A 144,179-nucleotide genomic window follows, 5' to 3' on the forward strand; every position below is an offset into this window, starting at 1 on the left:
CTTCGAGGGTCACTCGTGGGCTGCACGGTCAGCGTCTCGTGGCCTTTTCAAGATGGTGTGCCCCACGCTTCCGGTCGCCTTCACGGGTCTCAGCTCTGCAGGGACTGTGGATTGGGCTGGAGGAAGGCAGGCAAGCTTGATCTCGTTGATCTCTGTCGCTCGAGTTCCGGCGGGAACTGCAACAAAGCAAGGGTCGAGGTGCTGGCTGGTACCTGTTTGCACAGGGTGGTCACTCCTTGACCACAAGGGAGATTCTTCAGTCTTCTACGTTGAGTAGTATGTCGAAGGGTCCAGAGTTCGTTTCTTATGTTTCTTCAGGATTATCTGAGTTGCATTGGCACTGCTCCCACTCTTATTCGAATCTGGTGGGCTGGACATCCTGCTAGGTCCCCTCCTATGGGTGGGACCCTTGAAGGGGGTCGATACACCCCTTTCCTTTGACCCTGGCCGTGCTGGGACTGGGGCTGGGATGCCCCAGAACCGGTTTGGCCGGATTATGCAAGGGGCAGCCTTGTGCTCCCCAGGCAGTGTCTGGTTTCTTTGAAACCTCCCTGCTACAATCCACTATCTCCTGTCTGGGGTGGTTTGACACCGCCCTGCGACAGGAAACCCTTTGTCCAGGCCACCATTTGCTGAGTTACGGTCAGCAGCAGGAGGCCAGACCTGTGTCTGTGGCAGAGGCATCCATTTTGTGGATCTGAGGCTCTTTTAAAATCAACCGCGTTTCCGTTAAGTAACATGTATTCTCCCTCTAGAAGGGTGGAATGCTACCCCCATTGCCTGAACTGGCGAGGGGGTAGTATTCCAATTCGTATGACACCTTACACGACATGTTTTGATAAAGCCAAACCAAAGTTGCTATATAACCGTGAGGATTATAAGGCACGTAATAGTATATGGTATGGCATTATCCCGGATCAGCTTAGGGAGTTGTTCCCGACAGCTGTAGACAGCCAGAGCTCCATCTCACATTAAACCACACACTCTGCCTCCAGGATTGATAAGGCCTTCCATAGGAGTGACTCACAGGTTTATATGTGTCCAGATATAGGTTTAGATATAGGTATACTATATCTAAGCAAGGGGGGTTTACACCCACTTGCCCCAGCTGAGTGATCAGCCAGTTGTGTCAATTTAAAAACCAGCCAGGGGTGGCAAAAGCTATGCTTCAGCCCCTGGTAGGCCTTGGTGGCACCTATGCCCTGAGCACCTATAGTGCATGGTACAGGGGCTGACAAGGAGTCCATTTCCAATTGTGGTATGTACCTATAGCACATGGATTACAAATTTAGAGAGAGAACAACAAGCTGGGGGTCTGATTAGCAGGCCCACAGCCTCAGTAAGTCGAAAACCAGTGAAGCAAAAAGCAAAAATTGGGGTGACCATAGGATAGCAGACCCTACTCTCCTACACAACCCCCCCCCCCCCCCAAACGCAGGGACATTAAACTTAACCTTGACCAGATAAGTCTTCGTGTTCTAAGTGGAAGTACCTGGAGAGACCATCTGCATTACCATGGTCAGTCCCTGGGCGGTGCTCCACTGTAAAGTCCATCCCCTGTAGGGAAATGGACCACCTGAGCAGTTTGGGATTTTCACCCTTCATCTGATTTAGCAACAAGAGGGGCTTATGGTCTGTCTGAATTAGGAAGTGGGTACCAAACAAGTATGGCCTCAACTTCTTCAGGGCCCAAACCACAGCAAAGGCCTCCCACTGAATAGCTGACCAACGTTTCTCCCTGGGGGTCAGCCTTCTGCTAATAAAAGCAATGGGCTGGTCTTGACCATCTTGATTAAGTTGTGAAAGCACAGCTCCCACCCCCAACTCAGAAGCATCTGTCTGTACAATGAACTGTTTGGAGTAGTCAGGACTCTTCAGGATAGGTACAGAGCACATGGACTTCTTCAGGTCATCAAATGCCTTTTGACAGCTAACTGTCCACTGAACCTTTTTGGGCATCTTCTTGGATGTCAAGTCATTCAATGGTGTCACAATGGACCCATAGTTCTTTACACATTTTCTGTAATACCCAGTCAGGCCCAAGAAGGCTCTGACTTGTGTCTGGGTAGTTGGAGGAGCCCAGTCCTGTATGGTCTGGATATTGCTCTCCAATGGTTGAACCCCCCCCACCTACTAGGTGGCCCAGGTACACAACCTTGCTCTGCCCTATCTGGCACTTGGTAGCCTTGATAGTCAGGCCTGCCTTTTGCAGGGCCTCCAGAACCTTCTTCAGGTGGATCAGGTGATCCTCCCAGGTGGAGCTAAAGACAGCAATATCATCTAGATATGCTGCGCAAAAGTCATCCAACCCAGCAAGGACTTGATTCACCAACCTTTGGAAGGTGGCAGGTGCATTCTTCAAACCAAAGGGCATTACCGCAAACTGATAATGTCCACTAGGGGTAGAGAATGCTGTTTTGGCTTTTGACTCTTCAGCTAGTCTGATTTGCCAGTAGCCAGCTGTCAAATCAAATGTGCTCAGAAACTTGGCAGAAGCCAATTTATCAATGAGCTCATCTGCTCTTGGAATGGGATGTTCATCTGTCCTAGTGACAGCATTGAGACCTCTGTAGTCCACACAAAACCTCATTTCTCTCTTTCCATCTTTGGTATGAGGTTTTGGCACAAGGACCACTGGGCTAGCCCATGGGCTCTCTGATGGCTCAATCACTCCAAGCTCCAACATCTTTTGCACCTCAGCCTTTATACAATCCCTGACATGGTCAGGTTGCCTGTAGATCTTATTCTTCACAGGCAGACTGTCACCAGTGTCCACCTCATGGGTGCACCAGTTAGTTTGACTGGGTGTGAGTGAAAACATATGCCTTTGGACCTGCAACACCTGTCTGCAGTCCACCTGTTGCTGCTCAGTGAGGTTGCCTGCCAAGGCTACTCCATCAACTGACCCATCATCAGGGTTCTGGGAAAGCAGGTCTGGGAGAGGGTCACTCTCTTCCTCCTGATCCCCATCTGTGGCCATGAGGAGACTCATGTCTTCCCTGTCAACAAATGCTTTCAAACGATTTACATGGAGCACCCTGTGGAGGCTCCTAGGGGTTCCAAAGTCAACCACATAGGTGACTTCTCCCTTCTTTTCAATGATAGGGTAGGGTCCAGTCCATTTGTCCTGGAGTGCTGCTGGGCCCACTGGGTCCAATACCCACACCTTCTGCCCTGGCTGGAACTCAACCAGAACAGCCTTTTGGTCATGCCAAGCTTTCTGTAATTCTTGGCTGGCCTCCAGGTTTTTGGATGCTCTCTCCATATACTCAGCCATCCTGGAGCGGAGACCAAGTACATAGTCCACAATATCTAGCTTAGGCTTTTTGAGAGCTAACTCCCATCCTTCCTTCGCCAAACACAGTGGACCCCTCACAGGGTGGCCAAACAAAAGTTCAAAAGGGCTGTAGCCAACCCCCTTCTGTGGGACCTCTCTGTAAGCAAAGAGAAAGCAGGGTAAAAGGATGTCCCATTTCCGCCTAAGCTTCTCTGGTAGACCTTTTATCATTCCCTTTAGGGTCTTGTTAAACCTTTCAACAAGCCCATTGCACTGTGGATGGTAGGGTGTGGTAAACTTATAGTTTACTCCACACTCTTTCCACATTGTTTTTTAGTATCCAGACATAAAGTTGGTACCTTTGTCTGAAAGAACCTCCTTTGGAAAGCCCACTCTTGAGAAAACTGCAATGAGGGCTTTTGCCACCACAGGTGCTGTGGTGGTCCTCAGGGGAATAGCCTCTGGGTACCTGGTGGCATGATCCACTACCACTAGTATAAATCTGTGCCCAGATGCTGTTTGAGGATCCATGGGACCCACAATATCTATTCCAACTCTTTCAAAGGGTACCCCCACCACAGGTAGTGGTATCAGGGGGGCCGTTGTTGTGCCACCTGACTTACAACTGGCTTGGCAAGTGACACAGGAGTGACAAAAATCCTTGACATTTTCTGACATGTGAGGCCAGTGAAAGTGTGGAACAAGCCTGTCCCAAGTCTTATTCTGGCCTAAGTGTCCTGCAAGGGGAATATCATGGGCCAAGGTGAGAAGGAAACCCCTAAACTTCAAAGGTATAACCAACCTCCTGGTTGTGCCAGGCTTGGGGTCTCTAGCCTCTGAGTAAAGGAGTCCATCATCCCAATAAACTTTATGGGCACCTTGAGCATTCCCTGCAGCCTCAGCAGCAGCTAGCTGTCTGAGGGGTTCAAGTGAAGGGCAATCTAATTGGGCCTGCCCCAGGTCTGCCCTTGAGGGTCCCCCTGTCCCCAGAAACTCAACCTGGTCAGGTTCAAGCTCCTCAGAGACAGTCTCCTCTTGGACTGCAGAATCAGTTTCCTGTGAAACTTGATCCTCAACCTGGGGCAAGTGGGAAGGCACAGCCTTAACTCTCTTGCTCCTTCTCTTGGGTTGTGGTTGGTCTAATGTTTCAAGATCCACCACTGGTTCAGGAAGGCACTTCTTAGCCTGAGACCTTGTCACTGCAAGTCATGAGCTGAAATCCCTAGCATTTCTGCACGAGTCCTGTACTCCACTTCTGGCCAAACTGAGCTTTCAAGATCATTGCCTAACAGACAGTCTACTGGGAGGTCTGCACTCACAACAACTTTCTTTAGGCCATTTACCCCTCCCCAGGAGAAGTTCACAATAGCCACACTATGTGAAGTTGTGGAGTTGCTTGCATTGGTCACTAGGTAACTTTCACCTAGTACAATCTGACCAGGGTCCACAAAGTCTGGTGTCACCATAGTGACACTGGCACAAGTGTCCCTGTAGGCCTGAGCCAGTTTCTCATTGATTAAGGGAGTCTGCCTATATTTGCCCAGGTTACTGGGGCTCACTGCAGTGGTCAAAGATAAGTCCACATCATATAGGAGAACTGTCTGTGTGGGGATTCTGACTAGGCCAGATTCCACCTCAGTACCCAAGGTTAACCCTACTAACCCCTTAGGTTGTGCACTACCACTGCTGACTGTATTAGGGGGTGCAGGTGCTTTAGGAGCTGCAGTGGTAGGAACTGGATTTTTCTTAGTGCATTCACTGCCCCAGTGTGAAACTGATTTGCAGGTATTAGACCAAGGTTTCTTTGGGCCATCATTCTTCTTTTTCTTTTTGTCATTTTGGGAACCACCCTCCTTATTACGAGTTTGGGGGCCTGAAGACTTCTGGTCCTTTTCTTTATCTTTCTGATTCCCACCCTTCTGGTCTGTTTTCTTCTGGTCACCATGGTTCTGGGGTTTCTGCTTAATCCTTGTTCTGACCCATTTGTCCGCCTTCTTTCCCAATTCTTGGGGAGAGGTCAGATCAGAGTCAATAAGGTATTGATGCAACAGCTGGTTCTGACAGTTATTAAGGATCTGCTCTCTCATTATAAGATTGTACAATCCTGTATAGTCTGAGACTTTACTTCCCTGCAGCCAACCCTCCAAAGCCTTAGTGGCACAATCAACAAAATCAGTCCAGTCCTGAGTCTGTGCTTTTTGGGTGTCTCTGAACAACAACCTGTATTGCTCAGTGGTTAGGCCAAACCCTTCAATAGGAGCACTCTTCAGGACAGAGTAGTTTTTGGCATCTTCAGGTCTAACTGTGAGGAGCCTATCCCTCCCTTTCTCAGAAAAGGAGTACCATAAAATTGCTGCCCACTGATCCTCAGGAACCTGCTGTACCATGCAGGCTCTCTCAAGAGCAGTCATCCATTTGTGGATGTCATCCCCTTCCTTGTAGGGGGGCACAACCTTTGTCAGGTTTCTATTATCATAGCTCCTGTCTTTGTCTTTAGGAATTTTGCTGCCACCAGTGGCATCTAAGCCACACAACTTTCTTTCTCTTGCTAAAGCAAGTTTAGCTTGAGCCAAGGCTATCTCTTCCCTCGCTATTTAGAGTTGGACAGCCCTCATCCTGGCCCTATGCTCTTTCCTCTGGGGGGAAGTCATTCCCCTTTGAGATTCTCTTGAGACACTAGAAACATGAGAGCCTCCTGATGAAGATCTTCTCCTTCTATTGCCTGGGAGAATTATGTTATGGGATCTGGGGAGGTGCTGGCCCTCTCCACTCCCATGTAGGTCCAAGTTGGCCTGGTTAAGCCTGCCAACCTGTTCCTGGGTCACCCTCTGATCCTGATCTTCAGGCTCCTCTATCTCTGAGCCTTCTTCCTCCTCTTCCTCCTCCTCTTCTTCTTCTGGAGAAATCTCATTCACAGGGGAATTCTGTCCCTCTCCTGACTCTAAGGGAGCCTGACTCACCTTATCTAAGTCATCCTTTTCCAGGATAGCTATCAGGGAAGGAATGGTAGGGCCTCTGCCCTTTTTTAGCCCCCTTGCTGTGCACAAGGCACCCAAGTCTTTTTGGCTAAGGTTGTCATATCTGGAAGTTGCCTTGATGGGGTCAACTATCACAGGGCTAGAACCAGAGGCTCCTCCTGTGTCAGACATGGCTGCTAGTGAGGTGTAAGTGGTGCACTTACCTACACTAAGTGTTTTCCTACTGTACCTTGCTAGTGAGTTGTAGTCAGGGTGTGCTAATCCCTTTAATCTACAACTACTAAGTTCAGTAGAACTTAATATGCTAAGCTTTTGATTTATATGTACCTAAGGCACTTGATGTGATCTTTCAATTTGATATAAAGATTGCAATGGCAAAACAAACAGCAAGCTCAAATCCGCACCGCTGCGCACCAATGTGAGAAGTTGGCCTGATATGTGATGTTTCCAATTCTGGAACCACCTTGTATCAGTCCAAACAATCCCTTATGGTGTCTGGTTGTAAGTCAACCTTGTTAGACAAGCTATCCTAGGGGTAGCATGGACTAAGCAGCCTTAAAGGCTTAACTTAAGAGGTCGTGTTAAGCGTGCTGTTTTACCACATACAATCCTGTAATACCAAATGAAAGGACACCACACAAGTATATATTATAAAAATATATGTGTTTATTTCTAAATTAATCCCCAGTACTCTTTATGAGCAAAGGGGCCTAGGCGTTAAATCAAAAGCACAGTATAACATACAAAGTTGCACAATTATGGATGAGGGCGGGTGCCACTCAAACCATATATTAAAAAAGTGGTATAAGAGATACCAATCGAACAGTGGTTAGGCCTAGGGCCTAGAGAATCGCTGGGAGCAGTCAAGACTATCAATGCTGAAGTCGGGAGAAGCCCGCAGGACTCGAGTGCAGCACGTAAAGTGCGGCTTGCACCAATGCAAAGTCAATGGTGCGTAAAAGTTACACAAAGTTAGTTTAAAGATACTTCCGCTGAACCTAGAGGAACAAAACTTAAGACACAGACCCTAGAGGTGTGTACCAACGTGGGCACACTGGCGTTGCAATGTTACCTCACCCACAGGAAGTGGGTGCACAGGGTCGTAGTGGCGTCGGGTTTTGACACGCAGGCTCTTGGTGCTTGGAGCTGGAGATGCTGTAGGCGATGGGAAGCAGAAGTGTCCGGTGTGATCTAAGGGTGGATCGAAGTCGGGATGAATCTTAAAACAGAGGGGACAGAGTCTGGGTCACTCAGCAGTGACCAGGGTGGAACCAGGACGGAACCAGGCAATGTCGGGCGCAATCAGATGGTTGTTGAGAGGCTTCTCTCCGCTGTCACGTGGGCTCTGGGGCACCTGCCACGTCCAGGAGCAGGTCACGATCTGTCCCCGCAGGCTCTCGCCATCAGCACCGTCGGCTTCAAGATTGCAGCAAACAGCACTTGGCAAAAGAAATCCACGCGGAACCGGGAGATTGCTTCTCACTCAGACCAGGAGGGTCAGAGTGGGGGCTCCTTTTCACAGGAGCTGGTGCAGATCTGGAGCAACCAGAAAAGCAAGTCAGTTTCAAGTTTTCGTCCGCACAGGGGCCATAAGCCAGCAAGCTAGTGACCGGGCCAACGCGTCGAGCCAACACAAGCAGAAGGGCCCCACGCAGCACTCGTCGAGTGTGGAGGGGGTAGCTTTGGTGCAAGTGTAGCTCAGGGTTGGGGCTTCTCAAACCCTGGTGTACAGCTTCGAGGGTCATTTGTGGGCTGCACGGTCAGCGTCTCGTGGCCTTTTCAAGATGGCGTGCCCCACGCTTCCGGTCGCCTCCACGGGTCTCAGCTCTGCAGGGATTGTGGATCGGGCTGGAGGAAGGCAGGCAAGCTTGATCTCGTCGATCTCTGTCGCTCGAGTTCCGGCGGGAACTGCAACAAAGCAAGGGTCGAGGTGCTGGGTGGTACCTGTTTGCACAGGGTGGTCACTCCTTGACCACAAGGGAGATTCTTCAGTCTTCTACGTTGAGTAGTATATTGAAGGGTCCAGAGTTCGTTTCTTATGTTTCTTCAGGATTATCTGAGTTGCATTGGCACTGCTCCCACTCTTATTCGAATCTGGTGGGCTGGACATCCTGCTAGGTCCCCTCCTATTGGTGAGACCCAGGAAGGGGGTGGATACACCCCTTTCCTTTGATCCTGGCTGCGCTGGGACTGGGGCTGGGATGCCCCAGAACTGGTTTGGCCGGATTATGCAAGGGGCAGCCTTGTGCTCCCCAGGCAGTGTCTGGTTTCTTTGAAACCTCCCTGCTACAATCCACTATCTCCTGTCTGGGGTGGTTTGACACCGCCCTGCGACAGGAAACCCTTTGTCCAGGCCACCATTTGCTGAGTTTCGGTCAGCAGCAGGAGGCCAGACCCGTGTCTGTGGCAGAGGCATCCATTTTGTGGATCTGAGGCTCTTTTAAAATCAACCGCGTTTCAGTAAAGTAACATGTCTTCTCCCTCTAGAAGGGTGGAATGCTACCCCTGTCACCAGAACTGGCGAGGGGGTAGTATTCTAATTCGTATGACACCTTACACGACATGTTTTGATAAAGCCAAACCAAAGTTGCTATATAACCGCGAGGATTATAAGGCACTTAATAGTATATGGTATGGCATTATCCCGGATCAGCTTAGGGAGTTGTTCCCGACAGCTGTAGACAGGCTCAGCTCATGCCAGAGCTCCATCTCACATTAAACCACGCACTCTGCCTCCAGGATTGATAAGGCCTTCCCTAGGAGTGACTCACAGGTTTATATGTGTCCAGATATAGGTTTAGATATAGGTATACTATATCTAAGCAAGGGGTGTTTACACCCACTTGCCCCAGCTGAGTGATCAGCCAGTTGTGTCAATTTAAGAACCAGCCAGGGGTGGCAAAAGCTATGCTTCAGCCCCTGGTAGGCCTTGGTGGCACCTATGCCCTGAGCACCTATAGTGCATGGTACAGGGGCTGACAAGGAGTCCATTTCCAATTGTGGTATGTACCTATAGCACATGGATTACAAATTTAGAGAGAGAACAGCAGGCTGGGGGTCTGATTAGCAGGCCCACAGCCTCAGTAAGTCGAAAACCAGTGAAGCAAAAAGCAAAAATTGAGGTGACCATAGGATAGCAGACCCTACTCTCCTACAGCCTGTCTCTACACAAAGGACTGCAACCCCTCTGTAGTGAGTCTGTAGCCAGGGCAGGGGAGGGCAGGGTCTTGTGAACCACAAAAACCTTTCTTTGAAGACTCCCTACTTCCCTAGGCTAGAACGGGTGTAAGTACTGGACCTCTGACATCATGTAGGTAGAATTTGGAACTTCGAAATGGAACAAGAGCTGTTGTGCTGCCAAGAGGGACTGCTACTTTGCTGCTTGCTTTGCAGCCCCACCAAAACAAGAAGAACCGTCACCCAGGCCCTAATCTGCAGCAGGTTGGACTACTGAAACACCCTCTACGCAGGAGGCTCAGCCAAACTCCTGAAACGGCTTCATCCCATCCAGAACGCCTCTGCACGCCTGATCCTCAACATCCTTGCCGCAGCCACATCACACCCCACCTTAGAGAACTGCACTGGCTCCCCATCAACAAGAGGATAACCTTAAAGCTCCTCACCCACCCACACAACTCCCTCCACAACACCGGACCAGCGCACCTCAACAGCTGACTCAGCTTCTACACCCCCACCCACCTGCTACGCTCCGCCAATCTCGCCCTGGCCACAGTCCCCCATATCCGAAGAGCGACCTCGGGCGGCAGATGGTTATCCCACCTTGCCGCCAAGACCTTGAACACCCTCCCCATCCACCTACGGCAGACCATAGACCTGCTGTCCTTCAGAAGACTCCTCAAGACCTGGCTCTTTCAGCAGTAGCAGCATTCTCCAACCCCCAGCACCTTGATACCTTCACGGGTAAGTAGTGCGGTTTACAAATGCTATGATTGATTGATTACCTTGTTGGCCGCTGCCTGCTACTTCTTACCTGTGAGTGAGAGGATTGAACTTTATTCCCTACACCCTGCAACTCTAAAGTTTCTGCAATTGCTTGTTGGCCTGCCTCTTGTTTTCTAAAGTCCCAGCTAACCTTACTCCCAGCATCTGGGCTCCTCTGCTGTGAGTCCAACTCTGCGAAGAGGTGCTAAAACCAGTTCAAGGCATTGGAAAATGAGTGGTTGGTGCTGCAACCCAAAAAACCAATGAGGATGTTGTGCCACTCAGAACCAGCGCATATCCCTAAGACATTGACACATTGCCACTGCCTGCACCAAAGCTGCAAACACCTCTTGCCATCTTCAGAACTGGGACATAAGTCTTTGAGGACCACAAACTTTAAAAGAATGGCGTTCTTGTCAAGGTGGTTGGTCTTCTACATTCCCAACAGATTGCATTGGATAAATGCCACAGTTCCAGATCAGTGTTTTTATTGTAAGCTAGACGGAGCAGGATACTGGCTACATATGTTTTTTAACATGCCTCGCATTCCAGGATTTCTGGGAGACTATATTTTTCACAAGCTTGCAGATATTGCGCAGATTCACATATCCCTGGAGCCCATGCTTGTTTTGTTTTGCTCCTCACATGCCCCTCGAAGGGCTAATAAGAGCGTCCAGTGTTTATTTTATATTGCTATTTCACTAATATGCAGCCTAATAATGCAGTAGTGGAGAACATAGGAGATTCCTTCTCTGAGACACTGGCATGCCAAAATGCGAAGAACTATGATATTTGAGGGGGCGCTAGATGGCCGCACTGCTGTGAGGATCTGCCTGGCCGAGCCACAATCCGCACATTATGTGCTGCATCCTGTAATTCCTACGCCCGCTGAAGATCTGTGTGTCTTACTGCTCCCTTTCTGAGCCCGCCGGTGGTGTTCTCAATCCTGTCGGCTCATTATTGAGGGGCGAACGAGTCTGGGTCGGCCCGACGCTTTGGTGCCGAAAATGGCGTCCACCGGGGTGTTGTAGGTCTCCCTGCACTGTGGGACCTTGGCATCCAATTTGAATCCTTGCACAGCACCCCCTGCTTTGCTGGGTGCTGCATCCTGTGGTAGCTGCTGACCGCCCTACTGTGTTCGCCTGAAACTGTTACCGGAGGAGTGAGGAGGCACCCGTTGAGTCGGAGCATGCGGCGGCGATCAGGCGGAGTTCGGGGAGCGGACCCAGGCGGCTCAAGAGGCTCCCCCTTGAGGCACAGGCTTGCTGGAATCGGCTGGGACCTGGGGCGCCCGTCAACGCTGGTTGCGGTGAGTGGGGCTGGGGTCTGGCTGAGGCTCAGACTGCGGAGGCAGGTTTGGGCCTTGTGCCGGGGCCGGGTCCTGCGAGCTGCGGCCGGTGCGGGGAGTAGCAGGGTCGGCCTAGCTTGAGCGCGGCCGCCGGGGACAGAGACAATGTTGGGCCTACTGTCTGCTGCCTCATTAGGGGTTCCTTGTATTCTGGCCCTCTGAGCCAGTAAAACAACGGCAAAGATATCACCTACCCTGGAGGCCGGTGGAGCGCTTTACAAGCTGCCATCCCCCGCACTTTGCCCTTATTAAACTGACCTGATACCACAAAGGAGACATTGATGGGCCTCCTGCCAGCGACCTCGTTAGAGCCCCTTGACATCCGACCCTCTGTGCTGACAATACGAACAGCGGCTATAGTGCCTGATCTGAAAGCCTGCGCAGCCTAGTGCACGCTGCTAATCCCTGCAATCCGGTATCTGTAGTCTGCACAAAAGAGCATATGCTAGAGTTATTATCTTGAGGATGGAGTAGTACAGTGCCCACTGCCTTGCGCCTCTGACCTGCGGCGCCAACTTAGGTTATTGGCTACAACAGCGGTATTACATATTGGGCAAGGGAGCCACAATAGAGCCTCAGACACATACTGGTTAGCGCCTGTGAACTTGGTACTGTCATCTGTATTATTAACCCCAGAACTACCATCAAGGGCACCTAGTCAGAAGCCATGGGGAGAACCGACAAGACGCAGCAGCGCCTTAATTTTGAATCGCACAAGTTTACAATGACCCAGCAGAAGGCTGCATCGGACTCTGAGGCAGATGCCCAAGCAGACTGGCCCCCCACACTGGAATGTACGCTAATAGCCATGCAGCGAACCCTGCATTCCATTGAGGGCACGATGGCTGCGGTAAATCATCGCCTAGATCATATGTCCTCCCAACTTGAGAAGCAAAACGCTCGCGTGGGAGAGGTTGAGCATAGGGTGTCAGCTACGGAAGATGGTTTGAGTTTGGTGGTGGACAAAACTATGAATATGGAGAAAGTTTTAGCCCTTATACAGGCAAAGAACAAGGACTTAGAAGCACAGTCCAGGCGCAGCAATATTCGCATTACTGGGCTACCAGAGTCTACAAATGTGGGCAAAATGGAGACTTATATTGAAAGCCTTGTTTCGGATATTTTTGGCACGGATCAATTATCCAACATGTTCATAGTGGAGTATGCCCACTGCTCCTTAGCTGCCCGACCGGTTCCAGGGGAACCCCCTCACCCCATCATAGCCAGGGCTTTAAATTATAGGGTTCGCAACACTATACTACGGATGGCAAGAGATAAAGGCACTATCGTTCATCAGGGCAACAAGCTGGCCTTCTTTCTGGATTTTACAGTGGCTGTTCAGGCGGCCAGGCGTGAATTTGGCACTGTGAAAAAGTTTCTGCAGTCTGAGGGGTCTCATACGCTATTGTATACCCGGCCCGTCTCCGTATCGGAATAGACGGCGAAAGCAAGATATTTTCATCCTTGAAGGCCGCGATGGAACATGCCAAGCAGCTGAAGCGCAGGAGACAAGACTCTAGTGTTGCACCCGAGGAGGAGGAGAAACTGTGGGAAAAAAACAATCGACTTGAACTTATTGATCCAACTGGTTTCTTGGTTCGCACCTGATATATTGTTTTACTTAATGGCATTGTGCTAACAGATTGCACCAACACACAGCGGCCTACTTGTAAAATGTTTATATTCAGCACAAATGTTGTTGCCTGACTAGTTTTACAGTCTCTCAGCTCTTATTATTGGTATGCTGTTAAATTGTTAGCGCTTGGTGGGAGGGCCCCTGATATGGAGACCGCCTGTTGACTACAATTTGTGGCCTTGATTGTTATGTTCTCCCTTAGAGCTTACACCGCTGGGGACATTGTAGTATTTTGCACAAGAAGGGTGTGTTAAAATTGACAAATGTATGCATTACCCCAAAACTGTGCTGTTGTTGTTGGGATTTTGGAGGTGTTCGGTAGTGTATTGGGATGGTTTTAGCATGTTGGGTACGCTGAAGTGGGTGGGAGGTCGCGGCGATTTGGTTTGGGAATGGCAGAATGATGATAGTTATTGCCCGGACAAACAATATGAATGCACTCGATTGTCCTCTGGGTGCCACCTACTATAAAACATTTTTATGTGTCTATCCATGGTTGGCCCTATACAATAAATAATGTAATCAAGTTCCTCACATGGAACGTACGCGGCCTCAATACGCCCAAAAAGATTAGGTCGGTGTTTGCATGTTTGGATCGCATGGCAGTGCATGTTGCCCTCTTGCAAGAAACTCACTTGACTAGGGAATCAGCCAACAAAATAGGCACACGTTCGGCGAGTGTAAAGGCTTTGTCTTCCTTCTCTTCCTACGCTAAGGGTGCATTGACCCTGGTGAAAAAGGGTGTACCCTTCACTGAGATTAGATCTGATTGTGGTCGAATTGTGATAGTGCACGGCCGTTTAGGTGGAAAGAGTGTTCTGATTGTGAATGTCTATAGACCGAATGTGGATGACCCCTCATTTTACCCTAGATGTGTGGCGTAGAATATCTTTGATTCCGCCTGCGGCGATCATTTGGGGGGGCGGGATTTTAATTTGTGCTTAGATATTACCATGGATAGAGTTGGCAGTGGCGAGATCCGGCCTTAACGCGCTGCGGACATGTTACTAGGGCTTATAGATGATGGCCATTTGCATGACGTCTGGCGCACACGCCATCTGCTGGTCGGGAGAGCATATATGCTTCCTCGGCGCATGGGTCCTGGTCCCGCATTGACTTTTGGTTAGTCTCGGAGGTGGTCTGCACCTGGACAGTGGTGGTGACACATGAGGCTCGCACTCTGTCGGACGACTCTTCGGTTCTCCTTGTTCTACAGCTCCCAGCGTATCAGACGCCGCCCTTCGCATGGCGGCTCCAACCTTCTGAACTTAAAGATCCTATATTTAAGCAGTCTATTTCCAAGGTGATAATAAATTATTTTAGAGAAAATGAGGGCACCGTAGACAGCGCGGGAGTGCTATGGGAAGCATTCAAAGTTACCATAAGGGGAGCTTGTATTGGGGCCCAGCCTGGAGTCTTGCATGACATTTGACGCAGAATAAAAGAATTAGCCTCTGACATCTCCAAATTAGAGCGGAAATTTGAGTCTGATCCCACCATTGCAAAACGAGCAGAAATAAGGGAACTGGTCACAGACCACAATGAGAATGTAGACCAGGAACTGCTACATTGCTCCCGGCGTAGAATAACACAATATTATGGTGAGGGAGGCCGCTCTCTTGTGCAGAAACTCTCAGAACCGCGAAGCCAGGAAATCATAACTGAACTCCTTGACGAAAATGGGGAGGCCCGTCATTCGGCCACGGATCTCTGTGATATCGTATTGCAGTTTTACACCAGTCTATACGCTTCTAGGGAATCCCCATCAACAGAGGAGATACATGAATATCTTGATGATGTGGCACTCCGGTGGCTGTCCAATGCTCATTGGGAGTATCTTGTACAACCATTCGATGAGGAGGATGTTAAGAAGATTGATGCAAAGTGTGGTTAGCAAACCACGAAGAATGCACTCCTTTTATGTGAAACAGAAGAGTTTCTCCACTCACTTATTCATATATTATTTGTAGTGACTTTACATTCCATTGAATCATGAAACTACGATTAATGAGTTCGTTAGTTGCACATATTCTTTTATTAATTCATTTCTTCTTGTAGGAAGTTCAACATCATTGTCAGAAATTCATTGTATTCATGAATATTCAAAAGTTCATATTATGCCCAATGCATTTCGGGTTAATAAAGACTAACCCTTCATCAGGGGCCTGTCGAAAATAATAAGAAAACATTCAGGATCTTAGCATTCAGTAAAGAACAAAGTACATATTTACTACATAATTAATCAACAACTTGGGTGTTTCTGCGAGGTGGTGTATTCATGCTAGCAAGGACTTTTCAAAGAGTTAGAAAGGTTACTTATGTACTCAATGTTAAAAAGGAATCTTAACCGGGCCAGCTAGTGGATAAGCGATGACTGTGTGCATCAACGTAATGCTGAAAATACGATACGAAAATGCTAAGTTAAAGCGGCAAGACAAACGAGTGATGTGATCTTTGCATCAATCAATTAAAAGGCACTGCAGACACAGTGCGACAAGGATAGCGGCAACAAGAATTGGTTTCAAACTATCATTTAAATCAGGTGTGCACGAAGATAACATTGTTTTGAGGATGTTAAGAAGGCCATAATGTCCCTACCAACGTGTAAGGCTGTGGGGCCATACGGGTTACCCAGTGAATTTTATAAGGCATATGCAGTAGAACTCGCACCTCGGCTACTAGCAGTCTATACTGAGGCCTATGAGAAGGGGACACTGCCGCCCTCTTTTCGTGAGGCCCTCCTTTTCACACTATTAAAACCGGATAAGCCCTCAAGTCAATGCGGGTCGTACCAGCCTCTATCGATCACTAACATTGATGCAAAGATCTTAGCCAAAATGATCGCTTTTAGGGTGCAACCCCTGGTTCCTCTATTGGTATTACCAGATCAGTCTGGGTTTGTCACGGAACGCTCCATGACTCATAACTTACACTCGCTGTTTTCCACTTTGCATTATTTTGAATTAGAATTCCAAGCGGTGGCCGTGCTGCTAGATACAGCAAAGGCCTTTGAATCCCTGCAGTGGCCTTATATGTTTACTATATTGAGCAGGATGGGCTTTCCTCCTTTCTTTGTACAGTGGCTTAGGGTACTCTATAGTGACCCGGTTGCCCGTGTCCGAGTTAACGGCTGGGTGTCGTCCCTGTTTCCCATTAAGAGAGGCATATGGCAGGGGTGCCCCTGTCACCCATGCTCTTCTCCCTAGCTCTAGAGCCCCTGGCATGTAAGCTGCGCCAAAAACACGCAGCTGCTGCTCCGCAGTTCAGGCAGCGGCCATTATTAGTCTCCCTTTATGCGGATGACATGTTGCTCTTTGTCCGCTAACCCGCTGTGCATTTATCTATGTTACTCAGGGAATATTTACAGTTTCAGAGATTTTCAGGTCTAGGGATAAATTGGTCTAAGTCCGTAGTGTTTCCTTTAACCGCGCGCACCAAAGAAGGGGAGATGGACTTCCCACTGTCCAGGACTTCCGACCCCGTGAAATATCTAGGGGTATGGGTACACAGAGGTCCCGATATAGTAATCTCCAAAAACTATGGCCGCACGGTTACACGCATTTCCGAACAAGCTGCGAGATGGTCGCACCTACCCCTCTCGTTTGCGGATAGAATAGCAGTTGTAAAAATGGCGTTTCTGCTTAAATTATTGTATTTCTTTGTTACTATCCCTATAAAATTGAATATAGCGTTATTTTGCAATCTCCAATCTGCACTAATAACCTTTGTGTGGGGAGGCAAGAAGCCTAGATGTAGATGGGATCTGTTGGTGCAGTCTTTCGACCGAGGAGGGTTTGAGGCTCCTGAACTTCGCCTTTATTACCTGTGCGCCCAAGCGCAATTTGCACATTATTTGCTTTTCCCACAGCGCTTTCAGCCACATGTGGCTATTGAAATGGATGCTGTGCTTCCTGTCCCGTTGCAGTCAGTGGTCCTTTTGGGGGGATCGGGAGGCCCATGAACCAAGATCAACCCTACACAGTGCAGGGTGTGGGCATGGCGAAGGCTTGAGTCCCGGGCTGTTATCCTATTTATATGCTCCACTGCTGCCACTTGCTTCCTATCCATATATCTCGGTGGCACGAGAGGCGCCCGCCTTACGCGAGCTAGCCACTTTGGAAATCTCTCGGCTGGGCGTCTTATACATGGGTGGCAAATTTAAATTGTAGCATGAGGCACAGAATGGTACGGATCGTAACTTTATGTTTAACTTCACATACGTCCGGGTTAGTCAAGCTATCCACGCGGCTTACCCAGAATTTCCCGCGGAGCCCACTACTTTATACGTGCGCTGCAGGTTCTGATGACGGGAGAGGGTCACAAAGGGCTAAGTACTAAACTTTATAATGCTTCTTTACGTGAACGGGCCCAGGATGAACACCCCTCGTGCTTAGGCTGGCAAGGTGCGTTGGGCACTCCTATTGCACCGGAGGTCTGGACGGAGTGCTGCCAACTTACGGGTCGTCTCACAGCTAATTGCAATCTTAGAATTATTCATTTTAAATTCCTTCATCAGACGTACTACTCCCCCTTACAGCTACACAAATATGATCTGAGAGAGACCGCTGACTGTGCGAGTTGTGGAGCATCGGATGCAGATTTTTTTCATGTTGCCTGGATATGTAGAGGTGTGTTTGCCTTTTGAACTGCAGTGGTGGCCATTCTCATTGACGTTGTGTTGGAGCCTGTGTGCTGCAATCCTGAGTTATGCATGTTGGGTTATATCAAACCTCTGAAGCCTGGTAGCAGGCGCATTGTTTCAGTTTCCACCCTGTTTGCAAAAAGGGCGGTAGCGCAATACTGGTGAGCCAGGACAACACCCACTATAAAAACAAGCATTTACAATGCAATGGTTTTGCCTTTGTTAAAGTTAGAGCTATTGGCATTGCTCTTGACATTATTTTTATTTATGTGTTTTTTTAAAAACATAAATAAATGGCATTGTCATTTACAATGAAAATAAAATCAGGAAGGACACAGGGTGGTCTTTCCAAATTAGATGGTCTATTTCAGGTAGAAAATGTCAGTAGGTTCTTTGTGTTCTTGAGGGGGGATAAGTCCAACCGGCACCATAATCGGACGTTTATTGTTTATACCCATTCACAACAGGCAACTAGGCAGGATGGTCGTCTCAGAGCCCAATCAGCAGTGAAGCAACAAGGTCCCTAAACCTCCGTAAAAGCATGTGTAACACTGAGGGGCCCTCCTCACCACACACAGGGCTTGATAGAACTTAATTAGTTCCATACTGACAATTATTGCCAGACCAAAAATGTCTTTAAAACAGTAACATACACACTTGATACCTAGGAGAGCTCACCGTGTAGCACTGCAGACCCCAATTTTACCCCCATTTTTGCCTGCACACCCTAAAAACGACCATATACAACATGTATACACTATACGCGTTTAATAGCAGTTGACTAGGAAGTTCAGAAAGCTTTTTACAAGCGAGTAGTCCGCCTGCTCATGTTTTTTCTGGGTTTTCCGCTGCTCGAGTTCGCATTTTTAACATGAAAAGCAAAAGGAAAAACACAAACAGACTTGATGGGCTACTCAACATATCTAATAATATACAACCAGATATTTGCGTGTCTAAAGTTCAAAAATGGGTTTTGGCAACTTCCAACTGAGCGTTGAAGGGACTGACTGAGAAATGTGTGTCTCCGAGGCAGGGTGACAGTGTAAACAAGCATTTACAATGCAATGGTCTCAGCAATATTAAAGGTAGAGCTATTGGCATTGGTCATGACATTTTTTTGGGGGTGTTTTTTTTAAAAATCATAAATAAATGGCATTGTCATTTACATTGCCAATAGCGTATTCGTTAAATAAATGGCCTTGTCATTTACAATGCCAATAGCTTAATCGCTTGCAAATGCATGACCTATTGCATTTTACACCCACACAGAGCCACACACGCAAAGCCACCCACACACACATAGAGTCACCCACACAATCTGCACTCTGCACTCTGAATCTGCACTCTGCACTCTGAATCTGCACTCTGCACTCTGAATCTGCACTCTGCACTCTGAATCTGCACTCTGAATCTGCACTCTGCACTCTGAATCTCCACTCTGCACTCTGAATCTGCACTCTGCACTCTGAATCTGCACTCTGAATCTGCACTCTGCACTCTGAATCTGCACTCTGAATCTCCACTCTGCACTCTGAATCTCCACTCTGCACTCTGAATCTCCACTCTGCACTCTGAATCTGCAGTCTGCACTCTGAATCTGCACTCTGAATCTCCACTCTGCACTCTGAATCTGCACTCTGAATCTCCACTCTGCACTCTGAATCTGCACTCTGAATCTCCACTCTGCACTCTGAATCTCCACTCTGAATCTGCACTCTGAATCTCCACTCTGCACTCTGAATCTGCACTCTGAATCTGCACTCTGAATCTGCACTCTGCACTCTGAATCTGCACTCTGCACTCTGAATCTGCACTCTGCACTCTGAATCTCCACTCTGAATCTGCACTCTGCACTCTGAATCTGCACTCTGCACTCTGAATCTGCACTCTGCACTCTGCACTCTGCACTCTGAATCTGCACTCTGCACTCTGAATCTGCACTCTGCACTCCGAATATGCACTCTGCACTCTGAATATGCACTCTGCACTCTGCACTCTGAATCTGCAATCTGCACTCTGAATCTGCACTCTGCACTCTGAATCTGCACTCTGCACTCTGAATCTGCACTCTGCACTCTTAATCTCCACTCTGAATCTGCACTCTGCACTCTGAATCTGCACTCTGCACTCTGAATCTGCACTCTGAATCTGCACTCTGCACTCTGCACTCTGAATCTGCACTCTGAATCTGCACTCTGCACTCTGCACTCTGCACTCTGCACTCTGAATCTGCACTCTGCACTCTGAATCTGCGCTCTGAGTCTGCAATCTGCACTCTGAATCTGCACTCTGCACTCTGAATCTGCACTCTGAATCTGCACTCTGCACTCTGAATCTGCACTCTGAATCTGCACTCTGAATCTGCACTCTGCACTCTGAATCTGCACTCTGAATCTGCACTCTGAATCTGCACTCTGCACTCTGCACTCTGAATCTGCACTCTGAATCTGCACTCTGCACTCTGAATCTGCACTCTGCACTCTGCACTCTGAATCTGCACTCTGAATCTGCACTCTGAATCTGCACTCTGCACTCTGAATCTGCACTCTGAATCTGCACTCTGCACTCTGCACTCTGCACTCTGCACTCTGAATCTGCACTCTGAATCTGCACTCTGCACTCTGAATCTGCACTCTGAATCTGCACTCTGCACTCTGAATCTGCACTCTGAATCTCCACTCTGCACTCTGAATCTCCACTCTGAATCTCCACTCTGCACTCTGAATCTCCACTCTGCACTCTGAATCTCCACTCTGAATCTGCACTCTGAATCTGCACTCTGCACTCTGCACTCTGCACTCTGCACTCTGCACTCTGCACACGCAATTTTGGGTGGGAGACAGGTAAAACAAAGGCATTTTGGCTTAACAAATGGGAGTCTCCCACCCAAATCGGGTATGGTGGTATGTATGCTATTACCAAGGCTGTCTAACCTTGATTCCACCTCATATCTCTTTTATGAACCACCATACATGTCCTGCCCATTTATTTCACTCATGCATGGTTTTTTTTAATCCCTGCTTTCTCCCTTTGTCAGCGTTTTACCGTCATTTTCTTTATCAGTCTTTACCCCGTTTCTCTCTCTTATTTTGGATGGAAGGCTGGTGTTAAAACAATAATAAGTGCGGGTTTTCAAATACGAGCGCTGGTGGACCCCTGCAACCAGCTCAGCTGCTCAAAGTAAGCACGGTATAATCTTCACATTAGAGAGGAGCAGGAGCCCGGCAGCTCCGTTAAGTCTGGCTGGGCCCTGCCTATGACCTTCGGATCCAGAGCGAGCTTGCTTTCAAGTGATAGCGTCATCATTGACGACGCTATAGTCAGGAGGACTCCGACTGTCAACAGGTAGAAGAGCAGGGCCTTAAGTATGTAATAAATACCAGGTACAACTTTCATTGTAGCACTAATATAACCTGATCCTGTTGACCTGATGGTGACAAGAGTCTGACGGAGAGGGAAGACAATGCAGGCAGACACGTGCAGCGCGAATAAACGCACCATCTTAACCAAACCACGCGCCATTACGCTGTGAGTAGAACTGATTTATTTATACCACATACCAATTGCTGTACGTAAAAAGCACGTGACTTGAGGGTAGGCCATCTCGCCAACCTGGTTCTAAATCACGTGTTGTCATGAAATGTTTAGGAAAGTGGTACTGTCCTGCCACGGCTGATTCAGCCAATTAATTGCCAGTTTTGTGGCGCAGCACAGATTGCCCCAGACAGTTCCTCTCCGATACGCGTGTGGTGTGACTCATTGTCAGCCCGGCGCGGTTCAAGTACAAAGTTTACATGAGGTCAGCAGCAGCGATGATGCAACTTGGCCACGTACGCGATGCAGGCTCAATGAAAATGACAGCCATGCCAAAACCGCGGTGTTTATTTTAAGGAATCAAAGTACGATTTTGGTACGGAGCCGTTTTCATTTGGAATTTTGGTGCATTCCAGGCCGCTCTCATTATATCACCTTTCCAGCAGCACCGATGATGCAACTTAGGAGAGGCGAAGAGGAGACCACGGGTGCCGTCAATGCTGGCCCAGATTCGGGGGCGTTCCCGAGAACAGGCTTTCGGCTGACGTAGCCAAAAGCCAAAAATTCTCGGGAACGCCCCCGAATCTGGTCCGAGATTGACGGACACAGCCTTCTCCCAATGGCTAGCCTCCATTTATGGAGCTAGCCAATGAGAGAGTGGGGACGGTCCAGTCCTCACACACACACATCATTAAGTTTTTTGTAGCCATGCGTACTTCGTACGCATTGGCTAGTCAAACCCTAAAAATGGCTCCGTGACTTTACTTACTGTAGAGATCAGCTGCAAGTATACGAGGAGGAGTTACCAGAGTCGTCTCGCCCCAAGGATTTCTGGGCCCCCCTCACAGCATATTTGATGTCCCACCCTGACATACTGTGAATGCCATGCTCAGCAACCCCTATGTTTTCTTTCCTTCCACAGCATGAAGGCTTTATGGAGGTGTTTGCCTATCGCCAAGACATTTGCAGACTCTAAAAGGACACTCTGGACTTGATATGTACTCATTCCCGGCCCATATTGATGACCTATAGATAGGAACTTTCCTCATACTTGTTCTATGTTCATCTTATTGTAGAGGGTGTGTTGATATGTCCGGAATGTGCTGCAATTATGATATTGTTGTCCTGCCTTGGGGGGGGGGGGGGGGGGGGGGGGGGTTCGGGGTTCATACGTCCGTCTCACTTTTCATCACTCTGAACTATTGATTGCCTGCACTATTTTGAAATCAATAAATAACGTTTAAAAAAAACAAAAAACTATGATATCTGAGAAGGCTTACGCTAGACCGACGGTGCGTTCATCAAAATGTTCAGAAATAAGGGCCAGATTACAGTTTGAACTAGTTTAATTGTGGTGGTGAAGGGTATACACTGTTATTAGCTATATATTAGTTGGTGAATTAAGCTGCAGATTGTTACACAACAGACGGGAAAGTATAGCAGTGGGTAGACTTTGAGATTCGACTTTTGCAGTACATATGTAGGAGATTTATAACGTGTTCAAATTTTACAGTTGATTGTTTTGGAGTATTTTATAACTTGCATATGCATTATAAACTGCACTCAATACTTTTACGTCAGCATTTTATATTGAAAATATGGAACTTTGTGATATGATTCACTGAATACCTATTTATGTATTTTGTATTTGTATCAAAATGTTGGTATCGTTTTTCTTATTCTTACCATGTGTTGGTTTTGAACTGCTCAATCAAAAATTAAAATGAAAAAGCATAGAGACAGGTTAACGGACTGGCATAATCTACTCCTCTCTGTTACACAGTGCATTCAGTTTTTTTTAACGATGAAGCTATGTGTTTATTTTTATTGTATTGTATTGTGTAAGGTTTATGAGAAACTGAGACAATAACGAACCTACTATCTAAAAAATCTAAAGAAAATCTAAAAATATCACATAACAATAAACACCAAGAATAACAACGAACACTTACATAACACAAGCCGCTCCAGACCTATTGGCTTTGCCAGTGCTCATTTTGAGTCTTCTGAACATGTTTCAGTCATCTGTGTTCAAATCTTATGCTTTCAAAAAGGGAAACCAAGTCACTGCCTCGTGTCACATAAGTATTCATTTTAGAAAGGGTAACATTTGAATCTCGTGAGATTTCACATAACCAAAATGCCGATGTTAGCAGTGCAAGCCCTGCAAATATTGTGGTAGAGCCCTTGACAATAAATATATGTTACAATATCAGATAGAGACGTTTATAAAAGTTAGGAAGTGGTAGGACTTCATCTGGGAGGAGGGGTGAATACCACTAAATAGGATGTTTTGAGAGATAACATTTCAGTGGTTTGAGGTCACTGAGTCAGCCTCGTCTAAGTTTGGTGGGGAAGCAGCTGAGTACACAGTGAAACCCACTTTCTACACTGAAGGTTTCACAATACAGAGAAAAAAAAGTTCCTAGAAAGATTTTTTTCAGACAATATTTCATCACCAGTTTTATAAACATTGGACAAGAGTGATGAATGTTATCTTTACAAAGCTGCTGCAGGTCGTAATTAACAATACAAAACATAATAATTAATATATATATATTATCGTGTGATGATACAACTTTGTCTACTGAATTTGAGACCAATGATAACGAACATGATAATAATGGAAAAAATGAAACATATGAAAAAAATATAAATGGAAAAGAAAAAGAAAAATATACAAAAGAAAAAAACTCACAAGAAAAAGATAAAACTTCTATGAGTGCTACTCATCATCTTTGTAATTCTGATGAAGAAAATACTGTGATCAATCTAACTGAACTCGATCTAAATGCAGCAGAAACTCAGCTTCTTTCATTGGGTCTTTCCTATTGCCCCAATAATGGATTTAAATATGTGCAAGCAAGAATTGACACCTTCAAATTTATAAGGAAACTAAAGCTTCTCAAATTTCACACTACCAACAAGAAAAGTGAAAAAGCCAAAATTATTTTGAATGAGTCTCAGAGCCATAAAAACTTTTCTATTGCTGACACTATGGCTTTAAAGATTGCTCATTCTCTTGCTAATGATGACGATGCGCCCAACAACACGCAGGACGTATTAAGTTCTATGGGAATCAGCAGTGGCAGTGCTGGCAATAGTCCATTTTGTCCCAAATCTACTTTTGTCCCGGTGATGCCTCGGGATGCCATTGACATCTTTAGCGATAGGGTCGTGGAAGACCTAAAGGAATTGAATAAAACTGTGGCAATAAACAAAAAAATTAGAAGCTTTAGAAATAAACAATATTCTGTGCTAATGCAAAAAATCAAATCCAAAGGCGATATTATTGTCAACAAAGCTGACAAAGGTGGAAATATCGTTTTGTGGCCACGCACTTTATAGCTACAGGAAGCTGAAAGACAATTAAGTGACCCGGCCTGCTATAGAAAGGCCTCATTCAATGAACTCAACAAAGTAAAATTACTTGTACATTCTAATTTGGCATCTTGGAAGAGGGAAGGACTGATTAGTAAGAAAGAATTTGATTTCCTTAAAAAGGATTTCCCTATCACTCCGACTTTATATCTTTTACCAAAGATCCATAAAGGAACAACACCTATACCGGGGCGACCAATTATTTCCGCACAGAATGGATTGCTGGAACCCCTCTCAAAATATGTTGATTTCTATTTACACGATTATATGGAGGCCTTACCTAGTTACCTAAAAGACACTAGTGACTTTTTGATGAGATTGAAAGAAGTTGTGTGGAAACCTAATTATTTATTTTTAGTCATGGACATTACATCCCTGTATACCTCTATTAATCATGTTGATGGTTTAAATGCGATTGAATTCTTTTTGTCTACAAGAGACATCAGGTATTATGAACATAGCAAAATGCTTATCAGTATGATTGATTTGTGCCTTAAAAATAACTTTTTTCTTTTCAATAATGAAATCTTCCAGCAGCTGCGTGGTGTCGCCATGGGTGCGTGCTTCTCCCCCAGTTACGCGTGTTTACACGTGGGCTGGTGGGAGAAGCGTGTCCTAGGTGGGATCCGCGACTGTTTGGATGAAGATGAAACAGGTATTGTGAAAATGTGGCGCTTCATTGACGATGTTTTCATAATTTGGCAAGGCTGTAAAACATCAGCCGAAGAATTTGTTAGTAACATCAACAACAATTCTTTAAATCTAGAATTTTCTGCCAACATTAACAATGTAAGTGTTAACTTTCTAGATGTGGAGGTCTACATTAGAGAGAACAAGATCATGACTAGAATGTACAGAAAGTCCACAGCTGGAAATTCTATTTTACATGCGCAGAGTAACCATCCGCATCATCTTATTAAAAGCATCCCGTATGGGGAGTTTTTAAGGATTAGACGCATATGTAACAACGAGATTGACCTCATGAATTGTTTGAATGGATCTTATCAGAGATTCCTACTCAGAGGCTATGATGTTAACAACCTCACCAACTCTCTTAAAAGGGCTTTATCCAATCAGACAGTGGCAATGGTAGAACAACCCACTATAGTAACATCAGAGGAGGTTGCTATTACATCTGAGAAATCTACCATTCGCCTTATCACTACTTTTAATAATCAACACAAAAAGATGAGGCAAATCATTAAATCTAATTGGCCCATCTTAAAAACTGATATTATCGTGGGCCCATTGCTGGAAGATAATCCTAATATCACTTTCCGTCGAGCACCCTCAATGAGGGATGCTCTAGTCAGAACTAGTCCTGAGACCATTACAAAACCTAATTGGCTCCCAAATAAAACAGGTTTTCAAAAGTGTAGTTCATGCCGGGCATGCAAATTTGGTGTGAACACCAGCGAATTTGTTGAGGGTTTGACGGATGCTGTGATCCAAATCAACAATGTGTATACTTGTAAAACTGACCATGCGGTCTATGTTTTAAAGTGTACGTGCGAGTTGCAATATGTTGGCAGCACTAAGTTGCAAGCATACAATCGGATTTTGCAGCATCTCTGTGCCATTGTAAATTCTGACCCCAATTATCCAGTGGCACGCCATTTTAAGTTGGTGCACAATAATAACCTTAATGATTTGCAATATTTTGTTATTGATGCAGTCCCTCCAAATAAAAGAGGTGGAGACAGAGAAAAGAGACTAAGACAGTTGGAAAGCCAATATATTTTGAGGTTAAACAGTAAGATCCCCTAATGGCCTTAACATGGGAGAAGATCTGAAAAACTTTTTGTAAATATTTTATTCCACCATATGCATGATTTTTTAAGTGGATTTTATACCTATTTATATGGTTTTAATCTATTTTATTCATGTTGAGGATGGTTTAAGATTGAATACATTGTTTTACTCTGTGGATTTTTTACAATGGATCTATATACATATTATTTATAAACCAGCTGTGCTACTATGATTTTTAAGGTATGCCCGATTTCTTGCTGCTAATCACTGATCACTTTATTGCCCCCTTTCAGATAAATGTACTGCCGTATTTTGCACTGTTTTCTCACTATGCACTTTATCACAAATTGTTTACATCTTGCTCTAGGTTTTTACCTGGATATACATTGCTCTCTCCCTAACTTTGGGATAATGTATTTTGCACTGCACTTTTTGCACTAATATTCTATTGTGGTTTTTACTTATTTTTACTGGTTCACTACCATGTCCCCCTGACATTAATCTATATTGTTTAGTCATGATATATATTCTATACTGTGGTTGACCATTGGGCACTTGCCCTACATGTATCTAACAGTTTATTTCAATTTTTAATTGAATGTTTAAACATTTTTTGCATTTTTATGCATATACCTGTATTTTAAACTGTACATTGGTTGACACTATGTATGTTGAAGAATATTTCTTCTATGTCCTTTATTTATGGGAGGAGTCTCGTCAAAACCAGTATTTAACCACTAATGTCTCTGGGTCTTGTCATGTGATCAAGTCCGGGTTTCCCGGACGAAACGCGTCATGTTGCCGTCCCCATTGATGGAATAAAGCACACCATTGATCTTTAATTCCTTGCTTTGTGGTCTGTACCTGGTTTGTGTCCGTTCGCTGTTCTCGGCACTTCAGGACTGTGAATTCTTATATATATATATATATATGTACATAATAATAATGAAAGCATTTGCTGGCTTGAGCCACAATAGCCATCAAGAACCCAGCTCCTCGCCATGCTGCTGCCCCGACAGGCCATTAATGCTATGTGACGAACACTCATGCATCAGGTTTAATATATGACCAGGTCCATGACTTGGAAGGTTGTTAGGGCTGGGGCAGAGTCACCTTACTTGTCTGACTTTCCTGTCGTAACTTGAGAGTGTGGGATGTTGGAAAAACAAATGCCCCTTCCCCCCAAACACAGCCAGTCTCTGTAAACGGAAAATTAATATGAATATATAACATATCCAAAATCCATTGGTTCTTTTATAATTTGGATCGTGCCTAATTGAAGTTACACACAGTCGGCCTCCACTAAAGCATTGAGCACTTAACATAGGAAACTCGGTAGAAGCAATCAAAGAAGAAAAAGAAAGAGGGGACAGTGATGCAATGTTCCTGGTGTGTGTTATGTTATACATTTCAGCTGGTTTCATGCGTATTGTAGAATGTTTGCTTTTGGCACAGTGGTGCATTAGCGCATTTAGGGAATACTGCTACTTTAATGAAAGAAGAGTGGCGCATTGCAATTATTGCTCTGCCATTATTGTAGTATAAAGAGTATTTTACGAAAAAACACGGATTGCACAGAACTGTGTAACACAGTCACTCTCCCAGACATGCAAACGTGTACAAACAAATTGCGGTTGTGAACCTAAAATTAGAAAACATAATTAAACAGTTAGCTTTAAGTTCCCCTAAAGTGGCATTGAAATCCAGACATGGATTTTAGTTCCTCTAGAACACGTCCGGCCTGCTGTCACAAGGAGTATAGTATTTTTAGGTCGAACCTATAGCGGCAGCATGCATGCGCTGCTTGCTTTGCGAGGCAAGCAGTTATCTAGTATGTAGTGGAAGCTCAGTGGAACTGCGCCAACTCTCCGCCCATGTTTTTAATTGGCTCCTGTCATTGTCTTTCTTATATGCTGCCGTCTGATTAATTATGAGGCTTGTTAGTCCCTCCTTAATAATGTCAAGTCGTTATTTGTATCCTTCCACGGCTACTGGCCCCTTTACTTGGAGTGTTACATGGCATGTTTTGTTTAGATTGTGAGCACTATTTACTTCCTGTGACTGGCCCCAGCAATCCGTGACTTCTCGCCCCCCCTGCCCCCCGCCCGCCTGCACTCCCATGCCTGCACCCATGTTTGCAATGCAATAGGTCTCCCGTAAATGCGAGTCCTATTACATTGTAAGTGCTTGTTTTCTCTGGTTGTCATAGCGTGTGTCTCTGACTGCCGGCTACGAACCGTGCTATCTGTCAGGCAGTGTGTGTGCCACCATGTGCCTACTACTTCTGATAATCTGTTTTATTAGGCCCCTTCATCGGTCAGATAGAAAAATAAACTTTATTTTCCGTCCTTTTTTCCGCAGACTCTCCGTCCCGCCTCAGTCAGCGTGCCCCATGATCTGCAGACAGGTCTCCTCCTCCCAGGTTGAGCACATGCTGGCAAACGCCGCTCACTCACAGCAGGCACAGCTTTTCCTTTGCACTGTAGATGTGGGCCACACGGTAGTCGACTCCTTTTCTGCTGGATACCCCTTGAAGATCGAAATTTGCAAATGCTTCCTGCTCAGAGCCGATGAAGGCTTGTGGGTTCTTGTGAAGACTGTGGGGAGGCGTTAGGTGCCACTTTATGTATCTGTGTAACCTGTGAGGCTGCCAAGAGGTTTAGGAAGTCCTCAAGGAGCGAGTCAGTGAGTGAAGAAGCCAGCTACTGACTGTGAGAGCCAATGGGCAACTGGAGGAGGAACCCGCAAGTGACCAGAGGTGCCCAGACTGACTTGAGGGTTATCTGAGGTTAACTCTACTTGGGGTAGCGGAGGTCAAAAGTGCGCCCACATCTGATCTGAATGTTTCAGGAGTGGCGGGATTAGTGAAAACTTTGCAGGAGACAAGGGCGCATAGGTGAGCTCCACATTTGATCTGCTACTGCAGGTGACTGGGGATTTAGCATGTGACAAGGGGAGCTTGCAGGAGGCTTAAGGAACTCTCAGATGACCGACGGAGCTCGCAGGCGAATGAGATAACATGCAGGCAACTGATGGAGTTCGTATATGATGTGAGGTGCTTGCATGTGACGTCAGCAACTCACAGGTGACTGGGGAAGCTCAGTGGTGACTGTGGAGCTTGCAGGTGCCCGACAGCTCAGACTTTATGGTGCATTTGTAGGAGAGTGCGGGGCTCACTCCGAACTGGGGAGTTCACAGGTGACTGAGCGAGGTCGCAGGTGCCTGGGAGGAGCACAGAGAAGATTAGGAGGTTTCAGTGGAGTGCGGGGGATCTCGGGACAGGAGTTCCCGAGTGACTGCAGAATTCACATCGTTGACGCCGAGCCATGGCCTGTCCTGCCCTGAGGATGCTCTGTGGTGGTCCAAGAAGTTGGAGCCACGTGCGGATCCGGTCCTTTCACTGTAGCAGGTTAAGGGGAGAATGAGTCAGTATTCTTGGAAACGCAGGCCTTGAGGTGTGACGTGATGAAAGTTGTACACCAGCGGCGGGGGCAGGGTGGTACCGGAAGGGCAGGCATTGTGCTTCTATACCTGGAAGTAGTCCACTTGCCAAACTCACAAAAATATCAATCTATCTAAAGCAGATTGACACTTCGCTAGGGACAATAAGCGCTAAATAAATGCAAACAAAATACATACATTTGAGCAGGGCACAAGTCGTAAAAAAAGAAGTGGGGGGACGCTGTCACCGGAAGTGACGTCAAAACAGGAAGTGACGTCATGAAAGGTGCCGAGCTCCTCGTCCCAGAGAGGCCGCAGGACACAAGTCGTAAAAAAAGAAGTGGGGGACGCTGTCACCAGAAGTGACGTCATGACAGGAAGAGACGTCACGAAAGGTGCCGAGCTCCTCTTCCCAGAGAGGCCGCAGGGCACAAGTCATAAAAAAAGAAGTGGGGGGACGCTGTCACTGGAAGTGACATCACGACAGGAAGTGACGTCACGAAAGGTGCCGAGCTCCTCATCCCAGAAAGGCCGAAGAGTAAAGCCCAGCTGTTTGGGAGGGGGGATGGCGTCTTCCCGGTGAAATAAGTGGGGGGACGCCATCCACCCGCGTGGTACCCCGACTAGAGCCCTGCATTTGAGTGGCTTTAAACCGCTACGATACATGACACCCATCTGGGTTACCAATGTCAACAAGCATTTTTTAATGCAATAGGTCTCACAATTACGAGAGTTTGAGCTATTGGCATTCTAAACGGCAATGCCTTTTGGTTTTGTTGTGCTTTTTAAAACATAAATTAAAGGCAGAGTCGTTTACAATGCCAATAGCTTAAACTTGCGTAAATGAGAGACCTATTGCATTGCAAATGTTTGTTTTTAATCTAAATGGTATACTAGTCAATGGTTTCACACTCAGTTTCTATTCTTTAGCAGGGTCTGCCTTTTTCTCGCTTCCAACTAATTTGTAAAAATTATCTCCTTACATTGCATTAAAATCTTTCAAACTAAGACACTCTGTGCGTTTCTTTTTCTGTCATCGACTGGTTATGAATACAGAAACGTTTTAAATGTTGTTCAGACAACAATCTGTTGTGAGAAGTGCTGGAGTGTTCACACCATAAAGCTTGAGGCGCATATTCCATTATGGGGCATTCTTCGCAATGGTTAACGCATGTTTTCCTTCAACTTTTTTGAGCGAAGAAGGGGAGATGGTGCCAGAATATCATTGTCAAAATATAATCTAGCTTAATCACAGGGGCGTGGCTTCAAGCGGTGGTGTTACACCCCCCTAATAAATGTATTATTTAACAAATAGTTGGCAGTGGCATCACAAAACTTAAGGGGGGACCCTCCGCAAAGTACATGCAGGAGGCCCGCCATACTTCGGACCCAGTCTTCAGCTCTCATGCCAGGGCCTGCCAGTGCCAAAGGGGGCCAATGGAGTTCAGTGGACCCCCAAACCACGTGGGCTGTGGAAGCTTTTGTTATGCCACTGACAGTTGGGTACAGGACCTTTCAGTCGGGTATGTTAAGGAGACTGTTGGGTTTCATGTGGAGTTTTAAAATATTCACACACGCAAAAACACACACACACTCATCTCTGTTTTTAAGCTCTTAAAACATGGTGTTAGACCTGTCTGCTTTTGAGGGTCCCCACACAATTATGATTTATTTTATCCCCTTTGGCCTCTGAGTATTATTATTCTTTTTTTTATGTCCACCCGGATTTTTGGTTGTCAGCATTGACTGGGGGGGCTAGGTGTTCCTTGAGTAGGACGTTTCGCCTTCCCTTTGTGGGCCTAGTTACCTCAGGAAAGTCACATCTCTGAGGAATCTAAAATGGAGTCCACCAACTGCCATAACGGTCACCTAAGGGTGGCAGACCCATAGGCTAGCATGAGGAAGGTTCCAGAACCAACTAGTAGCTTCCAGGGGTCTGAGGCCGGCCTATAAAAGGCCAGTGACCAGGCAGCCATTTTGAGCAGTAAGAGAAGTGACCAGTGAGGAGGAGGATACTACTCTAGAGGGGGCAAGATCGACCTGTGGGCCGGCTGATTCTCTGTCTGGAAGTGACCCCTCCTGAGCTGACCAAACCCCACTGCCACAGATACCCAATTAAGTGCCAGAAGACTCCGTGGTGAATCACACAGCTGCTGGTGACTCTAGTGCGGGATTACCAAGAGATTCGAGGAATTGCACTTAAGGCACGAGTGCAGCAGAAGTGAGGCCGGTTCTCCTCTCGGTGTTCCTCTGTGTGAGAAAATATCAGGGGACTGAGTATCAAACTTCTGTGACGGAGGTGAACGAGTAAAAACTAGTCACAGTGAGCGGAAGTGGCTGAACCAGCTGTCGTCTCACCAGGAAGGAAGCGTTCGCCGCCGTGCGAGATCCCTGTCGTGGGATCGGAGGAAGCAGGGCCAAGCTGATCCGTGTCTCCATTCCGGAGTTCGCCCGAGTTGACGTCGGAAGAGGCGGGGAGACTGCAGAAGGAGGCTGGATGTGGGAGGAGCCCGCCGCGACTTAGGAGAACGCCCTCGCCGATCCAGTGATGGCTCGACACTTCGTGTGGAGACAGCGGAGCCGGGGTAGCGAGGTGAGCGGGTGACAGCGGACCCAGGCAATTCCGAAAAGCAGTGCAAGTGGGCTGTGAAGTCCTACCGAACCCAAGTAAGCGAGGGAGAGTAATCGGGAGGGGAGGAGAGTTTGCTGCCCTGCCCTAACCCTCACCAGATTGAACGGCGCAGGGACTGTTGGAGTATTTGAACTTTCCATGACTGACATTTTCATGAGAATCAACCAACGTGAGACAGTCCGCTCTTGGGGGGGGGTGGATTGTATAAACGTGAGTCAGTCCACTCTTGGGGGGAGGGGTTCTCTAAAAGTGAAGTTGACAACCCGAACATCCCGAGGTGGGAGAGTGAGTTGGGGGCTGAAGTGAAGAGTGAAGTCTGAATCGCTGGAGGTTGTTGGGGGATCATTTGTATCACGATAAGCAACCTTGGTGATGGTGGTAATTGATAAAGTAAGGCTTAGCAGGGCCTGTGAAAACTCCGACGGGGTCCATTAGTTTTCCGAGGTTGTGGCATGTGCTAAGAATTGATCTACAGTACAGTGATCATTTACTTGTCTCCTTCAGTACTCAACTACTCGCACCAGAGCCCCGTGGGAAGGTGTTGGAACTGTGGGGGAAAGCTGCATCCGATCAAATGTAATGTATCCGTTTGATTTACTGTAAAGAAGTCTGGTTGTTCATCAAAACAATAGCAAGGAGGTGTGTGTATACTGCACATTTTAGTTGTATGGATTTTTCAATGTGATTTCTGCATCTGGGGAAAGAATTATTGGAACTGTCATTTGAATTTTGAAATGAACTAATAATTGAATGTGATGAGATGTACTGAACTGAATTTGCAAACCTGCTTAAAGAAAAGAACCATATACCAAAGAATTTTATAAAAGGAACCAGTATTTTTCTATTTCGGTGTGGTGTCCTTATTTTTGGGGGTAATTTGCTGGGTTACTTTAGGTGAGTTTGTAAGCACTACACAAAAGCCTTGGGGTTTGAGCTGTACCCACTCTGTGCCAGGCTACCCCATGTAGTCTAGAAAAATCTAGGTCTAACATAATTGGTGCTTCAGCGGTGGGATAACGGGTTTGTGCTTACAACCACTTATTAGTAACACAGTGCTTACCACGGGCCTACTTCTGGAGTTTTCTCCAAGCGGTCTCGCAAATTTATATTTTGATTTTCCAAATTTACTCCTGGTGGTGGGTGGAGGTTGTCCTCAGATTACACTTCTTAGTTCTCTCCTGAGTGCCCATTTGATACCATATTTGAAAAATGGAATTGAACCTTGAAGAGATAGAAACCTACACTGTGGCCCAACTTAGAGAGTGGTGTCAATGACAGGGGTGTTCTTTATGAAAAGTGCCAAGAAAAGCGAGTTGCAGACAAGCTTGAGGGCATGGGTGGAAGCTCATACAGAGGAGGAACGGGAAACAGAAGAGAGTGATAGAGACACTGTCCTTGGGACAGGGCTGCTGTACCAAACTGAAGGGGGGAATCTGCTGACAGGTCCCAGGACACTTTCAAGGGAGGGCAGCAGTGTCTCAGTGACGAGTTTTACTGAAGCTGAGCTGGAAGACAGGAGGGAAGAGAGGAGACTGAAATTGGAGTTAGCTAGATTAGAAATGGAGAGGGAGGACAGGAGGTTGGCCCACGAGCGAACAATAAAGGAGCTAGGCCTTCAAGCCTTAACATTAAGGACCCCCAATCCTAACAATGGTGGCAGCGAAAACAAAGAGATCACCAGAGAACCCAGACCCTACTTACCCAAGGATGTCATTGCTAGCTGTACCCCAGGTGATGATATTGCCAAATGGTTAGCAGCCTATGAGGTCTCCTTAAGGGCCCATGGGATCTTGGAAACCCACTGGGGGGGTGGGCTGTATAAGTACATGCCACCTGCTGGCAGGGATACCTTGTTGGCCTTGGAGCGGGATGAGCAAACCCACTACCCTACAATGAAAGTGGCGCTGGTGAAAAAGTTTGGACTAACCCCAGAAAAATAAAGACAAAAATTTAGGGGAAGTCATAAATTAAGCACACAGAATTGGGTGGATTTCTTGGATTACGCGAAGAAAGCCTTGGAGGGTTGGGTGAAAGGCATCGAGGTAGGGGATTATGAAGGTTTATATAACCTCATACTCAAGGAACACCTACTCGAGAAATGTTTTCCCGAGCTGCGACAACACCTGGTGGACAGCAAGCTGACCAGCCCCAGGAAGCTTGCTGAGGAGGCGGACATCTGGGCTAGTACCCGGGTGTCCTCGAAGGGGACTGGAGGGGATTCCCATAAGTCTGGACAGGGCGCCCCCCAGAAGAAAGGGGGGGGAGATAACAAGTGGGAGTTCTCAAAAGGTCCACAAAATACTTCACAAGGAAGGGGCAGAGGGATCATCCCTAAGGCTAACCCACCCCGCAACCCTAATCCTGGCCAAAGCCAGCAGCCAAGGGTTGTCCATTGCTTCGAGTGTGGTGGTGTGGGACACTATAAAGGAGATGTGAGATGCCCAAAAAGACCACCCCCTCCCACTGGAGTAAAAGCCCCGGGAATAACTAGTGTAGTGCTCAGGGAGGAGAAGCCTTTGGATAAGGGAGGGGAGCAGGCGGGTGTCACTTTAGTGTCCCTGGGGGATAAGGAGATGGTGCCAAAGACCCAATTGCCCTCAAATACTACCAAGTATGAGCAGTGGGTCACCATCAATGGCCATAGAGGGGAGGCTCTGAGAGACACAGGAGCCAGTATGACTATGGTGAGGAGTCATCTGGTGTCTCCGGAGCAGGTCATCCCAAATGTACTCCATCCCGCTGTGATGGCTGACAGCAGATTGGGCCACTATCCTGTGGCCGAGGTACCCTTTGAGTGGGGAGGGGTTGCAGGTTCACTTCAAGTTGCCGTAAGCCCTGCCATGCCTGTTGATTGCCTGTTAGGAAATGATATGGAGCACAATGCTTGGAGGGAGGTGGAATACCGGACTCCTTCTGAGATGCTGGGTACACCTGACTGGGCCTGTGTCAGCACAAGGTCCGCGACTACCCAGAGGGGGAGTTCGCTTACGCTGGAGCCTGGAACAATGGCCCAGCCCGCTGCCAGAGAAGAGAAGGACAGTAGGCAGGAGGAACCTGCCTCAGCATCTCTACCTCGTGAGATAGATGGGCCACCTGCGGAGGTGGATCTGGAGTCCACGGAGGAGGATGTTACTTCCCTGGAGAACTTACCCATCCCTGCTGAGTGGCATGTGGAGGGAGGTTCATCCAGGGAGGAATTCTGCAAAGCTCAAAAGGAGTGTCCTACTCTTGAGGGGCTGCGGCAACAGGCCAAAGCCCAGGCAGCAGGGAACATTGTGGGGAACTACCAGATTTACTGGGAGGATGGACTCCTCTAAAGTGAGGCCAAGGCACCCGGACATGGTTCATTCAGGGCCTTGGTGGTCCCTCAATGTTTTAGAGCCTTTCTTCTAGAACTGGCTCATGAGATACCTTTGGCGGGACACCTAGGACAGGACAAGACCTTTGCCCGGCTTGTCCGCCACTTTTACTGGCCTCGGATGAGAGTGGCGTCTGATACCTACTGTCGGACGTGTGTGTCTTGCCAAGCTAGTGGAAAAACAGGGGTGAAGCTGAAGGCTCCCCTGGAACCACTCCCCGTCGTTAGCACCCCCTTTGAAAAGGTGGGCATCGACATTGTAGGGCCATTGGATCCACCAACTTCCGCTGGTCACAGGTTCATCCTGGTTCTAGTGGATCATGCCACACGGTACCCAGAGGCAATTCCTCTGAGGACCATCACTGCACCTGCAGTGTCAAGGGCCCTGATGGGGATCTTCACCCGAGTGGGTTTCCCCAAAGAGGTTGTGTCCGACAGGGGGACCAACTTCCTATCAGCTTACATGCGGGCTATGTGGAAGGAGTGTGGTGTTACCTACCGGTTTACCACTCCTTATCACCCACAGACCAATGGTCTTGTGGAAAGGTTTAATAAAACCTTGAAAGGCATGATAAGAAGTCTGCCTGAAAGCCTGCGGAGGAAATGGGACGTCCTCCTGCCCTGTCTCTTGTTTTCCTACAGGGAAGTGCCACAGAAGGGAGTGGGCTTCAGCCCCTTCGAACTTCTGTATGGGCACCCTGTACGGGCTCCTCTCAGCCTGGTGAAGGACGGATGGGAAAAGACTCACAGGAAGCTTCCCCAGGACGTGGTGAGCTACAAGCTGGCTTTCCGGAGCCAAATGGCTAAGTTGTGGAAGCAAGCTTCTGACAACTTGGAAGCCAGCCAAGCAGTAATGAAGGAGTGGTATGACCACAATGCTCACCCAGTGGAACTGGAGCCTGGACAAAAAGTGTGGGTGATGGAGCCTGGAGAGCTAAATGCCCTCCAGGATCGTTGGACAGGCCCCTTTGAGGTATTGGAAAAAAAAGGTAAGGCCACTTACTTGGTGGACCTTAATACCCCGAGACAGCCCCACCGGGTACTTCATGCCAATCGCCTCAAACCACACCATGAGAGGCCCGAGGTCGTCTTAATGATGGTGACCGATGGAGCAGAGGAAGAGGAAAGGGAACCTCTCCCTGATCTTTTCTCGTCTCAAGAAAAGGATGGGTCGGTGGAGGGAGTGATTCTCTCACCATCCCTGACTCCTGAACAGCGGAGAGATTGCCGCCAGATCCTGGAGCAATTTTCTTCACTGTTCTCCCTTGTCCCGGGTAGAACCCACCTGTGTACCCATGATGTGGACACAGGAGACAGTCCACCTGTGAAGTCTAAGATCTACCGGCTGTCAGACAAGGTGAAGGCCAGCATCAAGGGTGAAGTCGCTAAGATGCTGGAGCTAGGAGTGATAGAACCTTCCAATAGCCCTAGGTCCAGTCCGGTGGTCTTGGTACCAAAAGCGGCCCCACCAGGCACCACACCTGAATTAAGATTCTGTGTGGATTACCGAGGACTAAATTCAGTAACAAAGACTGATGCTCATCCGATCCCCAGGGTGGATGAACTCATTGACCGGCTGGGAGCTGCCCATTATTTAAGTACCTTTGACCTTACTTCAGGGTACTGGCAGATCTCCCTTACTGATGGAGCAAAGGAAAGGCCAGCCTTCTCCACGCCTCAGGGTCACTACCAGTTCTGTGTGATGCCCTTTGGGCTCAAGAACGCCCCTGCCACTTTTCAGCGGCTGGTGAACAAGGTCCTTTCTGGTATGGAAGCTTTTTCTGCTGCTTATCTGGATGACATTGCTGTCTTCAGTAGTAGCTGGGAGGGTCATTTGCAACACTTGCAAGCTGTTCTCCAGGCCCTGCAACAGGCTGGCTTGACAATCAAGGCCAGCAAGTGTCAAATCGGGCAGGGGTCGGTGGTGTACCTAGGCCACTTGGTGGGCAGAGGGACGGTGCAGCCCCTCCAGGCGAAGATCAAGGCTATCATGGCCTGGGAGCCCCCCAAGTCTCAAACTGAGGTCCGAGCCTTCCTGGGCCTCACTGGTTACTACCGTCGCCTCATGAAGGGGTATGGCACCATTGTAGCCCCCCTCACTGAACTTACTTCTAAGAAACAACCCCGACGGGAAGTCTGGACGGAGGCTTGCCAGCGAGCCTTCGTGACTTTAAAACAAGCATTGTGTACTGCTCCAATACTCAGGGCCCCTGATTTTTCAAAGGAGTTCATTGTCCAACAGATGCATCAGAACATGGCATTGGGGCAGTGTTATCGCAACTAAATGTTGAGGGCTTGGATCAACCCGTGGTCTTCCTATCCAGGAGACTACTCCCCAGGGAACAGAGGTGGAGTACTATAGAGCGGGAAGCCTTTGCGGTGGTTTGGGCCCTTAAGAAGTTGCGTCCATACTTATTTGGCTCGCACTTCCTGGTTCAGACCGACCACCGGCCCCTTCGTTGGCTGATGCAAATGAAGGGGGAGAATCCCAAGTTGTTGAGGTGGTCCATCTCCCTACAGGGAATGGACTTCCGGGTGGAACATCGGCCTGGAGAGAACCACGCCAATGCAGACGGTCTCTCTAGGTTTTTCCGCCTTAGTGATGCGAACTCCCAAGGGATTGGGTAGTTCTCCCCACTTTCAGCTGGGGGGGGACGCGTGTTAGACCTGTCTGCTTTTGAGGGTCCCCACACAATTATGATTTATTTTATCCCCTTTGGCCTCTGAGTAATTTTTTTCTTTTTTTGTATGTCCACCCGGATTTTTGGTTGTCAGCATTGACTGGGGGGGGGGGCGGGGGGGGTAGGTGTTCCTTGAGTAGGACGTTTCGCCTTCCCTTTGTGGGCCTAGTTACCTCAGGAAAGTCACATCTCTGAGGAATCTAAAATGGAGTCCACCAACTGCCATAACGGTCACCTAAGGGTGGCAGACCCATAGGCTAGCATGAGGAAGGTTTCAGAACCAACTAGTAGCTTCCAGGGGTCTGAGGCCGGCCTATAAAAGGCCAGTGACCAGGCAGCCATTTTGAGCAGTAAGAGAAGTGACCAGTGAGGAGGAGGATACTACTCTAGAGGGGGCAAGATCGACCTGTGGACCGGCTGATTCTCTGTCTGGAAGTGACCCCTCCTGAGCTGACCAAACCCCACTGCCACAGATACCCAATTAAGTGCCAGAAGACTCCGTGGTGAATCACACAGCTGCTGGTGACTCTAGTGCGGAATTACCAAGAGATTCGAGGAATTGCACTTAAGGCACGAGTGCGGCAGAAGTGAGGCTGGTTCCCCTCTCGGTGTTCCTCTGTGTGAGAAAAGATCAGGGGACTGAGTATCAAACTTCTGTGACGGCGGTGAACGAGTAAAAACTACTCACAGTGAGCGGAAGTGGCTGAACCAGCTATCGTCTCACCAGGAAGGAAGCGCTCGCCGCCGTGCGAGATCCCTGTCGTGGGATCGGAGGAAGCAGGGCCAAGCTGATCCGTGTCTCCATTCCGTAGTTTGCCCGAGTTGACGTCGGAAGAGGCGGGGAGACTGCAGAAGGAGGCTGGATGTGGGAGGAGCCCGCCGCGACTTAGGAGAACGCCCTCGCCGATCCAGTGACGGCTCGACACTTCGTGTGGAGACAGCGGAGCCGGGGTAGCGAGGCGAGCGGGTGACAGCGGACCCAGGCAATTTCGAAAAGCAGTGCAAGTGGGCTGTGAAGTCCTACCGAACCCATTAAGCGAGGGAGAGTAATCGGGAGGGGAGGAGAGATCGCTGCCCTGCCCTAACCCTCGCCAGATTGAACGGCGCAGGGACTGTTGGAGTATCCGAACTTTCCAGACTGACATTTTCATGAGAATCAACCAACGTGAGACAGTCCGCTCTTGGGGGGGGGGTGGATTGTATAAACGTGAGTCAGTCCGCTCTTGGGGGGAGGGGTTCTCTAAAAGTGAAGTTGACATCCCGAACATCCCGAGGTGGGAGAGTGAGTTGGGGGCTGAAGTGAAGAGTGAAGTCTGAATCGCGGGAGGTTGTTGGGGGATCATTTATATCACGATAAGCAACCTTGGTGATGGTGGTAATTAATAAAGTAAGGCTTAGGAGGGCCTGTGAAAACTCCGAAGGGGTCCATTAGTTTTCAGAGGTTGTGGCATGTGCTAAGAATTGATCTACAGTACAGTGATCATTTACTTGTCTCCTTCAGTACTCAACTACTCGCACCAGAGCCCCGTGGGAAGGTGTTGGAACTGTGGGGGAAAGCTGCATCCGATCAAATGTAATGTATCCGTTTGATTTACTGTAAAGAAGTCTGGTTGTTCACCAAAACAATAGCAAGGAGGTGTGTGTATACTACACATTTAAGTTGTAGGGGTTTTTCAATGTGATCTCTGCATCTGGGGAAAGAATTATTGGAACTGTCATTTGAATTTTGAAATGAACTAATAATTGAATGTGATGAGATGTACTGAACTGAATTTGCAAACCTGCTTAAAGAAAAGAACCATATACCAAAGAATTTTATAAAAGGAACCAGTATTTTTCTATTTCGGTGTGGTGTCCTTATTTTTGGGGGTAATTTGCTGGGTTACTGCGGGTGAGTTTGTAAGCACTACACAAAAGCCTTGGGGGTTGAGCTGTACCCACTCTATGCCAGGCTACCCTATGTAGTCTAGAAAAATCTAGGTCTAACACATGGTTATTTTACAAAAATACTGTGGAGCTTATTTACAAGCCACTTATATTGACGTTCTGGTAGCGCATACTGAAGTGCCACATCTACAAGGCCACGTAAAGCTACCCTGCATGGCTTTTCATGGCCTTGTGGATATGGTGTGAGGCAAAGCAGCGCAGGTCGCTGCTTTGCCTCACAATTCGATGAGGAGGCATACCATGGGTATTACTGTGGGTGCTCTCATGCAGCACCCATGGCATTTGACACATTTCCATATTTACAAAGTTCTGTAAACCTGGGAATACATCAAAGCCTATACCTCCCCAGGGGAGGCATAGGGGAGACACCACAGGGAGAAATAACTTTATTTCTCCTTGTTTTTTTCATTTTCCAATATCAGTAGCACACATAGAAGAAGGAAATAGCCTCTAGTGATTGTTTTTTTTTACAGGAAAGTGCCTCTTCATGCACAAAAGCAATAATTCCCACAACAAATACATCCCTGCATCATGGTGCAAGGGTGCCTGCTTTGGCGCATGACAGCCAATTGTGCACCAGCTTTGGGGAAGAGGACATGAATGTGCCGTCTCTCATAGATACAGCGTATTCCTTCTCTTTTCTTTTGACGTAGGACAGTGCAGCAAGAAGGCTTGCGGCACTGCCTTAAACCAAAGGTTTGTAAATGAGACCCTTTGTTTTAACCCCTTCCCTGCTCAGCCGTCCCCCCGTCCCCCCTGAGCTAAGCCTTTTTTTGCTACTTGGGATAGTTCGCGCTTAGGGCCCTGTAACTTTTTGACCATATAAGGGGTCCACACCAAATTTGAGTCCTTTTCTTCCAACATCATGGGGATTGTAAAGGTACCCAGGGGTTGTGGATTCCCCAGGAGGGGACCTAAAATGTGCCAAAATACAGCAAATAATTTTTTTGTTGGTAAAATGGGAAAAAAAGTGCTGCAAATGAAAACATCTGTTTTTTCCCTGCATATGGTATCAACAAGGGGTTTGTGAGGCTGAAATCACCATTTACCCAGCTTTTAGGTACTGACAGACTTTTGTCAGAAAACCAAAACATTTTTTACACAGTTTTGGTATTTTACTGGGACATAGCATTTTTTGTGCTTTTAACCTTCTTCCAGTTAATGGTAGAAATGGGTATGAAAGCAATAATGGATTGTGGAAAGCTATACATTTTTAAAAAGTTGACACAATACTGAATTCAGCAAGGCATCATTTGTGTCGATCCTTCAAGGTTTCTTTATAGAAACTGACAGTTAAATATAGGAAAATATGTTAATTAGCCATTTGTGCCAACGTTTTCACCTGTAACTTCTTCTAATTATGACAGCTGTTTGAAAGCAATATACTTTTACATCCGCTGGATCTTTCTGGTTGTGGGGATATATAGGACTTGTAGGTTCACCAAGAACCCAACAAACCCATAGCCAATACTGAGCAGTGTCTTGCAATGGTTTTTGATTATGTACCGCGTATATAGCAATTAATTTGGGAAAATAGATACATGGAAAAATTGGTATGAAAGACACCTATATATTTCTGAAATTGGAACACAATATAGAGTATAGAAACAGTAGATATTTGCTCATTTGCAAAATTGTGAGTACCTATACTAGCATGAGAATTAAAGGCCATTTTTCAAAGTAACTTATTTTTTACACATTTTCTTTCATTTGGAAGGGAGAAATGCATTGAAAGTCAATAGGTAATACCAGTTGTTCTACAATTCTATGTTACCCTAAGTCTCCAGATAAACATGGTACCTCACTTATGTGAGTAGGCCTAGTTTCTGCGACAGAAATGGCTCAAAACCCAACGTGGACACACTTTATTTTTACAGTATAAACTGACCCTTTTTTTGCTAAGCGCCTAGCTGTAGATTTTTAAACCTAGTTCTGCCGCACCTAGGGAAACCTAGCAAACCTATACATTTTTGAAAACTAGATACCTAGGAAAATCCAGGATGGGGTGACTTGTCTGGCTCTCACCAGGTTCTCTTACCCAGATCCCTTGCAAACCTCAAAACTTGTAAAAAAAACACATTTTCCTCACATTTCTGTGGTGGAAAGTTCTGGAATCTGCATGGATCCAGTGAATTTCAACAACCCCGCATTCCCCTAAGTCTTCTGAGAAAAATGGTACCTCACTTGTGTGGGTAGGCCTAGTGTCCACTACAGGAAACGGCCCAAAACACAATGTGGACACTACATATTCGCAGTCAAAACAGACCCTTTTTTTGCAAAGTGCCCAGTTGTAGATTTTGAACCCTAGCTCTGCTGGCACCTAGGGAAACCTAAAAACCTATACATTTTTTAAAACTAGACTCCCCGGGGAATCCAGGATGGAGTGACTTGTCTGGCTCTCAGGTTCTGTTACCCAGAATCCCTTGCAAACCTCAAAATTTGTTAAAAAAACACATTTTCCTCACATTTCTGTGGTGGAAAGTTCTGGAATCTGTGTGGATCCACAAAATTCCACCCACCTCGCATTCCCCAGAAAACAATGGTACCTCACTTGTGTGGGTGGGTCAAGTACCCACGACAGGCAAGGGCCCAAAACGTATTAGGGCAACATCAAAAATACCTATGACAATACAACCTGGTTTTCCAAGGGGGGTCCCATGATGTTTTTGGCCCTGAGCTCGGCGGCCATCTTGGAAAACCTACCAAACCCACACGTTTCTGAAAACTAGATACCCGTGGAGTCTAGCAAGGTATGGCTTGCGTGGGTCCCCCAGCATTTCCCTACTCAGAATCCCCTGCAAACCTCAAATTTTATTGAAAAAATCTATTTTTTCTCACAAATCTGTGTGGGAAAATTGTAGGATCACCGGGCTGACACAAAAAACCTTCCACCTAACATTCCCCCAGGTCTCCCGATAAAAATGGTACCTCACTTGTGTGGGTAGGCATAGTGGCTGCAACAGGTAATGGCCCAAATCCTACTGTGGAGCCTTTAAAATTACCTATAACAAAACTATCTGGTTTGGGGAGGCACCTGATTTTTTTGGCCCTGGGCTCGCCGCCATCTAGGGAAACCTACCAAACCCACACATTTATGAAGACTAGATACCCTGGGGAGTCCAGTGAGGTATGGCTTGAGTGGATCCCCCAATGTTTCTCTACCCAGAATCCCCTGCAAACCTCAAATTTAGCTGCAAAAAAACACATTGTCCACATATGTTTGCGTGGCATCACTGTGCCGGCAAAAATGTCCTACCCCGCAGCGTTCTCCTTAGTGTCCCGTGTAAAATGATCCCTCACTTGTGTAGGTGTCCAATGCAGAATTTGCTAAAAAAAAAATTTTTTTAATGTAGCGCTTAGAATTCTTGGTGCTATACCCTTAATCCCTATGTTTTGGGCTCTTCTCAGTTACAGGACCTTGCCCTACCCACACAAGTGAGGTATCATTTTACTCGGGAGAGTGAGGGGAACGCTGTGGGTTAGGACATTTGTGCTGCCACTGTGATTCTACCCAAAAATATGTGGAAAATGTGCTTTTTTCAGCTAAATTTGATGTTTGCAGGGAATTCTGGGTAGGAAAACGTTGGGGGATACAAGCAAGCCATAAGTCCCTGGACTCCTCCGGGTATTTAGTTTTTAGAAATGTGTTGGTTAGATAGGTTCCCAAGATGGCTGCCAAGCCCAAGGCCAAAAACCCAGGTGACCCCCCCTTGCAAAACCAGGTTGTTTTGTGATAGTTCATTTTGATATCTCCTCAATATGTTTTGGGCCCTTGCCTGTCACGGATACTTGACCCACCCCCGCGAGTGAGGTACCATTTTTATCGGGAGACCAGGGGGAACGCTGGGTGACAGGAAATTTGCGGATCCACCTAGATTCCAGAACTTTCCTGCTCCGAATTTGAGAATAATGTGTTTTTTTTTTACAAAGGTTGAGGTTTGCAAGGGATTCTGGGTAACAAAACCTGGTGAGAGCCAGACAAATCACTTCATCCTGGATTCCCCTGGGTGTCTAGTTTTCCAAAATGTATAGGTTTGCTACGTTTCTCTAGGTCCCGGCAGAGCTAGGGTTCAAAATCTACAGCTAGGCACTTCGCAAAACAAGGGTCAGTTTTCACTGAGAAAATGTGGTGTGTCCATGTTGCGTTTTGGGCCTTTTCCTGTCGCGGGCACAAGTCCTAACCACACAAGTGAGGTACCATTTTTGAGACTTTGTGAATGCGGGGTGGGTGGAATTTTGTGGATCCACGTAGATCCCGGAACTTTCCATCACAGAAATTTGAGGAAAATGTGGTTTTTAGGCCGAGTTTACTCGAACCTTTTGCTGTTCATCCAAAAGCTGACTTTTTATGAGGAGGATTCTGAACAGTTCACGTGAAATCACGTGACCACAAGCTCCTTCGTGCACAAGCTTGCATTTCCCCACAGGCTTCCCCCTGCCAGCAGCATTTGCCACATCAAAGGATTCCGCTGCCCCGCCCCCACTTATTCACGGCCGCTGGCCGTGACTTCAAAGGGTTCCGCTGCCCCGCCCCCTGCTTCACGGCCATCTGTTCTCCTCTCTCTCCCCTAATTATTATTCACTGCTGGACCACAGACTCCGGCCGCAGATCTGCAGCATCATCATCACTGCCTGCGCGCGCCCCGCACCCCCTAGTAGTGCCATAGCCAAATAAGTATTTTATATGGCTGGCTCACTGTATTAAAATAGCCTATGTTTATGTGCTTAAATATAGAGCGGTAACGTGCTCCCATCTAAAACTGCTCTTTTCGCGTGTTTTTCTGTTGGGAGTAGTGCTGGCATGGTCTTCTTTGGTCTGCGTTGTAGCAAATCATCCTTACCCCTGCTTGCCCTGGTCGCTCTGCCCTGGTTCGAGACACGTCGAGCACCTTTTCAAGAAGCATGCTTCCTGACATCCTCACAGTGCGTTAGTCCATTCGAGTGACTCCGTGCCCGTTCAGCCCACAAAGGGTTCTTTTATTCCCAGGGAATACGGGTCTTTTGTAACTGATGCCAGGTGAGCCTAAAAGAGGCGGGGATGTTTCCTAGGGAGCTGACAGTCACATAGCTCCATTTCACTGGAAGGTTCAGATGCCATGACAGTGCTAGAAAAGGATTGCAGAAGTGCTGATACCTTGTACCATAAAACCTGCTTGTTTCTGAGAAGTGCCGGTGATGGAGCAAGGATTCGCATGTTACGCGACTTGCTTGAATTCAAGAACCTCGCATAATCTTTAATGTTAAAAATCAACCTGTTCTGTTATTAATATTGCACTTTACACAACATGCGGGTGTCCCAGAGACGCTTGCCTATGTGTTTTCTAATCCTAACAAAGCTTGCACACTGACTGGTTGCTGCTATGTGGGATTTAAGACTGCGCATGCGTCGGTCATACCCATGTGATGTGACGCACTCGTAGTTCTGGAGGGATTTTTAGCTCATGCGCATTATTGCAAACATGGCCGCTTTGTTTTTAACATGCATCTTGCTTGCTACCGCTGTTATTGCACAAATGTCTATTTCTGCATAACTTCTAATGCTATAGATATTATAAAGTAAGGGGTGCAGTGAAGCTAATCATGGTATTCAGTGTATTCATTTTTTCCTGTGATTCTAATTTGTTTTCGCTTACTTTTCATGTACCGCGCATATGTGGGCCTGGGAGTGGGGAGCCTCTCCATCTTAGAAGTCTGAGTGGAATTGACCACGTGACAAGAGAACCAAGTGTTGCATCAGTGGAACCCAGCCAGCTGGCTCCCGAAGCTGAGACGCTCCTGGGAACCTGCACTCTGACCCAGCGAGAAGAAGCTGAAATACACCTGAAAATGATACAAATTTGTTAGTCCACTGTGTGTCTTATTGTTCTCTTTTACACGTATGCCATGGGAACTGGAATGTAAGGATTGGGTACGAAAAATAAATATTAATTGTGGGAACACAAAATTCTAGGTGGTGACAATGACCTAACCACCTCTCTTGTCCAATCCAAAGTTGAGGATCCTGTCATTTGCAACATTTGTGGGTGGTCCACTGACCCGAAAACCGTATAACTAGTCTAGGTTTAGCTAGAGAAATTGTTCGACTTGTCAGAGTAGCTGACCTGTCACCGAACCTACAAACTCTATAGGTGATTGATACAGAGAGATGCGGAGCACTCTGTCCGTAAAATTCCACAAACTCACTGGGGTGGAATAGTCTTAAGTGCTGGCGAAGCACTTTGCTGGGAGATTCGACAACCCAATCGGGGTTATTGGCAGATTCCGTGCAGAGAGGGAGTAGCGCAGGCGTTGCATCTGAAGCTGCAGGTGTTGGTCATACCCTTTGATGAGCCCAGTCCTGATCCAAATCCTGAGGGGTATCCTGTCCTGACTGTCCATGAGCTGTACCTGCTCGCCTACTGGCATCCTAAATCCTTCAGGGTCCTTCTCCTCATTTTCCCAGACTGACCCGTGGCCAGGGTTAGTCCTCATTCTCGTCCTAGGTAAATATATATCCGTGAGTGTTCGTCTATCTATACTCTTTCCTCTCCTCCTTTTAAATAAAGCATCATTGCCTATGTTATTTTCCCTGTCTCTTTCCAAAGGATTTTACATGTAAACTGGTTTAGAAGTTATGTTCAGCTTTTACCCTTACCTTTAGGAAAATATTGAATCATTTGCTTACTCAGTATGTTCCATTCTTACCTTTACCTTCAGAATCTAAGCCTTCGAATTTAGTGGATAGCATAAATTCAATCTCTTATAAATCACTGATGAATTTCAGAGCTCTGCTTTAATAGTATGTTCCGTTCTTTTACCTGCCTTAGTATCTAAAGAAGAAACTGAATAGCATGTTCCTTGTTACCCTGTTCCTTAAGTTCTGAAGTACTCAAATGGTTTTCACCCTCATTCATAGCTATATTATTGTCTTATCTTAGTTATAGATGTTCTAAAATTTCCTTCTCATGGCATGTGTATCATAACTTTTATGACTAGATAACGTCTTGAAAACCCTTCAGGTGTCTGTGGTTATTACAAAAGTATAAAATCGTTATTCAAATGTACAAGGTATTTTGCTTAGTATTATTTCCCTACACTTGCTAGCTCCTGATCTGTCGTGATCTCAGCTACCTGAGACGAGGATTGGTAAGTCAGGTACACTGGAAATAGTAGTAATGAACAAAGAATTACTGATAGTGATGTGTAAGCTCACCCAATTCATAAAATTACAGTGATAAAACACGTTATGGGCCCAAGTGAGTACATTTTGGTAAAATAAAGAGTCGGGCGACCTGCGCGCTCTATCAGTAATTTTCTGGTAGCAGAGTTATGGTTAGGACTAGTTAAGATAGGCAGATAAAATGTTTTGTGAACAAACTGTGAATCTATAATATGTGCTGCTAAAATTTTATTGCTGCTAAAAATAAAAATTGTATTATTGCTTTGAGAATGTTATAAAATGTTTTGAAATTATATTTTATGAAATGCTTCTATATTTTTATATGTGATTAACAAATTGTTAGTGATTGTTCTATGTTGTCTGGAATCCCCGGGGAATAGTATAGCGGGTGGTGAGCAGAATCCACTTAGCTGTGAGGTCATTGGCTGCGAGGAAGATTAGTGCATGGTTAGGTGGAACCGGAAGCGCTAATTACGATTTTTTTTTCTGAGTGAATAACTGAATAAATGATAGCAACGAGTCCACTAATGAAACTTTAGTTGTGATATTACCTAGTAAGGGTCACACAGGAAGGAGTAGTAGGTTCATCGGAGCTTGAATGATAGCAAAGGAGTGCCTTGGTGAAACTTTTGATTTAGTATATATCCCAGAAAGAGTGGATGAGTCGAAGAAGTAACAGGTTCCCTAATGCTTGTGTGAAAGGGTAGGCAGAAGGGTCTATCGGTAGTGAATGAAAAGTAGACAGAAGTGGTTTATTTGCAGTGAAACAAAAACCTTCTTTCTTTTTAAAACACTCGAGCACAGTGGCGAATGTTATACGTTGTTAACTAAATTGAGCACTTGCACTTTAAGAAAAATTAAAAGTTTCCGTTACCTTGTGAATGGAGGGAGTCGGTCGCAAAGCTGCGCTGACGTCACTCCGTGCCGCGCTGGTATTGGTTGAAACAGCGGGTGTGTAACGAAGCTGGTATTGTAAAGGAGGGGTGAGTGCCGGAGCGCGAGACCGCGTCTCCCGAAAAGGCCGCGCACCCATTGGTCGAAAATATTTGCAACCCTGGTGTTGATTGGTTGTTGAAAATTGAAAGACGCGCTAGCATTGGAAGCACATTTATAAACAAAAATTTCGCAATCCGAGCTTGAAGATAGCTTGAAGAGGTGTATGTGGTATCCCGAATTCTTACCTGATCCGAAAAATCTAGGTTTTCATAAGAAGCAGATGCTCAGAGGTAGACCTTACAGTATGTACGGAGGCAAGAGGAAAATGTCATTTGCCGAAAAGATCAAGAATTATTTCAAAAATGACAAGCCCATCAGAACTAGGGAGGGTGTAATCATTCCACCACCTAATACTCCAGCATCCTTTATGATGTTTGACAAAGGGTATCATACCTGTGTATGGTTGGAAAATTGGGTAAAGTATACCAAAGATGACGGAATCCTAGTGTTTCCTCTCGATGGTACTTTTAATAGTAGAATCCTGTTTAACTTAAGGACCCGAATGAATGACCTACACCCCAGACCTAGATTAACGCAATATGAGGCTTTAGAGGAATGGGAGATTGAGGCTCTAGAGCGAGACAGACCCCGAATGGATAAGGGAGTAAGCAAATGGTATCCGAAATTGCAGCGAGAAACCAAGGAGAAAAAGATGAAACAGTGGAGACAGAATATGATGGTTGAGGGACTATTTCCCGTATTTGGGGTGGAGGAAAATGCACAGAGAAAACCCGACACCTGATGGCTGCAGGTGATTCAGAATATGAGTATCTGGAGGATTTATTTATGAAAAATCCACCTCCTTATGATGAGGAGTCAAGGTCCCTAAGTACCAAAAACCCATTTTTCAGACGTTCTAGAAGTAGAAGGGCCAGTGAAACAGATACAACAGGTATAGGTAATAGGCAAACCAATAGGGACGGGTTTTGTAGACCTGATACCACTGTCCCAAATTATAGACCATTCGGTGATTAAAAAGACCAGTTATGACAGTCCCAACTGCCCCGAGTCTGTATCCACCTTTAGTTCCGCAAGTATTACATGACACATCCATTGAAAGGGTTCTGCACGAAAGAGAAAAAGAAACCTTAATTAAACAGCGAAATGAACTCATTCAGACAATAGCACAGATAAATCCCAGTCCTGAAGCTATGACAATTCCAGTAACTATTGGTCCCGTTGTCCCTCTTTATGGGGATAGACAGGGTAGTACGAGAACTCCAGTTATTTCTCCTGCCGTAGCGCAGCCCAGGAAGGAGCCTCTCATCGTTGATGATCAGGCAAGCGAATGTGAATCTGTGATTTCCCTAATGGATCTGCCCATAAGGGAACCGGAAAGCAGTATACCCCGGACGAGGCCTCAGACTAGGGCAAAGGAAGTCCTGATTGAAACAGCTTCAGGGACCCGGAGTGCCACAGTAGTGACTCCGGAGGAACTAGATCGATGGACCCGAGAATTAGAAAAGGAAACTCCCCAGCCCAAACCTTTAGATATCTATAAACTAAGAATAGAAATGGAGGAACTAATAGCTGGAAATGTGGGATTAGACAGGTTAAACACTCTTAGTGAAGAGGAGTTACTGTTTATAAGCAAAAGCTTTACCCGAAACACCAGAGTGTTCCATGAGAAACTAATGGACACTGCAGCCAATATAGGAATAGATGTTAGCAAATCCAAAGTCTTACAAAAGCCCTACAGAGCCGGATTTTCAGATCAAGACCTGGAGAACATGAATGTGTCAGGGAAAAAGGTACAGATAAAAGAATTGTTGAATTTGCTGCAGAAATGGTGGGATTTAGAAAAGTGGAAAACCAGGTGGGCAAAGAAAAAGGAAGATAGTAAGGCTAGACCTAAGACTTCTGAATATGTCCTACAAGAAGTTGACAGGGCAGAAAAATGGTATCCCATGAGAGAAGTACCAGGTGGGAAATATATACATGTTCCATGGTCCCGACAGGATATTGTGTCATTCACCAATGATTTCCCTAAACTACGAGAGAAACCTGTAGAATGGTATAGGCAGGTTGAGCGATTCGTTAAGGTCCAAAAGTGTCTCCTGAAGGACCTGGATGGGTTCTTTGACATTGTAGTACCTGTAGATTTGTGGACAGAATGCAAAATTGCAGTTGATTGGCCAAGTGAAGAGTATGAGAGGGACTCCAGAACCGGAGCTCCCTCGCCGGAGGTTATGAGAAAATATGATAAAGTAATACAATACTTAAAAGAGAAAGTGCCAGCAAAAGAAACTGATTGGACCCGAATAGATAGAACTACCCAAAATCGTGATGAAACTGTTCACTCCTACTATGAACGACTGCTACAGGCATTCAAAACCTACAGTGGAATCGATAACATTGAAATGAAAGATATGACCCATTTCATTTACCGATTCGTGCTGGGGTTGAGGCCTGGGATCTCACAGTGGGTCACAGATAATAAGATCTGTTGGCAGGGAAAACCCATAGATGAGGTCCTGAAGTACGCAAAGTACTGCGAGGACCAAATGGAGAACAAAAGAAAAGCCCTTAAGGAGAAGGTAATGTGGGCACAAGTGAAATTGTCCGAACAGCAGGAAAAACAGTTAAGTAAAGTGAATAATAATGCTCCGAACACCAGTTCTGGGGGAGGAGGGAAGCCCCGAGTAAAAATGAGTCGAGAGGAGGCCAAGAAGAAGTTCCCCTGCCATGGGTGTGGTCAGATAGGGCACTGGAGAGACGAGTGTCCAATGTTGCAGCATGGTAACCTGAAAAATAATGATTTAAATCCACAGGTGCAGAATGAGGGGCCACGAAAAACCCAGAAACAGGTAAAACAGAATCAATTGCCTTGTGCACCTAGGCAAAATTTTAGGCACAAGGTTCAGCAGGATGAGGAGGTCGAGGTATGGGAAGGAAAGGAGGATAGAAATGCAGCAACCTCGCAATTCCTGTTGAATGATACATTCCTCTGTGATGAACCATACTGACGGGGCCTGAGGGGGGAGGACGAGGAGTGCGTGTTTGGCGCCTCCTTACCGGTAGACCAGACAGGGCCATACATTGAAGGAAAGGTTGAAGGAAATGATGTCACCTTTCTGTTGGACACTGGTGCTACCCGTTCTACTATGAGAACAGCAGACGTTCCTAACCTACCCCTCTCGGGAGAAGCTATCCAAGTAGTGGGCGTGTCAAACCAGATAATTAGAACTCCTGTAACTGAACCAATGGAGATTTCTATAGGGAACTTTAAAGAGATGCACAGATTTGTCGTTTGTGACTCCAGTCCTGTGAATTTGCTGGGACGTGATTTGCTGTGCAAAATGAACTGCACCATCTTTTGCACACCAAAAGGCGTCGAAATCCAAACCCCAGATGAAGATGGACTTTACAAATTAATGTTACTAAGGCCTGACTCAGAAATAAAGAAACTGACAATACAGGACTTACCTGAAGAGCTCCAACAGAAAGTGATATCAGATGTGTGGGATTTCACTGGGAGAGATGTGGGGTTAATGGCAAATGTAGATCCAGTTCAAATAGCCATCAAACCAAATGCAGTTTACCCAAATATAAAACAGTATAAAATGAATGCAGAAGTGAAAGCTGGAGTTTGCCATAGAAGTAAAAAGATTGCTAGAAGCAAACATCATACAGGAAGTAATGAGCAGTCCTTGTAATTCACCCATAATTGGAATTAAAAAGCCTAGTGGAAAGTACAGGGTAGTGCAGGACCTGCGAAAGGTAAACCAGATTGTTGTACCTTGCTGTCCTATTGTGCCAAACCCTGCAGTGATCTTGTACCAAATTCCATGGAATGCGGAATGGTTTACCGTTATTGACTTATGTCACGCATTCTTTTCCATCCCATTGCATCCAGACAGCAAACTTCTTTTCTCATTTGAATTCGACAGTCATGTCTATGTCTGGAATCATGTTCCTCAAGGGTACACAGAGATTCCTTCAATTTTCAACCAGATTTTAAAAAGATGCCTTGAATCACCAATCTTGCCTAGAGAATCAGTTTTGGTCCAGTACATAGACGACCTCCTAGTGGCGTCTAAAAGTCGGAACGACTTTGTCACTGATACCATTGCATTGTTGAATCATTTAGGCAAAGAAGGACATAAAGTGTCACCTGACAAATTACAGTTCGGTAAAAACTCAGTGAAATATCTGGGGCACCAGATAGAAAAAGCTATCCGGAAGGTCACTTCAGAAAGAATTAGCATAATTAGAGACATGGAGTTACCCAGAACCCAAAAAGAAGTTAGAATGTTCCTAGGAGTTGTAGGATACTGCAGACAGTGGATTGTGGGATTTGCTGTTCTAGCAAAACCATTGATAAAGATGACCAAGAAAGGAGCAAAAGATCCAGTTGAATGGGATGATGAAAGTATGACATCCTGCATAAAATTACGAAACTGTCTGTGTTCAGCTCCTGCATTAGGAATGCCTGACTATTCTAAAAACTTTGACCTGTTTTGTGACACACGAGACAATTGTGCACTTTCAGTCCTAACACAAGAACATGGTCTGACCAGACGTCCGGTGGCCTTTTTTTCCGCTACTTTAGATCCAGTGGCTGCTGGATTGCCTGGGTGCCTGAAAGCAGTAGCTGCAACTTGCACAAGTCTAGAACAAAGTGAATGCATTGTTATGGGACATCCTGTAACTGTATATGTTCCACACTCAGTTGTGATTCTGCTGACCAGAACCAAGACTCAGTATCTCACACCCAGTCGGCTGACTAAGTATGAGAGAATTCTTGTAGGTGCAGAAAATTTGATAATTTCCCGATGTAACATACTGAATCCAGCTACCTTGCTGCCAAATACACAGGGTGCAGAAATTGAGGGAGAAATTGAGCATAATTGCATTGACCTAACTGAATTTATCACAAAACCACATCCTGATATAAAAGAAACAGCCTTGCCAGTAGAAGATCTTGAGATGTTTGTGGATGGCTCATGTTTAAGACTTGCGGATGGAGGTCTGAGTGCTGCCTATGCTGTAGTCACTCTGGAAAAGACACTAGAAGCCTCCTATTTAAGTGAAATAAAATCTGCACAAGTTGCTGAATTGATTGCATTGGCAAGAGCTTGTAAACAAGGGAAAAACAAAAGAGTAACCATATATACTGACAGCCAGTATGGTTACGGGGTTGTGTATGACTTCGGCCAGTTATGGCTGCAAAGAGAATTCATGACTTCCTCAGGTACCCCTATCAGAAATAGAAAAGTGGTACAAAACTTACTGGAAGCAATCCAGTTACCCAAAGAATTGGCAGTGGTCAAGTGTGCTGCTCACAAATCTGGTAATGACGATGTGACAGCTGGAAATAGATATGCTGACCAAATAGCCCAATATTGTGCACGACACAAAATGTCATTAAACATCAAATTGTGGGGAGGCGGAAACAGCTGCCAACTTATGGTGTTTGAAAGTGTATCCACTTGGGAGGAACTGAAAGGGTTGCAAATGGCAGCAGAACCAGAAGAACAGGAAAGATGGCTGTCAACCCAGAGATAAAGATGGTGTCATTGCTTGTCATGATGGTACGCCTGTGTTGCCAGACAGTATGGTTGCTCCCATGGCCAGACTGATACACGGAGACACACACATGGGGAGGGATGCGGTGGTCTGTGTTTTCAAAGAATTATGGTACAATTCGAAGTTCAGGAACATTGCAGAGGCACTTTGCCAGAGGTGCTTAACTTGTCAGCAGTTTAACCCTGGGAAGAAAACGGTAGTGTTACAAAGTACAATTGGAAAAGCAGAGGGTCCTTTTATCAGACTGCAGGCTGACTTTATTCAGTTACCCATGTGCAAAGGATATAGGTACGTTTTAGTAATAGTCTGCCTGTTCTCAAGATGGGTGGAGGCCTACCCAGCAAAGAAAAATGATGCTATTACTGTAGCCAAGTTGTTACTAAGGGAACTGATAATTAGGTACGGTTTTCCAGACACGATTGAATCGGACAGAGGTGGGCATTTTGCCAATGACATATTAACTGAACTTTATAAAGCATTCAAAATTACCCAAAAACTGCACTGTGCATATCATCCAGAGGCTTCTGGAGTAGTCGAACAGGTGAATGGCACTATAAAGTCAAGATTGGGAAAAATGTGTAACTCAACAGGATTGAACTGGATAGACGCTTTACCCCTTGTCCTGATGGGATTGAGAAGCATTCCAGACCGAAAGACAGGCCTGAGTCCCCGTGAGATACTAATGGGAAGAGTGATGCGGCAGGCATGGGTACCAGGACACAAACTGCTAAGTATTTCTGATGATTTGGTATTAGAATACTGCAAGCAGCTGGGTGACCAAGTGTGTTCTATCTCTCACCAGATTGGGGAGGACGCCGTCGCCTGGCCCACAACTCCAGTCCATAATCTGAAACCAGGTGATTGGGTGGTGTTAAAGAAACACACCCGGAAGAGTTGTCTTGCACCGAAGTGGGAAAAACGCAGACAAGTGATTCTTGTCACCACCACTGCAGTAAAGTGTGCAGGAGTGCCAAAGTGGATCCATGCCAGTCATACCAAGCGGGTGACCGAAGAAGAAACGACTGAGGCTGAAGGTTGTGCAGCTGAGGGTCCGGAACTAGCTGATGTCGAACAACCGAGCACCAGTCAAGACGAATGGTTCCCAGCAGACGGTCTGATTCTTGATCCAATAAGAACCAGAAAGTACTCCTACCTAGATAGAGAGTGGGATAGTGAGGACGAGACAGGAATAGACGGAGATAATCAGGTCATCGAAATCCATGTCAGACCTGCTGAAGAACAAGGTCAGATAGGGACAGACCAAGTCATCGACACACCTCCAAAGACTCCAGAAACTGAAAAGGGACAGGTTAGGGCTGAAGTTCATGCGGAAGAAAATCAAGGGCTCGAAGTGCATGAACAGGAACAGATAGAAATAGACAAACGTGTTCAGGAGACAGAGTCTGAAACAGTTGAAAGTCAAAGTCAAATCCAAAGTACACCTGAACAAGGCCAGTTTAGAGACCAGGGAGAAGAAACTGAAGTAAGACCTGGAACTAGTCAGACAGGAAGGGACGAAGATATTGTTGAAACAAATGTACCACAACTGAATGAAAATAAAAGAGCACGTGAAGAAAGCCAGATCACAGTGCCAGTTAAAAGACTAAAAAGGAAGAAAAGTGTACCCAGGTACATAAAAAGACTGAAACTAAGATTGAAAACTGTAGAGGAAAAACTAGAAGACCGGAAAAATGCTGCCTGCGAAAGAGAAAAAACTGGAGTCCAACCTAAAAGAAGGAGTAGCAGAATAAAAAGACAAAACGAAAACTATCGAGGTCCCGAATGGACTTACTTAGTGCTTGAAGAATTTGAAGACCTCTAAATAAGTGACGAAAGTGACGGACAATTGGTCACTGATCAAGGTTCTGAAGAAGAAGACCCAACCTGAAGGTTAACTTGCGTAAGCTACCTGTGTAAAGTTACAAAGAGGGGTTGAAAAAAACTTCTTTTAAGCCACCATGTCTGATTCAAATGTGAATGGAAGACCTAGACAGAATTGCTGTAAAACATGCTGTAAAATATGCTTATGTAGTGTAGCAATAGTATTGATAATATGGATAGGACTAACAGTCTTAATACCTTTCATGATAAGCAAAGACTCTAACCTGTACCCTACTCCACAAGTGACAAAGGACTTAGAAATTCTACAAACAGAAGAAACACCACGAAGTGTAGAAGGACGTGAGAAGACATTTAGCCTGAAACAAACTAAACCGGACTTAGATGCATCAGATGAGGGGGGACTACATTATCACAGTATCAAAAACAGAACACATTTAAATGTATTTGCAAACCTTTTAGTACACTATGTAGAAGCTATGGAAATAGAAGACTGTTATGTTTGCATGAAGCTACCCACTTCTGTAGCTGAAGGTGTGACCTATCACCATTTACCCCTAACCTATGAAATTTCCTGTAATATATTAGCCAGTTTATTTTATAGAAGCACCCTACAGTATTACTGTTCAAACACTGACGTAATTTTTTCTGAACTTCCTATTCGGGGAAACCTGAATATTGTACATATAAAAAGCGATGTGACCCGTTATATGGGAGAATATTTTCTGACAGTAGGTGTGATAGATTTAGGTGATGCACACAGGGATAATTTAACCTGTTCATTACACGAAGAAGAGAAAATGTTTTTAAACATGGCAGAGAAAAGAAGGGAAAGTTACCAAAGAAAAGCCAATGACAAAAGACAGAAAACTCCTAAATGGGCAGAAAACATGGAAAGCACCTCAAATGGTGAAGCTAATCCTGCACTGTTGTTGGACTTCGAAAGAAAGGAAAACTTTGCCTTCATAGAGAAAAGACTAGTTATTATAACAATGTATTCATCGGTTCCAGTGAATGCGAACACAATTATAAGGTAATTGGACGTTGGGGATTCAAAAATGGGTCAGAACCTGTGTTTCCTGGAATTTATTACATATGTGGAAACAAGGCTTATTTCAAATGGCCGAATCACTGGTATGGAAGCTGCTATTTTGGCATTGTCTTCCCGAAAATATACCATGTGAACAACGCCGCTGGAAGCAATGAAAATACTAATGGTTTAGTACGTAGTAGAAGAGAAAGTGTAGGAGAAATAATAGGTGATATATTTAGTGCACTGATACCTGGAGTGGGAGTAGTTCTGAATACACATCGAATTTGCAAATTATCTACAGTAGTCGATCGGTTATCAACTGACACTGCTGCTGGATTCCTGCTGGTCAATACCGAATTGGTTGCGATCAGATCAATGGTTTTACAAAATCGCCTCGCTCTTGATACCTTATTGGCAAAAGAGAACGGAGTCTGTAGAATGTTGAAAGCGCAACATTGTTGCACTTACATTCCAGATAAGAGTGTTGAAATTAAGAAATATGTGAGAAACATAACTAATTTGGAAAAGGAACTCAAACCACTGGAGGTTGACAGTGCCTGGAAGAGACTAACTGATGGTCTCTCCTCTGTAGGTAGTTGGTTTTCTAACATAGGTAAAAGTCTTGTGAGTAAAATACTGATGCCAATAGCTGGAATAAGTTTAATTGTGTTGATCATAATAATTTGCTGCAAATGTCAAAAATGCCGAAAGAAGTATGCGGTGAACAAGAGAGGAGTGAAAAGGAATGTCGATGAACTTGAATTAGAAGAGATGAGAAATCAAATTTATAAAAGAGCCAAAAACTCCCATCCTAATAAGGATGCAGAGAAGAGGCTCAATAACAAGTTTGTTGAGATTGAGATGAATGAGATCTGAAAGAGAAAGTTGGCATCTGGTTCCATTAATAGTGATGATAGTAAATATCATCAAAGAGGGGATTGATGGAGCAAGGATTCGCATGTTACGCGACTTGCTTGAATTCAAGAACCTCGCATAATCTTTAATGTTAATAATCAACCTGTTCTGTTATTAATATTGCACTTTACACAACACGCGGGTGTCCCAGAGATGCTTGCCTATGTGTTTTCTAATCCTAACAAAGCTTGCACACTGACTGGTCGCTGCTATGCGGGATTTCAGTCTGCGCATGCGTCTGTCATACCCATGTGATGTGACGCACTCGTAGTTCTGGAGGGATTTTTAGCTCATGCGCATTATTGCAAACATGGCCGCTTTGTTTTTAACATGCATCTTGCTTGCTACCGCTGCTATTGCACAAATGTTTATTTCTGCATAACTTCTAATGCTATAGATATTATAAAGTAAGGGTTGCAGTGAAGCTAATCATGGTATGCAGTGTATTCATTTTTTCCTGTGATTCTAATTTGTTTTCGCTTACTTTTCATGTACCGCGCATATGTGGACCTGGGAGTGGGGAGCCTCTCCATCTTAGAAGTCTGAGTGGAACAGACCACGTGACAAGAGAACCAAGTCTTGCATCAGTGGAACCCAGCCAGCTGGCTGCCGAAGCTGAGACGCTCCTGGGAACCTGCACTCTGACCCAGCGAGAAGTAGCTGAAATTCACCTGAAAATGATACAAATTTGTTAGTCCACTGTGTGTCCTATTGTTCTCTTTTACACGTATGCCATGGGAACTGGAATGTAAGGGGTGGGCACGAAAAATAAATATTAATTGTGGGAACACAAAATTCTAGGTGGTGACAATGACCTAACCACCTCTCTTGTCCAATCCAAAGTTGGGGATCCTGTCATTTGCAACATTTGTGGGTGGTCCACTGACCCGAAAACCGTATAACTAGTCTAGGTTTAGCTAGAGAAATTGTCCGACTTGTCCGAGTAGCTGACCTGTCACCGACCCTACAAACTCTATAGGTGATTGATACAGAGAGCTGCGGAGCACTCTGTCCGTAAAATTCCACAAACTCACTGGGGTGGAATAGTCTTAAGTGCTGGTGAAGCACTTTGCTGGGAGATTCGACAACCCAATCGGGGTTATTGGCAGATTCCGTGCAGAGAGGAAGTAGCGCAGGCGTTGCATCCGAAGCTGCAGGTGTTGGTCGTACCCTTTGATGAGCCCAGTCCTGATCCAAATCCTGAGGGGTATCCTGTCCTGACTGTCCATGAGCTGTACCTGCTCGCCTACTGGCATCCTAAATCCTTGAGGGTACTTCTCCTCGTTTTCCCAGACTGACCCGTGGCCAGGGGTAGTCCTCATTCCCGTATATCCGTGAGTGTTCGTCTATCTATACTCTTTCCTCTCCTCCTTTTAAATAAAGCATCATTGCCTATGTTATTTTCCCTGTCTCTTTCCAAAGGATTTTACATGTAAACTGGTTTAGTAGTTATGTTCAGCTTTTACCCTTACCTTTAGGAAAATATTGAATCATTTGCTTACTCAGTATGTTCCATTCTTATCTTTACCTTTAGAATCTAAGCCTTCGAATTTAGTAGATAGCATAAATTCAATCTCTTATAAATCACTGATGAATTTCAGAGCTCTGCTTTAATAGCATGTTCCGTTCTTTTACCTGCCTTAGTATCTAAAGAAGAAACTGAATAGCATGTTCCTTGTTACCCTGTTCCTTTAGTTCTGAAGTACTCAAATGGTTTTCACCCTCATTCATAGCTATATTATTGTCTTATCCTAGTTATAGATGTTCTAAAATTTCCCTCTCATGGCATGTGTATCATATCTTTTATGACTAGATAAAGTCTTGAAAAGCCTTCAGGTGTCTGTGGTTATTACAAAAGTATAAAATCGTTATTCAAATGTACAAGGTATTTTGCTTAGTATTATCTCCCTACACTTGCTAGCTCCTGATCTGTCGTGATCTCAGGTACCTGAGACGAGGATTGGTAAGTCAGGTACACTGGAAATAGTAGTAAGGAACAAAGAATCACTGATAGTGATTTGTAAGCTCACCCGATTCATAAAATTACAGTGATAAAACACGTTATGGGCTCAAGTGAGTACATTTTGGTAAAATAAAGAGTCGGGCGACCTGCGCGCTCTATCACCGGTACTCTCCCTCTGACAAAGTCTAAGAATTTCAATGCGGACAATAGCGGTCCACAGGCTAGAAGGGTTACACCACAATTCTAACACACAGGGGGCGGAATCATGGTTCTTGATATCAATTATCCATCCGAGTGAGGTTCAACGCTTTTTGGAACACAGGCTAACTATTTAAAAGACATAAATGTTTCTTCCAGGGTGGAAGTTTGAATCAGTCAGCGGGGGCCTTGAGGGTGGCTTAGATCGAGAGAGCTTCAGGTGAGACGAATACACTTTGAGACGCTAAGTGTGAGCGCTGGAATGCTATACATCTAGTTATTTCATTCTTAAACACCGATGGGGCATAATTTATTGTTTTTAACCTCTTGACTTAGCATGTCTGGACCTTAAGCACAGAGTGGCAGAATGCCTAACAAGAACCTGACAAAGTTATAAGTCAACAACAACAAATATATAATAGGAACAGGAGTTTAAGTCTCTAGAAAGATATTAGTGTCTTTGTGGTGTAGCTAGAGAAAGACCCGATTTAATAGGGGAGATAGGGATGTGTATGTATACAATTGTATCGTGCACGTCAGCGTTTACTCAAGGACCCTGCTCAATCTATCATTTGACTGCGGTTCAACTCTTTCCAGGCACAATCAACAACCGGTGTGCATGCACAAACTTTTCAGTAGTAGTGTCTTTCTGGTGTTTGACACACAATCTGCAGCTGCCTCTGTAAAAATGTATGTGGGAAGAACTGAGTCTGCTGGGGCATAGTTCTGGTAATTGGGGTTTACCGAGTTCCAAATCGGGCCACATGCACACTTTACTACTGCTTTGTTTTTTATTTTCAACTAAATGTTTTTTCTTGTAGAAGCTACTTTATCTTGTCACATAAACCCCCATACTTCACAATTAAATGAGTGTATCCGTTGTAAAGAACCCTCACATTCTGTATATAAGTCTATCCGGGTTTTTTTAACAGCAAAATCGCAAACCTCTACAGCAACTGTCCAAACGGACCAAACAGCAGATTACTCCTTGCTAACCTACCCACCACCAAACAAGACAGTCACCTGACCAAATGGACAAACCCTTATCAGAAATGACACTGCGTCATTCATGCGGTACATCCACATTATCACTCAGCACCACCACATTATCACTCAGCACCACCACATTATCACTCAGCACCACCACATTCTCACTCAGCACCACTCAGCACCTCCACAGCACCACTCAGCACCTCTACAGCATCACTCAGCACCTCCACAGCATCACTCAGCATCACTCAGCATCACTCAGCATCACCACAGCACCACTCACCACCTCCACAGCATCACTCAGCACAACCACAGCACCACTGAGCACCACCACAGCATTACTCAGCACCACCACAGCATCACTCAGCACCACTTAGCATCACCACATCATCACTCAGCGCTACCCCAGCATCACTCAGCACCACCACATTATCACTCAGCACCACCACAACACCACTCAGCACCACCACATTATCACTCAGCACCACCACATTATCACTCAGCCCCACCACAGCACCACTCAGCACCACCACATTATCACTCAGCACCACCACAGCACCACTCAGCGCCACTCAGCACCACCTCAGCACCACCTCAGCACCACCACAGCACCACCACAGCACCACCACAGCACCACTCAGCACCACTCAGCACCACCACATCACCACTCAGCACCACAACATTATCATTCAGCACCACAACAGCACCACTCAGCACCACCACAGCACCACTCAGCCACACCACAGCACCACAACAGCACCACTCAGTACCACTCAGCACCACCACATCACCACTCAGCACCACCACATTATCATTCAGCACCACAACATTACCACTCAGCACCACCACAGCACCACTCAGCCACACCACAGCATCACTCAGCACCACCCCAGCATCACTAAGCACTACCACAGCACCACTCAGCACCACCACAGAACCACTCAGCACCACCACCACAGAACCACTCAGCACCACCACCACAGAACCACTCAGCACCACCACCACAGAACCACTCAGCACCACCACCACAGCATCACTCAGCACCACCACAGCACCACTCAGCACCACCACAGCATCACTCAGCACAACCCAAGCATCACTCAACACCACCACAACATCACTCCGCGCCATCACAGCATCAATCTGTGCAACCATTCAACAACTGGTTCAAATATGTTCTCTCAATGTTTCAAGCTTTATTACAAATGTCACAAAAAGATGTTAATATTTCACTTCTGTTCTTGGATTTTAATCACAATAAAATGCACTGAACATAATCTTCACAAAAGTTATTTACAAAAGTTTAAGCTATTGCCATTAGAAATTACAATCACTTTTATTTAAGTATTAATTATTTTAAAAAAATTAAAAGCCATTGTTATTTGTAATATCAATACATCTAAGTCACGTAAATACAAAACATGTTGCATTACAAATGCTATAGTTGTCACATTTGCGAAAGCTATAACTATTAATTTAGCTATTTTCAAAACCAACACAAATAAACAAATTTTACTTTACAAGACCAATAGCTCAAACTTTCATAATGCGAGACCTATTGCATTGCAAATGCTTGTTAACTAAGTTTGAGGTTTGCAATGGATTCTGGGTAACAGAACCTGGTGAGAGGCACACAAGTCACCCCATCCTGGATTTCCCTTGGTGTCTAGTTTTGAAAAATGTACAGGTTTGCTAGGTTTCCTTATGTGCCGGCTGCCTTAGGGCCCAAAATCCACAGGTATGCACATTGCTAAAAACAAGTCTGTGCCTAGGGGGCTTTCTGCCGCCCTGGAGGGGAATCGATGGTTGGGGGGGGGATTGCCCTGATATGTCCCCAAGGGGGGCAGAAGGACTGTGGCTATTTTTTGGGGGTTTGGGGGGATTGGTATGCCCATTCTACGCAGCCCCACATATAAAAAAAGCTAGCGTAATCGCTGGTGCCTAGTGGGCTTTCTGCCCCCCCCTCACCCGGGGCAGAAAGGTAATAATAGAAAATCTACATGCAAACAATGTGACAATATAGGGTAAATTATATTTCGGGCGCTTTGGGCCTTACTTGGAATTTGATGGATGGGATACTCTGTCAAAATGTGACGGATACCCCATCTGCGCTATTATGAGTGCAAAAGGCTATAATGCACTTGTAATGCAGCAGAATAGACACACACTGACATTTGGCATGGGAAACTGTGTTTTAAAACGCTGTCAATACATCACGCTACTATTACAACGCGGTCATGACAATGACCGCGTTGTTACTAGGCAATGCATTTACATCGCAAGTCAGCGACCCACCCGTGACCCTACCATCAGGTCGGTCCGCTCCCCACATCGCACAGCACCACTTGTGCACCTGTGCCTTCAGCCTCGCTGCCATCTGCTGCATTCTGCCTAATTTACTGCTTGTCTCACTGCCAATTCTGTAGGTTGTTTTTTCCCATTTTTCTGTACTTATTCTTTCTTTTTGCCACGCTTCCCGCTCCCCTTTGTTGCCTTCTGTATCCCCGCTTTCCCGCTGCTGCCTCCCTGTGGCCCCACCCCCTCTCGCCTATTGGCCATCTCACTCCCGCCTCCCAGCTGCCCCTCCCTCCCACCTCCCCTTATATGGCGGCCACTGCACGGTAGGGAGAGTCACCCGTGGACCATGCCCAGGGCCAGATCCCCTGGCCCCCGCACACACCACTATGAATGCCTCCGCTACAACTCCAGCACCCTCCACGCACTCAACACTGGGCGATCACACACCTGCTTCTAGGCTGCCCCTAAGTGCATCTAAGGCCCCTTCTCCTGACAGAACTGCAGCTTCACTAGCATCAGGCCCGCCAATCCACCGACCAAGAAAGAACTCAACTACCTCAGATGCATTCTTCTGAACACCCGCTCTGCCCGCAAACACGCCGTTAAACTCTGGGACCTACTCAACTCAACCACCCCAGACGTCGCCTTCCTGACAGAAACCTGGCTAATAACCCTCCTCGGCACCTGACATCGCCATAGCCATCCCAGAAGGCTACAAGATCACCCGCAAGAACCGCACCAACGGAGTAGGAGGAGGAATTGCATTCAACCACCGGAACACTCTCAGAATCTCGACCAACACCGACGAAACCCTCAGCACTGCTGAACACCAGCATTTCCAGTTCCACACAGACCCCGACACCACCCTCAGAGGAACCCTCATCTACAGACCCCCAGAACCCCAACCACAGTTCAGTGACTCCATCGCCAACATCGTCAGCACACATGCCCTCGCCTCCATGGACTACATCCTCCTCGGGGACCTGAACTTCCACCTCAAGAACACCAATGACACCAACTCCACTACACTGATCGCCAACCTTGCCAACCTCGGACTCAGACAACTCGTCACAACACCTAACCACTCCGCTGGCCACACGCTCGACCCCATCTTCTCTGCAAGCCCCCACATCTCCTTCAACCACACCACTGAACTCCACTGGACCGACCATCCCTGCATCCACTTCACTTTCCGGAAACCCACCACACACCACCACACCCAACAGATGACTCGCCATTGCTGGAGCAAAGTCACAAAAGACCAGCTAACCACCGCCCTCGCCCAGAGCCCACCGGCCAACCCCACTGACCCCAACACCACTGCCCTCAACCTCAGACAGTGGATCGATGAATGCGCCAACACTCTCGCCCCGTTCAAGAAACCCTCCAACAGTCACACCAGCAAGAAAGCCAGCTGGTTCACCGAAGACCTCTAGACCTCCAAGCAAACCTGCAGAAAGCTAGAGAAGAACCGGCTCCATGAACGACCACCGGACAGCTATGCAGCCCACAAGAACGCCACCCGCAGACACCATCACCTCATCAGATCCGCCAGAAGGACCTTCTTCAAAGACCGCCTAGACAACAATGTACACAACAGCAAAGAGCTCTTCAACATCGTGAAGGAACTCGCCAACCCAAGCTCTAACACCAACAACATCCCACCTTCGCAAGACCTGTGCGACTCGCTGGCCACCTTCATCCATTACATGTAATGGGGCGACCCTGTAACCCTCAGAACCTGGATGGGTAATGAAACTATTAATAATGGTTCTGTCGGAACGAAATACACAATGATATAGTATTTCTTATTGCGTTACTTAGAGAATCCGTCCCTGCACGGGCACCAGAATAGTGGTATCAATACACACAAAGCACACTGACCACAAGGAAAATAGTTTTAGTTTTAGTCATATATTTCCATCATATCCGAATCATCTTAAAAACATTAATTTTGCTGTCCAACAAAAACATATAAAATATATACACTGTATAGACTTTGTGAAGAATTGATATACACTTAAAAACCAACATACATTGATGTCAAATCACACGGTTCTTTAACAAGGTCAACTATAATTGCAATAAACCAATAGGTACATCAATTAATTCTTGGGTCCTAGTGCGTTTTTGTAAAGCTGATTCATGGAAAGAAGAAATGTGTCGATGTTTCGACCCTGGGGGGGCGATGCGCTGGTTGTGCGCATCAAAGGCGGGTCTTCATCAGGACTGTACAAAGGTGGGACAGCCTTCAATGAACCTCGGCTCCTCTTGAAAACCTGGTCCTGTATGATTAGAGTTGCTGGTCAGCCGACTCAGTCAACACGATTGTCCTTCGACCTCAGTGGTGGTTAATCTACCGGCTTGTGCAGATGAAAAGGTTATGGTTTCCTTTATTTAGAAAACGGGTGCCAGCATCTGTCTCCTTCTGTGCAGGTCACCTTCTTCCATCGCAAGATCACAGACAGCTTCAACACCACAACTGCCCGACAACCACTGTCACCAACGCCCCCACGTTCTCCACCGACCCACCCGCCTGCTCTCCTGGACCAACATAAACAACAACGACACCATCAAGATCATGAACACCATCCACTCCGGATCTCCATCAGACCCATGCCCACACCACATCTTCAACAAAGCCAGCACCGCCATTGCACACCATCTCCAGAAAGCTATCAACCTTCCCAGAGAGCTGGAAGCACGCAGAGATCAACGCCTTACTCAAGAAACCCAAGGCGGACCCCAAGGACCTCAAGAACTTCTGGCTTATCTCCCTGCTCCCATTGCCAGTGAAGGTAATCGAGAAGACCGTCAACAGACAAACTGACCCTCTACCTTGAAGAGAACAGCATCCTGGACTAGTCCCAGTCTGAATTCTGCTGCAACCACATCACCGAAATTGCCATCATCGCCGCCACCGATGACATCAGGACCCTACTAGACAACGGAGAAACCGCAGCCCTTATTCTCCTGACCTTCGACGCGGTGTGCCACCGCACACTACTCACACACCTCCATGACGCCGGGATTCAAGAGAAGGCCTGGACTGGACCACCTCCTTCCTCTCTGGCAGAACACAGAGCATACTCCTCCCCCCTTCTGCTCCGAAGCCACCAAGATCATCTGCGGCATACCCCAGGGCTCATCCCTCAGCCCAATGCTGTTTAACATTTACATGGCACCACTCGCCCACGTCGCCCGACTGCACGACCTCAACATAATCTCGTACGCCGATGACACCCAGCTGTTCCTCTCCCACACCAAGGACCCCCACACCACCAAAACCAACCACCACGAAGGAATGAAGGGGTCAACGAATGGATGAGGAACAGCTGACTAAAGCTGAACTCGGACAAGACGGAGGTCCTCATCCTAGGATCCACCCCTTCAGCCTGGGATGACTCCTGGTGGCGGACCGCACTGGGAACAGCTCCAACACCCACCGACCATGCTCGAACCCTAGGGATCATCCTCAACTCCAACCTCTTCAAGACTAAGCAGGTCATCGCTGTCTCTTCCTCCTGCTTCAACACCCTCTGCCTTCTCCGCAAGATCTACAAGTGGGTCACCACCGTAAGGAGAAGAACGGTCACCCAGGCCCTCGTCAGCAGCAGATTGGACTACGAATCACCCTTGACGCAGGACCCATGGCCAAACTCCTGAAACAGCTTCAACGCATCCAGAATGCCTCTGCATGCCTAATCCTCGACATCCCTCGCCGCAACCACATCACACCCCACCTAAGATACCTGCACTGGCTCCCTAGCAACAAGAGGATAACCTTCAAGCTCCTCACCCACGCACACAAGGCACTCCACAACACCGAACCAGCGTACCTCAACAGATGACTCAGCTTCTACACCCCCACCCGCCAGCTGCTCTCCACCAACCTCGCACACGCCACAGTCCCCCGCATCCGAAGAGCGACCTCCGGCGGCAGATCGTTCTCCCACCTCACCGCCAAGACCTGGAACACCCTCCCCATCCACCTAGGACAGACCCAAGCCCTAATGACCTTCAGAAGACTCCTCAAGACCTGGCTTTTTGAGCAGTAGCAGCATTCCCCACCCGCCAGCACCTTGACGGGTAAGTAATGCGCTTTATAAATGCTATGATTGATTTTATTGATTGCAATGACTTGCACTAGGGGGCGCAGAGGTATTGGAAATGAATTCCAACACCTTACCTACTGTTGCCCAAACTGAAGTAGGAATAGTAATTAATACTATTCCTAAGTCCAGCGCGCCCCCTAGTGCAAGTCGTTGTAATGACTTGCAATGTAATTCATCGCCTACTAACAACACGGTCGTTGTAACAACTGCGTTATAAAAGCACGCAATGTAATACATTGCGATGTTATGAGCCATATTCATTTGGCACCCACTCATTTTATGATGGAGTATTCCAAGTGACAAACTCTATATGAGGTCCAATATTTCTGTCAGACGATATATTTATATCACATATTCTGGCATATAATTGAGTGAGGAAAAGAAGACCTAATGAGGTCTAGTCTTCTCCAGCAGAAGTGACAGTCTATATAATATTACAATTGTCACTAATGCATGCTTTTAACGCCTGCATGTTCTATCTTCCTTCCTGCATGACTTCTCAGTAAATATATCTGTTATTACTGTCAGAGTTAGTGTTTCTGTATCTGTGTAGTTTACCTCTTAACTCTCTCCAGCTCTATTTCTATCTTTTTTACTTCCTGTCACTCCATTGTTCTCCTCAGTAATACAATCTGCTCTCTCTGTCCTTTTTCTATGTTCTGTTATCTGTCTTGCTCGCTCTCTCTCTCTCTTGAATATTCATTGTCCTTTCTTCATTATCTCATCCATTTTACTTTCTTTTTGCTCCTGTTCTTCTACTATTCCTACTTTCTGTCCTTAACCTCTTCGATGCATCGGACGCCCCCGGGCCATCCGATGTCACGTTGGTCCTGTGCATCGGATGGGTGGGGGCCTTCCAAACTGTGCACACTTCAAATTCGGCCGTCCGCGGCAGAATTTGCGCCCTGTTGAAGAGGTTAACTCAATCTTCCCTTTGCTGTAGCATTATCCATCTCACTCCTCTCTAGCGCTGCCTCTTCTCTATATTTTTAATTTGTTTTATGAATGTATATGTTGTTGTGTTAAGCACTGTGGGCCCGATTCACAGAATGAACTTAAGACTCAATCCTAAACTTACTACTGTTTTGATATTCACAGATTGCACTTACTACTTTTGGTATTCACAGAATGAAATTACTACTTTTGGTATTCACAGAATTAACTTATTCATTTCGGTATTCACAGAAGTTAGGACTCCTAACTTTAGGACTCCTAAATGCCTTCTGTGAATACCGAAAGTCCTAAAATTACAAATGTTCTCAATTTAGTAGTAGTAAAGTTAGGACTACTAACTTTAGGACGCCTAAATGCCTTCTGTGAATACCGAAAGTCTTAAAATTAGGATTTTTCTCAATTTAGTAGTAGTAAAGTTAGGAGTCCTAACTTTACTACTACTAAATTGAGAAAAATCCTAATTTTAAGACTTTCAGTATTCACAAAAGGCATTTAGGAGTCCTAAAGTTAGTAGTCCTAACTTTACTACTACTAAATATAGAAAAATCGTAATTTTAGGACTTTTGGTATTCACAGAAGGCATTTAGGAGTCCTAAAGTTAGGAGTCCTAACTTTACTATTACTAAATTGAGAAAAATCCTAATTGTAAGACTTTCGGTATTCAAAGAAGGCATTTAGGAGTCCTAAAGTTAGTAGTCCTAACTTCTGTGAATACCGAAATGAGTAAGTTCATTCTGTGAATACCAAAAGTAGTAAGTGCATTCTGTGAATCCCAAAAGTAGTAAGTTCATTCTGTGAATACCAAAAGTAGTAGGTGCAATCTGTGAATACCAAAACAGTAGTAAGTTTATAATTGAGTCTTAAGTTCATTCTGTGAATCGGGCCCTGTATTTGGGTACTGAAATTGGGTTATCAGTTGGGCATGCTGTGCATGATGTGAGGCCTGTGCAAGTAAGAGATCAACAATTTTCCCTTAGTGGAACTAGGCATCCCATTGAAGTGCTTGACTCTCTCAGTGTACTGAAGTAGAGCAGTCCAAGTCCTTCTCAGGAGGTGGTGTGGGCTAGTAATCACCATTCACTGGCACACACTAATATCATTCAATAAATGCTTGTCCAGCTAGTTCTTTTTCCTTAGAAAAAGGAAAAGTTCATTTATAACACACATATCACTATATCAATCAATCAAAGACACTTTATTCGATTGCTTTTTGAGACAATCATAAAAGTACATATGAACAATTCATTCATTAAAACTATAAAATATTATAAACTATACATGATTGCATTTAAAAAGTCAACATACAAATAATCATAGTAGTCTCCATGGTTACAAAATGATAGATTTCCTGTGGCTAAATACTTTTTTAAAAAACATGCCTATCCGCCAGGCTCTATGTACATCGTCCAGGAGCTGCAGTGCCAACAATGCACAGCAGCATTGTCTCAGGCCCAGCTCCTTTAAAATCGGGACAATCCAGACTTTCCTCAGGTTACTGTAAAACCCAGAATAACAGAACATGGATTGTCGATTGATCCGGACAGTTGTCACACGGGCACAATCCTAAAGTTTGCAACCAATCTTTCATACCTGGGAAACTCACTAGCCTGTGGAAAATATTACATCTAAAACGGGTTAATAAAAACCTATCATAGCCACCAGGTACAATCAATAAATAAGACTGAATTGTAAAAGAGGATAACATCAATTGGTTATACTGCAAAGTAGGCTTTAAGCTCTCAGTTGCAAATCTAATTGAATCCAGATGAAGTAGACCCTGTTTTTTTAATTCCTTTCTACTGATCGACTGCATTGAGCTCGGGTTGTTGTAATGATTCGAGTGGCCGAGATCATACATATAATTTCTAATAAACCTCAGCCGTGGGATCAGTGGAGCTTCTTCAAGCTTTAAACTATCTGCTAAAACATCCTGATTTAGACTTGGTCTCAGGTTTCAACCAAATTCTGTGCCAAAGAAGAACAGGCTCCATTTTTATCAGGTCTGAGATAAATGGCAACCCAAGCTCTGAATGACAGACGAATGCAGAAGTACTACTGGGGATAGCTAAAATATATCTCAAAAAATGTTCTCCACCGTTTGGAGCGACTGAGTCTCCACGAAGCCCCATACTCCCGCTCCATACACAGCTGCAGAGACGCATTTCGCTTTGTAAATCTGTATAAGTTCCTGCGGTCGTCTTCTCCCTAATTTCCTTGCAAAGTTTACGAGGGACGTCATTGACCTAGCCATTATGAGATTTTTTGTAGTAATGGCTCGAGTCCATGAATCATTACGATCAAACAATATTCCTAGGTATGCAAAGCTTGGTGTGTGCTCTATTTTCTGACCCTCCAGGAACATGTCCCTACATATGTGACTCCCAGGCCCACATCTCATAATATAAGTTTTAGAGGTATTCACCTTAAGATCCAGATGACCCATAAACTTAGTAAAATGATTTAAAACCTGTTGTAGACCTACTTGCGTATGGGACATTAAAACTGCATCATCTGCATAAAGGAGGGAAGGAATGGGACACCTAGCTATTTGTGTGAAGTCGTGATTGTCCTTAATTACTGCTTCACATAAACCATTAATATAAAGATTTCAAAGGAAGGGAGCCAGGGCACAACCTTGCCTGACTCCTTTCCTAATGGGAAATGGGGCCGTGCGTTCTCCACCTGTGCCAAAACGTACTTTCGCCTTAGCATCAGAGTATAGGCATCTGAGGAAATGGATTACATGTGTATCTACCCCTAGCTGTTCTTGGATAGTCCATAAATCTTCGTATCTCACAGAATCAAAGGCGTCTGTGAGATTGACAAATGCCAAGAACAGTCTATTTTTTTTTCACTCTCATGTACTTTCCCATTAGAATAGATAAATTAAGACTGCTCCACTGTCCCCAGACCGGCTCGAAAACCATATTGTATGTTGGCCAGGATGGTATTTTCCTCAGCCCAATTACCTAACCGTTCCAGTATTATGCGTACCACTACTTTGGTCAGAGCATCCAATAAAGAGAGAGGTCTATAGCACTTTGGGTCTTGACGATCCCCCTTTTTAAAAATTGGAACGATGGTAGATTCCACCCATGTGGTAGGAAAAGGGGCGAGGCAGTTGACATTTAAAACCTGGGTGATAATTGGACCCTATTTCCTATATACTATCCATTAATTTACCACTATACACATAAAACAGATTAAATATAACTTAGATGACATTCTGCATCAAATTTGCCCACTAAAGGGTCATGAATCGTAAAAATACAATACCCTCTCCACCTATACCAGACAGCACATCACCTTTGTTTGGTCTTGTTGTTGAACCCTGTTTTTGCTTGCTATAGTACTCTGTGCACATTAGTTACACAGTGCTAAAACAAAGTTACAGTAATTACCTAATTTTAGTGCACCTGTGGAAATTCACAACGAGTCAAACAAAAACATTTTCTTTAACAAAACCAAATGTCCCAGTTGCTGCAACAAGGGGCTCAACTAGACCAGAACTTTAGGGTGGGGAGCGGACAAACCAGAGCAATGGAGGCGGAGCAAATACTTCAAACAGTTGGGGCAGAGTTATCCTCAGAGCCAATACTACAAAATAGTCCCACACTGTGCATTTTAAATATATTGGAGAAACCAAATGCCATTAGAAAACTTTAAAAGCGAGTTTAAAAGAAACAAAGTAACAAGCAGTTTGAACAGTTTTCAATGCAAAGCCCATTTCACCAGTTTTTGGTAGTTATTTTAAAATGTTGGCCTTTTTTTGGCAATTGTCGTTCAATTTTTTTTTGGTAGGATAACATGCTCATTAAGTATTTAAAAATGCATGTCCAGACAGTGCTCTTGCCTAATTGTTGACCAAAGATATGATTACAGTCTGCTAATCAGGTTGCTGCAGCATATACCTGTTTGAGGCTGCACTCATGCACAAGGCATAAACAACTGAGCTTAGTGGGTTTACACACCTAGTTTGGGTGTACAATGGGCCAAGTGACATGTTTGATTCCACATTCATTGTTCATTACTTTATTCATTCACACCTGCCCAAGCCACTTAAGGCCTTGCTGGGTGCATCCCAAATCATTCTCCTCCAGAAGTTGAGGAGAAGCCTACCTGTGCCCCAGATTGCAGTGAACAGAGTCTAGGAAGTGGTAATGAGGCAGACTAGTGCTGTCTCTTGCCCCCAAAAAAGGTTTTAAAAAATCGATTTTCCCTTTCTGTGATTACTGCCTTTGCCTGTGGGGGTTACAGTTTAAAATTGTAGTTTTAACCTGCATCTGATTGCATATTTTATCACATGTTTTGTGTTTTAAACTTGTGGTATTTCCTGCCTATGATTGCTTCCATTTAATGTGTTGAATTGTGGGATTTGCAGTCCAAACTCTGTAGTTTTTCCTTCTATTTCCTGGTGACTATTCAGTTTTCCCTCTGAATTTCTCCTTTGTTCTGTGCTAAGACCTGTATGTTAAACAGTGCATCCCCAGCAACCATTTTGTGTTAACAAGCCAGTGAAACCACCCCCCTCCCCCCCAGCAACAGGGATATTCTACATCAGAGGGTGCTTCTGTGAGCTGTTTAAACTGTGTTTAATAGGGACCGTGCACTTAGTTTTTTGGCCAGGAGAGGGAGTAACGTTTTATTAAAACAGTATTGTCAGATTTCAAGTTTGTGAGGCCCTTACCTGCAGAAGTCCAAAGTGTGGATTGAGCCTGTCTGTCCCCTAGGAGAATCTGAACAGAAGAAGCAGCTTCCAACTCCCTGGCCAGCAAACCTTGTCTGAAGTCGCCGGGTCCTTATATAGTCTGCTAGTGGTTGGTGCATGTATGCACTGATTGGTGGTTGTATCTGATGTTTCTATTGGATTGGCTTTAGTGTCCTCATTGGTTGGGTATTTGAGTGTTCTGATTGGTTTCTGGGTCTGTGATTCAATCAATGTAGGGTTGGGACTAGGGCTAGGGTTAGGATTTCTGTTGGAAGTAGGGACCAGGGCTTCCTGTGTTATTGGATGTTGGGACTAGGGTAGGAGTAGGGCTAGGGTTAGGGTTAGGCCTTTAATTGGAAGTAGCAATTAGGGCTTCTGGTGTGATTGGTTGCTCGACTAGGTGTGGGACTAGGAGTAAGGTTAGGCTTTCTATTGGAAGTAGGGACTAGGGCTTCCTGTGCCATTGGTTGCTTGGACTTAGGCTGGGACTACAGGTAGGGATATGGCCTCTATTGGATGTAGAGATCAGGGTTTTTGAACTGATTGGATGATTGGACTAGGGCTAAGGTTGGCTGTAAGGTCCTGGTCTCCTATTGGTTGTAGATTTTAGGGCTAGTGTTGTGATTGGATAGTGTTAGGGCTAGGGTTCCCATTGGCTGAAGGAGTCACCTGATTCCTAGGGCTATGACAGGCCAAGGCTTAGGGCATCTCAGCTAAGGGTGGAGAGGACAAGGGCAGTTGCCTGTTTGAGCCTGTTAAGGGCAGAGAGGACAAGGGCAGTTGCCTGTTTGAGCCTGTTCGAGACTGGCCAGGGCCAGAAATGCTGCCCATTTTCCCATTTAGTAATACCCAGCCCACCACATCCACAAACAGAGCAACACACCAAATGTACACCACACACAACCCTAGGCAAAGAATAATGTACCAGTATGCACTACAAACCCAACCAAACCACATCTATACACCCTACTATCCCAACTACCACACATATCCACCATCACCTACAAACAGTACACAAATCTATCGTATACCACTAACCAATCCACTTATCACTAACATAATGCCAATCAACACCATACATAACTACATCCTATCCAGACACACACTCCCTGCTGTAATTACACCTAACAGAACACCTTTTATCACAAACAAACATATAATCATCCTTCCATCATTTGTCCAACAAACACCGTCCTCTACCTTCTACCAAAATAACACTAACTCACAACACACACACTGCACACCACCACACTTTTTAACTCTTGCAACAAACCAGTCTAAGAAAAAAACACTCTTAGCTCTACATCATTCCCTCCTACACACAACATACACTCTACTCATAAACACATCACCACCCCCTCTAACCTACAACCTACTCTCACAAACAACACTATACAACCAGATCCATTGCATGAAACATATCCATCAGCACCCCTTTTCACTACTCCTCAAAAACAAAACACACCAGCACAGGATCTTCAAAGCGCAACACCTCATATTACTTACCATCACGAAATTCAAACACCCACCTTTCAATCCACACAAAGGAGCAAACTCCAATGCCAAGCTGTCTCTCGTCCACCACACCTACCACAGATACAGCAACACAGAAACTCTCTTCTAACCGCCTCTCATCCATTGGACAATTTAGAACCTTACTACATGACCCACATGCTGCACCACCACCCCTGACTCATACACTTTCCGCCCTAAACACACGCAAACAATATAAGCAACATGCCACACCTTAAAACTTTGCTTCCCCATGTCTACTTCACAACAATGTTACATCACGAAAACAACACAGCACTCCAACTCACTCTCAAATACCATCTCCACCACATACACAAGCAGACCCATCAAAATACCTTCTTAGCATGCTGGATGAGGAACATGATACTGAACAGCTACACAATTGCTATCCTAATATAGCTAATGCCAGCACTAAAAACACACCTGCGACAAACCCACACAATACTGATCACTCTTCTACAAACAGACCACAAGTTAAACATCATCAGTGTTTCATTATAGTCAATAATCATGTAAATGCAATCCTTTTTGTCCATGAAGCATCTTAACATTGATCAAAATCACTGTGAGTATAAAATGTCAAAAAAGCACTGAAAATAAATATGTGTCTGTGTCTTTTTTATGCACCTTCAGGCCACAGAAAATGCAGTCATAGAAAAAACCTCTAAAGGGCGCTACACTCCCAGCTGTAGAACAAAAGCTCCAGCCTTGAGAAGTGTTTGAAATAAGGAACAAAAAGTCTGGGGGTTTGTAAATTTATGCCTGACCCCACACGCACACACACATAGGATAGTCTTCTTAAAATCAGTGGTATATTATTGTTGCGGCACGGGATGAACAGGGCGAAAACTGGGTCGAGGTAGGTAACTTTTTATTTTCATTAAGACACGCTTATTTCAGCTAGTCAGTCTCTCTGTTGCAAACTTGGCGGGATCCGTAATGGCGTCAGGGTCCCTGGTCTCCAGACAGCCGGTTCTTCTTCTCTTGGACTTCCTCGTCAGTCCTGGGAAAGGAATGGCAGCCCAAAAGAGTAAGACAGAGAAGAACTCGTCATTGTGGCTGTTATCTGAGTACCACTAGTGACAGGGCTGGGGGTGAGGAGACACCTATTTCACTTGTGTACTTGTTGCACGATACCGGTTGCGGGATAGTGAGTGAGTGAAGTGCCGGAGAACAAGGGGGGGGGAAAGGAGTGAGGAATACGGTAGGGGGTATGCAGGTAATACTGTACAGTGAGCTCCAGGCTCCATATGGCGGTTGGGGGCGTCCCCGCCTACCTACCCAGCCAGAGATACGGTCCCGTACCTGTAGAAGCCACGCTCCTCCGTGAGCGTGGCTCAGTGATGAGTGGAAACGTTGGCCTCCTGGCCCTGCCTCCGCCGCCAATGACTCTCCTTCCGACTGCTGCTCATCGCTGTCTTCGGGATGATTCTCGCTGTTCCTCGCTATCGCCGTTACTCCTCTGCTCTCCTCCTTCACGTCGGTGACGTTGCACACCTCGTTGTGTTCTTCCTGAATTTTATCCAGTAGCCTTCCTATGATGTTCCCAGGGGGCGGGCCTCGTCACAGTAGAAAACCCAATTAAAGGCTCTTTTTCTTCAGCCAAATTCCGATCTACTTCCCAGAACCAGTCCTCCTGTTAGGGGTCAAAGAGAGAGGGTGACGGAGATAAAGCAGTCCACCAGTCCGTATTGTCGTTACATGACCCGGGGTGCAGGTCTGCCCGGTTACAATTTTCATTAGCATTACTTGAACTTTCAAGATTCTCAGATCCATTGATGCTTAGGTCATCCAGTCTAGGTGTTTTGTTTTGCATTTTGGCACTTGTAGCCCTGGTTATCCAATTGTAATATCAGAAATTCAAGTTCCAGAATGCAAAGAAAAATCCTGCACTAGTTAGGCTACACATGCATGAACTTCAAAAACTTCATAGCTCTGCATTGGTTCTGCTGTCTCCATTCAGAGCTTGTAATGCGTTGTGTAGCCTTACAAAGCTAACTGCTGATTGCTCCTATAAAGTATCTTTACTCTGAATAGTAGATTTAGTGCCTGAATACTAACTCTAACTCTATTAACATTCAGGAGACTGTCTTTCAAACCATTAAAGAACGTACCCATGCTCCCGACTTCACCCTGCTATCAATATTATATATGACTTTGTGATTTGCTTAAAAGCTTCTTCTGAGGAGTTTATCACCATTATTTTTGACTCGATTAAATCTTTTAACACTCCTTGTGACCTGGCAACTAAGTCACAGCCTAAAGTTACTCTTCCTAACTTGTCTCCCTTCACTTCACTATCCTTAGCATAGTCTGTAACAAACCTATAACCAGGCTCCCATATGCTTAAGGATCTTACAGCAGTATTTATTGAGTCTTTAAAAAATAATTCTAACCCGGACACTATATAATTATGAACCTAATTTATTTATTACCAGCAGCAGTTTATCTCATGGAATGACACTGAGCAAACTGCTCAGTTACTTTCTCAAAGTATCAAAACCAATGGGTAGTAAGAAGTCTTCACACTTAGGCACATCATCTAGTCGGGTGACCTCAGAGCAGAAGTAGCCTCAGGCAGAGTTGGTCTTGTGATTCTTTTGGATCTGTGGGCAGCATTCAGCACAGTTGATCACTCTATCTTGTTTGGAAGACTGATGGTTGTCAGATTAGCTGGCTCGGCTGCAGTCCTTTCTCATTAACAGGTTCCAGACAGTCATCTTATTCTTCTAATCTTCACCCATTGCTTAGAGGTCTGATCTGTCGCCTTAGCTCTTAACATTTATTTCAAGCCTCAGAGGCCAAATCCATCCACTCTGAGAGCTTTAACTTCTATGTGTATGTCGAATAATACCCCAAATTAGCCTTGTAGGCACATTGGCGTCAGCTGCATCTTTCCAATTGTGCAAGAAGCAAGGAGTGAATGAGTGGCCATTAGTTCACAGTAAATGTAGGCAAAACCAAGATCTTAAAGGTGGGAAACTAATGAAACCCCAAGTGCAATTAACCTTGTCAAACGGGCTCCTTTCCAACTCTGGCAATGTCCATACATATTCTATTTTAAGTTGATGTCAACCTAAATCCACTGAATCTATTATTCTAGATTTCTCCTGTCATTTCCTTATGTACTTTCCTCCTTCACCAATTAAGGAAGGTAATGTCAGTTTTGATTGCCGATTGGAAAAAAAGTAGCCAAACCTATCCTTGGTGATCCCTAAATACCAACTTCAATGGCTCCAAGTGACTTTGAACCAAAAGGCACATATGATCACTGTTAGACCTGGTACCATTGGCGTGAGTCTCTCTTCCATTTTTCTCTGTTGTCTCCTCTGTTTTTGATATGTTTTTGCTGGTTAGATGCTTTGGGCACTGTGAAACTGCTATTCAGTGCCACAGTGCAAGTGATCCCTATTGTAAATTACTGTAATGGATTAGTGACTCCATGATTGGCTTATTTGATTTACTTGTGAGACCCTAGAACAGTGCACCATGTGTGCTGATGGCCTGTAGATCAAATGCTGCTAGTGGGCTTGCAGCACTGATTGTGCCACCCACAGAAGCAGCTTGTAAAGTGTGTCTCAGGCTTGCCATTGAAGAGCCTGTGTGCAGGCTAATACTGCCATGTCGACTGGGAAGGGCACCTACTTACCAGTCCCTTAACCTTCACTTTTGTACATGTTAGCCACCCCTAAAGTAGGCCCTAGGGCAGGGTGCATTGTATGTGAAAGCTAGGACATGCCCTGATAGTTAATTACGGACAAACAACTTTGGTATGCCTGAACTCAGAATGATAAAAAACGTATTTTTGTAAAGTTGGTTTTAACATTCTGTGTTTGAAAATACCACTTTTAGAAAGTAGGTATTTTCTTGCCTAGACCATCCAGTTGACGGGGTCTGAGGGGGCTCCAGGAGGCAGGGTGAGTCAGCACTAGGCTGAATAGAGCTCTCTGCATTGGGAGGAGTAGCACCTGAGCCTGAATAGGGCTGTGCCTGCCTTCTACAATGCTGGCTCCACCTCCTTTGGTGCATCTGAAGACCCTGGCCCACACGGACAAAGGAAGAAGTTGTGCACTGGCAGAATGCACCCAGAACTGGTTTGGATTAGGTACAGACACTCTCTGCCTTCAGAGACAAAGGATTTGTGTGTATAAAAAGGAGGACCCAGACCACAGAACTTTAAATCACTTCTGGACATCAAGACAGACCTTTTGCTAAGGAGAAGAACCAGAGAATCTGCAGGAGTTGGACAGCCCCTGTGCCAGTGTGTTGCTTTCTGGGGTTGGCCTGCAGTGGTTTCTTTATATGCCAAGGAAAGGAGAAAGACTTTTATTGCAACTTTTATCATCTTGAACAAGGACCTCCAAGGGCTTGAACTGTGCTTGCATCCTGCTGAAGTCTCAGGGATACAAGACTCCATCGCCAGCTCACCCCTGAATTTCCTTGCTGGGAATTCTGTCTGCAGAAGCCTGCGTGCTGTTGGGAGCTGGAAGCGCGACTCAATGAAAAGAAGTGTGTCGCATCTGCAGCTGTTGCTGTCGCATCATCGGAGAAGTGCGTCGCCACAGCAAGGGTGCTGTCACATCACCGGAGAAATGTGTTGCCACCCCAAGGGTCGCCGTCGCATCACCGGAGAAGTGTGTCGCAGGGCCTGTCGCTGCTCAGAAGTTCCAGAGTCACCGCACGGCTGCTGGGCATGCACGCATCACCTTCACGTCGTTGCATCGCATCAAGGGCGCCTTCTTCTCGCATCCCACCAGATTGTCGTATCTTATTGAGGCGCCATCTTGTCGCATCGTGACTGGGATGCATCACGAGATCGTCACATCACCTCCTCTCCGGTAAGGAACAGACGCATCACCTACTTTGCGCAAGCACTGAGGAATAGAGGCATCACCTTCCCTGAAGCAAGGAACCAATGCATCATTTTCCCTGTGAACTTTTTGTTTATCTTGCGTGACGCATCCAAAGGAGCTTTGTGAGAAACGTGTCGCATTTACCATCTAAAGTGAACTGAGTTATTTCTACCATCTTAAAGTAATTTTCTTAATTCTGTATTGTGGATTTTTGTCGTTTGGGTCTTGTGTTGTCTATATAAGGAATACCTATTTTTATTAAACATGTGTTGTGTCCAAATGTAGTGTTTTCACTGTATTACTGTATGTGTTCACAAATGCTTTACACGCTGCCTCTGAGATAAGCCTTCCTGCTCGTGCCATGCTACCACAGGGTTGAGCAGGGGTTATTTAGGAGTGTAGCCCTCTTGCTCTGACTAGAGGCAATGGTCCCTATTTGGAAAAAGGTACAAGCCGTTGCCTACTAGAGACCCCCAGTTGTAACAATCACTAACTCTCCACACATGTTTTCTCCCTGCACAACTTCAATGGCTTACTAATAATGACCGTCTCACATTCAAAATGTGTTACATGGTCCTTAGATCATTGGCTGACCAAGCTCCTACTCTTATTAGGAGGTGACTTCATCCTTATTCCTCTCTATGTAACCTTAGATCTTCTTCAGTCACCCATTTCATCATTCCTTGTTCTAATAGGTCTCACATTGGCAGAAACAGTTCTGTCACCATTGCCTCCACACTTGAAACTCTCTCCCTTTAGCCCGTTTCTCTATCACTTCTTTATCACTATTTCATCAAGCTCTTAAAATACATTTGTTTCTGCTGTGCATATTAATGTGTTCCTATTTTAGTTTAATGTCGTTCCTGTCTCTTCCTAGCACAATGAAAAACAATTTGATGAATAATCAGTTTTAAAAAAAGCTGTATATATTATAATATATATTTTTCAGGATATGCCAACTACTGCAACTACTGCACCTCAAAGATAGGGCTTCAATGAGAGCAGCTCAACCCTCTTCAAGGCTAAACGTTGGACCTACACAAAGAGTTCCACAAATCTCTTTACATTGTTATTCAGAACCCCAGTGAGAGTTGGCAGTTGAAGGGCCAGCTTCTCAACATTTATCACTGGCAAAAAGTAAACTACACATTTGTGTAGATTGGGCCACTACAGTTGCACATTCCACTCACTCCGATAGAAGAGGCAGAGCACAGAGGCCAGATCATAAATATACATTCACACACAAGCAGAAACATACTGATCACCCCAACCAGGGGCTCCTGAAACGAATGTATGACTTTACAATGCATATGTTTACCACAAAAGCCTTTACTAAACATCCTTTACCACACATGCCTTTAACATGTAAGGTAAGTAAAGTTAAGGTAGTTAAATCCCAACCTATAACAGATTGGTGGTAGCCACTCATAGTTATAGTTAGGATTCATCGGTATAGGAATTCCTTTGATATTTGCTTTCTAATAACTGTACGCCCTTTTGACGAATCTTCCGAAAACTTTCCAGACTTATAGCTTTTTCTGTATTTGAAGAGGATACAAAGTTTTATGGTGATTAGTCAAGGGGGTGTAACGAAAAAGGGGAGTCCCAAAACATGTTTTCTACCAATTAATTTTCCATAGACTTTTGTATTTGACATAGCGCAAAAATGGCGAAACAAATTTCTATTACATTTATTAGGATTATAGATTATGGTGTGTTTATGATCCTTTTTGCTACTACAGGTAAGAAGGGTAAGTATTTTCAAAGTTGTAAGGCATTTTAACTTAGTGATATCTGTGACCTCAGTCATTTTGCTAAATATCTGCAAAAGTACAGTGGAATATAGCAATGGAATGGAATTATGTGATTGGGTAATGACTGACTTTGAAAAGTTAAAGGTGTCACAACCCCCTCATGCTCTCTCTGTGCTACTTTACCCCTGTGGCGCTGTATGGTGTGTCTGGATATCATAACCGATGTCCAGCAAACACCCCCATAACTTATGACCGATGCATCCCCAGAACCTGTAATTCCAATGCGCTTGAATCCCTGCAAGCGTTCCTCAAATCAAATGAACCAATGGATTAACTGCTCTAGTTGTGACTTGGGCCTTGGTGTGGTTTTCCATTAAATCCCTTCAAGCTTCCCCAGAATCCCTTGATTTAAAGGCAAGCCTTGCTATCAATGCTACTGGGGCCTTGGTGTTGTTACATCATACATGTTCAAACTAAAACAATACATAAGTTTACTGGTATTTGGTTTCTGATCAACACGCTGCACCTGCCCATTCTGTAAGGTCAAAGAGAGTGCACTAACACATATTTTATCCAAGGTTTAAGAACCTTCCAGACGGACATGTGCCCCACTTGCTACATGTGATCTTGCTACATCCACTGAGCCATTGAGTAGGTATTTCAACCCCGCTCAAATCCAAATCGTGGCTTGGCCTCCTCACTCCCTGTAGAACAAGCTTCACCCTTCCCACTCACCTGATCAATCCTACTGGAACCATGAACCACTAGTCTCCTTCAAGCCCATTCAAATCTGTGTTCCCTTGGTACCAGCTCCCTTGACGTCTTCCCACTCACTTACTCCTGCACAGCCACTATGGACCCCCGCGACTCCCTGGGTCAAAGCCTTGAGAACTTCATTGAACTTTAGTCAAGTGGAAGAACTAGACCTAGTACTTGATATCAGGTTAGTGTGCACTCAGGGACTTACTTACAAATGATTGCCCTGTTGGTGCATCTTTTTTTTGGATGCACCGGTGGCACAGTGGGCCTGCCCTTATTTACAAGGCCACATAAAGCCACCCTACGTGGCTTTTCATGGCCTTGTAAATATTACTCTGCATAAAAGGGGGGGTTCCAAGGCTTTTTTGCAACATCCATGGAACCTGATGCATTCCCAGATTGACAAGGTTTCGTAAACCTGGAAATCTGTCAGATTATTACACCTCCCTAGGAGCCATAAGGGAGGTGCAGCAAAGAGAAATACCTTATTTGTCCTTGTTTTTTGTAGAGCACACATAGAAAGAGGAACATACCCATTGTGAATGTTTTTGTGCAGTAATGTGTCCCTTCCTGCAAAAAAGCAATCAAACCGACAATGTAGCTGCCTTCACACCACAGTGCAAGGGTGTCTGCGTTGGTGCATGGCTGCCCAATGTGTGCCATTGCAGGGCGAAAAGGATAGGAATGTGCCGTATGGATACAGCGCATTCCTTCCCTTTCCTTTTGTTGCACGACAGCACAGCAGGAGGCTTGCTGTGCTGCTGTATGTCAAAATATTGCAAATGAGGCGCCTAAACCTCCTATACTAGTAAACAGGACCGAGTATCTCCGTCTTCAAAGACTATCGACTTTTCCTCCATGTCCTCTCTATGATTTTCTCCAGTGCTTCTTGTGTGTTTATACTCCGGATCCTTCCTGCAAACTTGACAACAGAACTGTACCGCACACCAATTATGACTTTAGCTCCGTGTTTTACTGATGAACAGTGGTGCCTAGAGAAAGCACTTAAGAACCTTTGTTATATGTATGAACCTTGTATCGAAATCTGTGTTCCGAATGTAATCCTTGGAACTGTCTCAAGAACACAAATCTGTGATTTTGGTTATTCTGCTCTCAAGTCGAGCTGCTGATTAAATCTGTATGTGCAGGTCCCTGAAGTCAATGTATGGTCAAGGTATTTAGAGACCTGTTAGTGTACGGATGGTAACTGCCTCCTCCTGTTATTTCCAGTGCATTGTGTTATCATAGCAAAACCAGAGGTCTTTGTCCAGTGTGCAGCTATCTTGCAAACGTAGAAGCTCTCATAAGTGACAGATACTGTTACTCAGCGTCGCACAGCTGCAGAGCAGATCCAATACTGCAAGTCTCTCTTTTCTTATTCTCTCCCACCCTCCTTCCCCCAACAGCCACACTTTGTTTGAGGAGTTTCCATTCCTTGAATGGGCTAGGCCCTGAAAGGGATGGGAGGTCCAGCATCAGCTCCAGTGTCGTCTATGAGGTTGGGAACAGGTGAGTGCATGACAACAGTCATACATGTTTGTTTAAAGCACATTTTTTGCTATTTACTGGCTTAGGTCCTTAGATGTAGGTAAGTATTAGGTTTTATATTTTTTTCCTTCCTAATACCAAATTATTAGTATATACTATATATAAAGTAGTAATAGGTAGGGAAACTTATTTATGCATTTCTATATATTCTAAAACAAATTCTTGGAGTACTATTGTACTACCTAGGAAGTACTGTGGTACTTAAAAATAAAAAATAAATCTAAAAAAATGAAATCGACAGTGTACTACACGATATTTCATAAAGATAGTGTCCTAAAGTGTATTAGCATTTTTGTATATTTTTAATTCTTTAAAAAAACAAGTCCATGGAGTACCACAGTAATGCTTACTAATTACAAGGCTGCTTAAAAAATTACAAAAAAGTTTTAAATTGCTTCAAAAATGATGAATTGACTGTACTAAACTGTATGTTTACTAAAATAGTGTACTACAGTGTATTTGTCATTTTTTATATATATTTATTTTTTTCCTGTAAATATCACAATACTTTGTAGGTAGTAGCACGGTTCTCTGCAAACTGTGTAAAAAATATATAGATAAATACAAATATATTTCACTACCTACTTTCATAAAGTGGTAAAAGGTGGGGACAACAATAAAGCCTACTACTTACCTATATCTCAGACTACTCTATTCTCCTCTATGCCACTCTTGTCTACGCCACTTGCCTCTACGCCATTACACTGTATGCCACTGCAGTCTACTTCACTTCGCATTACTCCATTCACTCTACACCATTCCATTCTACCCTATCCCACTTTATGCCACTCCACTCTGTGCACTCCAGTCTTCACCACTCTATTCTACACCACTCCACTGTGCAACACTCCACAGTACACCAGTTCACTATATGCTACTCAACAGAACACAATTCCACTGTACTCCACTATGAGCCACTTTACTCTACCCCACTCAACTCTATGCCACTCCACTCTACACCACTCCACTGTATGATGTTACACTCTACGCACTCCATTGTACTGCACTCCAGTCTATGCCACTCTACTGTATGCCCCTCCACTCTATGCCACTCCACTTTATGCTTTTCAACTGAATGCAACTCCACTCTACATCACAACACTCTATGCTATCCCACTCAGTGCCACTTCCCTCAAGCCCACTCCATTCAACGCCACTCCAGTGTACGCTATCCCTCTGTACACCACCCCTCTCTATGCAACTCTATTCTACTCCACTCCACTATATGCCACTCCTCTGTAAACCACCCACTCTAAGCTATTACACTCTACACCACTCTACTCTATGCCACTCCACTATAAACCACTCCAATGTGCGACACCCATTGTATGCTACTCCACTCTACTCTATTCCACTGTACACAACTCCAGTCTATGCCACTACACTCTGTGCTACTCTACTATATGCCACTACACTCTTCACCGCCCTATTACGCTACACTCTACAGCACTACACTTTAGGACGCTCTTCTCCACTCTACTGTAGGACACTCCACTTAATGACACTCCACTTAAGAATACTCCATTTGACAACATGGAACTGTACAATTTGAAACAATTTCTTTTTTAAAAACCATTGAAAATCAGCTTTAGAATTTGGAATTCTGGTTAGATTTTTAAGCATAGGATTAACACACAGCCATCCACGCCGGGCTGTAAAATGACAAAGTCTGTTACCACTCCAGGCACAGTTTTGTTTTGGTAAAATACCAACCAAACAAACCTGGAATTAATAGAAGCAACTCCTGACACTTGTTTTGCTATCATTCTAGCTCCTAAGAGCGGTTCATCTTTGTCTCGACATAAGAGAGCCCCCAGTATAAGCAAAACAAAACCCTTGTATACATAGAATGTCACATAAATTATACAAAAATGAAGCAGTTCTTAAGTTTAGGTGGAGAGTAGTTCCTGAAGAGAGCACCATACAACACCGGCAACACTTTGAATTTGCTAACCTCAAATGTCTGCTCTTCTATCAAAGTTTTTTCGCATAGGATTACCACAAGGCCATCCATTCCAAAATAGAAAGGGACAAATACTTTTGCTATTTCTACAGCAAAGTCTTTAAGCGTAGGATTAGCACAGTGTCATCCAGACTGAGTTTTAAAATGACAAAAGCCTTTTACCAGACATTCAAGGGGAGCAAAATCAGAGTGTTGCTGGTGTTGTAGGGTGCTCTATACAGGAGCTGCTCTCCACCTAAACGTAGAAACTACCTAGCATTCTGTTTCTTTTTTGCATATATTTACATATATCAAAACAATAACCTTTCAGGCTTAGAGTGCCACATAAATTATGTAAAAAGAAGAAGAGAACCTTGGGTAGTTCCCATGGGTGAAAACAGCTCCTGTAAAGAGCACTCTACAACACCAGCAACACCCCGAACCTACTCACCTCAATCGTCCATTTTTACTAGCAAAGTTTTTAAGCATTGGATTAGAACAGTGCATTCACGTTGGGCTAGAAAGGCACGAAGGGCCTCATTTATAATTTTTTCCCACAGTGCAGCATTGCAAGCCTTCCTGTTGTGCTGCCCACAGAACAAGAATTGGGAAGGAATGCTCCATATCTATCAGATACTGCACATTCCTGTCACCTCTCCCTGCTGTGGCACTCAATTGGCTGCCTTGCGTCAATGCAGGCACTCTTGCACCATGGTGCAAGGGTGTCTGCTTTGTAGGGATAATTGTTGTTGGGCAGAAAGGGACAACTTCCTGCACAAAAATGTCCTCTTTCAATGTATGCTGCAGAATGCAGCACACATACGAAGATGAAAAATCAAGCAGAAATAATGTCATTTCTTCTCATTGTGCCTCCCGTACACCACCTTTGTGGCAGTGTAGTCTTTTGACACATTCCCAGGTTTACAACTAGTTAATCTGGGAATGTGTCAAATGCCATTGGTGTTATGTGGGAACACTCACTGTAATGCCCATGGCACGCCTCCCCATCTTAGTGTGAGGCAACGCCACATTGCCTCACTCATCTACAAGGCCATGAAAAGCTGCACAAGGTGGCTTTGCGAGGGCCTTGTAGATATGGCTAAACTCTGTGCGCCACTGGAACGTCACAAAAAGTGAAGTTTCAACGGCTCACAGGGCATGTAAATGAGACCCAAAGTCTTTTACCATCTACACATCAGTCTTTAAGCATAGGATTAGCACAGTACCATCCACACCAAGCTGTAAAATGACAAAAGCCTTTTGCCACTCCAGGCACAGTATTACAGCTTTCGATTGGTAAAATACCACCCAAACCAACCTAGAATGAATAAAAGCAACCCCTGACAAGTTTTTCATTATCATTATAGCTCTGCAGAGAAGTATAACTTTGTCCAGACACAAGGGAGCACCCAGTATAAGTCAAAAGAATATCCCTTCAGGTTTAGAGTGCTAAACAAAGTATGCAAAGAAGAAGCAGGGAACTCCGAGTAGTTCCCAAGTTTAGGTGGAGAGCAGCTCATGTATAGAGCATCCTACAACACCGACAACACTATGAATATGTTCACCTCAAATGGTTCTTCTTCTAGAAAGGTTTTTCAGCATAGAATTAGCACAGTGTCATCCATGATGATCTGGAAAGGGGTTAGAAATGGGATAATTTTAATTTAAAAGCACCTAGTTCACCCATTCAAACCTGAAAGGGGTAGGTATGAGGTAAGTTATGGAGTTTTTCCCAAAAAGTAAAGATCCCCTTCTCTTAGAGATGAAAGTGACAGCCCCTTGGAGTTTTAAGTCCAAGTGAAAGGGTTAAGTTAAATTCCTTCTTAAATAACTATTAGATGAGAAGAGCGAGAACATTTCCTCTCTTAACCTCCTTCATTTCTTATCATTCCTGTACTTCGTCAGGGTGCATCATCGTGCCTCACGCAAAAGGCAATCTAATCAGAATGGAAGATATTCTAGCCTCATTACTGCAAATGGAGAAGAGATGGGAGATCCTGCCATTAGGGTGGAGAAGCATCGCCCCACTGCTTTCTCGCAGTGCGAGAAGAAGAAACATTCCATTGTATTTTAAATACCATTTTATGTTTTTGCTTCTCGCACTGTGAGAAAGCATAAGGGTATGCCTGGTTGGGGGCAGGCGGGTCAGGGAGGAGTGACTTGCCCAATGCTTTGGCCCTGACTGTTCAGTCGGCCCTCTGGGGCCGATCAAACCAGTCATGCGCACTCTGCCTTTTCTCTATGTAGGCTGCATGCAGCCTACATAGAGAAAATGGCTCCCCCATAGCTGCCCGGCTGGGCGCCGTCCCCAAACATCACAATGCTGCCATTGCAGCATTGTGATTGGCTTTGAGGAAGGAGGCTGCCTGCTACTCTCCTGACCCGGTTTAGGAACTGAGGGTGCGCGAGGCCTGGGAAGGTACATTTCTTCAAATTTTAATTAAACACTTCCCACATCAACCCCAGTGAAGCTGGGACTCTCCTCCCCACCCGCGAGTCATACCGGACACGACTGTGAAGGTGTTTTTCTAGTAGGTTAGCTCTCCCTTCGTGCATGGGCACTGGTTCACTAAAATGCCAGAGGTAGCCAAAGTGACAGCACATTGACTTCAACCATAATGACATCACATGGTTGTCACACCTCTTACCTCCTATATGTTTTTAAGCACCTATTGAAGGGTGACGACTGACTGTACAAATAGTAAACAGAGCCTTAGTACCCTTTTGTTGTCTTGCCTCTGAAACTGGCCTGAGATCCTTGGGAAAAGGCTAGCAGGATCAGCCAGCAGAATCAAAAGGCAAGCTGCAACCTCAAATAGTTTCCTATGAGCCTCTTCATGCAGTGATTATGGGCCTGATTATTAGATAATGTAACAACTAGATAGGACAGAAATTTCCAAGTAGCTGTCAACGTTATGTGTCTTTGATGGAGCTGAATCAGAGTATCCACCAGCAGTGAAGGTAGAGCACATGTTGAGTAATCAAGTCTGGCAGTCAAAATTAACACCAGGTGACATTCTGCCTAAAGAACTATTTGATCTTGATGCTTATGCACTGTGCTTAATTTAATAAGTTCCAGAGTCCAAAGATTTGCTCAGAAGTCACCGGCCGGCACTGACAAAGGTCGGGGTGCCAAATAACAAGGCATTGTGGTCTTGATTCCACCTCTTGCCTCTTTAATCCACTACCAGGTACATCCTGCCTCTTCATCGAACAACATCACTTACTTGAACACACAATTTGGCTTTAGACGGGGACATGGCACGGAAACCGACCTCATCAAAGCATTAGACCAGATCAAGAAAATCATGGATACAAATGGGGGTGGGGTCAATCATGGATGCTGGTGGAGCGGCGGTTCTCGTCCTGCTGGACCTCTCAGCAGCATTTGACACGGTCGACCACACCACCTTGATCGACCGTGTCACTGCACTAGGTATTTGTCACAACGTCAGGGCCCTCCTCACCTCTTTCCTAGCCAATCGCTCTCAATCAGTCTCGCTGGGCACATTCTCCTCCCCCTCATTCTCTTTTCCATGTGGGTACCACTAAGCCCGACACTATTTAATATCTACGTGTCGGACTTGGTGAGGCTTATCAAAACATACAACCTGGCGCTTACCTCATACGCGGACGACACTCAACTAGTGTTGGCAATACATAATGATGGTGTAAAGATCGCAGCCAACTTCCAGAAGGGAATGCTTGCCATAAGCTCCTGGATGACTGACAACTCCCTGAGATTGAACTCCAGTAAGACCTAAATTATGGTCTTCGGTAATCTCTCACCATCTTGTTCCACTCTTTGGTGGCCAACTGCCCTCGGTACAACCTCTGCTCCAGTGGCAAAGGTTAGAAACCTTGGAGTCATTTTTGACACCGAACTGACTTTTATACACCATGCCAATTCGGTGGTATCATCAGCCTTCCACAACATCAAAATCATTAAAAAAATTCTCCCACACCTCCCTTCCTCAGCCGCTAAACCATTGATCAGCACACTTGTTATGTCCAAAGTGGACTATTGTAACGGATTATTTATCAATGCCCAGGAAAATGTTCTTAGAAATCTCCATTTGATTCTAATCGCAGCAGCTAGGCTGCTGACTAGCACTCCTAAATGTAAGCCCATTTCAATCGTGGTCCGCCAACTTCACTGGCTACCAATTAGAAGCAGATCCAGGTTTAAAGCTCTCTACATCGCTTATAAGGCCACTCACAATATTGTTCCGGATTTTCTTAAACAGTCTCTCCGACCCTACAATCCCCCCAGACAATTGAGTTCCTCCAATTCTAACCTTCTTGCTGTCCCCCGCACAAAAAAAGTCTGCTGGGGCAACAGATCGTTTATAGCTGCCACCACCAAACTCTGGAACAGGCTTCCCTTCCATAAAAAGACCAGCCCCACCCTCCTCATCTTTAGAAAACAGATAAAGACTTGGCTTTTCAATCTGAGATTCACTATGTTTGCCATCTTGTCGCCAGTCCGTCAGCGCCGAGACACCTTCGGGTATTTGTGCTTTCTACAAAATGTATAAATAAATTATCTCACTTTCGCAAGGTCTTTTTCACCCCTCACGTCTCCCTTTGTCACTGTTTTTCAGTCTTTCTCTTTCTTCCTGTTTTCCCCTTTTGTTTTTTTTGTCTATTGTGCTTTGGATCAAAGTCTGTTGAGGAAAAATAAGTGTTTGTCCCCAAGAATGAGTGCCGGTGGGCCCCACCCCCAACTAATGGCTCAAATTAAACACTGTTTATGCAGCTCTCTGGAATATACATGCACACTCAGTGTGAAGCCACCTTTTTGTCTCAATCCTTCCCTAAATTTTTTTAAATGATGTCAGAAGGTTGATGACAGGAAGGATTTTCCCACTCGTAGAGTTGGTAGGACTATCAGTAACAACCATTAGGGCTCAGTGCATTTACTTCTATAGTTTAAAACCAGCTGGTAGAGATTCTAGCCATAAAATGTTAGCAAGAGTATTCATAAGCAAAGAGTAGACCATCCTTCAAAACCTCTGAATACTGTTTCAGATCCAATGTGTGTTGGGGTAAAGTCATGCCTAGTATGTCTTCCATCGTGGGGCACTTAATAATGTCTTAGCAGATAGAGCCAAAAGGGCGTTTCCCTCCTCCCAAACCTTTAGAGATATTGTGATCTAATTTGTGCAGATTGGAATTTTAGAGATTATTAATTGTCCGGGCAGAAACATGCTTTTCCCATGTACCACCTTTCTGGTCTCACCACCTCCAGGATTGTTCTCGCTTTCAGGAGCAGGGCAGATATAATTTATGATTTTCTCAAACATTAGCCAAGAGCCCATTTATGAGCATTCTAGCGTTTCTCTTAATTCCTTGAGTCCCAGCCAAAATGCTGAAGCAGTCATCTTGAACACTGTTGTTCATGACTGTTCCCCAGTGGAAGCAGAAGAAAAAGGGCCAGATGTATGAAGCTCAAATGGGTTCGCAAACGCAGAAATGCGAACTCATTTGAGCAAAATGGTATGTATGTAGCAAATTTCAGTGCAAAATAAGGAATCGCAAATTTGCGATTCCTCATTTTGCGATTGCATGTAAGGAATCGCAAAATTTGCGACTCCTTAAATGCAATGTATGATGCAAAAAAAAAAATTGCTAATTGTCCCTAAGGAATCGCAAATTACCACCAACTTCAAGTTGATGGTAATTTTCGAATTTCTTGAAAAATGCTCATTTTTGCATTTTTCAAAGTGTCATGTGATGCGCATACATGCCCTTAGGGCATGTATGTGCACCACATGTGCACACATGCTTATTTCATGGGTGCAACAGGGTATTCTTTGGACACCCTTGCACCCTTGAAATTATTCTCAATTTGCGATTAGCAAATTACGAATCGCAAATTGAGAATAATTTCACATTCATTCCTATGGGCCTCCTGGCCCATATAAATGAATGGGAAAGTATTCCTTAATTGCTTTAATTAATTAAATTGCCTTAATTAATTGCGAATTTCCACATACATACCATTTTGCAATTCTCAAATAGCGATTCCTTAAAAATCGCTATTTGAGAATCGCAAAAGTGTATTTTGATACATCTGGCCCTTGATTCCTTATTCTGTGTCCGATGGCTCTGCAAGAAAACTGTGTTTTACCAACATCCTCATGTCCACAGTCTAGTCTATTTCTAATGCCTTCTGCTTGCCAGAATCTGGAGCACACTGTAAACAAGTTGATAGATTAGGGAGACAATGGCAGGGCCTTCCTAAAGCATTAGAAGTGGCATCACAATTCCCTGCGAGGTCTTCTGCGTTCGGGGCATATCATAGACATTCGATTTCCTTGCAAACTTAGTGGGAGTACTAGGACTGGCTACCATTTCAATGTTTTCTGATGCGTTCCAGACCTCTTGTATATACTTTAGTATATACTTATATATATTTATATGTGGGTTTACAGCCCACCCACTGCTTTGATGTGTCTGTTTGTGTGACCTTTAAAAATACTTGCTTGCTAATGGTCAATCCTTTCTCTTGTTCCTCCTTTTTCTTTTGTTTCCTCCCACAGGAGCAGGGACTAACTACTGTATGGTAACGCTCATTTGGGGACTATTTTATTTCTTTGTTTCCTGCTCTCCCATCCCTCACCCCTCCTGCCATGTCTCCCACCTCCTCCCATGTGCTGCATGTCTGCCTCATCTACTCCAGCGTGTGTGTTTAGTCATAAAATTAATATTCACTTTGCCATTCCCCTCATCTCCCTAGGCTCCTCGTCTTTTCACCTGATCAGGAAATCAAATGCTGTTCCAATTCAGAGACCTATAGTTCTTTTTGACTCAAGAATGCTCTAAGTGCACCAAGAGCACGCTTTACAGGCACTACGGTATGCACCTGTTACAACGCATTTTTTACTCCGCACTACCACTACAACGCAGGCATTACAACGCATACCGTTACAACGCATTGCGCGGGGGGGCGCTCTAGGATAAGAGGTAAGTTTAATTTACTATCCAACACCTTCCCTAGGGTCCACGGGGACTGGAGTTAGAATAGTAAATTATACTTACCACTATCCAGCACCCCAAAGCGCTATGCGTTGTAGCGGTATGCGTTGTAAATACCGCGTTGTAATGGTATGCGGAGTAAAAGTATGCGTTGTAACGACATACATCCGGCACTACATGAGCCAGCATGCCAAGCGCTTTCTCACTGCGTTGATGTCACCAGCATCCCAGCGGTGTAAGCTGGCATTTTCAGTGACCCCTGGCATTGTTGTTGACGCCATATACTGGTGCTGTTGTGAAGGATCACAGAGGAGGCAGATGGGGCCAGGAGCAGCAGCAGGTGGCAGCATAACATGGGCTCGGCTGACCCTTGCTTTAGAAGCTGCTTCCGCCTCCTACTGCCTTCCCTGCTCTGCCCAACCTCCTCCCTTCTCTCCTGAGTTTTCCCCGCTCCACCATGGCCACCATTGCACTCTCGGAGTGGTTTGTTCCCAGCCTCAGGGCGGCTCCTCCATTGGACCAGAGATGCGTCACCCCACATAAGTGTCCCCCCCCCCAAAGCCCCGGAGATGAAAAAAAATGGCAATCATTACCATTTTATATTTCATATTTCTGTCCTAAACCGAGCATCATGAGGGGGTGAGGCCTGATGAGTGACAGCAGGGAGGAGTGGTAAGCAGAAGGGTGGCTTTGCACTGTTATAAGATCATATGTCTCTTTGATCGGCCGTCTCGAGACGGCCAGCCAGACATGCGGACTTGCAAACTCTCAACTCAGCTGTCTCAAGACAGCTAGGTTGAGTGCAAGTAAAGTCCTCCAGTGCGCTGTGGAGCGCCGACAGATAACGCTCACACCAATGAGGGCACTGCTCACATGCTGGTTAACAGATTATGAGCAGGCCTGGATTGCTCGAGGGAATTTGGTGAGGCGAGCACTGCAGTCCCAGCAGAAGACCTTGGAGTGAAGAGGCTGTGTCCATCAGAATCCGGTACATATTTTTGGTTTTATTTATTTATTTTGCTTTGTCACACGCGCCCCCCTACATACCCACCACCCCACCCCAGTAGATGCCAGCCAACACTGCTAAGCAAAACCGACTGATGTTGAAATACACGCGGCCAGTGAATATTGTCGTACAAATCAGATTTTCCACTGCTGGGATGGATAAAAAAATTATGATTTTTTTAAAGACACGGAGGCCGATATTATGCATATCTCTTTAATTGCCAACTCACATCAGCAACTACAAAACAATGAAAACAACTTAGTATAGTAAACTTTAACATTCTAATGTCTTTTTAAACCTGTGTGTGGCAGCCATCTTCCCTCTTTTTGCTGCGAACATGCTTGACACTTTAAACCATGAATAAAACTGTTACTAAAGGAAGAACTTGGAGGCCTAAAGATCCTTTTTCTTTCTCCAACTTACTTCTTGTACTCTTCTCCTGAAAAGAGCCATAAACAACATATAAATGGGAGGGAATTGAAAAGGGAGGGATAATATCAGCCTCCGTGTCTTTAATAAAATCATGATTTTCTACCCATCCAAGTTGTGGAAAATCTGAATTTTATGGCATGGCACGGAGGCCAATATTATACATGTTTAAAGCCTTGCCATAATATTCCCTACGGGACAATCCATAGGCTTAATTTAAAATATCTTGAACACAGAATCTGATGACCAATCATCCGTAGCTAAGATTCCTGCTAAAACTCCACCCAAAAGTAGAGCTTTAAAAGTCATAGCAGAAAGTGCACCAAACTTAGATCTACCCCGCTCATCTCATGACCTCTTCAACTTAGCGGCCGAAGGTAGGTGCAGAGACCGCCTTATTTGGGGTTCTGAAAGAAATTATCAATTGGGAATCCGCATTGCATCTCAAACATTCTGTTCTTCTCTCATACTCATGTAAAAATCTCACCACTCACAGCTTCCTACGTTCATAAAAGCTAGGATAAAATACAGTTCTAGACATTGCTTTAGTTCTCTTAAAGATATTGAAACAAACACTTTCTGGAACAAACCTACACCCTGTAATCTCTAAGGCTCTTACTTCTGAAACCCTTCTAAAAGAAATCAGACATAGCAACATAACCAACTTCAAAGAAAGCGCCCTTAGATCCAAAAACTCATTTTTGCTCCAACTCATTAATTCCTTTAAAAAATGGCCACGTCCCAAAGGGATTAATGCTTTGCTCCTGGAGGTGCTTTAATTCTTACACTCCGCAAGAGCCTCCTAATCACGTCATGTTGTCCTATTGGTAAGCTATCTACAAAGTCATGACCTGCCGAAATAGCTGATCTGCCAATGTTACCAGTACTGTAGGACTTCCCATCAAAAAAACCTCTGTCAAATAATTAACTACTTCCACCAGAGGTGCTGATACTGGTTCCAAACTTCTCGAAGTACACCAACAAACCCATCTTCTCCAGCCCAAGCTGTAGGCCTTTGAAGTCCCTGGAGCCCATGACTCCTTAATGAGCTTTGAAGCTTCCAATGATAAGGCTGACATTTTCCAGGCTCTCCTGACACCAACCAAGCCATCAACCTTAAGTGTCCCTGACTAACCAAATCGTGAACATCTCCTGAAGCTTATGTCAACCACTCTGGGATATTCGGAAGAAGTACTGGGTTGGCAATCAACATTTCCACAACATCTGGATACCAAACTTGGGAGTTCCAAACATGGCTATTAACACTATCTTTGCCTTCTCCTTTTTTTCTTTCAATAAAACTCTTTGAATCAGAGCAAAAGGAGGGAATGCATAACACCGAGACCTGCCCCAAACTTGCAGAAATGACTCCACTGCCTCCGCAGCTTGGTCCGGCCTCCAACTGTAAAATCTGGGAATCTGAGCGATCACTCTGTTTGCAAATAGGTCTAGCACAAGTGGACCCCATTTCCTGTCTATCAACATGAACACTTCCCTGTTCAGTCTCTAATTGCTGAAATCCTTCAGCTGCCTTGAGTTCCAACCTGCTATGGTATTGCTTATCCCTGGCAAGTAGTGTTCCTGAATCATAATGTTTTAATATGACTCCTTACACCGGGAGTCATTACATTGCATGGCATTACAATGCGGTCATTATAACAACCACGTTGTTACCACGCAAAGCCATTACTACGCAAGTCATTCCATTGACTTGCAGTAGATGGCGCGCTGACTTTAGAAATGTATAATTTACTATTCCAACTCCAGCCTACGTAACAGTAGGGAAGGTGTTGGATTAGTAAACTATACTATTCCTAATGTTTGCGCGCCATCTACTGCAAGTCAATGTAATGACTTGCGTAGTAATGGCTTTGCGTGGGAACAACGCGGTCGTTGTAATGACCGCATTGTAATGCCATGAAATATAATGACTCCTGTTGTATCGAGTCATATTAAAACATTAGCTTAGCACTGCTACACTCACAAGCGGGAGGGGCGGTAACGTCTTCTTGACATCACGTAGAGCTTCAGGTGAAGTGTAGTGGCAGAGGATCTCGCTTTGGGCTTGTGTTCTGCTGGAATGCAGAGCTGTTTTTCCTGCAGAGACAGTGGGTGCTGATCCGTGCACACCCACCTACCACCTCGATGCTGCCAGTGTGTGAAGGAAGGCCGCGGGTGGGTTGCTGAGCCTGGGAACGTTGAGCAGCAGTGCTGCGGTGTGGCCAGAGGGTTCAGAGGAGCCCTCTTCATGATCAATGCTTTGCGGCTGCTGGGCTGGACCGGCGACAGGTGCGGTGCGAGGTGCTGGTGAGTACCACCTTGTCGCCAATGTGGTGTGGCACCAAGGGGAGCAGCCTAGTCACACATGTTGATGGGCCCACCCGGTTCCCTGGAAACAACAACACTCACAAATGGGTAGTGGGTACGGGCGAAGACCTCGAGCCGTCGTACTCCTCTTTATTTATCCCCTCAGGGCGAGTCCACCCTCAGGAGTGGTACACAGTACAACATTGTTGTGTCAGGGCTGGGTGGCTCACACACTAGAAAAGGCACAAGGTCTTGTCCTGCCTACTGCATTCTCAGCCTTCACTGTTAACATTCAGATCCTGTGTAGACGTGTAACCTCTGCATGGTAACACCCTTGAAATGCACGCGTGAGGGGCACCTTGACCATCCACAGACCAACACTGGCACCCTCGAAGAGGGGTCTCAACCATTATGTGAGGTGACCCTATATCCGTGGTCAAGTTGTGACAAGGATGGGATCCATCCCTCATTCTCAACAGTAGGAGGTCTGGCATCAAAGCTTAGAGTATTAACATGGAATGTAGCTGGAGGGAGGCCCAAAGGGGAGCTTGTGCACTGGGTTCAATACATAGAACAACATGATATGTGTATTTTGCAGGAAAGTTGGTCCACTACTCCTGTTTTTATTTCTGGGGACGTGACCTTTTGTTGCCCAGCACTTGATAAAAAGCAAGGCAGGCTGTTGTGGGGCAATTGATCTGGTTCATAATTGATCTTCATTGTACTTTACGTGAGATCAAGATCAATTTATTTCATTTTTTTTATTTATTTAATGCGATTTTCTATAGCGCAAATTTTTTATTTTATTTTATTTTTTGAACTTATATGGCGCAAACAGCTATCCAGAAAGGGTTTCCCGGCGCCTAAGAACACAGACAAATGATAAGAAATACAGCAGTGGTTGTTCAAAAACACTGGTCAAACAGCCAGGTCTTTATCTCTTTTCGAAACCTGGTAAGACTTTGCTCCTTTCGTATATGGATTGGGAGGGTATTCCAGATGGATGGGCCTAGATGTGCGAAGGATCTTCCTCCCATCCTGGCTAGTTTGAATCTAGGCACACAAAATTTTTCTGCTGATTTGGATCGTAGATTTCTTTCTGGTATGTAGGGAAAAGCCAGTGTCTGAAGGTATTTGGGCGCGGTACCTGTTTTGATTTTAAACATATAGTTCAAAGCCTTAAACCTGATACGATTTTCCACCCTCAACCAGTGTAACTCACGCAGGTAAGGGGACACGCTGTTGTTCTTGGGTATAAAACAGAGGAGTCGGGCGGCCGCATTCTGTACAAGCTGCAGCCTCTTAGTAACTGCCTTGTTAGCGCCCAGATACAGGATGTTCCCGTAGTCAAGCCGGGATGTAATTAAGGCATTGACCACCGTTTTCTGCATGGGGGCAGGCAGCATCCAAAGGATTTTCCTGAGCCACCTCATGATCGTAAAGCAAAGGCCCACTACCTTGTTGGCCTGTTGCTTCATGGACAAGGAATTGTCCAGAATTACCCCCAGATTCCTTGCATGGGTCACTGGTATAGGAAGACTGCCCATCTGGGCAGGCCAGTGTGGTGCACTCCACAGCTCTGGCTGTTTGCCCAGGAGGAGAATCTCCGTCTTGTCTCCATTTAATTTCAACTGGTTAGTTGTCATCCAGTTGAAAATGTGCAGAAGGCCCTCTTTTAGGGGAGACGAAGATGATATCTGGGGTTTAGATAATGAAAAGACAATCTGAGAATCGTCTGCATACGACATGAAGGTAAGTCCCACCTTTTCCACAAGGTCTGCTAAAGGTCTAAGATAGAGATTGAAGAAAAGGGGGCTAAGGATGGAACCTTGTGGTACTCCATGGGAGGATTTGAAGTGTCCCGAGCATGCAGCAGCCGAGGCTATTTGGTATGTCCGTTGGCTCAGAAAGGATCTGATCCATTGCAGAGCAGGTCCACCGATTCCATTTTTTTCCAGCCGAGTAAGTAATTTTTTATGCGACACAGTGTCAAAGGCTGCGCTTAGGTCGAGTAGAACAAGCGCAACCGTCTGACCATCGTCGAGGAGTTTTCTAATTGTTTCAGAGATACCCAATAGGCAGTTTCCGTACAGAAACCTGTACGGAAACCTGACTGGGTAGGGTGAAGAAGAGCATTTTCCTCTGAGAAAAGAGATAAGGCTGAATGCACATGCCTCTCCAGACATTTAGAGAAGGCTGGGAGGAGTGAAATAGGTCTATAATTGGCCAATTTGTCTGGATCTGCTGTCGGTTTTTTCAGCAGTGGGGTCACAATGGCGTGCTTCCAAATAGTGGGTACTGTGGCAAGCTCCAGAGACGAGTTTAAAGTGTCTGCAATAATTTCAAGGGCGGGTGCGTCCAGTAATTTAACTATGTTAATGGGAATGGGATCCTGTGGAGAACCAGATTTAATCGTTTTCATAATAGAAATAAGGGTATCCGTATTGATAGGTGGCCATTTTTGGAGGGTCTGGTTTACAGTCGGAGTATACTCCCACTCTTCTTTCAAGGGTGAGGGTTATTCCCATCTATCTCGCTGATTAGTTTGTCAATTTTATCAGAAAAGAATTGAGCTAGGTCCTGACACTGCTTATGGTTCAAAGGACATAATGGAGCAGTAGTTTGTGCTCCTGCGAGATCTTTAACAGTGTTAAACAGTATTTTAGCTTTATTTGCAGCTCCCATAATGGTGTTAGCTACATACGTGGCCCGTGCTTTTTTGCATGCAGACACCCGAAGGTGTCAGAGCGCTTTACAAAAGAACCAGTTGCGATACATAAAGACTTAGGATTACATGACTTACATAAAAGATAGAAACCGGAATTTTTTTTTAAATGTACACGTTGTAAAGTCACACAGGGAAGAGATACAAATAGAAAAAATTGCAAATGTACACATTTTAAAGTCACTCAAGGAAGAGATACAAAGGGATAAACTTTAAGAATCACATAGGAATGGTAGTGAGTGCAAAAGTCTACTACATATACTAGTGGTTAGAGTTATCTCTATATACATATATATACAAATAGTATATTTTCTCAGGATTCCATTTCACCAGTGATTCGGCTTGGACAGGTATATATCACATATTTACAGAGGGAAAAGAGAAATAAATATAAAATAAAATTTAAATAAAAAGGGGTAGAGAGCGGTATGTGGGGGAGAAGAGTTGGAGGCTGAGATTGGTGAGAGGAGAAAGGGGGACCTGAGGGGGAGAAATAGATAAGGCAGTCCATCGTAAGTGAAATGTCTGAAGGTCAGCAGGTTGGAATCCAAGGGACCAAAGGAAAGGACAAGAATCAACAAAATGGCGGACCCGGGTGCTGGGCATCGATGGAAACCATCTCAACATGGCAAGATACACCCAGGGCAAGAGCAACAACAGAAGAGGGTCCCAAAATGGCAGGCGCACACGAGTTCCAGTCCAAAAGTTACGAGGGCCAAGTCCAAAGAAAACCAGGGAGTCGACCCAATGGAGGAAGAACAAGAGGCGAAAAGGAGCCAGACAGTCAAAAGGAGGAGTATCTTCAGTATTTGCACCTCCTTTCACCACTGTTGCACACACATGATCCCTGATCTAAATGCTCCCATGCTCCTGTACTGGGCACCACAGTCCACCTGTGTCATTAGCTGCAGGGATGTTAAAACAAATCCCCAGGTCTCCACCCAGCTTTCATGCTCGACAAAAAGCTGATGTCTATGTTGCATCTCCCAGGGGGGCGTTAGCGGCTTTGTCATATGTAAGGGGTGAGCGCTGTAATTAAAATCCTCTCCCGGTCGTGTAACCTGTCCCGCCTGTCTGCTGTGGCCACGGGCCCCCATCCACACACTGCGGTCGGGCCACACTGGCAGATGGAGGTTGCAGATCCGGCGATCGTGGCTGCACCAGTTGCGGGCGCCCGCCGGGGAAGAACAAAGGGCAGCAAGGGGCCCGCTCCTGATGTCGCGGCCCACAAATTATTACCTCATAACGGGGGTCCATTTCACTGCAGCCCCCCCACTTCTACCTCTGTTGCACCTCACCCAGATATTCTAGTTATTTACATTAGGGGCAGAAACGGTGCAGGACTAGATCTTCTTAATGTGTATGGCTGAGGCTCCAAAGCTGGCTCCAGGTCATCTACCATACAAATGCTAGAAGACTGTCTGGGGGGAACATCCTTTACGACGCACCTATTGCCCCACACTACCATTACAACGCGGGGATTACAACGAAAGTTGTTACAACGACTTTCGCTGAAGGGCGCTGTTGGATAGGGAATAGTGTAATTTTCAATCCAACACCTTCCCTACTATCCACGGGGACTGGAGTTGGAATAGAACATTTTCCTAATCCACTATCCAGCGCCCCCCAACGCAAGTCGTTGTAATGACTTGCGTTGTAATCACTGCGTTGTAATGGCATGTGGGGTAAAAGCATGCGTTGTACTGTCATACAACCCTGTCTGGAGGGGAGGGAGTCTCCAACTCCATTAATAATAGCAGGTGACTTTAACATCACCTACGAACCCCTAGACACAGAGGATATAACCGACAGCGACAAGCTTGATGAGCTATGGCATGTTCCTTAGCTTTACTTTGCCACCCATTAAAAAATGGACATGCACAGCATTGCAGCTTCCTGATTAACACTCGAATATGGGCTTAAGGCAGCAAACGGACGTACTAGGTCTGACAGGAAGGGGGCGAATACTTACAACAGAACAGTTAGCATGAGTCGCATTGATTTTTTTTTTACTAGATGTCAAATTGTGGCCTGGGATGATGGATATGGTGGTTGGAACGACCACTGACAGCGATCATAATCCTCTTGAGCTCACAATGTCTTTACTATGGGCATCAACTCCCACTGTCTCAAGTATCCCTTTTATAACTAGGGAGATCTGCCCCTCAAATAACAATAGGCAAGTCAAATAGGATCAACTATTATTGGGAACTCATTGCCACCTGGAAGCTCTTCGCATCCTAAAATCAGATTGTAGGCATTCTGTAGCATGTGGAGTTGCAAAGTTCCTTGGACAAATGTGGATTATCAGAAGGTATGCGTCCAAGACGCGATAGCCTACATTTCATAATTGTATCAAATAATTATCTCCAAATTTTGATGTTTGGTGGATTCCCTTTTATAATGTGGTATATGTTTTAAAAATAATAATGGGTTTTATCTTTTTTAATTGTTTTACTATTTTAAACATTGATGATTTAAAACTTCTGGCAAAAGACGTGTACTAATGATACTCTGATCTATATATATTGTTGGATAACTGTACTGTAAACACTCGCACTTTTATGGTCGTAACAACCAAATAAAGAGGCATATTATCAAGAACTGCGATAAAATTATCGCGCTTTAGCTGCAGGAAACTGCAGCTAAAGCGGCGATAATGGGCTTGATAATATGCCCTTGTGAATTCCCATAGCAGCCCAGGTTAACACCAGAACCTGGGCTGCTATGGGAATTCACAAGGGCATATTAGCAAGCCCATTATCACAGCTTTAGCGTCAGTTTCCTGCCGCTAAAGCAGCGATAATTTTATCGCCGTTCTTGATAATATGCCCCTTCGTTTATAATGATGAGTAACCTCTGCAAAGTGCGCCCCTATTTTCACATGGTCTGTTATAAACTGCATTCCGAATCTTATTTCCTGGCTTGAGGGGAGCCCGTTTTACCCACCAGTTTACCTGTCTGCATATTTAGACTACCTAGAATGCTGACCCCTGTCGACTATTGTCCTGTCACTCATATTTCACCGGCTTGTGCCCTCTCGGGAAGCAACTGCTCTCCTCATGTTATACATTTATGTTTCTTCGTTACTCCTTAAATCGATTCATTGGGTCCCGTGAAACACTTGACTGTGAAGCCAAATAAACATATGTTAAAGTGCTCTTCACTCAGGAAAGCAGATTTCAAGTCTGAAGTCGAGAACTTTTTATTTGAGGCAGGTTTAAAGAATGAGAAGATAGCCGACAGTGCCAGCAAGAAGTAAATAATACAACTTGTAGCGTTCTAGTGTTTCGCGGGTCTCGGATGAGACCCGGAAACACCTCCACACAATGTAGCACCTTCTGGCCAGGGGTGGCCAGAAGGATATAAATAAAAGTCCGGAGGTCGCTCGAGGCTTCCAGTCCAAGAGACTGTGATTGTGATCTGGTGTGCCTTATTTGATATCGCTTATACATAGGCCCCTCGCAGTGTGTGTGTGACCCTCCCTCCCTTACACTGGCGACGAGAGTGGCGAACACTGTTTCGTGGACCCCTGGATTGATCGGAGTGGTGAGGAGTCACTGCCGGCGCCGCTTAGCTGCGTGGCCACCGGTTTGCGCGTGGAGCCTAAGGAAGACAGCGGTACCTGTTCCGGTGGCAGCCGTGACATCTGTGTTAGGCGGTAAGCAGCGTGTGCTGAGCTGCGTGAGGGACCGGCAGGCAGGGAGCCCTGTGGAAGCGGGAACAGCGGTGGTCGACCGCCGAAGCGTGCAGAAGGCCCGGCGGCGGAGCAGTGTCAAGGGCGCATGTGCAGTACGAGCGACGCTGGCCCCGAGGAAGGAGACACGTGGCAAGGCCCGACCCGCGGCGCGAAAGCAACGGTTCCAGTGGCAGAGGCGCCCGAACGCGCAGTGGAAGCGTGTGTAGCCGGTGTGCTACGATAGAGCCGGCCTGGGCCATCAAGCATTGGTAAAAGAACAGAAAAAAAAAATAAAGGGAAGTGAATGGCTGATAAACACGGAGGCGATCGCTGGTTGTTTGAGAGGAAAAGAGACACAGTCAAGGAAACGATATTGGGACACAAACCTAGCTGCAGTGGGAACATTAAACAAGCATAAACACTGGCAATAAAGACACAAGGTGGGAGCAGCAGGGGAAAGTCACTGCATCAGAGCACAGCCACAACAGCCATGTCAGTCGTCCAGGGTACTGCGGCGCAAGGGGGCACGCAACAAGCTGCAGCTCCAGCACAAGTAGCAGGACCGGCCGGACCGGCAGCTACACATATTGCCCAACAATCTCCACACTCGCAAATCAACCCTATTCCACCATTTAGCGCGCTGATCGACCCAGGGACAGCGGCACCAAGGTGGGCAGTGTGGCTTAGTAGACTGAACAATTACTTCACCGCCACCAGGGAGAAGGACAACGAGGTGAAAAGGTCTTTGCTTTTGCATTTTGGTGGGGATGAGCTATATAAACTGTTCACGCACTTACCTGACACAGGGGTAGCAATGGACTATGATGCAGCTGTGCAAGCGTTAAATGCGCATTTTGACCCCCAATTAAATCCCCATTATGAGCGTTTCAAGTTTAGGCAATCACGACAATGAGAGGGTGAAACTATGGACGTTTTCCATGCGCGTCTGAGGGAGCTGATCAGCACGTGTCCAGATGACGATCAAACGAAGGAAGTAACGGCGCAATTGATTCAGGGCTGCAAGAACAAACACCTCAGAACACTAATATTGAGGCAACCAAAGGTAACATTGGATGAAATACTCATGTTAGCCAGGTCCCATGAACTGTCTGATGCATGAGCCACAGCAATGGAGGCGGCCATAAACCCAACAGCGAGCGCCGAAGTCACCATCAAGACAGAAAGGGTGGATGCCGTAAGGAACAGTGGTCAAGGAGGACGAGGAAGGTGGCCGACCAGGACGCCATGCCGCACGCCATGCGGTTACTGCGGGTACGAAGAGCACAACCAAGATGGCTGCCCAGCGTGAGGCAAGGCATGTGCCAAGTGCGGAGGACTGAACCATTTTGCCAGCGTCTGCAGGAGTAGCACAAGAGGCAATGGTCGAGGACAAGGGGCTGCAGGAAGGAAAACGTCTACGAAAGCGATCAGGCAGCTGACCCTGGAAGAAACTCATCACGCGAAAGGAGCAAAGACACAGACCGGCCACCTACAGAGGCTGGACGATTCCTCGACAGAGGATGAAGACGAATGCTACTATGTCTCGTTTGTAAGAGAGCTCAAGAGGAGACGGAGACTGCAGCCAAAGTGTCAGATTCAAATAGATGGATCTACTGTAACTGGGGTTATAGACACAGGAGCCACGATTAATGTAATGGGCATTCAGCATTACAAGGCGTTGCGACCCAGGCCACAACAAGTACCATCGAAGGCTCGAATCCTAACGCATGGCAGCAAGACACCCTTGCCTCTGCGGGGGAAGATGACGGTGCAAGTCAGAGTAGAGGATCAGGAACTAACAACCACCTTTCACGTGATCGATAGAGAGGCAGATTTACTGGTCGGAAGTCACACGGCCGAAGACCTCAAGCTAATCGCGTTTGCCAACGCAGTCAAGGCACTACACACAGAAGAGCTACTACAAATGTTTCCGTCACTGTTCCAAGGACTAGGAACCATTAAGAGGCCACCAGTCAAACTACACATTGACAAAGCAATACAGCTGGTCGCGCTGAGACATCAGAGAATCCCGTTTCCTCTTCGATCAGCCGTTGAGCAGGAGTTACGGAAACTAGAGGAGCAAGGTGTAATAGAGAAGGTGACAGGGCCGACGCCATGGGTATCACCGATGGTGATTGCCGAGAAGCCCAGGCAGCCTGGACAAATACGGATATGCATTGATATGAGGATGCCCAACAAGGCGATCAAAAGGGAGAGACATTCTCACGCCCATGGTCGATGACATCTTAACAGACCTGAATGGAGCCCAGTGGTTCTCCAAACTGGACTTAAATGCAGGCTACCATCAGTTAAAGGTGGCCGAGGAGAGCCGCTATATAACGACGTTTTCTACTTACCTAGTGTCGTAATTTGACGGTGATCGGGTTAGTGTTAAGCTTTGCTACACAAATTTCCCCTTATCTTGACTAAAGTGTTCGGAGGCCATTTTGAGAACACTAGCGTCCATTTTTTATGAACGCGCTGCCTCGTGGTCAGCATGCCCTTTTGTCTTTTCTCTGTACCACTGACCACCTAACTTGCCCAGCAACAGGCTATTTTTAGTACTGGTCAAACCTGCACATGCGTAGTCTAACCCTCTGTACTAGTGGACAGTCACCACTTAGGAATGTTCTCTCAAACTGATCAGTGGTGTTGTAACTCCTCCCATGAGTTGGCTGTGTTCCAAAATTGACCTTATATGTACCTAAACTTAGCAACTCTGTTCCGCCTACTCTTTTTATTACTGTAAAACTGTATAAAAGATGTCTCGCACCGATGTTCGGTGTGATACTTCTTGCATTGCCGAAGGGTGCTGTAGGAATGTACCACCACCCCATGGGGTCTTAATAAACTTGTCTTTTGCATTTTCCAGTTTCCGTGCCAACGTCTGTTTCATGGTGTAGCGGGTTTTGCGGAATATGTAGTCCTGGAGAACCCAATACCACAAATTGGCGACCACGAAGGGACTCATCGGCGACTCGGATGCCCGAAGGAGAGGTCGTGACGAAGGATTGGAAACTCGCCATGGACGCGTACGCTGCCACTGAGTGACCCGAGTCTTGGCACCCACAGTGTTTTTTCCTTTCCTTCTGATCTGACCTTCCAGGTGGCGCCGCTCCTCGATTGAGATCCTGATTGCTCGAGTGTCGTACAGTGCCGGTTTGGCTGATTCGATTAAAGAACTTGGCAATTGGAACCTGGATATTTGAGAATTTGGTAAGCTTGTGATTGGTAAGATAGTCTACGGACGCTTACTGTGGCTCTTTGAATATGTTTTGAGTTAGCTAACGTTTGGTTCTATGATTTGAGTTATATGTGCAGTGCACTTCACATAGGCGGGCAATGTGGAGATATTTCTCTAACTTTGTATTTGTTTGAACGGCACACCTTGTGTGAAGTATATTAAGTGCCATTTTTGTAATATCACGTTTCCGTGATATTTTGACATGCCCGTTTTAAGCACACTCCGAGGAATGTGCTGTCTTGGAAGAGGTACCAATTATCGATTAAATGAATCTCAGCCGGCTCCCCCAGAGGGGACACCTAATCGCGAAATGTACGTTAAATTTGGCATTCCCCCTATTCTATACAGTACATTGTGGCACAAATACACTAAGTCTGATGCCGAATTGCAATGGCCACTACATGGGTCGTTTGATTTACGAAAAGTTCAGTATGTGGAGCAATGTTTGTTTCAGCGCAGGTCTAGACAAGATATGTTTGATTGTGTACGTATGTGGGAGAAAGCGGTGCGTGAACGAATGAAGCGTGAATTAGCCTTGGCGGACAAAGAGCAGCGGAAGGCTGCTCGGGATAAGGCTTTACAGCTGGAGGAGAAAGAGTTGCAGGAAAAGAAAGAGAGGGAGGCACGGGAACGTAATTTGCAAACGAATGGTCAATTTCCTTTTCGACGCCCTCTTTACCCTGTCCTTACTAATGAAACTGATGATTTTTCATTATTAGATCGTTGCCCGCCTCCGTATGTTCCACCTACGGCCCCAGCTGAGGATTCGGACGGAGATGATCGAGGGGGTAGTCGTATTAGGTTAAGTGCTAGTGAAGCTGCGGAATTGCGTAGTTTTGCTCGTAAGCTTAATCTTAACGCAATAACTATTGCAGAGATTGATGACCAAATGCGTAAGTGGTCCGAGCGAGAACAGTTGTATTTCTTGAGCCAGTTCGGAGATGAAGTTGTAGACCGATTTAGAAAGTATTCAGATGATTTGGAGCCTAAGGATGTATCAGCTGGTCATGAGGATATGCGTAAAGGTCTTTTTGTTATTGAAGATGCGGATCGTTTTTTTCAGCGTTTGGTCCAGCTACGGGATGAGGCGTCAAGACTACGGGAGGCGAGAAAAGCATCAGATGCGCCTGCGCTGGGATCGACGGAGAAATCCAAAGAGTGTTCTATCTTTGGAGCAGATTAGAGTTCTACAGTTCATGTTATGCCTATGCGTGAAGCTGCACCTTTATATGTCCCTCCTAAAGGGCAAGGTACAAGCGATGATACAACGTCTGTGAATGCAAAGGGTTATTTATATATAATTGGGTTTACACACCGTGGAATAGAGCAGATGTTATAGCACTTAAAAATGCTTTGCCTGACCCCCGTAAGAATCCAGCAGCTTTCTATGAAGGAGTGGAAGGGGCTATTTCTTCGTGTGCTATGACGTTAGTTGATATTGACCTTTTCTTTGGGTTAATATTGCCTCCTGATATGTGGAGGGCGATTCGTAAGTTCGATGATCGAGCGATCTTGGGGGCGGATTGGAAAACTTTAGCCCAAGCTGATTTAGATAGGGAGCCTGAATGTAAGCCATGTCAATTAATCTTAGATCTCCCGACGGCTATTTTGAATAAATTAAAAACGCTCGTTCCCCCTAAAAAGATTGATTGGACCATGCTAGCCTCTTGTAAACAGAAGGCGGATGAGTCGGTTTCTGACTTCTTCTCACGTTTTGAAGAAGCATTTCATGACTACAGTGGGCAGTTACTAACAGAAGATACGGGTAGTCATTTGTTCGTTGACAAGTATGTAGCAAATCTCCTACCGGAGATTGCAAAACGTTTAAAGACTAGTGAAAGTTCCTGGACCATGGCGACCCCTGCTTCTTTACTGACTATGGCTCAGTATTATGAACGACAGGAATTGGAGGCTAAAGAAAGTACTGATAAGAAAGCGAAGGAATTAAAGACAAAAGTGATGTTGGCTCAGGTTTATGCTACACAGCCAAGAGGGAATGATAGAGGTAGGCGTGGATCGTACGGTACGTCTTCCGGTCATACCGACATTTCTGAGGATCAGTGTGCATACTGTAAAAAGTTTGGACATTGGGCCTCAGACTGTCCGGTGCTTCGAGAACAACGTAATCAGCGTGGTCGAGGAGGTGGAAGGACACGGAATAGTTATTCAGGAGCGAGGGGCGGAGCAAGTGATCGTGGCAGGTTTGAAGCGAGGGGTCGTGGTCAGGTTGACGATAATACTTTCGATCGACGGAATCAGTATAAAATAGCGGAGGGCGATCATGCAGAGTCTCAGGACTATGTACATGCATAGGATTGCGTAGGATGGGGTGTGGAATCGGTTGAAGTACCAGTAGATCAAAGAGGTCCATATGTATCAGCGGGCGTTTTGGGTTCTACTGATCAGTTCCTGGTTGATACAGGAGCTACTCGTAGTGCTCAGTCTAAAAACTTGGTTGCAAGGGCTCCCCTGTCTGGCAAAATGATTACATCGATAGGGTTCGATGGAACACCCTCTCTTAGCCCATTGTCACAACCCCTTACATTTTATATTGACAGATTATTTGGCCCGTGCCCGTTTTTATTGTCACCAAACACTCCAGACAATATTATGGGAATAGATATGCTTAAATATTTTCGAGCGACCATACGCTGCGCTCCTGAAGGAGTGCGGGTTATTTTGAATGACAATTACCCAGATGTAGAGAGATTGTGCTCCATGCAAGAAATAGAGGTGTTAGCCTCTCTCCCACAAACGTTATGGGCTACTTCAGACACGGATGTGGGACAGATGATTATCCCTCCTATTCGAATCACTGTAAAGGAGGGAGCGTCTCTGCCTCGTGTACCGCAGTATAAAATCTCCAGGGAAGGTGAAGTTGCCTTAACGCATATTGTACACGATTTGATTATTGCAGGCGTAGTGGAGGAAGTCCCCTATAATGTCTGTAACAGCCCTATTCTTCCGATTTTAAAGAAAGATACTGATGACAAAATCTATCGATTTATCATTGATCTGAGAGAAATTAACAAGATAGTAGTGCCTCAATACCCGGTGGTGTCTGATATTACCACCTTGATTGACCTGATAAATGCCTTCTTTTCCATTCCCATCCATCCTGATAGCCGATATCTATTTGGCTTCACATTAAATAATAAATCGTATAGATTCTGTCGAGTTCCTCAAGGCTATACAGAAAGTCCTAGTATTTATAGCCAGGCTCTAAAAAGACAGCTTGATTCTTTTGATTTACAGCCTTGAGTGGCTCTCATTCAATATGTCAATGACATTTTACTTGCAGCAGACACGCGGGAGCAATGTGAGGAGAGTAGTCTTGCTTTGCTTTCATTTCTTGCCCACAATAATCACAAGGTTTCGAGGAAAAAGCTTCAATATTGTAGACCAAAGATGACCTACCTCGGTCATCTTTTGTCTAAGGAGGGACGGGCATTGACATCTGATCGAATCCAAGCGATTTTAGATACACCAGTCCCCCGCACTCAGAGAGATGTTCGTGCTTTCATAGGTTTAACGTCTTTTTGTAGGCAGTGGATAATGGGGTTTTCACACATTATAAAACCTTTGTTAGCATTGTTGTCTAAAACTACATCGATCCCCCTTGAATGGACAGATGAATGTCAGAATGCTTTTGACCAATTGAGACAAGCCCTTTGTTCTGCACCAGTGCTAGGTACACCAGATTATACGAAGATTTTTACATTATATGTACATGAGAGGGATGGGTGTGCATTGTCAGTCTTAGTGCAGACACACGGGGATAAGCAGAGACCTTGCGCGTATTTTTCAGCAGTACTTGACCCCGTAGCACGAGGATTACCTGAGTGTTTTCGAGCAGTTGCAACAACAGCAGTGGCTATACGACAGAGTGAGGGAATAGTTTTGTCACACAAATTGTTGGTGTTAGTTCCCCATGCAGTAGACGCTCTGCTAAACCAAACGAAAACCCAGTACTTAACGAGTGCACGTTTAACAGGATATGAGCTAACACTGTTGGCACCACATATCACACTAAAGAGATGTGCTACTCTGAACCCTGCTACTTTATTGCCGTATCCAGTTGCTGAGGGCCAGGAGGAAGAACACCATGATTGTGTTTTCCTGACTGAAGAACAAACAAAGGGTCGTGTTGACTTACAGGATATGCCACTTCCAGATGTGGATGGGGAACTGTGGGTTGATGGATCGTGTTTGAGGTTGCCAGATGGTACAACTTCTGCGGCATATGCGATCACGACACTTAAGACAGTGGTAGAAGCAGCACGAATACCACAGAAATCGGCCCAAGCAGCGGAATTAATAGCCCTAACAAGAGCATGTGAATTAAGCGCTGGTTTATGTGTGAACATCTACACTGATAGCCGGTACGCCTTTGGAGTAGCGCATGATTTTGGCCTACTCTGGAGAGAGCAAGGGTTTTTGACTTCACATGGAGTACACATTATGCACGGAGAATTAGTGCGTGATCTTTTGAATGCGTTACTATGTCCAAAGAAAGTGGCGATAATTAAATGCAGTGCACATAAGAAAGTGACAGACAAAGTAGGACAAAGAAACGCCTTTGCAGATTGTGTAGCGAGGGAAACTGCTATGTTACGAAATGCCTCGCCGATGTATGTAGTGAAATCGCAGGCTGAACGATGGCATGATGCTAGAGAGGAGATACTAGACATTCGGAAATCAGCATCTGAAGCAGAACTCGCAACCTGGGCAACGGAGGGAGTGTTGGACGATGAGGGTTGTTGAAGAAGCAAAGATATGGAGAGATGGAAATTGCCTGCAGCTTACTTGCAGGCAATGGTTCAAATGACACATGGATTGGCACATGGATTGAACATGCTGCACTGGCTCCTCATCCAGAAACGGATACTATTTAAAATCCTTCTGATCACATACAGAGGTTATCATAAGTGCAGACCTAAATATCTGTCCAATAAATTTCACAGATACCTTCCAAATAGAGAACTCAGGTCAGCCACGGCCAATCTAATGACCATACCCAAGTTCCGACTGGCCACTAAAGGTGGAAAATCTTTAGCAGTCTTAGGCGCTAAAGCCTGGAATACTCTTCCAGCTCATCTTAGAGCATCCCCATCAGAAAAAGTTTTTAAAAAACTACTAAAAACCTGGATCTATGGACTACCGGAATCAAAATGCAAGACCTTAGTCTAAGGACCTTTTTAAATCTCAGTTATAACCTCCCAACACTCTATACTGCAATGAAGTCAAGAGCGCCAAGATGCTCCTTGGAGTGTACGTGCGCTATATAAAAACCCCCAAACATCAAACATCAAACATGTTGGAGCTCTTGCAATTACTAAATTGCTTACGCGAGTCTGGGAGCATCCTGAGATTGCCAATACGGCCAAAAGAGTAGTGCAAACCTGTCTGATATGCTTGCAGTACAATCCTGCTAAAGGGACGTATACTCTGAAAGGAGGGTTTGTTCCACCTACTGCACCATTCGAAGTGCTACAAATGGATTACATCCAGCTTGAGCGTTGCAATAACCTTAAGTATGTCTTAGTGGTGGTGTGTGCTTTCAGTAAATGGATTGAGGCCTTCCCCACGAAGGATAATAAAGAGCTGACAACAGCTAAGGTGCTGCTCAAAGAGTACTTCCCGCGCTATGGTGTTTGTAAATTTTTGTGGAGCGATAATGGTCCTCATTTTGTTGGGAAAGTTGTGGAATACGTCATGAAGGGATTAGGAATTCAGCAAAAATTCCATGCTGTATTTCATCCGCAGTCAGCAGGTCTGGTGGAAAGGTACAATGCTACTCTGAAATTGAAGCTAGCAAAGATCGTGGCATCCACGTCTTTGAAATGGCCGGATGCTCTGCCTCTGGCATTGCTATCTATATGATCAGTGCCCCATTCCCGAACTGGCCTCACACCTTATGAAGTGGTGTTCGGAAGGCCTATGAATATATGGGGAGTTCCTAAGCCTCGATTGTTACATGATGTGCCTTGTATAATGATGAAGGATTATTTGGCACGATTAACAAATGATTTGATTTCTATTCATCAACAGGTTCGAGAAGCGCTCCCCGACAATTCCATTGGAGAGGCTCACAATCTTCGTCCTGGGGATCATGTAATGATTCGAACTTTCGAGAGAACCAGCAGCTTGGAGCCGAGGTGGCGTGGCCCCGAGCAAGTGCTACTAGCGACACGAACGGCTGTGCGAGTCACGAACAGGAAACGATGGGTGCATTCGACTCATTGTCGTCGTGTCTCTCCGGATCTGGTGAGCCCAACTGTGCTGTCTGATTATCGAGACATCTTGGATGAAGAGAAGAGCCCAGCTGTTACGTCTACTGAATCGGAGGGAGCCTTCCCGGACCACACCGTCTCTGGTAGAGAGAGATACAATCTACGTCCAAGAAAAGCAGTTGTTTTGTGCGAGACTGGTTGAGTTACCGCTCCAGCTTTGTGAAACGGAAGCCGGGAATAGCAAAGGGGGGGGATCAGTTCTGCCAAGTGTAGCAACACCCGTCTTGAATCTCTGAGAAGAAACCAACGGCTACCTCGGAGCTCAGCACTCATATTTTTATTTTTTTGTTGCTTTCTTTTGAGATATTTGTACTTTGAACTATGGCATCTTCTACGATGCGGAATAAGAGAATTCTTGGTGCAGTACTTTTTGTTATGACCATCGTGGTGATAGCGGTAATAGCTTGGGTGGTAGAACTATTGGTGCCGGCAAGAGAACATTTATTGCCTACTACCCCAATTCCATCTGAATATTTCCATTTCACTTTGCCCTATCACAAAGAACGACATAGACAGACTTACCTGAATAACAGTTTCATTCAAATTTTGCATCACACCCATAATATGACGAACACTTCGAACTGTTGGGTGTGTGGAATGTTGCCTGGACATCAAAAGAAAGGAGGCACTCCGCTTATTCCTCTCCCATTTTCTCACAATGGTTCTTGTAATGCTTGGTACACTCTTCTGTTCACTTTGAGATGGCCGACAAAAGGTGGACTACTTTTCCGACTTAATAAGGTTTGCTTTAATGATCGAGATGGTTATCCACAAGCTGAAGGAACTAAATTCGAATGGGAAGAATATCGACCAGATAATGTATCCTCGCCTCGAATTTATTCTAATCAAAGAAATGTAAATATGTCTAGCCTGCATATGATCACAATCATTGATACAAAAGCAGATCTATGTGTCCGTAATAAAGGTACAATCCTAGTAGGAAGAAGTGAATGTAACACTACTCTCACCTTTGACACTCCAAATGGTATCACTTTTGTGGCTTCACAAAATACTTACTTTATTTGCGGAAATAAAGGTTATCACTGTCTCCCTATTGGATGGTTAGGAACATGTTATATATCCTTTGTATTACCTCCTGTGTTTATTGCCCCACCTATGTACCATAATGATTTCGTACTCTACCATGATTTTATATTGAATAGAATGAAGAGAACGTTAGCCCTCGATGATATTGACCAGACCGATACTTCTCTGCAGTAGTATGTCGATTTCAATTTAGGTCTCTTTTCATTTGTTGGTGCTGCCCTAAATAGCAGAAAAATTAGACGACTGACACGTGTTGTAGAAGCTGTTGCTAATGAGACAGTTTTTGCTTTAGGGAACTTAACTGAGGAACTTCAAATTACCAGAATTGTAATGCTACAGAACTGAATGGTTCTAGATGTAGTGTTAGCTGATCGTGGGGGTGCATGCCGCATTATCGGAAGTAGTTGCTGCGAGTACATGCCAGATAATTCACCCTCTGTGTAGGAAGGTGGCTACCTGACTATGGTTACCCCAGATTTTTTTGCCTAAGTTTAGCTGGTTTTCGACTTAGTTGGCCTGGTTCCCTGCTAATCAGGGCCCCAGGCTATCTGCTCTCTCTGTAAAATGGATTCCATGTACCCTAGGTGCATAACTAAATTGGCTTGGGTCACCTTATCAGCCCCTGTACAGTGCACTATAGGTGCCCAGGGCATAGGTGCCACCCAAGGCCTACCAGGGGCTGCAGCATATCTTTTGCCACCCCTGGCTGGCTATCCAAAATTGACACAACTGGCTGATCACTCAGCTGGGGCAAGGTGGTGTAATCACCCCTTGCTTAGATATAGTATGTCTATATCTAAACCTATCTGGACACATATAAACCTGTGAGTCACTCCTATGGAAGGCCTTATCAATCCTGGAGGCAGAGTGCGTGGTTTAATGTGAGATGGAGCTCTGGCATGAGCTGAGCCTGTCTGCAGCTGTCGGGAACAACTCCCTAAGCTGATCCGGGATAATGCCATACCATATACCATTAAGTGCCTTATAATCCTCGCGGTTATATAGCAACTTTGGTTTGGCTTTATCAAAACATGTTGTGTAAGGTGTCATACGAATTGGAATACTACCCCCTCGCCAGTTCTGGTGACGGGGGTAGCATTCCACCCTTCTAGAGGGAGAAAACATGTTGCTTTACTGAAACGCGGTTGATTTTAAAAGAGCCTCAGATCCACAAAATGGATGCCTCTGCCACAGACACGGGTCTGGCCTCCTGCTGCTGACCGACACTCAGCAAATGGTGGCCTGGACAAAGGGTTTCCTGTCGCAGGGCGGTGTTACACCACCCCAGACAGGAGATAGTGGATTGTAGCAGGGAGGTTTCAAAGAAACCAGACACTGCCTGTGGAGCACAAGGCTGCCCCTTGTATAATCCGGCACACCAGCCCCAGTCCCAGCATGGCCTGAATCAAAGGAAAGGGGTGTAACCACCCCCTTCCTGGGTCCCACCCGTAGGAGGGGACCTAGCAGGATGTCCAGCCCACCAGATTGAGGCCATTTTGAGAACACTGGCGTCCATTTTTTATGAACGCGCTGCCTCGTGGTCAGCATGCCCTTTTGTCCTTTCTCTGTACCACTGACCACCTAACTTGCCCAGCAACAGGCTATTTTTAGTACTGGTCAAACCTGCACATGCGTAGTCTAACCCTCTGTACTAGTGGACAGTCACCACTTAGGAATGTTCTCTCAAACTGACCAGTGGTGTTGTAACTCCTCCCATGAGTTGGCAGTGTTCCAAAAATGACCTTATATGTACCTAAACTGAGCAACTGTGTTCTGCCTACTCTTTTTATTACTGTAAAACTGTATAAAAGATGTCTCGCACCGATGTTCGGTGTGATACTTCTTGCATTGCCGAAGGGTGCTGTAGGAATGTACCACCACCCCCTGGGGTCCTAATAAACTTGCCTTTTGCATTTTCCAGTTTCCGTGCCAACGTCTGTTTCATGGTGTAGCGGGTTTCGCGGAGTATGTAGGCCTGGAGAACCCAATACCACACTAGGTCTACGAAGATATAAGAGACTGAATTTCGGAATAACCTCAGCTGCGGAAATCTTCCAGAACACAATTAAAGAAATCTTGTCAGGACTGCCGGGGGTACTAAACATCAGTGATGACATATTGATCCATGCAAAAAAAAGTGAGGAGCATCATCGAAGGCTTAAAGCAACGCTCAGGAGATTGACAGAATTCGGAGTCACACTCCATAAGGAAAAATGTCAGTTCTTTAAACAGACAATAGAGTTTTTCGGGTACGTGTTTGATTCGGAAGGGGTCAGAGTAGATCCCCGTAAGTCATCTGCCATCAAGGGTGCTCCAGCCCCGACTACAGCATCCGAAGTGCGAAGCTTCATGGGGATGGCGCAATACTGTGCACGATTCATACCTCAACTAGCAACCATAGCAGAGCCCCTGAGGAACTTAACGAAAAAAGAGAGTCCTTGGCAGTGGTCCCAGGTGGAAGCAGAGGCGTTTGACAAGGTGAAGGCAGCACTTCTAAGCAGTACAACAATGGAGTATTTTGACACCTCGAGACAGACTGAAATACTGGTGGATGCCAGCCCGGTGGGCCTAGGGGCGCTCCTAACACAGGAGGCCGAACCAGGAGTGTGGGTGCCCTTAGCATTTGCCAGTAAAGCCCTTACCGCCACAGAGGCCAGATATTCGCAGATCGAGAGAGAAGCATTAGCAGTGAAGTGGGCCTATAATCACTTCCACCTATACAGAACCAGTCATCCATTCCGAATGGTCACTGATCATCAGCCACTAGTGCCACTATTCAAAGGAACAGCCCAACATCCCCCGCCTCGGATTGAGAGGTGGGCCATCCAGGTCCAACACTACCAAATGGACCTCGTCTACAGACCCGGGGCGAAAAACCCAGCAGACTTCCTGTCTAGACATCCCCCGAGTGAACCAGGTGCCATAATGGAGCAGGAAGTGTCAACTGAAGAATTTGTGGACATGGTTTCCCAACTATCATGCCCTCAAGCATTAGCAGCAGATATCATTGTAGCCCAATATGACAACGATGCCGTGATAATGAGAGTAAAAGAAGCCATAGAGACTGGGTCTTGGGAGAGTTTCCTGCGCAATGTCAGACCATCATGCGATCTTTTTTGAAATCCCTATAGATAGTCCACCTTCTGTTCAAAGGGTGACATATATTAACACCACATTCAAATCATGGAAAGACATTGATTACCAACATTTTACTGATCTTTTAATTGCATCAAAATATGATAGGCTAGATTATCCTAACCTAGCTGCGGAAGCATATACGCAGTGGTTAACCAATGCTATCAATGAGACAGTTCCTACTAAATCGCTGTCAAAAAATCGAAGTACTCCATCTGCTCCATGGTTTAATAGCATCCTCAGAGAGCAAAGACAGACATGTAGGAATCGTGAATGATAGTGGAGAAAAGCATATTTGCCAGAAAGGAAGGCAATATACAAAAAAGAACTTGTGATATACAAACAAATGATTATTAAAGCAAAGAGTATATATTACCCAGCTCAAATAGAAAAAGTCAAAAATTCTAATAAGCAACTTTTTCAAGTTGTTAATAAGTTGTCTAAACTACCATTGCAAACCACCCCACCACCTACACAAGAATTCTGTAATCATTTAGCTGATCATTTTTATGTGAAAGTTAATGACATATACACCAACTTCTCAGCTCATATCAACAAACGTCTCTCTGTCCCATTCTCTAACGAATTCAAGCCTACATTTAAGACCTTTCAAAAGGTCGAAATGTCCCAAGTTAAGGATATCATGGCTTTAGTCAAATCTTGCTCAGTTAAGGATCCATGCCCACCTGCAAACCTCTTCCCTGTGGCAAACATTGTGCTGCCTCTCTCACTGATTTATTTAATTCAATGTTCCTCACTGGTATTTACCCTGCTATATGGAAAAATACATTATTAAAACCCCTCCTAAAGAAATCTCACTTAGACCCGGAGGATGTTAACAATTACAGACCTATTGCAAGTTTGCCCTTTGCAGCCAAGGTGGTCGAAAAATTGATGAATACACAAATTTCCCAGTATATTGAACATCATTCTTTAATGGACAACACCCAATTTGGCTTTCGCCAAGTGCACAGTACAGAAACAGCCCTGATTATGGCAACAGACGAAATCAGAACAATTCTGGATCAGGGTGGGTCAGCTGTCCTTATTTTGTTGGACTTGTCAGCGGCCTTTGACACGGTCGATCATAACATCTTGATCGACCGTGTCAACTCCATGGGCATTCAGGATACAGCGAGAGCTCTGCTACTTTCCTTTCTCTCCGAACGCTCCCAGATGGTCATGTTGGGCAAATATCACTCTGCCCAAATACCATGTGGCGTCCCGCAAGGCTCATCCCTGAGTCCATTGCTTTTTAACATTTATGTAATGGACTTAGCAAGAATCATCAAGCTATATGGGATGAGCCTAACATCTTATGTTGACGACACCCAATTGGTGCTAGCGATAAAAAACAACGGAGAGAGAGTAGCAGCCAACTTCAAACAAGGTATGCTTGCCATGAGCAAATGGATGACAGAGAATTGCCTTAAGCTTAATTCCGACAAAACGGAGGTTATGGTTTTTGGCAAACTCCATCCCATCTGGTCCAGTTCCTGGTGGCCTGCTGACTTAGGCTCTCCTCCAAATCCAGTTGCTAAGGTGAAAAATCTTGGAGTTATTCTGGACGAAAAGCTCACGTTTGCTGTCCATGCAAATGCCATTGCATCTGCTTCCTTTTAAAAAATGAAAAGCATCAAAAAGATCCTACCCTATCTACCTCCTTGCTCAGGTCGAACATTGATCACTGCCTTTGTAATGTCCTCATTGGACTATCGCAATGCGCTGTTCATGAACACCCAACAGAAAGTGATTCGTAAACTGCAATCGGTGCAGAATGCAGCCGCTAGAATGCTCTCATCAACCCCTAATTTCATGCCTGTTGCTCATGTAATAAAAAGCTATCATTGGCTCACTGTGAAAAACAGAATAAAGTTCAAGGCTTTGTGCATTGCCTATAAAGCAACCCGCAATCAAGGGCCTCGCTTTCTGTTAAATGCCCTATCATTTCATGTCCCTAATAGACCATTACGGTCTGCTCATGCCTTCTTGATGTCCGTGCCTAGAACCAGAACAGCTTCCTCGGGTGACAGACGTTTTTTGGTGTCTACCACAAAATTATGGAACTCACTGGATCTGGATGTGCGATCTTCACAATCCCTGATGATTTTTCGCAGAAAAATCAGAACATGGCTATTTAATCAATAATTCCTTAGCTGCTCGCCTCCTAGAGTCCTAGTTTACTGTTACTAGCGCCGAGACGCCCTCGGGCATTTGTGCACTCTATAAGTTTCATAAAATAAATACATAAATAAATGTCAGTAGCTGGAATGACGCAGACTGCACAAGGTTGTCGCAGTTTTGGAAAATACACAACGAGTTCAGTCGAGCTGGAAATGGACTAATACTGCGAGGGTCGAGAGTGGTGATCCCGACAAGCCTGCAAGATCAGGTGACGGTGCTAGCTCATGAAGGACATCAGGGGACGAGGAGAATGAAGGCACGGATGAGGGAGAAAGTGTGGTTCCCCAACATGGATGAGAAGGTTGACATGGTAGTCCGAAACTGCCGAGCATGCCAGCTCACGAGTCTACCAGAGGCACCGGCACCCATCATCACAGAGGACCCAGCTCCGGCACCATGGACCTGGTTCAGCCTGGATTTTGGCAGTTTCCCGGATGGGAGAGTGACAGTAGTTTTGGTAGACAGCTATACCAAATACATAGTAGTGGCAGTAGCCTCATCCACCAGTTTCACAAATGTGCAACCCATACTCAGCAAAGTATTTGCGATGTTCGGAATTCCTCAGCTGATTAAAACTGACAATGGACCATGGTTCCAAGGTGGTGACTTCAGGGAGTTCCTGCACAGCCTGGGAATAAAGCACCGTCGGATCACGCCTCAATGGCCACAGGCAAATGGCGAGGCGGAGAGGTTTATGAGGACTGTCAACAAGACGCTGAGAATAGCAATGGCGGAAGGGGAAGACCCGGAGAAAGCACTCCAGCATTTCCTGAGGGAGTACCGAAGCACTCCACACAGCACCACGCAAAGATCCCCCTGGTCATTAATGTTTGCAGGACCTCGATGAGATCTGCTGCTGATGGCAGATGACTGGACACCTGAACCATATGTGCCCGCGGCCACCCGGAAAGGAGAAAGAAGACCAATGCAAGGGCGAGCCAGCGGAGAAGAGCAAGAGAGAGACACATAGGGCTTGGGGATGCGGTATTGATACGAACGCGGAGACTGGGTTGAAAGTTCTGGACCCCATATGAACCTGAGCCATGGACCATCAAAGCGACCAGGGGCACCGCTGTGACGGCCCACAGAAATGGAGAAGAAGTAACCAGGAACATATCGTAGTTCAAAAGAATCCCTCCGGAGGTTGCATCTGTGGGAGCTGACAACAGGTCAAATATCGAAGCTACGAGCCAGCTTGACAACACCGGCAATCCAGAGGGTGATGGTGCGCAGGAGGTCACCCCGCCATCTCCTGTGAGAAGAGAACTTGAGCCAGTGATGGGACGGAATCAAGGCCGTCACAACTTACGGTCGAATCCTAGACCGAGTCAGAGGCTGGCCGACTTCGCATGGTGACTGTATGCCAAGCTCCCTGAACATTTTACCAACTTGGGAAGGGATGTAGCGTTCTAGTGTTTCGCAGGTCTCGGCTGAGACCCAGAAACACCTCCACACAATGTAGCACCTTCTGGCCAGGCGTGGCCAGAAGGATATAAATAATAGTCCGGAGGTCGATCGAGGCTTCCGGTCCAAGAGACTGTGATTGTGATCTGGTGTGCCTTATTTGATATCGCTTATACATAGGCCCCTCGCAGTGTGTGTGTGACCCTCCCTCCCTTACACAACTAAGTCTTGAAGAAGGGGAAACATCCAGAATTGTAGATTGTGACATTCACTTTTGAAGCAATTGAATTTTCCTTTTGTGGGCTTTCAGATTGCATGTGTGACATTTCCAAAGCTTTAGTGTACTATACAATTTGCACACTACAGTAACTCTTAAACATATCCAATACGCTAAGATATTAGGCCGATTTTAGTGTGTTTAAATAGTTCAAGACTACATGTTCATAAGTTCTTTATAAACTTCCTTCCTTTCTCAAATTTGCTTTAAAATGAACTATTTGCCACTGTTTTCTTTAAACCTTTCTCTTGACTTTTGTTACAACCATGAAGAAGCTAAAGGCAATCTCAGTTGAACAAAACAGGTGTTGCTGGGATCCTACCTTTAATGAATAAGTCCTCTAAGGTCATAGACCCTAGGTAGGTTTGCAACAGTTATGTAACAGCAAAAAATAAACCCACTCTTTGATCTGAATTAAAGAACTTGGAGACTATCATGGCAAAGTCAGAATAAGAATCAAACATGGCAGTCCTCGATTTAACTGCTTTCCTAAGACCTGCGCTGCACAAGTAAAAGAAGTTCTTAACACAGCAGCCAAACTCTTCGCAAGAACTAGAAAAGTCAACCATATTAAATCAGTTCTGGCCAGTGTTTAAATGGAAAACAATAATTGCAGGCATTCACCAAAAGGAGAAGTGGAATGGGGGGTGGAGTTTGGGGCGGGCATAAGGGTCGTCCTAAGGGCAGAACAAGAAGCGGGCTTGGTTTTTGACCCTGCCAAGCTTTGCATGCAAGACATCTGCATGCATTGTTAGAATGTCCGATGCATCTGTCCATTAATTATCACACTAATAACCATTTGTATATCACTTATCAATAAGTATTTATTATTAACCAAAGTAAATCTTTTTTACCAACCTCAAAATAAGAAAAGATTGAGGAAAAAACTGTTCGGGTTCTAAATATATGCCTTGTTGTTTGCAAGTAGGTCCTTGATGTAGGGTCATAACTCACCAAGATATATTTCAAGGATGTTAACTTTTGACCTGTAGGAAACACAAGGAACTATGCAACAAAAACAGTAATCAACTGAGCTAGCTACATAATAAATACAAATATGTGATCTATACAATTTTATGGTCAGTTGAACCTTTGATTAGAATGGACACAGATCTTCCTAGCAAGTGTATTAACCACCAGAGTAATCCACTTTATTGCTACTTATGATGCCCCGAGCGTGCTTACTTAAGAGAAAAGCCACAGATTCCTGTTTCTCATAATCAGTGAATGCGCAGCTGCAAACAAGTGAGAAATGTATCCGCCACTCTTTTCATTATCGACTCTAGTGGGTGTTTCTGTAAAACCTGGAAACCATAGTTGTTTTCCAAGGAACATGCTTTGCATAACTTTAGTGAGCAGCATATTCTCAGACTCTTGCTGCCACTGCATGAGAAATTTTGACACACTCACTGGCGATATTGCTGTTTGTGGCTCAGCCTTTCAACTTTCAATTTTATGTGGTTGAAAAGGAGTGGTGGATGGAGTAAACATGTTGCAGATATGATACCTTAAAATAAAAGAATATCTACTGGGGTGATCTGGCAGACCTCCGTGTAATTAAAATACACAGCATGATCTGTAACACGGCGCATATGATGAAACAATGTCTCAGTTGGATTATTCAAACTGCTCTATAATCTTTTGTCGACGTTACTTTGCAGTACTTATGGCAAATCCATGTGTGTTAATTCAGACAATTTATATTATATGCCTCATATACTTACTATAGTGAAGTTCAAATGTATTTTTTTGATTTTTCAAATGTTGATGAAACAAATACTAAAAAGAAATCAACAGACTTATACATCATGTTCCAAATGGCAATACAGTCTTTCTGAATCGAAATATGCCTATTGACATGAAATCCCAGTCAGGAGATGAGGCTTATTACAAAATAAATGTGCTTTCTGTGCTTGTACTAAAATTAATTCTACCAATAACCAACTGGGCAAAATAGATTTAAAAAAATCTGTTTTCCAGCTTTTGTAACCATGAGTATGAATAACATGCACATACCTAGCCATACATTACATTTATTGGCTTTTGATAAAAGTACAGCCTTATACACCGGTGTGAAAGGTAAGCCTAGGTGGATTAACGTTGGCTTCAAACATCTATGTTCAAAGAGCATATCACATTTTTCATTGAACTTATCCTTCTTCTGTCCCAGTTCTACAAAATAGAGATTAGTGAGTTTGGTAATGAGGTCCCATATTATTTGCACATGCTAATAGGAAATTCAGTTGTGGACCGATGGTTGGAGATGGTGAAAGCAATCGTAAACGTTCTCTTGTCCTGTCCAGGGCATATTGACACCACCCTGAACAATGCATCTCACACTACAGCCTGTTACATTTTACAGCTACCTCTCTGCTCCCACTATGTAAGAGGAAAGGATGAACTAATCACCCTGCAGCCAATTCCCTGCTCTTATGACTTCGAGTGTAGCACACGCTTTGCCCTGGTGACAAGAGCTGTACGTGTGCCAGCTCAGCCCAGGCTTCCCACATGATTACACCCGTGCAGTGGGTGTTGAAGGTGCTGCTGAGGTACGAGTAGACTGATAAAAGGAGTGTTGCCTACATCGAAGGCAGTTTCACATGAGTACCGGTACTCTCCTTGTTTGAGGAAGAGTGCCAGGAGTCAGTACCGGTGAGTACCAGGCCATTTAAAGCACTGGTTCTGGTATCACACAATTGGCTACTACTACAGACCGTAAACAGCTGGTATACTGTTCTTCACTGGCTATGGCAGAATCTCAGTGGGGGCTGAATTTAGTCACTGGGAGCATGCACTCATATGAGCAAGTGCCCTCACCCACCCGAAGGTAATGTGCTTCATCATTGGGCTTGTTCCTCGTTGGGCTCGCGCTGCACTGTATTAAATGTAACAAATATACAATAAAACTCAACAAAATACCACTCCACCACACAAAATGCCATTCCACATAATTACACTCTTATGATACACAATCCCACTACTCATAATTCCAATACATTCAATATCTCATAATTACTATCCACATATTTTCACTACACACCATGCCGCATAATTCCACAAAGCCACGTCACAACACACAATGCCATAACTAACAATTCCAATCTAACCTACATAATTCCACTTCACACCACATTCATCCACTCCAAACCAAAACACATGGGTAAAAGACATTGTCATTCACAGGGCGACTAATTCTAACTCTCACAAATGCAACACCAATTTGCATTGCAAATGCTTGTTATTCAATGCAGTTTGCAGTTGATTCTGGCTGGCCTGAGCATTCAGGTCCAGTGGATGACAATCAGAGCCTTTAAGTATCCCAGGTAGTGCCTCGTAAAGATTTTGAAGTTCAACTTTACTGATTTGTCCTCAAGATAGTCCAACATCTGTACAAAACGTACCTTACAATATGCTGCCATTCAGTTATTATCATATATGTTTTTCTAAACGGTGACAATAACATCTGCTCAGTATTTTTGGACATTGTGGTCTTTAACCTTCACGGCTCCTTATTTACATGTAAGTCCAGGATCACTGACAGAACATCGACAGTCAAAATATCGGCTTGCCAAAATATCGAGGTAAAAATATATAATGCCAGAATATTGACTTCCTATCTACAAACAGGTAAGTACAAAAATATCGACTCCAAAATATCGATAGGAAAAAATATAGACAGTCAAAATATCGAATTTTTTAAATATGTTAAAAGTAATTTAAAAAGTAATATAATAATAAATATAATTATTTAAACATACTTAAAATACTTAAATAAACTTTAAATAATTAATGTAACTTTAAAAAAAAATGTCATTTTAAAACATATTCACTGAAAAAACCATAGGTTTCACAGCAGTTATAGTTACTACTGTTGCGCTCACTGGAGTGGGAATAGTAATTTTTAACCTTATGCTATCCAACACTTTCCCTACTGTTGTGCTCTCTGGAGTGGGAATAGTAATTTTAATACCTACGCTATCCAACGTTTTCCCTACTGTTGCACTCTCTGGAGTGTGAATAGTAAATTTAACCCTCTCGCTATCCTACATAAATAATATTGCATATGTTTTGTTAATAATATGTATATATATATATATATGCAGACAGAACACGGCAACTGAAATCTGGAGCCCCAGACACAGGAGACGACACGAGTCCCAATATATATATTTCCATGAGCAAAGCCCTTAAGCTTTAAGAGGTCACACGACGCACTGCCAGCCATCCGGTTTTCGTGCCTTGCAAAGCATGCAGTTCTGACCTTCATTGTTCATTATCCGATGTCCCTGTCCGACGTGTTTCAAGGCAATAACGCCCCTTCATCATGGACTGTGCACAGGGGGAAGGCAGGATTCACTGCAAGTTCATTTCCTGTCTTTATTACAGAAACAACCGCCCCAGTGGGCGTGGCTTGTTCCAGGTATCCAGCAAATCAAACATTTTCTTACATGCAATACAAGTTTTATTATTTGTGTACTCGAATGTCCGTGTAACATGAGTTATGTGGGCAGCACAAATTGTACGGCTACAAAACGTATACAAGAACATTTGAGAGCAATAACTAATGTGGATGCTCACTACCCAGTTGCTAGACATTTTCAGGAGTTCCATCAATCTAACTCCTCTCTGCTTAGATATTTTGCTGTTGAACAAGTTAATGTTGGCAAGAGAGGTGGGAATCGTGTTCTAGCACTCAGAAAAAGAGAATCCAAGTGGATCATGGAGTTAGAAAGCATATTCCCTGGGGGTCACAACTTAGACGAAGAACTTGCAACTCATTTATATGAAGAGTAATCCACAGTTTAGAGGTTCAGGTTATGCTCTAGGGCAATGAACACATTAGTTATAATACTAGCCTGTTGATACATGTTAACTGTACTGAACTGCACTTAATGAGAATGTTCAAGCTAGTCTTGATTTATTTTAAATGCATATTTTAATTTTGTGTAATTGTCTTTTCCAGGAGAAAAGGAAGGGGGACATCACCTTTATTAATGCACTGCACATCTTCCCTACCCTTTTCTTCGGCGTATGATGAAATCACCTCACTTGACTAAGATAAGGAATTCACTTTTCACTTTTTCACTGTTATATGTTGGACATTTTTTATGACCTTAAACCTTTTTTTTTTGGAGTCCTACTGCTTGTATAGAATTGACACAGAATTTGGATATGACAGTAATATATCTGTGTTTCCTGGATAAGAGTATGAAAGTATCAAACCTTATGATCATTTTCCTTAATGTATGGCAAATGGGCTCTATGGCACTAGACCGCAAGAAATATGAAAGACACTGGTTATTTTCAATTTCCATATTGTGAAAGCAATTGTTATGATTATAGGCACTAGACCCTGTTAAGAAGTCGCCTTCATAGGAAGATAGATATAACCTTACTGACAAACACTAGAATACTTATATAATGTAGATGTAAATAGTGGTTTTACGCTGTCCGTTTCTGCTTTTTTAGCCCATTATATCTCTGATTTGAAACAACAATTTAATAGGCTGATACAATTACATTACCTGTTGTGCACAAACATGACAAGGACGTATTTTCTATACATACAACTGCAATCGAATGTTAAACTATTCAGCAATGTACCACTCTAAAATGGCCGATCCTTTTACCAGGATTAACAACATGACAGAATATGTGGACTTTCTCACTGTCTATTACACCTTCCATTGTTTGTGTTTACTTAAGCAAGCAGAATGTCGTGTTGAGTAACATGTGAACAAGACACATTTGGTGTCGAAACACGTAACCTTTTTTGAGAATAAAAAACTGCATCTTTACTACCGAGTGCGTGTGATGCTTCTAAGCAAATTGTGGGTTGAAAAGTATATATATATATATATATATATATATATATATATATATATATATATATATATATATATATATATATATATATATATATATATATATATATATATATATATATATATATATATATTATTAACAAAACATATGCAATATTTTTTTGTAGGATAGCGAGAGGGCTAAATTTACTATTCACACTCCAGAGAGTGCAACAGTAGGGAAAACGTTGGATTGCGTAGGGAATAAAATTACTATTGCCACTCCAGAGAGCACAACAGTAGGGAAAGCATTGGATAGCATAAGGTTAAAAATTACTGGATAGCGTAGGGGTAAAAATTACTTTTCAAACTCTAGTGAGTGCAACAGTAGGGAAGGCGTTGGATAGCGCAGGGGTAAAAATTACGATTCCAACTCCAGAGAGTGCAACAGTAGGGCAAGTGTTGGATAGTGAGAGGGTAAAAATTACTTTTACCACTCCAGAGAGAGCAACAGTAGGGAAAGTGTTGGATAGCGTATGAGTAAAAATTACTATTCCCACTCCAGTGAGTGCAACAGTAGGGAAAGCGTTGGATAGCGTAGGGATAAAAATTACTATTCCTACTCCAGAGAGTGCAACAGTAGGGAAAGCGTTGGATAGCGTAAGGATAGAAATTACTATTCCCACTCCAGTGAGTGCAACAGTAGCGAAAGCGTTGGATAGCATAGGGGTAAAAATTACTATTCCAACTCCAGAGAGTGCATCAGTAGGGAAAGCGTTGGATAGCGTAGGGGTAAAAATTACTATTCCCACTCCAGTGAGTACAACAGTAGGGAAAGTGTTGGATAGCGTAGGAGTAAAAATGAATATTCCCACTCCAGTGAGTCCAACAGTAGGGAAAGCGTTGGATAGCGTAGGGATAAAAATTACTATTCCTACTCCAGAGAGTGCAACAGTAGGGAAAGCATTGGATAGCGTAGAGATAACAATTGCTATTCCCACTCCAGTGAGTGCAACAGTAGGGAAAGCGTTGGATAGAGTAGGGGTAAAAATTACTGTTCTAACTCCAGAGAGTGCAACAGTAGGGAAAGCTTTGGATAGCATAGAGTTAAAAATTACTATTCCCACTCCAGTGAGTGCAACAGTAGGGAAAGCGTTGGATAGCGTAGGGGTAAAAATTACTATTCCTACTCCAGAGAGTGCAACAGTAGGGAAAGCGTTGGATAGCGTAGGGGTAACAATTACTCTTCTCTCTCCAGTGAGTGCAATAGCAGCGAAAGTAAATACTTTATATATAAATATAAATAACATAAATATTAATACCAATTACAAAATAATTAAAATATTTTACAATTTTATAAAATATAATAATTAATCAATCAAAATTACAAATAAAAATTAACTAATAATACAAATTACCTACTAATACTAATTATTTACCGATTACCAATAAAATAATTTACAATATAACAATAAATAAAAATTAGACACAAATAAAATATTTGAAAAATATAAATACTTACAATTAAATTACTTCCCAAGCTGTTCCTCTATAAACACACAACCAACAACAGAAAATAATGTAATAAAAGTAACATATTTATAAATTAATCAATTATAATAAATTACAAATTACATTTTAATTAATTACCAATTAATGATTAATTAACAATTAATACTAAATAAATACCAATAAATAAAATAACATATTTAATTAATTATAATTATATTACTTCCCACCCTATTCCCCTAAAAACCCACAACCCGATACAGAAAATAAATTACTAAAATTAACATATTTGTAAATTAATCAATTAAAATTAACTACCAATTATATTTAATTGATTACCAATTAATAATTAATTAACAATTAATTCTAAATAAATATCAATAAATAAAATAACATATTTAATTAATTATAATTAAATTACTTCCCACCCTATTCCCCTATAAACCCACTACCCGCTACAGAATTATATTACACAAACATTTTAAATTAATATTAACTTACCTTAAATTCGATATTTTTGTTATCTATATTATGTCTAGTCGAGATTTTGTCCATTCTATATTTTTGATTCGATATTATGTCCATTCTATATTTTTGATTCGATATTATGTCCATTCTATCCGGTATTAAAATTTTCTAGTCGATATTTTGGTAGTCTATATTATGTCTAGTTGATATTATGTCCATTCTATATTTTTTACTCGATATTATGTCTAGTCGATAATAAAAACTCGATATTTTGACTCTATACCGTAAGTCCAGGCTGGGTGCTTCTCTTGCATGAACCAGGGTTTTTAGCAAAGGATGTTCTTTTCATAGACAACAGGGGAAATTTAAGCTGTGTTTTTTTTGCAGTCAGCTTTATTTAAAGAAGTCAGTCTACATATACTGGATCTAAGAGAAGTGGCTGTTCTGTATTTCGATGAGACAGCTACGGAAAGGAAGTTTGGCTTCCTGTTTGCTAATTTTGGGGTTCCTTGTTTCAGCCATAAACCATCTTTTGTAGCTCTGAGTTGATGACTAGGTCCTTATGACCTGTGACTACACTAACATTTCCAAACCTGATGGATTCAAGGGACCTCTAGCCAATATATGTCAGTCTCCAGAGCGGTGGCCTCATTCACTGAAACTTGAGGAGCAGCTGCTTCAGCTTTCCCTTCTACATGTATCACTCAATAACAATTAAATGTAGGGGATTAGGGGTATGTTAATGTTGACACTAATTTACTCTCATCGTTCATAACATGAAGGTGAGTGTGATACTGTTCCTGAGCTGAAATAAGTTTTGTGGGTTTAACACCTTGGCTGCTGGGGGGTTTCCTCTCCTGTGCTGAAGTCTGATAGATCCCATTGTTCATGACAAGGTCAACTCGTCAAACGCACAGCGCAGGTAACGCCCATGACGAGCTGACCTTGTCATGAGCATGGAAGGGGTTAAATACCAGTGGATGGGGTTTGATTTACAAAGCAATGCTGGCCTTAGTATATCTCCATGTAATGAAGGGCTGAGAAAAGGAAGATGGTGAAGTGGTAATGTATCCACTTAACTGCAATGCCATTGCATCATCTTTGTCTTTAACCTTTTCTTCCCATCCCATTTGGTTACAGCTTGATTACTGAGGATTTTTTATAGGTATGCAGGAGAAAGTAAGGGGGTGAGTTGGTTTCCCTAGCAGCACACCCCGGGCTCTGAGTGTTACAGAGGTTGATCACTGGGCTCTCAGGATGCCCACTCCCTCTTTGCCACCTGCTCCTAGATGGGGGGGATCGTGCATGAAGATTCGGTCCGACTCCGATGCATGCCCCGTTGTTGTGGCTTTCTATTCCCTTGTCTGCTGACCACCATGAAGCTTCGCTTCCCTGACTTCCCGAGAGCAGTCCTGCCTTGACCCCAGGTGCTTCTGCACCCCGCACCGCCGATCCCCTCTCACCCCGCCTGACCCCAAAATGGCAGAAAATCGTGGCAGAGTTACTTGAAGGTGGGCCACGCAAGGGCTGTGCCTGTCCCTAAAATGGCGCCCGGAGCGTGATTTCGTTGCTCACATCAGGGTCTCCACAGCGCAAAAGACTTGCAATGGGACTATTTTTTACACTTAGTCCTATGTCAGCCTCACTCACACCAAGAGAATTGCTTGGGGCAACAGCTGAGTGTCCAACAATCCTGGTCCTACACATTCTATATGCCTTACCTTAAGATGGTTGTCCTGGCCTGTCCCCTGGACGCTTTTCTATTGAGTGCTTATCAACCCTGCAGTAAGTCTTGGCCTCCCAGTAACTCCAGGATAGGTGCAACCAATTTGATCTATGACAATGCCCCCCGCACTGAAACCTTGAGCATTGTACACACCACGGAGCCGGATCAACAGGGCCCATGCCCGGTGGAACTTTGATGTAACTTTCAATGGACTTTTGACAATGCCCCCTGGGTGGCTACCAAAACTGTTTGTACTTACCTCAGTGCTCGAGCAACCTTAGCGGATGCCCGGTGGCGCTGTCATATGCAGCTATAGAGGAGGCTGGCCCTGGTTTCAGCCCCTCGGCTGTCACATACCCAGCCAATCATCTGACATTGTTTTCCTCGTTTCCCCGTTGAGTTTCCTTGTCTCCCCCACCTCCTCCCGCTGTGATTCTTTGATTTAATTGATGTAACTATGTAACCTGTAACTCACTGATCCTCTTGGTAAGTGCTCTGATACCTCCGGGTCTAGCCTGCGCTATATAAAACTTTTCAGACAAAAATAAAACAAACATTCTTGTGTGCAGGCCCACCCTGGGTATAGAGGAAGTGGTTTACACTATTGTAAAGGCTGGAACATAGGCAAATACTGTATTGAGTAGTGGTAGGAGGATGTCTGTCTAAGAGGACCACTCATTAGGAGTTATGAGGACGGAAAACAGGAAGATGACATTACTTTTAAGTAATTGTCACATTGCTAAATCTTCTCTCCTAGATATTTCTTCTTTACTTGTGGTTTTATTCTGCCCCAGAGAATTGCAGGCCAGCTTGAAGATGTAAAGACAGTTGAATAGCCCAGATAATTACCACATGCTGCTGACATCTTCTGTGACCTGCAGGTAATGAAGTACTATTCTGGCAAGGCCAGCTCAGACTTCCATGCCTTCATGGTCTGTACATTTAAGAGGTTCAAATCAGATAACATTAGCATTTTATTTAAAGTTATAAGAAAATAGCAAAACTGACACGAAGTGTTTTATAAAATAGATTTACTCATTATGAAACACATCCAAGATTAGAAAAAGTAGAGAGGGTTCCATTGCAGTTCTTGAATGCATGTATCACAGGGTTGTGACCTAGAGTTACTGGCACAAATCTAATTCAGCTGAGCTAGGAACGGTCACAACATACCCACAGAGCCAATGGGTGAACATGGAAGAGAAAAGATGCACTTTGGCACGTAACTTTACAAGCTGACCAAGAGATAACAAGAAATGTAAAAGTGATTTAATTGTTCAAGCTCCCTAAAAAACAAATACAATAAGAATGTGATAATACCATGTTGAGAGACGAGAGAGCAGATTTGTTGCATCTATATGCATTATAGACATGGAAAACACATATCCATCCAAACATAGTAAGGCTATGATTGCAAGTCAGGTGGAGCCAAAGTACCACATGGAATTCTACTGCGCCTGCCCATGACTGGTCAATGGTAAGGAAACTCGTTTTCCTGGGTGTTGGAACACCGGACCTGAGATTACTGTGCGGCAATTTCATGAAATCACATGAGACTTGGCCTCAGTAGTAAAGAAGTCTCTCACCTCATTTTTAGGCCGAAGCCTTCTTGTGGCAAAAGACTTCTTGGGGACATGCTGGAAGCTGACTTAGGAATGCATTCCCCCCAACGCTTATCATTGGCTTTGTTTTTTTCATTCAGATTCCCTTGCTTTTTCTTGGCTAGTTTTATTTGCATTGGCTCGTCCATCTTGCTGTTGTCCCTGCTGTGGAACAGAGCCGTTTTTATCATAACTCTGATTAGCTCCTTCTTTCCTTCCAGAGGGCTTGCTTTTGGGAACTCTTCTTTTAGATTTTCATGAAGCACTCCATGATAGTGCATGTGTTGCAGCGGTCTCCCTTCTGTGATTCTCTCCTTCCCACTATCCATGTCTCTCTGATGCACCGTGTGCTTCTCTGCTCCCCAGCGCACCACATTACTGTTCACTGTCTGTTTTTGGCCCCATGTCTTTATAGCTCTTTGTCCCCTGTATGCTTGTCTGTTGTGTTGTGCCCGTGACGTAACGGGTACGCCGCGTCGGGTGATGTGACCCCAGATGTAAAAACGGCGACGCGCGTTCTTATAGCCAGTTGGGCGTATGACTGCGCTAGCCATCTAAGCACACTCCAGGCTCCTGCCGTTATTATGAGTTCAGGCCACCCCACACATGAATCACCCCCACTGTCATGGTCATGTGCAGGGGCGGTTGGTGACATTTGAAAGTGGTGTGGCGTAAATACTGCACTGTGGCGAGCGAGCAAGGCCCAACCACCTATGGAGGTTCGGGGGGTTCTCCCACGAGAAGATTTTGAAAAAAGAGCGGGCAAATGGTGCATTCTCAAGCTCATTTGAGAAAGAGGTGGCTTGGCCAATACATCTCTGGGAGTAGCCAGACAAGTCTCTTTGCACAGATACATCTCTCTCCCTGCATTCACATAGGCACAGTCACCCTGCACTCATAGACCCATTACTCACCCTTCCCTGACACATCACTAAGCCAGCATTCACCCTTCCACATCACTCACTCTGGACTCACACAGGCACACTGCTCACCCTACATTCATACAGACATCACTCACCCAGGACTCACACAGACATCACTCACCCTGGACTCACACAGGCACACTTCTCACCCTGCACTCACACAGACATAACTCACACTGGACTCACACAGACATCACTCACCCTGCACTCACACAGGCACACTGCTCACCCTGCACTCACACAGACATCACTCACCCTGGACTCACACAGACATCACTCACCCTGGACTCACAAAGTCACACCCTGCACTCACACAGACATCACTCACTCTGGACTCAAACGGGCACACTGCTCACCCTGCACTCACACAGACATCACTCACTTTGGACTCACACAGGCACACTGCTCCCCCTGCACTCTCACAGACATCACTCACCCAGGACTCACACAGACATCACTCACCCTGGACTCACACAGGCACACCGCTCACCCTGCACTCACACAGACATCACTCACCTTCCACTGCACTGCACTCAATAGGTTTTATTTGTTACAGCCTGTCTAGGCCTGCCATTGCCTGGTGACAGACTACAGTCGATAGCACCACGTCTGTTGGGGCCTCTGTGCAGCTGGGGGTGCTCTGCACAGACCCGAGAATGCAAGCATCCTCCCCAAAGACACTGGTGTTATTGTAGGCTGTTCGTCGCTGCATGCGAAGACGTTCAGCAATTGCCCCCGGCCGTGTGTGCGCCCCCAACGACTGACATCATCCAACCAGCGTCTGTTAGAGCCAAGACAAGAAAACCAAAACAAACAGACAGAATTACATTTTTTAAATTTAAAAGCGATCAGCTGAAATTAGATGTGCTTCAAGAAGATCAATATTCATCTATATAAATTACCCAGGGTAACTCTCAAAACGTCATGTAGTTTAAAAGACGTGTTTCTAAAAACTGCGCATATCACACCCCTTCCAACAATCTATGCTCCATCGGTGTATTCCTTAATAATTAAAAATGATAACCTACGTTGTAGTGTCGAACGATTAACATTTGTTCCTTGATGCTCCCAGTTTCTCTCAGAGTTTATATTCAATTCTGATTAGCTTTCAGGGCTCACTGTCTTCTGTGCCCCTCAGAAACGAATGAATGATTATTATACATGCATCGGAGACGCGTTAAACCAATCACAACGCACAATTATAACAAAACGATGCCCTCTATACTTCTGTGCCACTGCTTGCACACAGCTCTGCAACATGTTGCTCACCTAGGGCCTCATTTATGAAAAGTGACGCATCGCTGCGTGAAAACAGCGATGCGTCACTTTTCACTGCGCACTCCTTGCGACACCAATGATGCGTCATATTTAATGTATGACGCATCATGTCGCAAGGACTTACAGATACGTCAGTATTTCTGACGCATCTGTAAGCGCAAAAGTGACGCATTGCTGGAGTGTGTCACAAAAGTGACGCAACTCCAGCATTGTGTCCTTTCACATGGGGAAAGCCTTGGGAATACACTCAAAAGTCAATCAACTGAAATGGGCGGCAAATGGTGGTAGAATGATCTATTTGCGAATTTGTAAAACTGCCCTCTTGCCAAGGAAAGTGGGTTTAGATGCAGCAGCAGCAGCCAGAATAGAACCGTGGGTCAATGCGCCTGTTGCAGTGTGTAGCGCTTTTGGCTGTCGAATGGGGGATATCGAATTACATCTAACTACAGCGGTATAGGGAAACATTAACAATACAGGTGAACGTGTTGTGACAGGCAGTCACGGCTCGCAGTACTCGTGCGGGGAGGAGGGGTTGCGGGGGGGGGGGGCCCGATGGAGAATAACATTTAGAAAACGTACTTGACCGCCTCTGCTCCTGGTCCGCGTTGGCACCTCGTCTTCAAACAGAAACAGGAACAGCAGCACTGGAGTGGCAACCCCCAAGCCAATCCTGGCGTTGAGGGCACGGTTACTCCTCGCCCGCTGCCTGCCCATTAGGAGACCAAGGGACTCCTAATGGGCATGCGCTAACAAGTAAAAACACAAGTGCGCATGAGTGGGCACGGTGCGAAAATTCGCCCTCCGTCCCCACTCATGCGTACTCGCTGCCTGCTGCCCCATGCCATGTCAGTCAACATGACGCCAGACCGCCCACCCTCTTCAGACTCTGAAGGGGGTGGGCGGTCTGACGTCATGCTGACTGGCATGCATTGTCAGTTCTCCCTCGGCATCTCCTGCGGGCTGCCCCAGGCAGCTGACGGCGGGGGGGTTACGCCCCCACGTCCCAATGGACTCATCTTGCCTGGTCGTGTGTCCCTGCGTCCCCGTCGACATAAAACTTCTCTGCGCTCAATCACCTTCTTTATTCCAGGCTGATCTGTGTGCTTCTCCCCACTGGCTACATTGTTTAAATGCCGACTCATCTGCTTTCGAGTTACAGATTTATGATAAAAAAACTTTTGTTGGAATCTACCGAGCCATTTCCCACTATTTCATTTTTTTAAAGTAGGTGTTAATGTGTAGCCACGCATATGCTGTTAGCATTAGCAAAGTCCATTTCTTCTGAAACCTGCTGATTTTGCCAGTGCTTGTTTTTCTTGCGAGGGAGAGCATAAAATTCTCCACCCTTCTAGAAGTAAGCTTCTCTTCTTTTTTCTTTCACTTTTTCCTTCTCACTCATCCCTACCCCCATCCCACCTAGTGGCCCACAGAGACATTTACCACTTCCCCAGAGCAGGTGGTGAATATATACCTTAAACTCCTTGAAATTGGGAATTGTGGGTGTTTTTATGACCAGAAAAAGAATTCCCATGCAGTAGTTCCTCATTCAATGTGGTTTAACTCATAAACTGATAGTACTTGAGTGGATTTGCTGCACGGTAATGGTAAAGGTAAATGCACATTTATTGCCCGTACCCCCAGTATCAACTCAACTAGTAATCAGGACCTATTTGTAATTCATTTTACGTGTGCAGGTGTTTGTATACAACTGCAGTACAAGAGAGTCATTTATACAGTATTCAAAATAATCCTTCCTTTCACTTAATAATGGGGTAATTGCTAGCCAGTTTAATGACATTTGGGGGGAAATTGACTAAACTGTCACCCATCACAGTGCAGTAGCCAAAAATGCTGCACTGCATTGCGTGACAGGGAGGAAGCGGGAAAGCACCATATCTACAGAGATATGGCACTCTCCTCCCCTCTTCCTAGCATCAGTGCAGAATTTTGCTGTTGTGAGACACATGCACACCTTTGCACCATAGTGCAAGGGTGTGTGTAAGAATCTAGCATAGGTTTTGTACTGGAATGGTTTCCTTCTGGTGCAAAATACTATGCACAGACAACTTCTAAAACGTTTCCTGCTTTGTATGTGTGCTGTACATTGCAACACACTTGCGGAGTCTGAAAAGAAAAGAGAAAGAAAAACATTTCTCATTTGAACGCTGGATTCCAAATGCGTTCTTTTTTCTACCTAAAACCTTTCTCACATTTTTGATCGATAGAGCTTTGCATCCAAAAGGGTGGGTATGGGAATGCCCATGTAACTCCCCCTAGATGCTAAGTAATGCAAAGCAGCACTTTGCACTAGTTTGCGTTCAGCCACGGGCGGAGGTGGGAGTATCTGCAGTGCGGTGTCGTGGGGAGGGGGAGGGGCAGCGTTGGGGGTAGTAATGTATGGATTACGAAGCTTCCCAGGTAAGTAAACATTTAAATTAATACAACGAATTTCGTTGAGTGCACTGCATCCCCAAATGCGATGCAGTGCGTGCAACGAAATTCGTTTGATTTATTTAAATGTTTACTTACCTGTAAAACTCCGTAATCCATACATTACTACCCCCCACCCTGCCCCTCCCCCTCCCCACATCACCGCCCTGCAGGTACTCCCAATGCCGTCTGTGGCTGCTTGCGTTACTTTTAGTCATTTAAACATTTTGTGCTGATTTGCATCACTTTTATGACTCAAACTCAGTGCAAAATGTTAGTAAAACACCCCCTTGGTCTCCGAAAAATGAACGTTTCTTAACCCTACAAGAATTCAAACATATGCCTTGTTGGGTAAATGCAGGTGTTTGCATCTGATGCAACGCTCACTGAACTATTTACTCGAATCACAATTTGTGACTGGCAGATGATCTCTGAAACAACCTCCCGAACCCATTTAACTTTGATACTAAGATTTGAACCTGTGACCGGTCACTAGAAAGAAGATTAATTGTCAAAGTAATTTTATGATTCAACCCTGTGATCAACATATTGGAAACCAGGGTCAGACTAGCCTATAGGGCAATCTGTCAGTACCAGATGGTTGGTTTGATAGGTTAGTGTGCGGGACTTTTTTTTGGTGTTTGTCGGCCTATTATATAATCTGGGGGGGTGGCGTTGTTTCTGTTGATATCCTTGATATTTCCACAAATATTGTTTGCAACAAGCACAAATGCATGCCGGCTCCCATACCTTGAAAGACACATATACAGCTTGTTTTTACAAATTCAAAACTGCCCAGATTTACATCTGTGGGTCACTTTTTTAGTTATCGGATCCCAGCCACGGCTGGTAGTAGGTGAAACTGCAGGGCGGTGATGTGGGGAGGGGGAGGGGCAGGGTGGGGGGTAGTAATGTATGGATTACAGACTTTAACAGGTAAGTAAACATATAAATAAATAAAACGAATTTTGTTGCGCGCAATGCATCACATTGGTGATGCAGTGCACACAACGAAAATCCTGTTTTTCTCCCCTTTTTTTCCAACAGGATTTGTTCCTTTAAGTATAAATAACAATTCATACATTGATTTGTGTTTTTGAAATATGTCTAGGACCACCTTGTTTTCTTATACCAATTGATACCCAGGTCCTTTGACTTATAGGGTTAACCCTATTTATTGAATGGCGGGAACAAAATAGGCATCCACAGATAGGTGAAATAAAAACGAAAGGGCATATTAGCAAGAAATAGCGATATTTATCGCTAAATGCGCTTACCGCATTTTTTTTATCGCTGCCTATCGCTGGTTATGTTAGCGGAGAAAACATGCTAATAGCAACGTTTTTCTCCATTGTGCTAAAATATTCAGAAATAGTGGCGAAATGCGTGAATAAGCGATATCCACGCATTAACGCCTATGGGGACTTAACCTGAAAATTCACCTCCCATTGGATAAACAGGTAAGTCATGTTTTTAGCAGGCGTTACATTATAGCGATTTTTTTTATCGCTATGCCTGCCTTGCTAATAGGAGATAGCTGTGTTGGCAACTGCTTTCAGTTGCTAACAGTTTGGGTACGCCTGCGTTGCATGTCATTAGCGATAAATATTGCTGACATGCAAAGCGGGCCCCAAACATGTCACTATCGCCAAAAAGCTGTTGTTAACTGCTGTTAGCGACAGCTTGCTAATAGGGCAATAAAAATATCGCCGCTTTAGCAGCAAAAAGTGCCGGGAAAGCGGCGATATGGCCCTTGCTAATATGCCCCGAACTTTCCCTGAATTTCCTCCACAGTCTGATTCTTTTGACCGGTCATGTGGCTGGGGCTGGGTGAGCCAAGTAAAAGGCACATTCGACATGTGACTAACTGTCACAGACCTTCTCTTTCGAATAATCAGCCTCTTCAGAAATCACTCACACTCTTTTAAGTCCACCTCAGTGAGAACAGAAACTGTAATTTCCAACCGTCTGTATTAATCAGAAATAGTTTCGACATGTTACAACATAATGCAAAGCAAACACGGGCAGAGGTGTTTGTATTTTCCTACATAACTGTTTTTAAGTTACTTTGTGTTTATGTTGGACAGACTTTGACTCACTAAAATGGCAGGGGTCGTGGGTGTAAAACACGTGGGTGTAATGAATTGCCACCAACGACGGCTCAGCATGTGGCTCTTTACAGGCCCTGGGGGCAGGGGGAGAGGAGAGGTGATGGGGAGTGAAGGGGATCAATAACAGTGGTGGTTATCTTAAATTCAGGGCCCATCTGGCATATAGTTGCAACACAAACACGCTGCACAAGAGCATGCAGTTGTTACCAGAAGCTGGTGGCCACCAGATGTCAGTGGGGACTAATGACATGGGCTGGGAAAGTGACTTCTGAGTAAATAAACTGAGCACCAAGGGTGCAGGACAAGAAAACAGAAAGTGTTTTGTGACGTCACCACCCGAAAGTTTGTGTTGTTTAGTTTTATGCTAGAATTGTTCGGCCTCCGGTTTCAATTACCAGTCTCTCCGCTGTTATTTTTAACACTCACAGGCAATGGGTTCAGGCAGCGATCAGACTGGTGCTAAAGCGCGCACAAGCTCTCAACGGGCTGAGCTGTGACTTTATGATATCGCTCAGAGACCTCAAGTCAAGTCTCACTCTTTGGGCGTGAGACTCACACAACTGAAGGTCGGATTCAGCTCTCTCACACAGCAGTTATATATCCCACATGGCGAGAATGGCTACAACCTGATCTCGCTTAATGCGATTCCTTTCAGAGCTCTTGCAAAACAGTTCTTAGCATACAGAATAGCTTCAATAAGCCATGCGAGCACAGGGACAGCCCTACTACACTAAACGGTTATGGACATCAGAGTGCTGTTCCACTACTTTTACAAGCCTTGAGAATACTTTAGTGACTGGTGTTATTCTCTATATTTTTAAATGTCATAGATTTCACTTCTCATGTGTTCATTGATAACAACGATTATGTGATGTCACATCCTATCATGTAATAAAATATGAGAATCGCTTATCAATCCAAAAATAGTTTTTTGTTTTAAAGAGCTCTGCTTCATTTCAGCCCCATTAACTTTGAGCTTACCCACTAGCCCATATTACAGCTATAAAGTGCGGTTCACGATTTCACGACACTCGTTCGAATGACGTAAGACTCTGTGCCCATCAGATGCCCTTGCCACCTTTAGCGGGTGTTCAGCGAACTTTCTAGTAGACTAAACTTGTTCTGGAGTTGTCGTGTGCGCTCATTACCTGAAACATCCAAGACACAGACTCGTCGTACGGGGTGGGAATGACGTGGCAGCAGCCTCTGTGTCCCTGTGTCCCTAAACATATCTCACGCTTCTTAATGCAGGTGCCTAATTTCTTCACATGCTCATTCATTTGTCGCATTTTCAGTTTTTCTGCTTTTTGACTGGTTATTTTTATTTATTTATTATTTTATTTCATGTTTTATTGTACAGCGCTGTGAATCGCCTGCGTGTGGAGCTCCTGTTTTCTTGTAGAAAAATATTGATCAAATTGACAAATGTATTCACCATCCTGATTGTCTTGTACAACAAAGGAACACACATGGTATGTCGATTTTTCTAGGGCATTTTCCTGCGCTGCTGCAAATCTTCAGTGAGGACTGACAGTCGTAATGAGCTAGTAATTTACACTGTTTACTTTGCCAAGAGCAGAACATACTAACATCGTTCTCTCTCTTCGGTCTTGTTTCTGTGTGCAGTGACGCTGTCATCAAAACAGGATAGCAGCGAGTCCCAACTGTAGCGCAAATGCGCCCTCTTCCGACATTCGTCATTAATCACAAGTCTCCACGACTGACTCCGTAGTAATGTTGTTGTGCGTTCTACATACAATAAGTGGGCACATCAAGTTGGCAACTATCAATAAGGATTCGTAACAAAAAATGCAATTCTGTGATAGAATAATTATGATATTATCTTAATAAGTTATTTTTACACTCTTTCTCTTCTTTTAATCTAGTACTATTTCTTGTAATTATTCTATTGGATAACCTTAGATTTTCAAGTTAAACAAAAAGAAATTCTGTACATCTGTATTACACTGCAGTAAAGCTTTTATTAAACAAAATAAAATATCGCAGCGGAAAGGGTACTGAATATTGTGACAAAGATAAACTTTTGAGGCATGTTTAGGAGTTTCTTTTTTTTTTTAAATTGAAAGTTTATTGAAAGATATAGTATACCATACATCAAAAAGTTATCATAAAGGTAGAATCATAATAAAAACAAACTAATGTACAGTATCAGCAAGTTATAATCCAGGGGGAAAGAAGGGGGGGAGGGAGAAACAGAGAAAGTAATAAAGGAAAGAAATCTGACCTGAATCATAATTCTAATACATCAACAAGAACATCATCAAAAATGATACAAAACAGAAACTTTGAAATATACTCTATGTAAAAAGGGGAGAAAGGAGTAATATCATAAAAGGAGAACTAGGAAATAAATAAAAAGACAACAGGAGTTCATGGAGGTTTCCTAACTTCATCTGAAGACGTACCAGATTTAGAAGGGGTGGAGGCTAAGTCTGTTAGGTATGAGGAAAGAGGGAGCCATAAAAGATCTCTTTTAATGCATAAAGATATAGGAGCAACGCTATTAGTATCCAATCTATGATGGAAACATACAGCATTCCACCAAGCTCTAAAAGTAACCTTTTCAGCTGTCTTCCAATTAGAAGTAATTAAATGTAGAGCTATTGCTAATAATAAATCTATTAAAGAGGGATTGGGAGTGGGGTACGGCCAGGAAGGTGCTTGGGAGCCTAAAAAGATATTGGAGGTGGAAACAGGAATTTGGGTATTAAAAATCTTGTTAATTTGAGACCAAACTCAAAACCATAAGATTTAAAATCTGGAAATTTGAGGCCACCCGAAAGTTTATCAGCTTTGAGGGTGTTAAGAGCTATGCGAGGAACCTTATTTTTCCAAAGGAATTTGTTTAATATAGAGTACATTTAAAAAAAATAAAAACTAGTGATGTGAATCATAATCATAGATAAAAGGTAAACAATAATCGGAGAAAGCATCATCTTAATAGAATCTAAGCGACCCCACCAGGAGAGAAAAAGTGGATGCCAACGGTCAATGGATGCAGACAAATTCTTGGAAAGATTATCAAAATTATTTTTCAAAGTTTCTAAAATGGTAGGAGAAACCCATAAACCTAAGTATTTGATTTTTGAGGATTTCCAGGAGAAGCCAGTAGAAGCAAAATCCTGCCTCAAACAAAGAGGATTTAATGGGAGAATTTCACATTTATCTGAATTAAGACGATAGCCAGATAATTGAGAAAAAGTATCAACCTGGGAGAGAAAAGCTGGAAGTGAAGTAGAAGGGTTGGAACAATATATAAGTATATCATCTGCATAAACGGATAATTTAACATGGGTAGAGTGAAGTTTAAAAATAGAAATGTTTTCATCTAACCTAATTTTCGTTAGGAAAGGTTCTAAGGCAATTATAAATAAAAGGGGAGAAAGGGGACAGCCCTGATGAACCCCTCTAGAAAGGGAGAAATAATCAGAGGATTTCCCATTCACGAAGATAGAGGCTTTGGGACCAGAGTATAATAAAGAAGTGTAGGAAATCAATTTAGCAGGAAAGCCAATCCATTTGGGTGCTCAAAACATAAAATCCCAACCAATTCTATCAAATGCTTTTTCAGCATCTAATGCTATGGCAGCGATGGGATAATCAAGAGAAGGAGCCTTACTCAAAATATTGAAAAGAACTCTGGAATTATCTGAAGATAAGCGGCCCTTAATAAAACTCGATTACTCCGAGCCAATAATGTTGGGTAAAATGGGGTCAATACGAAGAGCAATAATTTTTGCAAAGATCTTATAATCTAAATTAACTAAGGATAAGGTCGATAATTTTTACAGAAAGAGGGATCTTTATTTTCTTTGGGGATCAAACAAATTACAGCCTCTTGAAAGGAACCTGAGGAGGATCCATTTTGTATAAAAAACTTAAAAAGTAGTAAAAGATGTGAAAGCAATAAGGAAGCGAAGTGAGCATAACATTCAATAGTAAAACCATCAGGTTTACCCCTTTTCAATTTTGAAACAGCATTTCGAATTTCGGATAGGGTAATGGTAGAATCTAATGAGGCAAAATCTGCACCGTGACTAGGGGGGGAGTGATTTGAATGAAAGAAAGAGGAAAGTGCATCAGAAGAAGGCTGTTGTTCCGGTGTGTATAAGTGCTTATAAAAAGAAACAAATTCATTGAGAATAGCCTCATCCTTAAATAACAAATCCCCGGCCAATGTTACGAATAGCTTCAATTTTTGTCCGCTCTCGACGAACCTTTAAATCATTTGCAAGGAGTTTACCCATTTGATTCTGGCCACCATAATAACGGGCACTACTCCTTAGAAGATATGAGGATGCAGCTTCCGAAGAGGATTTGTTAAAACATTTTTTTGCCTCAATAAGATTTTTTAAGGAAGTTTCAGAGTTAGAGCGTAAATAAGAGTACTCAAGGTGTTTAATTTGAGCTAATAGTTGAGTATTTTTGGCTTCAAAAAATTTATTTTTCCATGAAACAAAATTTAGAATAAATCCTCTAGCTGCTGCTTTAAAAGAATCCCATATCATCACCAGAGAAGAGTTAGGAGTAGAATTAATAGACAGGAATTCAGACGCAAAAGAATTGAATTGGCCTGTGAAATTGGGATCCGATAGTCATGAGTTATTGAAGTGCCATCTACCAGCATGAGGGGAAAAGGGTAAAAGATAAAAATCTACATAAACTGAAGCGTGGTCTGATATTAGAATAGAACCAATCTCGGTGTGAGAAACAAGCTGAGATAAAGGTTTACTAAGGAAAAGATAGTCTTTTCTTGATTGAGAATTGTGAGGGGGAGAATAGAAAGTGTATTCTTGTAAATCTGGGTTGCATACCCTCCAAATGTCAGTTAAGGCATTACGACGTATGGCAGATGTGAATTGTGAATGCATCTTTGTATTGGAGAATCTAACAGAGGAGTGTCTGTCAAGGATAGGGTCAAGGACCTGGTTACAATCACCTCCAAATATAATATAATCATCATCAAACATGACCAGTTTATCAGTAATTTGATTCCAAAACATATTATCAACAGTAACCGGTGCATAAACATTAAACAGTACTAAAGAGATTTGGTCAATAAGTAATTTAACAATCACCCAAACGACCTTCAAGATCATGCTCCTGATGAGTAATTGAAAATTGGTGTTTTTTATGACATAATATGGATAAGCCATTTTTCTCTCCTAAGGTGGGGGAAGAAAAAATATGGCCAAACCAACCTCTTTTTAGTTTAGATGCTTCATGGTCTGATAAACGAGTTTCTTGAATGAAAGCAATATCTACATTTAACCTAGCCAAATGTGTTAATACGCGTTGTATTTTTATAGGATTATTAACTCCTTTCACATTCCAAGTTAAAACTCTAAATGGAAACTATTTAAAAGGAACATGCACAGTTATTACAAAAGCAATAGAAAGGTAACTGTTAAATGGAACCTAAAACATATTAATTGGAAAACAAATAGCATAAAAGGCCAAGGCTCTATTGTTAACAAGAGAATGCAAAAGTCTAAGAAAAACAGTTAGAAAGGAATTATCCGGTACAAGGTAAAAAAGTAATATGAAATCAGCATAGTTTTGCAAACTCACATTGCTTAGGGGAACGAAAGAAGAGAAAAGTGAGTAGTGAAAACGATTCAGGTGGAAAAAGAAAGACAATATATGGATAAAAGTAAAAGTAAAAAACAGAGCACTATAGAATGAAGATGGAAAATAATAGGAAAAGTGAAAAAGGGAAAACAAAGAAAAGGGGAGTCGAAAAAAGAAAGAAAGAACAAAGACCAAGAATGTAGATCAATATGAACATGCAACAATGAAATAAAACATCAAAAGGACATACCACAAGAAAACAGTGAGACTGGGGGTGGTGAAGCCACATGAGGAAAGTAGCACACCGCAACAGGGAGACCACAGGGACAAGCGTCCGTAGAACGACCTCCAAGTGAAACACGAAGAACGTTTAAGTCAAGGGGTCACATAA

The sequence above is a fragment of the Lissotriton vulgaris genome, chromosome 11 (genome assembly GCF_964263255.1).
Source record: "Lissotriton vulgaris chromosome 11, aLisVul1.2, whole genome shotgun sequence".
Lineage (NCBI taxonomy): Eukaryota > Metazoa > Chordata > Amphibia > Caudata > Salamandridae > Lissotriton > Lissotriton vulgaris.